Consider the following 132,835-nt stretch of genomic DNA (forward strand, 5'->3'; position numbering starts at 1 on the left):
CCACCACCAAGCGTGTTCCAAATCTTAGGGGAGAGCCACTTGGAACTCTGCCTTTCCCCAAATATTTCCCAAGTCTCTAACCCCCACCCCTTTCTGGGCAGATTTGAGACTAATTCCTCCCCCCCCCCCAAGTCCTTACACCCCTTTTCCTGGGTAGGCTTGAGAGTATACCCTCACCAATTAGTCCTGGTGAACACAGATCCAAAACCCCCGGATCTTAAAACAATGAAAAATCAATCAGGTTCTTAAAAGAAGAATTTTAATTAAAGAAAAGGAAAAAATCATCTTTGTAAAATCAGGATGGAAAATAACTTTACAGGTTAATCAGATTCAAAGAGCCCAGAGGAACCCCCTCTAGCCTTAGTTTCAAAGTTACAGCAAAACAGGGATAAACCTCCCTCTAGCAAAGGAACATTTACAAGTTGAGAAAACAAAGATAAAACTAACACGCCTTGCCTGGCTGTTACTTACAAGTTTGAAATATGAGAGACTTGTTCAGAAAGATTTGGAGAGCATGGATTGATGTCCGGTCCCTTTTAGTCCCAAGAGCAAACAACCCCCAAAACAAAGAGCACACAAACAAAAGCCTTCCCCCTCTCCAAGATTTGAAAGTATCTTGTTCCCTTATTGGTCTTTGGGTCAGGTGTCAGCCAGGTTACCTGAGCTTCTTAACCCTTTACAGGTAAAAGGATTTTGGTGCCTCTGGCCAGGAGGGATTTTATGGTATTGTATACAGGAGGGTTGTTACCCTTCCCTTTATAGTTATGACAGTATGGATACCACATTTATATCAAATTAAAAAAACAGGAGTTGTACAATAAATAATAGTATAAGCTTTTTGAAAATTCCAGCCTGAGGGTTTGGTGCTCAGTCCCACTGAATTTCCTTGGGAGAAATGCAAACCTCTATATTAATAGAAAATAGTCACTCAGCACGCTGATGCTACTATTACCTATTTAGCTGTTGATCTCTATGGTATACACATCCAGTCCTCAACACAGCACTTAATGACACCATGCTAAAGAGCTCATTCACTCTGTTGAGCTGACACAGGCTGAGGACTAGTCTACACTATCAGCAAAGACCCCTAGTGGAGATCCAGTGTATACTGGTGTGACGTTGGACTCCATATGATTTTATGAAAATAGGCTAATAGGTGTGAATATAATGTAACTGGAATATGCTTCATGCAAAAGGTCTCTTGTTAAGTTATCATTACAAAGCTTATAATCTACTGAGTGTGATCATCCAATTTGTATAAATGTATCATTCTTGTATCTGAAACTAGCAATATGAAATATAACTCTGAGGTCCTATTGTAATTATGCAAAGTGTGGGCCATTAATGGTTGTTTGGAATCTTGATGGCTCCCATCAACTAGGACAATTGGTTGTAAATGGCTTTGTTTACTTGCAAGCCTTCCAGTGAGTCAGGCCAGGAAGAATGAAGGCTTGGGATCTTACAGGACATGTGACCATGTCACCTGGTACTGGAATCCATCTTAAACCTGGTGCTTTTCCATTTAGAAGGAGGGGTGGGGACCCAGAGAGATAAAAGATTCCCCCCTTGTGCCAAAGCTATATAAGAGGGTGGAAGAGAACAAAGGACGCTGCAGTCATGAGAAATCCCCTAGCTACCACTTAAGCTGGAACAAGGACTGTACCACGGGAAAGGATTGGGCCCAGACTAGGAAGGAGTCTAGTCTGTGAAAGAAGCTTATTGGAACATCTCTGAGGGTGAGATTTACCTGTATTCAGTTTCTTCAATGTATTAGGCTTAGACTTGCGTGTTTTGTTTTATTTTGCTTGGTAACTTACTTTGTTCCATCTGTTATTACTTGGAACCACTTAAATCCTACTTGTTATACTTAATAAAATAACTTTTGCTTATTAATTGACCCGGAGTAAGGAATTAATATCTGAGGGAACAAACAGCTGTGCATATCTCTCTATCAGTGTTATAGAGGGCGGACAATTTATGGGTTTACCCTGTATAAGCTTTATACAGAGTAAAACGGATTTATTTGGGGTTTGGATCCCATTGGGAGCTGGGTGTCTGGGTGCTAGAGACAGGAGTACTTCTTAAGCTGTTTTCAGTGAAGTCCACAGCTTTTGGGGGACATGGTTCAGAGTTGGATCTATGTTTGCAGCAGGCTAGCATGTCTGGCTCAACAAGACAGGGTTCTGAAGTCCCAAGCTGACAGGGAAAACGGGCTCAGAAGTAGTCTCAGTGCCATCAGGTGGCAGTCCCAAGGGGGTTTCTGTGACCCAACCTGTCACAACTGGCAAAAAGCGTTATTTTGTCACTACAGTTAAACCACTTCCCTGAACAACATAAGCATAAGCTATATCAACAAAAGGCCTCTTTTCTGGTATAAGCTGCTTCTACACAGGGGGCTTTGCTTGCCAGCATAACTATGTTGATTAGAAGTGTGATTTTTTTCACACTGCTAACCGATGTAGCTATGATGGCAAAACTTTGTAGTGTAGGCCTGGCCTGAATTTATTGGCCTGCATCACAGAAAGCACATCTCTTATCTCACTCAGAGTAGTGTAAGGGAAAAGTTTGCTATATGGAAATGGCTTTTGTTATCCACTTCAAAAGATGTGTTACAGTTGTATGTGTCTATTTATTTTTCACATGCACCCTAAGCTTTTCAAAAGAGTGCATGTTCCACATCAAACAAATTAATAAATCCTGTGGACCTGATCCTCCTTTAATTTTTAACAAAGTCAAGGGCATTACACCTATGTACAACAAGTCTGAGATCAGAATCTAGTCATCCCTCTATAGAGACATTTCTCCTTATATAGCTGTATTTTTCCCATTTTCCTTCAGTTCCTTTCTCTTTCTTCCTTAGTGTCCCTGCTCAGCTGCCAGAAATTTCTAAATTGGTGAGCTCACTCTCTCCCTCCCTTTCCTTTTCCCTTTCTCTCCCTCTGTCAATTTCAATGGGCTCCTGCAGTTACTTGGGCAGACAGCATTCCGTTGCCAAGCAACTCTCTGAAAGAGAGCGCATGCTGCCCTTGCACAGACAGAGTGTGGCCGTCTGTTCCAGTGATGCTGTGGCCTAATTTCTGCCTTCCTTGTATTAAATACAAAAGGGGACATCTCCAAATGTGGCGGGAGAGGGAGTATTGAATTATTTGCACTATTTTTGTTTGTTTGTTTTCCCCCCACTCTCCTGATTGGGTGAATCCCCTTGCAACCCAGGGCCCCCAGAAGTCACACACGATTAATCCGCTTGCATGCATTTGGAACTGTTCACTGTGCATTGCAGATCACTGCCAATTTTCTGTTAGCTTTTGGCTGAAGTAATAGTACTTATGGAGATCTGTTAGGGTTTCTCTTAACTCTCAGTTAAGAATAACTTTGCATGTAAATTCCCACGGCCATTCATTCATAATCTTTTCCTACCTGACTCTTTTTCTCCTGTTTTTATTACCATGGTGCCTTTTCAGGCATGCAAGCATAGTCTCCCTCACTTTCTCTCTTTTCACCACGTCTTCCCAAGACAAAGAACAGCCAGCAGGTTTTCCTCAGCCTAGAGTGACCAGACAGCAAATGTGAAAAATCGGAACAGGGGGTAATAGGAGCCTATATGAGAAAAAGACCCAAAAATTGGGACTGTCCCTATAAAATCGGGACATCTGGTCACCCTACCCCAGCCCCAGGAGAAGTCAACATTTTATCCATCCATTTAGAGATGTTTGCCAGATCTTCTCAAAGTTCAGGGATATCTGGGTACAGATTTTCTAGTTTGAACTCATCTCTATTCCGTATCACATAATCCCTCACTTCCTATTAGAGACAAGAGTATCATAAAAAAAAATGATTTTAAAGGCCCAGTTCTGCAGTGGTGCCATACATTCTTTTATTGGCATGATTTTAATATGCGGGTTACTGATGGTAAATGCTGTGTAATCCATGCCTCTGTCATCTCCATTACAGATTGCAGCACGCTCACTCTACCGGCAGTGCATGTGAACAGAGAGAAAGCTATAGAGCATGAAGCAGCCCAATATTGCTGCAATGCTCTGTGCATTCCACTGACTCACCTTTCACTTTTGGACCAAGTTTGAAGTCCCAGTCCTAACCTACAAGTCCCAAAATGAGTTGGCAAATGGCTACCTCAGAGACAATCAAGACTCTTCATCCACAACTCTCCAAGACAACTGTAATCCACAGAGACAATGCAGTTAGGTAAGGCCCTGTATGCTTCATACACATATTAAAGATCCCATAGAGCTTTATGTAAGAGGGGGGGTCCCAGCCAGAATTTCCAACTTTTCCCCATACAGATTATGGGGCATGCTGTGTGTCAGTTGGCAGCTACTCCCCATCCCAGCGTATTTCAATGTACACATTGCAAAGAGTAGGATAGTGCATTTGTATACCATTGTCTTCTACTGAACATGATTAGAATTGCTCAACTGTGTGCCATTGTTCTTATACTGCTAGCAAAGTAGCTAAAGTGGTAGGGTTGTGTTCTTTTGGAGCAAATCATGTGCCTTCTGTTCCTGCTATTGTGAGAAGCAAGAAACCATGGTGTTCAGTCTAGGACTGTGAAGTCAACGTATAGCTTATGAAGTGTTCTGAGATCCTCTGGAATGAAAGATGTTATTTGAATGCAAAATATTAGTATCTGCATGTGTCTCACATATATATATATCATTTGGCATTGCACAGTACCTCAAGCTTCACACACATCACACATGGTGGAATAGCATGGAAGTCTATCCTCTCAAAAACACAGACTAGTAACACTAAGACAACAACAACAACAAAATACACAATCTGATTCTTGCAATAAAGACAAATTGCCTATCACATTTGTAGTTAACCTTAGAAAAGAAAAGAAAAAGAAAAGAAAAGAACTCCAGAAGTTGATGCTGGGGTTGGCAATACCAGTGAACATAATTCCTGTGCTCCTTTACCAAACAGACTTTTATCTGCTAAGAACGGCAAGGGCACAAAACAATCTATCACATGGATATTGAACTCCAGGCCCACTGTCAGATGCATCCTGCTTTATGGATTCCTCTGGCTCCTGAGTCAATTTAAGATGACACTACAATTTGGCCCACTGCCAGCCAGCAGCAAGTGAAATAACACCAGTTCTTTTGCACTGGGATCACGCAGCTGTTTTCAAAGGGAAATAGACTAATCCTAACCCATTTCTCTTTTTCAATACATGTTTAAATAGCTCTGCACTTAGAGGGAAACTGACTAAGATTCATTAGTTTCCTTCGGTATCTAGCTCATTGCTGCTGGAAAGGGAAACAGACCAGAAGAAGTTACTCAGTGCAGTAAGGATGGCTCTTTGAGATGTGTGTCCCTATGGGTGCTCCACTGTAGGTGTGCTTGCATTACTATGCTGCTGATCAGAGAACTTCGGTAGCTTTGTCCATTTGGCCCGCACATGTGGCCATGTCTCCCCTCGTGCCCCACCAGGAGGCTAGCCTCCCTCAGTTACTTCTCTATCACAGAATCATTAACAAGAACTCTGAAGTAGAGGGGAGGAGGGTGAGTTCTGGAGCACTCATGGAACACACATCTCAAAGAACCTTCCTTACTGCACAAGGTGAGTAATTTTTTCTTGAGTAATGTCCCTATGGGTGCTCCATTGTAGGTGACTCCTGAGCAATATCCCCACTGGAGAGCCGGGACTTTGGAGTCAGGTCAGTTACAGATGACAGCATCATGGAGCCGAAGATGGCATCGGAGGTGGAGTCCCCAGTGATCGCATAATGTTCTGGGAAAGTGTGGACTGATGTCCATGTTGCTGTTCCACAGATCTCTAAGATAGGGCCATTCTTGCAAAAGGCGATGAAGGAAGAGAGCAACTTTGTGGAGTATGTATGAATAGTATACTGCGACCTTGATAACATCATCTAATGCAGTTTGAGACCCACTTGGAGAGTCTTTGGGCTGATATTGCTGAGCCCTTTGATCTTTCCACAATGGAGAGGAAAAATCTTGGGGACTTCCTGAAAACCTTTGTCCTGTCCAGGTAGAAGGTTAGGGCTCTCCTGACATCTAAAGCGTGTAGTATAGCCTCCCTGTTGTCTCAGTGTGGCTTGGGTACAAGGTTGGAAGGTGAATCAATTGATTCATGTGAAATGAGGAGGTTACCATGGGAGTGAATTTTGGGTGTGGTCTGAGAGTAACTTTTTGTCCTGAAAGAATACCGTGTAGTGGAGATGTGCCATCAGAGCCGCTATTTCTCCTATTCTCCTAGCTGAGGTAATCGCTACCAGAAACACTGTTTTCATTGAGAGGTATGTAAGTGAACAGGTGGCCATAGGTTCAAAGGGAGACCTAGTCAGTCCTTTCAGTACCAGGTTTAGGTCCCATGTGGGAGTAGAAAGTCGAGGCTGTGGGAAAAGGTTTACTATACCCTTGAGGAACCTTTTAGTGGTCATGTTTGACAGCATTGAGTACCCCCTACGGGTTGGTGGAAGGCTGTTATAGCTGCTAGGTTGACTCTGAGAAAACTTAGAGAGAGCCCCAATTTTTTAGGGTCAGTGCATAGTCTAAGACGTGTGGAAGAGTCGCGGATGTCAGGGAGATTTATTGGGAAGTACACCAAATCCGAAACCTGGACCAATTTTGCAGGTAAATTCACTTGTCAAGGAATTTCTACTGTGTAATAATACCTTTTGCACTTCTGTCGAACAGGATCTTTCTAGGTATTAGAACCAAGAAGGAGGGTTTCCATGTTGGGATGTACGGTACATCCTCTGTTCTCCGAGAAGAGACATGGAGTGACTGGAAGAGGGATCAGCGGGCACGTTGTGAGCTGTGACAGGTAAGGATACAGGGTCTGTCTTGGACAAGTGAGAGCGATCAATATGACGTGTGCTCCATCTCTTTTTATTTTCAGCAGGACTTTTGACAGTAGGAGAAAGGGAAAAAAGGCATAGAGAGGTCCCCATCCCAAGTGGGGTGAGAAGAGCATCGGCCAGGGAGTGTTGTCCTATCCCCGCTCTGGAGCAGTAGCATGGACATTTCTTGTTCAGGTAAGTGGCAAACAGGTTTGTGGTCAGCGTCCCCCACTGCCTGAATAGATCATGAAGTATTAATGGGTCTAGCTTCCACTCATGATCATATGGAATTTGTGACTGAGACTGTCCACTGTGGAGTTTTGTGTGCCTGGGAGATAGGCTGCTGACAGTATGACGTTGTGGGAGATGTACCAGTTCCATAGTCTTATCACTCCGCACAGAGGGAGGGCAACCTGACTCCTCCTTGTTGATTTATGTAGTACATACAGGCTACGTTGTCTATTAGGACTCTTGTGTGCGATCCTTTGATCAGTGGGAGGAAGTGGGCCCATGCATTCCTAGCTGCCTTTAGCTCCAGGAGGTTGCTGTGAAGAGATCTCTCTTTGGGTGACCAATTCCCTTGTGTAGTAAGGTCATTTAGATGTGCCCTCTATCCCATGAGTGATGCGTTGGTAGTGAGAAGCAACAACGGGGGGGGGGGGGTTGCGAGAAGGTGATCCCTTTGCAAACATTGGCTGGGTCTTTTTCCACCAGTCTAAGGAGTCCTAGATCCTGGTAGGTAGAGAGAGGGGTTTGTCTAGTCTGTCCCTGTTTGGTTTGTAAACAGCTTAACCACATCTGGAGGCAATGCAATTAAAGCATGTGGTATTACTGCTGTGCCTGATGCCATATGCCATAAGAGTTGGAGGCAGCGTCTGATATATGTGGGCTATTTTGAATGGTCTCTATGAGTGTGGCCAGGGAGAGAAATCTGTGTTGATGTAGGAGAGCTCTGGCCTGTACCGAGTCGAGGTCAGCCTCTATGAATTCTAGATGTTGCACTGGAACGAGGGTTGATTTCTGGTTGTTGATCTGTAGGCCCAGGTCTGTAAACATGTGCATTGCAGCTTTGGTGACCTGGTGAACCTCTTGGAGAGATATGTGCTCTGAGGAGGCAATCATCCAGATAAGGGTAAACCATGATCCCTTGGGAGCGTAAATGTGCGGCCATTACTGAGAGAACCTTGGAAAATGCTCTTGGGGCTGATGATAGCCCGAAGGGGAGCACCCTGTATTGATAATGGTCTTGTCCTAAAGTGAATCTGAGAAATCATCTGTGAGTCAGTAGGACTGAAATATGAAAATAGGTGTCCTAAGGGTCGAGGGCTAAAAATCAGTCTCCCTGTTCCAAAGCTGGAATGATCATTGCTAGAGTGACCATCTCTAATTCTGAAGCTTTGACAAACTTGTTGAGAGCTCTGAAGTCTAGTATGGATCTCCAACCTACCTTCCTCTTGGGTATTAGGAAATAGCAAGAGTACACCCTTTTGCCTTGTAGATGTTGAGGTACTGGTTCTCTGGCTCCTACCCGGAGGAGACACTCTACCTTTTGTCATAGTAAACTCTCATGAGAAGGGTCCCTGAAGAGGGATGGGGAAGGTTGTTGTGGAGGGAGCAGAGAGGTAAAATGGATAGAGTACCGATTGCAAATGATCTCTAGGACCCATTGGTCCAATGTTATGCATTCCCAGGTGCTACAGAATACTGCCAACCAGCAACCAAATGGGTGGATAGCAGTGATCGGCTGTAGCAGTTGGGGGAGTGGTCTATCGGCACCTCAACCAACACGTCAAAATTGGAGTTTGGACATAGACGGGTGGGCTGAGGAAGGTTGCAGGTCAGATGGTTTATGCCTTGAAAAATTATTATTTTTCCTCTGTGGCTTGTAGTAGCGTTGAGCTGGATATAGGGAGGTGCATGGTTTGTGCTGGGGCTGTGGGCTAACTTTCCTCTTTTGTCTTGGTGTGTAGATGCCCAGCGAATGGAGAGTTGCTAGAGAATTCTTCAAAGTCAGAAGAGAGGCATCAGTCTTTTCCATGAAGAGTTTAGTGCCTTTAAAAGGAAGGTCTTCGATGGTTGACTGTACCTCCTTTGGGAAGCCCAAGAGATGGAGCCATGACACCTGTTGCATCACTGCTGCCAGGGAGATGGACCTGGCCACAGTGTCACTGCGTCGAGGCCAGATTGTAGCATTGTTTTTGCTACTAACTGTCCCTCCTGAATAATGGCCTTGAATTGGCCACGATGTGACTCAAGCAGCTGCTCAATAAAATCGTTCAGTTTTGAATGATTTACGTAGTCATATTTTGCCATCAGGGCTTGATAGTTGGCGATTCAAAACTGAAGTGTGGCTGAGGAGTTATGCTTTCCTTACAAAAAGATCCAAACACTTCCAGTCCCTAGCGTATGGAGTGGACTTCCTCTGTTGTTGATGGCTCAAGGAGTTAACAGCATCCATCATGATGGACTTGGGTGGAGTGTGGGGGAAGAGGAACTCAGTCTCCCGCACTGGGACATTATATTTTTTGTCTGTCCACTTGCTGGTATGTGCCACCAACGCTGGGGTCTACCAGATGGTTCTTGCTGGGTCCAGAACAGCCTCGTTAATGGGTAGGGCAATCTTTGAGGAAGAGGATGAGCGGAGTCTGTCAAGGAGACAATGGTGGGTGTCCTTGACTTCCTCTAGTGGTATTTGGAGAGTGTCTCCCACTCTCTTTGGGATGTCCTGGAAGAGGTGAAAGTCATCCGCCAGAGACAACAGGGGAGGCATGACAGCCTCAACTAGGGAGGAGGAGGATATGGGTCCTTGGGGTAACTTCTTCCTCAACAGCACCCTCATGTTTCTCCATGATTTCTTCCAGAGGTTCCGAAGCTCGGAAAGCCATGGCCAAAGGGGTGTGCCTTGAGGGTTCTTGCGTGGGGCTAGAAATTTGAGAGGCATGGTGGTGATATGCAGCCTGATGGTCCCAGTATGGCCACTGGAGTGCTGGTGGCATAGAGGTCAGTGGTGATGCCTAGGGGTGGCCATACCAAGATTGTGAAGGTGGAGCCATCTGAGGGTATGCTCGAGGACTCTGCTGATACTGGGCACTGTTAGGAGACTGGGAGGAGTACTGTGATGCCACCTCCTCAGGTTCGCTATCTGAGCCCCCACAGGGGAGCATGACAGGGCAGTGTGGAAGACTCCCATGCCAGTTGAAGACTCAGTGCAGAGGTTCTGGCACCAAGAAGAGGGGACTCTAGTACCTCCGATACACAGAGGTCCCAAGAGTGTTGGAATTCCGGAGGTACCGACCAACTCGATCCCATTGGCGCTACTGGGGAAGGCCAGAGATCTTGTCCATACCAGTCGCTCTGGTGCCAAATGAGGTGTCGATGATGGTACCGATGTCAGATCACATACCCGCAATATATTTTTAGAGGAGTGCATACTCTTGTCCTTGTCCCTCGCTGCCAATGACTCGGTGTCAGTGCCCATTGGGTCCATGAGCTTGTCAATGGTACCTGCCACTGAGGACTTCCATGAGACATGGGTACCAGTTTGCGAAGGACTCAATGCTGATGATGCCGACGATACCGAGTTTGCCAGAGAGCGTTTACGACTATCTTGGGGCTCTCTGTGGGGACCTCCTGCTCTCTTCTTCCCTTTGTGAGAGGGGTTAGAGGGTTGTTTCTTCAGACCACATCCTTTAGATATGGGTACACTACTCAAAGATGAATTACATGATCCTAGTCAATTTCCTTCTGTGGCCCACTTCTGCCATCAGTTACACCTGTACAGTTACACTGATTTCACTAGGGTTGCTGGTGTATTAAAAACAAAATTTCTCTAGCCCTCTATTGTTAATATAGTTTCTCTTTAAACAGGAAAAGGTCTATTAGGGAAAATGACTAGAAGAATGCTAGTCAGTTTCACTCCATAGAGTAAAGGACTTTTGCTGCCTCAAAGACCAAACATTTAGGAAAATGGAAAAGCAGAAAATAAGAAAGGGGAGTACTGACAAAGAGCAAAAAGGAGAAAGGAAAAATAAACAGGACAGAAAAAAGAGACACGGAAGAGACCAAAATGGAGAAAGAGAAAGAAAGGGAAAGGGGGGGGGGTCTTTAAGTGCTCCACATACATGTTTGCCACTGAATGGAAAATATAGTTAAATGAAACACTGAATGCAATAGCTAACTTAAATCTGAGACACAATCTAGAACTTGGTTTCAAGTTGGTTTTGTAGGGGGGGGCATCAAGATGAATCCATTGGCATGGAAAGACCAATTCCTCCTCTAATTTGGAGTCAGGACTCTCCTTTGCTCCCCTTGGAGCACAGGATCTATTTTATTAGACCACCTCAAAAATTGGAAGCAGTAGAATTTCAGGTGGCTCCAGGCAGAACTCTGTTCAGCTGGTGGACTACTCTATCAATGGTCTCATAACACAAGAACTAGGGGTCATCAAATGAAATTAATAGGCAGCCAGTTTTAAACAAACAAAAGGAAGTATTTTTTCACACAATGTACAGTCAACCTGTGGAACTCCTTGCCAGAGGATGTTGTGAAGGCCAAGACTATAACAGGGTTCTAAAAAGAGCTAGATAAGTTCATGGAGGATAGGTCCATCAATGGATATTAGCCAAGATGGGCAGGGATGGTGTCCCTACCCTCTGTTTGCTAGAAGCTGGGAATGGGTGACAGGGGATGGATCACTGATGATTACCTGTTCTGTTCATTCCCTCTGGGGCACCACTGTCGGAAGACAGGATACTGGGCTAGATGGACCTTTAGTCTGACCCAGTATGGCCGTTCTTATGTCTAGTTGAACATTATTATATTTCATCTTCAGTTATTGAAACACTGGTTCCTAAACATCTTCATCCACTGCATTGTCTTCACCAGTCACCTTGGTGTATAGCAACCTGTGACAAATGAAGCAGAAAAGGAGGCAAGAGTGTTGATGGTGGAAATCCTGTTCTGAGTTAAATCAAATGGGAGAAACATATGAGAATGGAAGTGTGATGGGGTACAAGAGGGTAGTGAGGCTGAGAAAGGGCCAATTAACTGGAGAGGCTACAGCTGAGGAGAACTGGGTAGCCTAAGTAACCCCTGAATGTTGATGGAACTCAGGTGAGATGGACTAGGCAGGGCTAGTATAAAACCAAGAAATTGGCAGCAGAAAAGGGCTGAAATTAGTGAACCTATAGCCATTCTCTGGACATTGGAGAGGGAAGGAAGGAAACATAGGTAGGAAAAGGCCCAGGGAAATGGCAGCAAGGTTTAAGATGGTGCAGAACTTGGCTGCTGATTAGAAGGTCCCTGAGCTGGAATCTGGAGTACAGGGTGGGCCCAGGTTACCCTACCAGCCAATGGGGAAGTGACCCTGTCTGGGCAGTGAATAGGAAGACTGCCTGAGACCATTTGTATGTAGACACTTTGGCCTTGTCTACACTACGAGAGTAGTTCGATTTTACTTAAATCGAATTTTTGGAATCGATATTGCAAAGTCGAACGTGTGTGTCCACACTAAGGACAGTAATTCGACTTTGTGAGTCCACACTAACGGGGAAAGCGTCGACATTGGAAGTGGTGCACTGTGGTCAGCTATCCCACAGTTCCCGGAGTCCCCGCTGCCCATTGGAATTCTGGGTGGAGCCGCAAATGCCTTCTGGGTAAAAAAAATGTGTCCAGGGTGCTTTTGGGTAACTGTCGTCATCCGTCCATCACTCCCGCCCTCCCTCCCTGAAAGCGCCGGCGGGAAATCAGTTTGCGCACTTTTCTAGTCAGTGACAGCGCGGACGCCACAGCACTGCGAGCATGGAGCCTGCTGCAACCATCACTGCAGTTGTGGCCGCTCTCAACGCCTCGCAACTTATCATACACCTTTCCCTGAGGCAGATGCAGAAAAGTCAGGCGAGGAGGCTACGTCAACGCGGTGATGGCCTGAAGTCTGAGAGTAGCACAGACCTCTCAGAAAGCAGGGGACCCAGCGCCGAGAACATCACGGTGGCAATGGGTCATGTTGATGCCGTGGAAAGGAGATTCTGGGCACGGGAAACAAGCACTGAGTGGTGGGACCGCATAGTGCTGCAGGTCTGGGATGAATCCCAGTGGCTGCGAAACTTTCGCATGCGGAAGGGAACTTTCCTGGAACTTTGTGAGTTGCTGTCCCCTGCCCTGAAGCGCAATGACACCCGGATGCGAGCAGCCCTGACTGTCCAGAAGCGAGTGGCCATAGCCCTGTGGAAGCTTGCAACGCCAGACAGCTACCGGTCAGTCGCGAACCAGTTTGGGGTGGGCAAATCTACCGTGGGGGTTGTTGTGATGCAAGTAGCCAAGGCAATCATTGATGTACTGCTGCCAAAGGTAGTCACCCTGGGAAACGTGGAGGCGATCATAGATGGCTTCGCAGCGATGGGATTCCCAAACTGCGGTGGGGCCATAGATGGAACTCACATCCCTATCCTGGCACCGGAACACCAGGCCAGCCAGTACATTAACAGAAAGGGCTACTTTTCCATGGTGCTGCAAGCACTGGTGGACCACAGGGGACGTTTTACCAACATCTACGTGGGATGGCTGGGCAAGGTTCATGACGCTCGTGTTTTCAGGAACTCTGGTCTGTTTAGACGGCTGCAGCAAGGTATTTACTTCCCGGACCACAAAATAACTCTTGGGGATGTGGAGATGCCTATAGTCATCCTCGGGGACCCAGCCTACCCGCTAATGCCCTGGCTCATGAAGCCCTATACTGGCGCCCTGGACACTGAAAAAGAACTCTTCAACTACCGGCTGAGCAAGTGCAGAATGGTGGTGGAGTGTGCTTTTGGCCATCTCAAGGGGAGATGGAGAAGCTTACTGACTCGCTGTGATCTCAGCGAAACCAATATCCCCATTGTTATTGCAGCTTGCTGTGTGCTCCACAATCTCTGTGAGAGCAAGGGGGAGACCTTTATGGCGGGGTGGGAGGTTGAGGAAAATAGCCTGGCTGCTGATTACTCACAGCCAGACAGCCGGGCGATTAGAAGAGACCAGCGGGAAGCGCTGTGCATCCGGAAGGCTTTGAAAGCAAAGTTCCTGAGTGAGCAGGGTAACCTGTGACTTTAAAGTTTGTGTATTGAGAAGCTAAACCTGCCCCCGTTTCTTTGCCCAGTTAATGTTGACTATCCTATCCAGTTACATACCCCCTTCACCCCACTTCCAACACACGTTTCAAAATAAAAATAGTTCTACTTTGTTAAAGCACACCGTTTTCTTTAATACTGTATTCGCGGGAATTTTTTAAAACTGGGACGCAGACTGTGGTGCGGAGCGGGTGTACTGTAGTGGCGCGAATGCAGCTTCTAAACTCAAGGATTGACAGGCTCCGCTGCGGTGGGATGGTTGTTTCAACGGAGCCTGTCACCCCTCCTGATAGGGACTGTGTGTATGGGGGGGGTCTATGTGACTTTGTGGCAGGGGGAGGACGGTTACAGATCCCCTGCTGTGTGGCTCTGTGATCCTGCCTAAGGACCGCCGCTTAAGATCTGTAACTGCCCTCCCCTGCCACAAAGTCACAGAGCAACCCACCCCCCCACCACATAACATGAAAACAACCTCCCAGACTAACCAGGGTAACTAGTCACTGCATCACTGCACTATGTATGTGCCCTGCTGCTGTGCCTGCCCCCGACTATATACCCTGCCAAAGGTGACTGTCCTGTCGAATTACCAACCCCCTATCCCCCCCTCCTCCAAAAGAACATGATGGAAACAGTAGTTAACAGAAACGTATTTTTTATTATCAACCAAACATGGAACTGGGAAAGTGAAACTTGGACGGGGGCTTGTGTCAGGCGGGAAGGAAAGAACTTGTCAAATTTTGGGGAATGAGAGCCTTCTGCTGCTCGAGCTCTCTGCAGGGGTGGAGTGAGAGTTAGCAGGGACTCTGCCGCCTCTCCTTCTGTGCACTTTGGGTGAGGGGAGTATGGGACTTGGTGGCGGGGGAGGGCGGTTAGAGATGGACTGCAGCGGGGCTCTGTCCTCCTGCCTCCGTTCCTGCAGAACATCCACAAGGCGCCGGAGCGTGTCCGTTTGCTCCCTCATTAGTCCAAGCAGGGTTTGAGTCGCCTGCTGGTCTTCCTGACGCCACCTCTCCTCCCGATCCATGTTGGCTTGGTGCATTCGGGTCAAGTTCTCCCGCCACTGGGTCTGCTGTGCTGCCTGGGCTCTGGAGCAGGCTATAAGCTCCGAGAACATGTCCTCCCGTGTCCTCTTCTTCTTATGCCTAATCCGCGCTAGCCTCTGGGAGTGTGATGACAGGCTAGGTTGTGAGACAGTCGCAGATGGGGCTGTGGGAATGGGAAAAAGGGAGTGAATTCCTCAGAAAGATAAATGTAGTTGTGAACAAAGAACATAGTCTTTCTCTGTTAACAAGACCATGCACAGCACCTATCACATGCGCACTCAGCACAAGGTCGAATTCTCGGCCTTCGCATTCAGTGCCTGGGGTCTTCTACAGCACATTTGAGAAGCCTCTCAGGAGAACGGAATTTCTGTTGCAGGCAGACATGGTAAGCCGTAGACTTGTGGCAGCTTAAAACTTTAATATTAGCAATGGCCTCATTTCACATTGAAATCAATGTCGGTCCCTGCTGCCAGCAATTCGGCAAGCAGGAAGTCTGCTCCTGTCCCACACCCTCGCGGCTGTCCCCGGGAACGATCCCTTTCGGCTGCCCCTCTCCCGCCTCCACCGCGTGGCTGCAAACCAGCGGTTACAGTTCTGTAAAGGAACGGCAAAGCAGTCCCAACACTAACATTCCCCTACCTCATTCAAAGCAGGTCATCATGAGCGACATCACCCTCATGAGGATCTCTGACAGCGAGAAAGAGAGAATGCTCCGGGAAAGCCTGCAAAGACCAGGGCCGTATGCCGCCATGCTGTGCAGAGCAATGATTCCAGAGTACTTGATAGTCTCGTGGCGTGGCAACGTGTCCTACTACGGAGGACCCAATAAGGCCGCTCTCCCCAAGAACCTAATGCAGCGGATTTCCAATTACCTCCAGGAGAGCTTCCTCGAGATGTCACAGGAGGATTTCTGCTCCATCCCCGGACATATAGACCGCATTTTACTGTAGCTGCTGTAGCAGTGACTAACCAGTAGAGCGGCTTGGGCAGGACAATCATGCAAAACCGGACATTGCTAGATTTTTTTTCAATAGTTGCACTGCCCATGACTGAACCGTTAAGCTAATCAAACTAATCATGAGAAACCCATTTTTTAAATTGTTAATATTCCTGTTCTGTTACAAATAAATGTTTAGATTTTTACAACACTTACTGGCTGATCCTTCCCCAGATTCTGTGTCCGGGGTAACGGCTGGGGAGGGTTGGTAGGGGATCTCTGTAAGGGTGATGAAGAGATCCTGGCTGTCGGGGAAATCAGCGTTGTGAGCGCTGTCGACTGCCTCGTCCTCCTCATCTCCTTCCTCATCTTCCCCGTCCGCTAACATGTCCGAGGATCCAGCCGTGGACACTATCCCATCCTCAGAGTCCACGGTCACTGGTGGGGTAGTGGTGGCGGCCGCACCGAGGATGGAATGCAGTGCCTCGTAGAAACGGGATGTCTGGGGATGGGATCCGGAGCGTCCGTTTGCCTCTTTGGTCTTCTGGTAGCCTTGTCTCAGCTCCTTGATTTTCACGCGGCACTGCGTTACATCCCGGCTGTATCCTCTCTCTGCCATGTCTTTAGAGATCTTCTCGTAGATCTTTGCATTCCGTCTTTTGGATCGCAGCTCGGAAAGCACGGACTCATCGCCCCACACAGCGATGAGATCCAAGACTTCCCGATCAGTCCATGCTGGGGCCCTCTTTCTATTCTGAGATTGCACGGCCATCACTGCTGGAGAGCTCTGCATCGTTGCCAGTGCTGCTGAGCTCGCCACGATGTCCAGACAGGAAATGAGATTCAAACTGGCCAGACAGGAAAAGGAATTCAAATTCAAATTTTCCCGGGGCTTTTCCTGTGTGGCAGTTCAGAGCATCCGAGCTCGTACTGCTGTCCAGAGCGTCAACAGAGTGGTGCACTGTGGGATAGCTCCCGGAGCTATTAGCGTCGATTTCCATCCACACCTAGCCTAATTCGACATGGCCATGTCGAATTTAGCGCTATTCCCCTCGTCGGGGAGGAGTACAGAAGTCGAATTAAAGAGACCTCTATGTCGAACTAAATACCTTCGCGGTGTGGACGGGTGCAGGGTTAATTCGATGTAACGGCGCTAACTTCGACATAAACGCCTAGTGTAGACCAGGCCTTTGATACCCCAAAAGGGGAAAAACACATAATGCCCTTGCAGGAGGGCCAAATCACAAAGAGGAAGTAGCCAAGCCACAAAGAGCAAGAGATGAAGAGAGAGTTCCCTGAGTCACAGCGACAGAAAGAGAGAGGTGGCAAGGTGTGATTGAACGAGTATCAGAAGTGGGTGTCAGAGCTGGAAGGACTTAATTAATCCCCAGAGCAACCAGGAGGAGCTACCCAATCAGTGAATGGACACCATGACAGGGAGAAACATATAGGAAACTCTCTATTTTATACCATGACTGTGGTGGACACCACAAAAGCTTTCTCCACCTTAGCATCCACAAAGTTCTGATCTATGGTATTCTGGATGGTGAACAGCCTAGTTGTCTCCATTCAGTTATGGACTTGAGGGCGTCTCACTGTGCAGTTTTCAATTTATTTCACAGAAAAGATCACTTGTATTCAGATGGGGCCAGAAACCTCCAGAGCCATGTCTTGGTAGGGGAGAAATGTCTGGGTTTTGGACAGTTTGAGTTTTTGAAGTTCCAGCAATACCTGGGAACCTGTACACAGCAACCTACTGTTGGTCTCATGTCCTAATCAGCTGATGAAATGCAGTATTGGGACCAGTTCTCTCCTGCACCAAGAGCTGCTCATCACAAGAGAGTGGGGGGACCATCAAGGAGCTGGTTATGGCTTCCCTATTCTGTGGGCCAATCTGTGCCAGCCCTAGAGTTAGTTAGAGCAGCATAGGAGTACAATTTTGCTCTCTCTCAATGGTGATTTATAGCCTTAATTTTGACCAACAGGCACTAATTACAAACTTAACTCAGCTTGACACATCTGACTTACCATAAAGGCAGACAGTCTGATGCAGAAGTTCATAATCACTTGGATGGTCAGATCAATAAATTGGGCAATCTGTCCCTTTTACCTTCACAGTTTACATACTGACTCAAAAGTCAAAACACTGAGTGCCGCCTTCCCTTTTGTCATAGCAAATGGGTGTTCTGCAGGAAGAAATCAGTCAACACTTCAAGATTGTATCAAAAAACAAATAGTACATGAAACAAAGACATTTTACAACTCAGACTTCCATAGTAAGGATTGGTTTTTTTAAGCATTTTCTCCTCTTTATTTTTAATATACTTTGAATAAGATTCTAAGAACAGTAGAACAGAAGTACAAAGATAATTCTAACCAATTCAGTACAGTGAGTATAACTAATTTTATTTTCTTCCCCCTTTGTTATCTCCTCATAAGTTTCCCCAACTCATTCACCTTGTAGAAGATGCATCCTCCTCTGCTCCTTACATTTGCTAGAGTCTTTCATATGGAATTACTTCCTTTAATTCCTGCTGTGCATGCGTGTGACATCTAGTTCCGCCTCATTTGGTTCCAGCTCAGATCCTATCAGAATTTACATGTCTCTCGAGTCTCATACAAAATGTTTTAATGGGTAGACTAGTTAAAAAAAACCACCCTCATTTCATCAAAGTATTTAAATGGAACTTAGATTTAAAAAAAAAAATTCCTAACACACTCACCTGAAAATTCTTTAAAAAGCAACTCCATTAATCTACCTACATGAGTAACTGTAAGCTGCAGGTTGCCTCATTTAATCAGTAACAATATTCTGGCAAGCCTCCCTCCAGTCCCCAAATTTACAAAGTGATGGGATGTTTCCAGAGAAATACAATGAATTGTAGGATGTGAGATATAGTTCAGTAACCTAAAATCTATGGACCAATTCATTGGGTAGGCTTCCCTCCAGGCAGGAGATGAATTACCCATATCTCATGAGGAGAGACTAGGCCCCTAAAATCCTTATCTAGGATGAATTGTTGCCTTCAGTTAAATCAATGCTGTCTCACAGATTTCAATGAGAGATTAGATACCATAATGATAAATGCTTTAAAAATACCTCGTGTGTGTGTGTGTGTGTGTGTATAAATAAATATGGGCCCGCCTGCATTTGTCAACCATACAAACTTGCCCCGATATCGTTTCAGATCTTACAAGCTAAAAAGGGTTGGGTGGGGTTTGTTAGATACACACATAGAGGTTTTACCTGATCTTAAGTTTTCAGTGCCTTGATTTAAACAAATGTTTGTTGTGTAATACACTTTCTATCCTCCAGTTCAGCTGTAAGAAGTGGCTACACAAGTAGTTCTGGCAATACCACTTCATTAATACAGAATCTACAGTGAACACATCCAGTGCAGCAGGCAATAAAACATTTGGGACATCTGTTGGTAGTAAACTAAGGACAGTGCAAAATCATCTGATACAGTTGAGAACTCCAATACCTAAATAAGTTATTTAATTTAAAATCATAGAATCATAGGACTGGAAGGGACTTCGACAGGTCATCTAGTCCAGTCCCCTGCACTCATGGCAGGACTAAGTATTATTTAGACCATCCCTGACACGTGTTTGTTTAACCTGCTCTTAAAAATCTCCAAAGATGGAGATTCCACAACCTCCCAAGGCAATTTATTCCAGTTCTTAACCACCCTGACAGTTAGGAAGTTTTTCCTAATATCCAACCTAAATCTCCCTTGCTGCAATTTAAGCCCCTTGCTTCTTGTCCTATCCTCAGCAGTTAAGAACAACAATTTTTCTCCCTCCTCCTTGTAACAATCTTTTATGTACTTGAAAACTGTTATCATGTCCTCCGCTCACTCTTCTTTTTTTCCAGACTAAACAAACCCAGTTTTTGCAATCTTCCCTCATAGGGTCATGTTTAATCATTTTTGTTGCTCTTCTCTGGACTTTCTCCAATTTGTCTACATCTTTCCTGAAATGTGGTGCCTAGAACTGGACACAATACTCCAGTTGAGACCTAATCACCACGAAGAAGAGCAGAAGAATTACTTCTCGTGTCTTGCTTACAACACTCCTGCCAATACATCCATGTTTGCTTTTTTTGCAACAGTGTTACACTGTTAACTCATATTTAAATTGTGGTCCACTATGACTCCCAGATCCCTTTCCGCAGTACTCTTTCCTAGGCAGTCATTTCCCATTTTGTATGTGTGCAACTGATTGTTCCTTCCTAAGTGGAGTAGTGTGCATTTATCCTTATTGAATTTCATCCTACTTACTTCAGACCATTTCTCCAGTTTGTCCAGATCATTTTGAATTTTAATCCGATCCTCCAAAGCACTTGCAACCCCTCCCAGCTTGGTATCATCCGCAAACTTTATAAGTGTATTCTCTATGCCATTATCTAAATCATTGATGAATATACTGAACAGAACTGGACCCACTGTCAGACCCCACTCATTATGTCCTTCCAGCATTACTGTGAACCACTGATAACTACTCTCTGGGAATGGTTTTCCAACCAGTTATATACCCACCTTATTGTAGCTCCATCTAGGTTGCATTTCCCTAGTTTGTTTATCAGAAGGTCATGCGAGACAGTATCAAAAGCTTTATTAAGTGAAGATATACCATGTTTACCAGTTCCCCCTATCCACAAGCCTTGTTACCCTGTCAAAGAAAACTATCAGGTTGGTTTGACACAATTTGTTCTTGACAAATCCATGTTGACTGTTATTTATCACCTTATTATCTTCTAGATGTTTGCAAATTAATTGCTTAATTATTTGCTCCATTATATTTCCGGGTATAGAAGTTAAGCTGACTAGTCTGTAATTTCCCAGGTTGTCCTTATTTCTCTTTTTATAGATTGACATTATATTTGCTCTTTTCCAGTCTTCTGAAATCTCTCCCATCTTCCGTGACTTTTCAAAGAGTCTAATAGCTCAGATATCTCCTCAGTCAGCTCTTTGAGTATTCTAGGATGCATTTCATCAGGCTCAGGTGACTTGAAGACATCTAACATGTCTAAGTAATTTTTAACTTGTTCTTTCCCTATTTTAGCCTCTGATCCTACCTCATTTTCACTGGCATTCACTATGTCAGACATCCAATCACCACCAACCTTCTTGGTGAAAACCAAAACAAAGAAGTCATTAAGCACCTCTGCCATTTTCACTTTTTCTGTTATGGTTTCCCCCCCCCTCTTTGAGTAATGGGCCTACCCTGTCCTTGGTCTTCCTCTTGCATCTAATGAATTTGTAGAATGTTTTCTTGATATCCTTTATGTCTCTAGCTAGTTTGATCTCATTTTGTGCCTTGGCCTTTCTAATTTTGTCCCTACATACTGGTGTTATTTGTTGATATTCATCCTTTGTAATTTGACCTAGTTTCCACTTTTTGTAGGACTCTTTTTTTATTTTTAAATCATTGAAGATCTCCTGGTTAAGCCAGGGTGGTCTCTTGCCATACTTCCTATCTTTCCTATGCAGTGGGATAGTTTGCTCTTGTGCCCTTAATAATGTTTCTTTGAAAAACTGCCAACTATCTTCCATTGTTTTTCCCCTTAGACTTGCTTCCCATGGGATCTTACCTACCAACTCCCTAAGTTTGCTAAAGTCTGTCTTCTTGAAATCCACTGTCTTTATTTTGCTGTTCTCCCTCCTACCCTTCCTTAGAATCATGAACTCTACCATTTCCTGATCACTTTCACACGAGCTGCCTTCCACTTACAAATTCTCAACCAGTTCCTCCCTATTTGTCAAAATCAAATCTAGAACAGCCTCTCCCCTAGTAAATTTCTCCACCTTCTGAAATTTTTTTTTACTCCAATACATTCCAAGAGCTTGTTGGATAAACTATGCCCTGCTGTGTTATTTTCCCAATGGTTGTCTGAGTAGTTGAAGTCCCCTATCACCACCAAGTACTGTGCTTTGGATGATATTGTTAGTTGTTTAAAAAAGCCTCATCCATCTCTTCTACCTGGTTGGGTGGTCTGTAATAGACCCCTACCATCACATCACCCTTGTTTTTTATCCCTTTTATCCTTACCCAAATACTTTCAACAAGTCTGTCTCCCATATCCATCTCAACCTCAGTCCAAATGTTTATATTTTTAATATATAAGGAAACACCTCCTCCCTTTTTCCCCTGCCTGTTCTTCCTAAGCAAGCTGTACCCTTCTATACCAATATTCCAGTCACGTGTATTACCCCAACAATTCCATTTTCCTTCTGATATTTAAACCAATATTAAGGCAGGTTTGTGGCTCTTACATTAGTTTTGCTTGCAGCCAGTGTCACACTTTCTTTCATATTGCCCCTCACGCTTGGGAGGCGCTTCCTGTAATAATATGCAAAGCTAACTCATTATCCTCCTTCAAATCCCTCCTTAAAAGTCTCCTTTGCCGTGACACCTCTAAAAAAATGTGACAACAGTTAGGCCATTGGTGTGCGGAAACAACTACCCACCGCGCTAACCAATACTGTCTCATGGTTTCCTCATCTGTCTGCATCTATCTGTTCTCTCATGTTTTATACTTAAATTGTACATTCTTTGGGGTAGGGACTATCTTTTGTCCCGTGTTTGTATAGTGCCTAGCATGATGGGGTTCTGCTACATGATTAGCAATCCTAGGTGCTACAGTAATATAAATAATTAATAATAATATGACAGCCTCTTTCAACAAGCTGGCCTCCTTGGTGAGAGGCTCAGGGATGCCAAAAGGAACTTTTAAAACCATGCAAAAATCTTTCCCATTTTATTGAGAGAAGCACTTCCTATCTTGTGAACTTCTATGCTGCCAAGCTGAGTAAATGGCTGTAGGTCCCTTTAACTGAAGCCCATGTAGCTAAATATTCTCTTACTGAAGAAAGATGTATTCAACCATTCCTTTCACCTTCAACCTTTCGATTCAAGTCTCTGAAAAGCAACTATCCATGCAGCAAGGATTTAGGAAGACAAGCAAACAGAACCTAACCTAACCCACTATTGCACAGCATTTACATAAAGCAAAAGCTGCTCTCATACCAGTAGCCAAGTGCCCTGTACCTACTTCCCAGAAGTATGTGATCCAAGACAACTGTGAAATGGTTAGGAGTACTTGTGGCACCTTAGAGACTAACAAATTTACTAACAATAAGCTTTCATGGGCTACAGCCCACTTCTTCGGATGCATAGAATGGAACATATATTGAGGAGCTATATACACACATACAGAGAGAATAAACAGGTGGGAGTTGTCTTACCAACTCTGAGAGGCCAATTAAGTAAGAGAAAATTTTTTTGAAGTGATAATCAAGAGAGCCCAGTACAGACAGTTTGATAAGAAGTGTGAGAATACTTACATGGGGAGATAGATTCAATGTTTATAATGGCTCAGCCATTCCCAGTCTCTATTCAAGCCTAAGTTGATTGTATCTAGTTTGCATATCAATTCGAGTTCAGCAGTTTCTCACTGGAGTCTGTTTTTGAAGCTTTTCTGTTGCAAAATTGCCACCCTCAGGTCTGTTATTGAGTGACCAGACAGGTTAAAGTGTTCTCCTACTGGTTCTCGCTCAACAGTTAAAGTTGTAACCAGCTTCTGTTATTAAACCTCAATTTAGCTCCTTTATAAATGGTTTGGAAAATTTGGTTTGGCCTGCAAATTTCCAGATTTACTCTGAATGCAAAGGATTCTTGGGGGAGGGGAGAAAGTGTGGTCAAACCTCTTTTCTACTACAGGTCATTAAAAATTACTCTGATTTGAAATTGTATCTTTTGTCTAATGTTTCTACATCACTCTGGCTCAAAAATGGTTTGTTACAACACCTTCAAACTTTACACATACTTGAATCTCCTTGACAACTCATGCACTGCCTCTGTGTAAACTGAATACGTTGTAATTAACCAAATATATTAATGCTTTTTGTTGTCGGTAATTTGGGATCCAATCCTGTCCCTATTGATTTCAATGGGAGTTTTATTTTATTTTTTTGCCATAGACTTCAATTGAAAGACCCTACTCAAAGACTAGTTATCAATGGTTCATTATCCAACTGGGAGGATGTATCTAATGGAGTTTCACAGGGGCCAGTCTTGGGTCCTGTTCTATTCAATGTTTTCATTAATGGCTTGATAATGGAGTAGAGAATATGCTTATAAAATTTGTGGATGACACCAAGGTGGGATGGGTTGCAAGCACTTTGGAGAACAGGATTAGAATTCAAAATGATCTTGACAAATTAGATAATTGATCTGAAATCAGCAAGATGAAATTCAATAAAGACAAGTGCAAAATACTTCACTTAGGAAGGAAAAATCAAATTCACAAGTACAAAATGGGGAATAACTGGCTAGGTGGTAGTATGACTGAAAAGTATCTGGGGGTTATAGTGGATCACAAATTGAATTAACAGGCCTGTTGTATGTAAGACACAGAAGGTAACTGTCACACTCGACTCAGCACTGGTGAGGCCTCACCTGGAGTATTGTTTCCAGTTTTGGGCATCACACTTTAAAAAGGTGGACAAATTGGAGAGAGTCCAGAGGAGAGCAACAACAGTGATAAAAGGTCAACAAAACCTGATCAATGAGGAAAGATTAAAAAATCTGTTGAGAAAAGAAGATAAAGCATGGGGAGGACCCAAAAACAGTCTTCAAATCTGTTAAGGGCTCTTATAAAGATAACTGTGATTAATTGTTCTCCATGTTCACTGAAAGTAGGACAAGAAGTAATGGGCTTAATCTGCAGCAAGGGAGATGTAGGTTATATATTAGGAAAAACTATCTAACTATAAGGGTAGGTAAGCTCTGGAATAGACTTCCAAAGGAGGTTGTGAAATTCCCATCACTGGAGGTTTTTAGGAACAGGTTGGATAAACACCTGTCAGGTGTGGTCTAGGTTTATTTGTTCCTGCCTCAGCACAAGGGGCTGGACTTGATGACTTCTTGAGATCCCTCCAGCCCACAATTCTACGATTTTGTATATTGCATGTAAATGCATTCTTGTCAGGGAGGAACTTAAATTGGTATTTTAAACAAAGTTGTGGGGGTTTGGAATAGCTACTAGAAATCACAATTGTTTGATATGAGGTGCCATTATGGAAGTATTTAATCACAAAACAGTACCAACTATGTGCCACAATTTGTGCCCAAGTGTGAATCAGATACACAATGTCTGCAGTGCCACAAATCAATACAGTAATTGTGAAAAAAGTGACTAAACTACAACAGGTGGTAGTAACTGCCCACTGAGCATCCATTTTGCGTAGTTCCTCTATTTCATCCTCTCTCATGGTTTTTAGAGGCAGGTTAATTTAAATGTCACTTATTCTAAAAAGAAGGCAGTGTTTTGGATCTCTTGCAAGATATTCAGATGACTAATTGAATAGCTCCCACTAACAGCATTTTGTTAGGGTTTGTGGTTTTGAAAAACAGGACTAGTAATAGTTCACAGGTAATCAGTGATGTACTGTGCCATGTTTTCCTCTTATTCTGGGACTGTGCATGACTGTTGTCTTCGGGTTCAGGAATTTCCAAGTACGTAGTCATTGTAGACACTTACGCTAATGAGAAAGTTTCAGGAAAAAATAACTTCTACTGATCTACACAGTGACTGATCTCTTAATAACATGAGACATTAACAGCTACTACACCCACCAAAAATTAGTGGCCTCATTTGGTGCAAAGATAACACTGGATATCAAACCATTTTTATCAGTTACAGCCAAAGAGGAAGCATGTGCAGTGGTCAGAGCAAGAGAATGGGTGGAGTTCTGCTCCTGGATATGCCACTCACTTGCTCCATGGCATTGAGCAAGTCACTTAATGTCTTTGTGCCTCAAATTTCTCATCTGTGCAACTGAATAATGCTCCCCACCCTCACAGAGATACTGTAAAGTTAAAATAAACATTAATTAATTAATTTACTTTTCAATTTATAATATTAAAAAATTCCTATCAAAGGATCCAAGTGTTTTTTGCACGTTAAAATACAGTGACACAGGGGAAAAAAAAACAGAGGCCTCTCCTCATCTCCAAACTTGGAAAATAAGCAATAAAACATTAAAATCAATCCAAAACAATACCTCACGCCATTCACGTGTACCAGCCCTCATTGTATCTCTACATCAGGGGTGGCCAACCTGAGCCAGAGAAAGAGACAGAATTTACCAATGTACATTGCCAAAGAGCCACAGTAATATGTCTGCAGCCCGCCATGAGTTTCCTCACCCCCCGCTTCCAGCACCTGTCGCCCACCAGCAACCCCACTGGTCAACGCCTCCCCCTTTCCCCGCACCTGCGGATCAGCTGTTTCATGGCATGCAGGAGGCTCGGAGTGGGAGTGGGAGGAGCGAGGGCACGGCAGGCTCAGGGGAAGGGGTGGAGTGGGGGCAGGGCCTGTGGCAGAGCCAGTGGTTGAGCAATGAGTACCCCCGGCACATTGGAAAGTTGGCACCTGTAGCTCCAGCCCCGGAGTCGGTGCCTATACAAAAAGCCGCATATTAACTTCTGAAGAGCTGCATATGGCTCCGGAGCCACAGGTTGGCCACCCCTGCTCTACATCCTCCTAAACTCACAAAAATATATGAGGTTTGCAGGGTCCTCTGAAGGTAAAAAATTCAGGCTATTTCAGACTAGGGCAGGGAGCAAGGCCCCTCACAGAAAACATCCTGCAAGGATAGGGTTACCATATTTAAAAAATAAAAAAAGAGGACACTCCATGGGCCCTAGCCCCGCCCCTTTCCCACCCCCGGCCCCGCCCCAACTCCACCCTTTCCCCACCCCTTCCCCAAAGTCCCCGCCCTAACTCCCCCTCCTCCCTCCCAGCCACGCGAAAAGGGCTGCCCGAGCGCTACCAGCTTTACGGTTTGCCGGGCAGCCTCCAGACCCTGCGCCCCCGGCCGGCGCTTCCCCAGCGCAGCTGGAGCCCGGGAGGGGAAGCGCCCACTCGGGGGCGCAGGGTCTGGAGCCTGCCCGGCAAACCATGAAGCCTGTAGCACTCGGGCTTCGGGCAGCCCCCATGCCTCCGGACCCCAGCTGCCGGCCGGGCACTTCTCTTCCCGGGCTCCAGCTGCTCTGCTCCTCCCTGGACTCAGACTTCGGCTCTGTTTGAGAGCCAAGCTGCCCGAGCCAGCGCTACCGGCTTCGGGCAGCCCCCTTGACTCCGGACCCCATCCGCCGGCTGGGAACTTCTCCTCCCCGGCTCCAGCTGCTCTGCTCCGGCGGCGCAGGGTCCGGAGGCACGGGGGCTGCCCGAAGCCGGTAGCGCTGGCTCGGGCAGCTTGGCTCTTGAACAGAGCCGAAGTCTGAGTCCGGGAAGGAGCAGAGCAGCCGCGGGAGAGGAAGTGCCCGGCCGGTATTTTTCCCGGACATGTTCGGCTTTTTGGCAATTCCCCCCAGACTGGGGTTTGATTGCCGAAAAGCCAGACATGTCCGGGAAAAACCGGATGTATGGTAACCCTATGCAAGGAGTTTTTCAAATGAGCTAATTCCACACTGAGTGCCTCTGCTGTTTGCAACTGCAGGGGGAGTGGCAGTTTCTCAAGCAGACAGATCTTAAATTATTTAGGGCTTAAAAAGTCAAAATGAACCAACCCCTTATACTCCATATAAAAATCCACAGGCAGTCAACACATGGAGCACTGGTGTCCTGTGTTCCTGGACAGATGTGCTCCTTAACAGGTTGGCCGTTGCATTCTGCACAAACTAGTTTCTGGGAAGGCTATAATGAAGAACCTCATTGCGGTAGTATAGTCTTCAGGTGACAAAGGCATGGAACATGGAGGCAAAGTGCAATTAGTTACTGGTTTGTAAAGTGATTTGAGATCCTCAGATAAAAGGTGCTGTAGCAGTGCAGGGTATAAATATTTTATTGTCATCAGACATATAAGAGAGAGGCTCCTTAAACACTTTCATACTGACAGAAATTTTCAAGTACCTGTACTTAAAACTTAGACCCATTCACTTTTCACTCACTGTTAAACATTTCCATTATATTTTGCACAACTGTAATGATACTTCTGAAATGTCACATGGGCTGGTCCTCCAGCCTTAAGCCAGTGGGACTATGCATATGAGCAAAGTCTGCAGGATCAGGCTTACAGTTTATAAGCCTGTGCCATTCAACCAAAATGTGTTATTTAAAGGAAACAGCAAATGTACCAATGAAAACCATAAACTGGATACACGCATCAGTGAAATCCTCCAGCTCTAATGCTGTTTAAGTCTCATTTACAACACAGGAATTCAGGACAATATAAGTCCTTCCTCAAAAAAAAAAAAAAAGTTTTCCCCTTCTGGACTCTGTGACGCAATACAATTGTTGGACAATGTTGTGTTTAATACTAACCAGTCTGGCAGCTCTTGTGCTTTCTTAACATCTTTCGCAGCTTCCTTATGTTGTTTTTAAAGGGCTTTCTTTGACTAAGCTTGTTTATAGCACTAAAGGAGGAAGAAACAAAGCAATTGTAAAGCTTGTTAAACAGTAGTTCATATGCTATTAAAGGTGACCTTGCCACTTCCAGTTCTATTTATTCTACTTCCTTTCCAAAGCAGGCCATATTATTCTATATAAAATGTAAGCACTTCTGAATAGCGGTAGACCTGAACTCAAAGCCAAGTCTGAACATGTAGCCTGTTAAACTTTTAGAAACTTCAAATCCAGATTCAAATTTACTGGTGTAGGCCCATCTGAAAATGGGCTCTTCAATCCAGCAGACAGAAGTGTAAGACCCAAAGGCTGGAAGTTAAAGCTAGACAAATTCAGACTGGAAATAAGGTGAACATTTTTAACAGTGAGGGCAATTTATTATTGGAACAATTAACCAAGGGTTGTGGTTGATTCTCCATCAGCAATTTTTAAATCAAAATTGGATGTTCTTCTGTAAGACATGCTCTAGTTCAAACAGGAATAATTTTAGCAAAGTTCTATGGCCTGTGTTATGCAGGAGGTCAGACTAGATGATCACAGTGGTCCCATCTGGTCTTAGAATCTATAAATCACAGCAAACTGAAAACTAAAACTCGGTTTATGCTGGGATCAGATATTAGCTTGCTACAAGCACATTTGAACAGCAGATTTCTAGCATAGTTTCCCTGATCAGGGTGACAAGAATATTTTTCTGAAAACTCAGCTAACCAACCAAATGCTGCTATAGCCCCGAGGGAAGGTCTACACTACGGGGAAAGGTCGATCTAAGCTATGCAAATTGAGTTATGTTAGTAGCATAACTCAAGTCAATGTAGCTGAGATCTACTTACCATGGGGTCCACACCCCCGTGCTGGGTCAACTCCCCTTATTCTTCTCATTCCGGTGGAGTACCAGAGTTGATGGAAGAGTGATCGGCAGTCGATTTAGAGGGTCTTCACTAGACCCACTAAATCGACCCCCGGTGGATCGATCGCCGCAGCATCAATCCCACCGGTAGTGGAGACTAGCCCTGAGTCTCTGCTGATTTATGTTGGTTTTACACTGGAGTAGCTCCACTGACTTCAGTAGATTATTTCTGATTGACACTGGTGTGAGAGCAGAACTAGGCCCTACTTCCCTTCCTACTACCTCACCTCAGATGTAGTCTACACAGTAATTTTACAACATAACTCTAAATCAGTCTTCAGATAAAAAACTCTGTCCACCTTAAATAGGGAGATTCTGCTAGAGTTCTACTAGAAACAACATAGCTGTAGTTAATATAGTTATGGTCCACATGTGCACAGAAACTCAAGTGAGATCCAAATCTTCTGAAATTGACTCAGTAACACCGGTTAAGTGAATGTAGTTACACCAGAGTAGATTTGGCTTATACTCCTTAAGAGGCTGAAAATATGTCATTTCCCAATTACTTTAAATTCCCATTGTTTTCTTTAAATCTGACTCTTCAAAAGTAATTGATAGATATCTAGTTTCATTTGGTGTTAGGATGCCATGTGACAGGAGCAATATAAAATCCTAAGAAATTTATGATAACAGATCAAATGGTAGTTTTTGAAAGATTTTTCATGCTGCTGTTTATACACAAAAATATAAGCTGTATGTTTTTGAAAAGTTACCTTTTGACTACGCTTTCCTGTCTACTAGACATTTAGCATCTCCTGGAAGATATACTTTCTTAAGAACTTGTTTTATTGAACAGAACTTCATCTCTATCCATCTATCTTGAGATTCTGTACTGATTCCCACCCCTGTAGTATTTGAGCACTTCCACGTTAATAAGATTGGCAATAGCAAAGCTCCGAGTGGACTTCTCCCTTTTCAAATGTTTTGTTTGCTTGTTTGTTTGTTTTTGTTTTGTTTTGAACAGAAAGTTCTGCTTTGGATCATTTACTTCAGGAGTAAAGTGACATAGGATGGAAATAGTTGACAATGTGAATGTTTTCTGCTAATAAGGGGACATTTTACCAAAGGGGAAGCTTTAGCAGATATTCCTAAAGATGCTCAGACTTTTGATTCATCTTCTCTTCTCTCGAAGTTCATTTCACTGTTGGATCCCCTTGACTGAGAACACTTTGTCCCTGGATTTCATACCCTTAGTTTTGAGCTTTATATGTTTTATTCTAGAGGAACACAACTGAGGTTTTGGTTTAATTAATTTAAAGCTGGTAACAATGTTAAACTGGTAACCTAGGAAACTGGCATCCTCTCTACATTGACTGAGTAGGTACAGCACAGGCAGTGGCAGTACAAGCTTCTCTGTGTTGCCCCACCAATGTGCCTCACTCATGCATTCAAGGAACAACACTGACTTAAGTGGAACTATTCTGTCTATAGTGGGTACCAAGAGGGTAGTTCAGTCCACATGTCCATTAAACCCAGGCCTTCTCCACTGAGACTGCCAATTATGAATAGTGGGTTTTGTGCTATGGTGGTTTTCTCTGGAAGTAGCACAGGCTCTTGCATTATACCATTTCATAATCTAAATTCTTCCAGAAGCAAGTAAATTATATGATTTTTTTTAATTTAAAGAACAATTGCTCAATTTCAAAAAGAGGAGAAAGTGGTCCTTACTGCATGTTATCAGCATCTTTAATCACAGTTTCATTGTAAAAGGCCAAGGACTGAAAGGGCATGAAGACTGAGCAAGATTGAGCCACGTAGGCAGGACAGAGTAGGGGAAACACAAGTCATATGGCTAAATATAGGACTTCAGTCACCAGAATTGATGAGACAGCACCTTTCACAATCACTAAATTCATAGGAAAAGAAAAACAAAACAAAAAAAATCCCGCTTGACCCTCTAAGACACTATAAAAACCCAGCTCTTCATGAGTCAGTTGTCACATTGACCAACAAACATTTCTGTAAATGTATGGAATGCAAATCATGTGCCTATAGCACAGAAAGATAGCTTAATTAGACTTTTTACAGAAACGAATAGAAAGATTTTAAATTAATGAATTAAATGTTTGGATAATTGACAGTTTCCAACAAAGCTGGAAAGATATGTGATTGGAGCATATTTTAAATACTTTATTTAAATATCTTCCATGACATTATTCTCATCCACTTTTTGCAATTAGAGAGGGTTCAAATCCACAGAGCACAGAGGGGTTTAAATGTAATCATAAAAACATATTTAGTAAAGAAATATTCAGTGATTTACTGTTCCATATCCTCCATGGTTAACTCAGACAGAGAAGCCATGCACAGTGAATTAGTTGCAATGTCCGCAATGAATCAAAAAAAGATGTGATTCTAATGTGTGGCATGCACAAGTTTCTACAAGCAACACTGTGGTCAGGTAAAGAATTTATTAAATCTGAAAGAGCAACAACAACACAAGGGTAGCATAGGATTTATATAGTTTCATTTGTAAATGATAAACAGTTACATTCGGTTCAACTCAGTTTCCCTACAGACATTAGGCCACATTCTCATCTTTTTTAACTGCTGTAGACGGAAGCACAATGTTGATGAAGAATAAAACCAGCAACTCACCATATGCTCCCTAGAACACCAAACAATGCAGAAGTTTCAAATGCCTGTGGATGGTGCTCTACAGCAATTGGGGGGGCAGAAGGGGCAGCATTAGGAAGCAGCTGCTCTCTGTGGTATAAGGCATACGCTTGCATAAGGTTCCCTGGGATCCCTGTTCCCCATTTGCTCAATTTATTTACCCCCCTCTCCCCTCCAGCACTTTGTATCAAGAAGTTAATTCTCCAGCTGAGGAAATCTGAATGATGCTTGTGTGTTGATTTGAGGAGGGAGTGGAACCACTTGATATAATGACACAAAGTGCTGACCTTCCCACAAAATTTATGTATATGCTCTCAACCCCAATGGCCTATGGAGCAATGAATCTGACACAAGCACAACCACTAGTCTGGTGTTTCATGTATTTCAGCATTGACGGTTCCCTATAGGATTACAACTAATAACATTAATACTCTTGGGATCCAAAAGGCACTTTGCAAATTATATATATATATAGTCCTACTGAAATGCTGCCATCTCTGGGAAAGTGGTAGAAATCAACCAGTACAATTGGATGAAGGGGAATTTAACTAAAGACAACAGGGAAAATTCCTGTTGCTACAAAAAGTGCCATGGAATATTTAAGGTTTGCAGACAAAACCTTGTTTTTTTAGTCTCATTCAAAAACCCATAATAGCATAAAAGTTCTAAAGTGTTAGACTATAACTCCTGATATTTGCAGAGTTACTTTCATGGTACAGCAGAGGCCAATTTTAAAGAATAAAATCTTTTCTATGGTACACTTCTACCCCGATATAACGCGACCCGATAGAACACAAATTCGGATAGAATGCTGTAAAGCAGTGCTCTGGGGCGGCGTGGCTGTACACTCTGGTGGATCAAAGCAAGTTCGATATAACGCGGTTTCACCTGTAACGCGGTAAGATTTTTTTGGTTCCCGAGGACAGCGTTATATCGAGGTAGAAGTGTATTTGAAAAGCAAGCACTTAACGTTCAGTTTGCAATGTTTTAACTAAGGCAATACATAGTTTGTTACCACTTACGTGTTTGTCAAAGTTATCCTCCCAATCTATGTACAGACTGTGTATGATTGCTAAACATATTATTTAATCATTCAAGTTTTCTGAATAGAATTAAAATATGATACTGTAAATTGTGTCGCTTTCTTTGTGTTCCCTTTATACGACACCAGGAACATCTAAAGAACTAACAAAATTACTGCATACAAAATACTAAATAAAAATACTTTAAGGTTGCAATTCAAAAAACAAGAAATGTCCAAATTAAGCTGCGGATCCTAAAAAGGCTTAAATACATAGTTAACTTTATGCATTGCAAATAGTCCCACTGACTTCAATTAAAAGTTAGTGGGACTTGAGTTTCAAAATCACTTAGGTTCTTTTGAAGATTTTACCCTAAACCCCTGTAAACTGATCAAATCAAAACCAATTTTCACCAGACCACCAAACGGCAGACGTGTGAACTGAGATTATGTCTCTGTCAAATTTCAAGTTTATAACAAGTACTGCTAAGACACTGGAGCTGTTCAAAAAAAGGTCACAAGCATTCAAATTTAAAGGGTAAAAGTGTGTATTTCCACACTCCTTGATGGCTAACCTTTTTTTGCTCAAACTTAAAAATAATTGTTCATGAGCTGAGAACAAACATACAAAATTTCATCCCAAAAGATAAAAATTTAACAAAGTCATAAGGATATTTAAAATAAAAAATATTGTTCAGCCTTATCTATTGAGTTAACTACATATAATCTCAGATGAGATGAGATTTTATTCTCTGATCATCGGGAAGACCAGGGACCAATTTGAGCTCTGGTATAAGTGGAATTAATCTAGTAAACTCAAAGGAGTTACCTCGTTCACACCAAGATGACTTTGGCCCCAGGTGTATTTGTCTGACTAGGTCTGGCACTGAAAGGTTTCAACTGTAATGAGAGAGATTGCAGAATGAATCATATTACCTATTGGCTAAGTACTGCTTCTTGCAAGCTCTAGTAGTTTATCTTCACTATATGGTAATAATGACTTTTCTCAAGCACAAAGAATTATGGTTTTTATCAATGGTTCATGCCAAACACACACCCTTAAAAGAAATCAGCCTAAAGCAGGTGCATTGAGCTGTCAGACCTTGAAATTTGTTTTGAAACCAACCACCTGTTAGTGTAATTGTGTAGCTGTTTTTCCTGGCTTATGGGATTTTAGTTCAGCTGTTGTTCTCATGCTAGCGTTTATTTCCTCTAGGAATCACTCAGTCCACTTCCACACTTCCACTGTGTGACTAACATCTTGGGGTCTGATTCAATGTGTACATGTAAAAAGGTCTGTTGTAGTTCCCTTAATCAATAGCAGACTTTGTTTACAGATAAGTCGTATGATTTCTGTAAAAAAATGTAAGAACTGTATATTAAATCCTTCTTATTACATATAATCATTTACTCTTCTGAATTCCTTGCTTGTTTTAGACAGGGACAAAGAACATTTACTCTTAATGGATGAGCTCAAGGATCACATTTAGTGTTGGTTCCTGACTCATATTTTACTAACAGAGTAGCACTGTTCCTGCCACTGTATCTGAGGCCTGATTCAGCATTTCCATTATAACCTTCCATTTCAAGGGAAAAGTTTATTCCAGGTTGAAATTTAGCAGACAAAGTCTCAAGACAAAAGCAAATTTAGCTGACAAAATCTAAAAGAAAATAAATCTGTATTTGGGTTACAAGTATTAAAAAAATAAACAGAAGGTGACTTAAGATGCTTGTTATGTTTCTATAACTCAGAAATGGCATTTTATAAATAACACTGCTTGCAATTAGTCTAAAATGGACAATAGTTGGCTTTGCTGTTTGGAAACAATTATAAAGATAAAGTATTAGATCATCTATGTTAGAACTATCTTCCTAGGGTACAGGATCCTGACTGATGGGGCCCAAAAATGTACAAAGTACTACTCAATACAGAAAAAAATAAGACAGGATCACTGCAGTGAAGATCTTAAAAACTAATTTCAGACATGACAATAAAAAGGGAGGGGTCACAATGCACAAGGGAGTTCTGGGGAGAATGGAGAGCGTTCACATCAGTAAGATTACATGATTGTTCAGTGAAGGCTAGTGCACGGCAGAATGGAGAAAGAATTTTTTAAAGATGATAAAATAAATAGACTGAATAAGTAGAAGACAAACAACAAATTTCTTGTATGCTTTATGAAAGTGGGTCTTCAAGAAGGATTTAAAAGAGGAGAAGGCAATGGGTTTGCAAACCAATTCAAAAAAGCACACAGATTTATAAACAAAGTCTTTGTATTTATAAATAATAATTTAGTAAGTGAGCAAATAGAGTTTTTATTGATATATGTTAACATTTTATAATAAGCACAGTTAAAAAAATACAGATCTATATGCATAAATGAGGTATTCAGGTCATACAATGTGTTGTATGCTTTCAGAGGTACTTATACAAACTACAGAAGACTGATAAAAGTGCAAATACAGTAATGGAAACTTTAATTACAGTAAGCAATCCCTACAAAACGGCACACGGCGGAAAGTTCAAAGGATCTTTCTAGTAACTGCACCCTCTCTATCCTCACGAAAGGGCCTGCCACAGTTTAGGGTGGCCAGTTTTGGTTGGATGTATTCCTGGAGGTTTCATCACATGACAATCTTTAATTAAAAATTGATCTTTAATTCCCAGAGGACTGGCAACCCTAGCACAGTTCAGACCCTTTGTTTTCTGGATTGCTTCCTGCCAGCACCCTATTAGACACAAGCCCCCCCAAAACAGGCGGGGAGGGGGGAGCCACGGGGTACCACAGTGGTAGTACTCTTCCTGCAAACTGGAAGGCTCTCTGAGGCACAATGCCTTCCAGTAATCCTGCTGTAGCCTTAGAATTAATTCAGGGTGCAAATCCACCTGTCACAGATAACAAGTTTTTACTCATCAGCTACATAAACTATATAATAAACAAGTTTGGTGAATGACATAAGTATAATCACATAGACATGAAAACTTTATTTAAAATCCAAATAAATAAAAGCATTAATGCAACTTAACCAAAAATAGCTACATGCAACAGAAAAGTCCCTAGTGCTGTCATACTCACAAACTCCTGGAGACCGTGGAAAACACAGATAGAAGAAAGTAGTCAGTGGAGTACACCGTAAGTGAGAGGCGACGTTCCAGCTTACACCAGCCTAGTCAATCCTGTTGTGCCCAACTAAGGTCAGGCAAACACCATCTTTACACAACTTTTCCCAGTCTATCCACACGTCTGGGACCCTCTTTGATAAGTTTTCAGCCCCTTGCCCATATGTGGTATTCCTACTGACCTTGTTTGGTATTCTAGAGCATCATAAACTTCTGAAGCTGGCCTAAGTTATCTGCCCCCCTTTCTCAATGCTTTCAATATGTCAATGTGGTTAGTTCCAAAGATGTATCTACACAAAAATCCCCCCCAAAGCTACTATTTTAAACTTATTTTTTCTCATTTGCGATTTAGTTGTTTGTCACAAGCTACATATTGCTAAATTTTATGACCTTAGGTGAAGCACTTGTGTTAAGTCCAATAATTACTAGGCCTCAGGTCTCAACCTTTTGCCAACTTTATTAGGGTTGCCAACTCTGCAGGATTTTCCTGAAGTCTCCAGGAATTAAAGATTAATCTTTAATTAAAAAGTATGTCATGTGATGGAACCTCCAGCAATATGTCTAACCAAAATTGTCAATCCTAAACCTTTTCTTGATACTATTTACTATTTTATGTGCTTCTCTACTTGTATTTCAACTATATGGAAATCACTTATAACTACTAACAGTATTATTGTCACCAATATATAAATTAAACTTGCCTCATAGGGCTGAAGTTAAAAGCACAATACAGTCCTCGATGTATCTGTATCAATAGATAATTCATTAGGACTCAATACATAAAACCAATGAGCAAAACGCAGTGGATCTAAAAATGAAAGTATCCATCAAATAGCCCTTAGCATAAAAACAATGGAGGGTAAAATATTAGGATAAGGTATTCTGCATTTTTTTTTTTTTTTTTTTTTTTTTTTTTTTACAAACGCACTGATAATTACAGAATCTGAGTCCAACTTCAAATATCTGTATAACAGAAGTAATACAGAACTACATTTTTGTAAAACTGTAAAGTATTAAATCCCAGTTGGCTGCAGTTTTTTCACTGTTATAAGCAGTGATTAACTATGCATCATATGAAATTTGAGTTGTTTCCTCTCAGCTATTTGAAATCACCCTGGGACCCATTACAGATGAAGTGCCAACAAGATTTTTCTCCTGTTTAATGTACCATCCATCACAGATCACAGTACATGTTGTTTTATTATTAAGAAGAATTCTTCCAAATCTAATTGGGAAACTCAATTATCAACATCTTAATAAAAAAAGATTACAAAACGTTGTATGAAGTTCTGTTAAAAGAAATACCCCTTGCTTCTTATCTAAGCATGTATGCCTCCAAAGTTCCTGTTTTGTAGAAGTTTTATTAATTGCAAATGTTGTTTGTTAGAGGAAAACCATGATTGAAGCTGTAAAACAAAGAGAATAGTTGTGGCTTTAATCCTTTGAATAAGGCTTTGTTTCCCATTGACTAAAAACTTCCTAAAGGAAGTAGAGCTGGGAAAATTCAGGAAGGATTTGGATTTGCCAAATCCAGTTCCTACTCAAATTTGGATGGAAAGCCTTTGTTATTCATTTTACAGAAGTTTGTGAATTTTTTTTTAAATAAATTACAAACTACATACTTGCCAACATTTGAAAGTTATAAAAATAACTTAGCTTTCTCTCCCTGCCTCTCTCTCTCTCACATACACTCTGAACTCATTTTTTTAAAATCAAATACTAATTCAAGTTTTCTTTTAGAGATGCTGCAGGGGGAATTTATGTTTGTATTTGTTTGGTTGTTTTTAATTACTTGTAGGAGCACTCAGACACTGAGCTGATGAGGGCCATTTAAGTATAGTACCTAGATAGATGAATTTGGGGAGAAAAATACAAATGCAACTTTTTACCCCATTGAAACACGTTCTGTAGCAGGCAAAAAAGGAGAAACTTTAAAATCACTTGCCATGACAAAGAGTGATTGCACACTAAAAAGTGCATTAGTTGGCAATAAAGCTGAGGCCTTTCCAAGCCACCCCAATTTTTGTTTTTTCACAAATACATTTTAATTCTGTACATGAGCTCAAAAACTTCCAAGATTTGATTAGTCAAAAGCACAGTCTCTTTGTAGTCAGAGCCTAAGGGTACATCTATACTACCCGCCGGATCAGCAGGTAGTGTTCGATGTATCGGGGATCGATTTATCGTGTCTCGTTGGGATGCGATAAATCAATCCCCGAATCGACGCCTGTACTCCACCTCGGCAGGAGGAGTAAGCGGAGTCGACGGGGGAGCCACGGCAGTTGACTCGCCGCCGTGAGGATGGCCAGGTAAGTCGAACTAAGATACTTTGACTTCAGCTATGCGAACAGCGTAACTGAAGTTGCGTATCTTAGTTCAACCCCCCCCGCTAGTGTAGCCCAGACCTAAGTAAACATTCATTACTATACAGGGAGTCCCCTGCATACATTGGGGTCGCATTCTTGAAAAGGTCAGTGGATACCGAAACGACATATACCGGGGAATTTTTCCCCCATCAGAAATAATGAAATAAGGGGGGGATGCGTTCACTACTTCACCACACTCGCCTATGACAATGCTCTTTTTGCCTAAACAGTGTACCTTTTTATGACAGGTTATACACTACATGTTTTACACATAAAACATTGAATAAAAAATGTAGAACCCTACTAACACCGTTCAAACACAAAGAACATTTTAATTCAGTAAATACAGTACAATAATACAGTATAAAACAGTGTCAATTACGCTAAACTTAGGTAGGGGTGGCGGCTGGGTTTTCTTGGGCTGGCTTTTCCATGGCTGGCTTTTTGGTTGCGGCAGTCTTAAAAAAAGATTTTATCAATGTTTGCTCTCCTGCGTGCATCTTTGAATGACAGATCTCCCTGTAGCAAGCCACTGCATCATTGACAGCCCTGGAGACTTTGGCAGTCTGTTCACGAAAAGGATCACCACTCTGTATGATTTCCATCATCTCATCCAGCAATCCAAAGAAACGGGAGAGATTCTTTGTCATCAGACTCCTGGCTTCCTGCCCTATGTCATTGTCATCATCATCCCTGCTTTCTTTGGATATCCTTTGTTACTACAGCTCAAACAGTTCCTCATTTGTCAGTTGCTCAGTGTGAGACTCTAAGAACTCCTGTACATCCTCCTCCTCGAAGCCGAGATCCTTCACCAACTTGACAATTTCTTGCTCGAGAGAAGGAACGGCATCAAATCCCACGAAGCTGTGGACAGCATCTGGCCATGCACGGTGCCAAATGCTGTTCATACATTGCGATGTGACCTCTTCCCACGATGCATCAATGTTTTCCACGCCATTCAAAAAGTTGTAGAACTTCCAAAACTCCTTTACACTTGACTTTCCTTCACCTGCCGTCTCCTTAATCAGCACGGAGAATGTCCTCTGTAGGTAATAAGCCTTGAACGTGACCAGTGGACACAAGTACAGTACTGTACTGTACAATGGAGAAACGTGTTCCAATTCACACTGGTCCCGAACTGTGTAAATGACGGATATGTGGATCAGGAACAACGTAATTGGAACACGTTCCCCTATTGAGGAGAGATGGATATCTGAAACAGCGGATAAGGGGGAGATGTATACTGGGGACCCCATGTATCACAAATCAGATGACTTTTTGATTTTTGATCCTAAAAGGATTTAAAATCAAATGCCTAAGCTCCTTCCCCAAATCACATTTTATATTTAACTCTCCATTTCTGATTAATTAAAGTGCATGTTGGGAGATTAAAGGGTATCTGATAAGAGTTTTATAGATTGTTACATAGGTGCTGAGCACCCTCAATTCATCCTGACTTCAATGGGCTATGTGACTGCTCCACATCTTGCAGGATCAAGCTCTTAAGTACAATCAGCACTGTATTTTAATAGTTTTTGTGATACTGATATCAACACAAGACCCAAGTTTTATAGTGTTAGGCCAGCCTCCAGCATAGACCATTCGTGCCTCCTAATACTGGGGAAAGGGAGCACAAAGTAAAGGGGAGGATACATGACCATGCCACGTGTCTCCTCTGGGAGAAGCTTCCAGCCTCACCAATCTAGCCAATCCCTCCGGCTCCTGGGGGGATGAGACCACAGGAGCGGGAAGCATGTGCTTCTGGGCCCGACTGGGGCCAGCTCCAGCCCCGGCTGAGTAGAGGCCAGGGAACCTGCTTCTGGCACCTTCCCATTCTGCGCCCAGCCCGGGGACCGCCATGCTCTTCCCGCCCCAAGAGTTACCTGCCAATGGGGTGGGAGCTCTGTCCTTCTCTTGCTGTGCCTCCCCCCGGCATGTTCGGCCCCTGGCAGCGGTGCCCAGGGCGTGGAGCAGGATGGAGCCGCTTCTCGTGCAGCTGACACCTTGTTTTGTGAAGCACGGCAGCTGCCTGAGAGAGAGCCCAGCTGGAGAGGTGGCAGCGGCAGCCTGCTCTCTCCACTCCCCACCCAAACCGGGCCGCTGGGGACAGGGGCCGAACGAGCCAAAAATGTGCCGGGAGCGAAGGGGGACTCTGGCTCACTCAGCCCCTGTCCCCGGCAGCTGGGTCTGGGTGGGTAGCGGAGAGGGTGGGCCGCCGCCACCATCTCTCCAGCCAGGCTCTCTCTCAGGCAGCTGCCTCACTGCACAGAGCAGCGACTCGGAGCAGTCAACATGAGAAGTGGCTGGTCCCGCCCCTTCCGCTCCCCACCTGGGCCTGATTGCCAGGGCTGAGGCCAATCGTGCTGGGGGGCAGGTGCAGTGGGAGAAGGATAGAGCTCCTGTCCCTCCCCCTCGGCAGGCCAAGCAGAAATCGGGGCAGGGGGGCACTTGACCCCGTAGGTCCCCCCGCACGTCACCTATGCGCTGAGGATGCAAATGCAATGCTAGTATTTTAAATATCAAGAATATCAACATCTAAACACTAGCATTTGTGCCTAAAGATCAACTATGTCTGTAATATTGAATGCTAACTTTAAAAACTGAAGTCTATTAAATAAACATGAAACCTTTCAGTAGGGACACAGGGAGATATAAATAAGGGACGTACCTTTAGCACCACTGAAATGCAATGGAGTCAATGAAAAAAATGTTGGTAGGATAGAATTGTAAAATGGTTAAATGTCTGCCAGAAAAACCAAACCAAACCTGGGACTGTATATACTAAACAGAGCAACTAGGAATTCTACATTGCACTTCTGATCATAACATTTGCCAACTATCTTTCTTTTCAGATAGAGAAGCTAGTTTTAATTTAAACCCCAAACAGCTGACCAGGTCTCATCTTGGCTTTGTGATTAATTATGTGACTGAGGCATAAATTATTTAGCACTAACACATGGTCTGTCATGTCTTGTTACTTAAGTGTAATATGCCTTTCATCCATGTATACTCAAGAGGACCATCTGATTGGCTGCTGGTGATGTTATCCCCATTTGGTAATCCCCAGTGAATCCACAGGGAATAGCTAGCCCATTCTAGGCAGAGTTCCTAGTGCCTTTTTTACAGGTCTGTGCCTAATAACAGGTTTATTCCTACTCATCATTCTTGGCTTCACTGCAGGTGAATTAAATGGTTTTCAATAAAATTGCCTCAATGAATGTCAACCATTTTCCATAACAGAAGGTGCAGCAGATGAGCTATTGTTTACGTTTAAACAATGCCCCTTCTACTCTTCAGCAAGCTTGACCTGAAATTTGTGCCAAGGGACCTGGATTCTGTGGCACTCTAGTACAACTGCTTGGAAATCCTACAGCAGTTTTAAATACACAGACCATTGAGTTTTGTATTTAATCAAATATAAAAATGAACACAGTTAGTACAGTTGTCATATTTTAATTTATGATCTCTATTTTCAGTGTGCTGCAGAATTTTGTACTGAAAATGCATTTCTGTATTGTAGGACATGGGGAAGATGAGATTTTTTGGAAAGTTGGGGATCATGGCACATGGGGAGGTATGAGATGTCATTTGGACTGTGGGAAAAGTATATTAGGTGAATGTTTCTTGTAAATGGATCAGCAATGAAACAGTTAATGCTGCCCTTTAAACTCCCACCTTTAGGATTCAGAGTTACTATCCTGTTTAACAGGGTAGTTCACTTAGAGCTATTGCTTCAAGGTGTTTGCAGACATAGGCAAACATCACTGCATCAGTTTGCACTTTAGTTTGCATTTGGAAGGTTCTGTGACAATTTTTTTTTTTTAAATGAAAAAGCCGATTCTGCAGCAAATTCAGTGGTAGTGGAATTTTAGAGAGCAATGAGCCTTTTCAATATAGCAGCAAATGCACCTTTTTTCTAGTGGTGAGGCACAGGATTTGCATTTGCTGTCATTAAGTGCAGCAGTAAGAATTGGGAAAGAGAAATCTGACCCGTCTTGAAAGTCTAAATTTTTGGGGTGCTCTTATATTGCTGTTAAAACATAATACAACTATCAATATGCTATCTCGTTATCTAAACTTACCTCTCCAGTACATAGAAGAAAGTATCACAAAGACTCTCAAACTAAGTTCCCTCTAAGCTGCATACCCATGCAGCAGGCTATCAAGGGCTACAGCTGGGGGAAGAGGCGCCTCTCCCCTGGCATTGGAACTGCTGTGGATGGGAGAGAGGGCTGTGGGGGAGTCTTCTCTTCCTGCCATAGCCTGCACCCCAAACCCCTCATCCCTGGCCCCACCCCAGAGCCTGCACCCCCAGCTGGAGCCCTCACTCCCCACACCCCAACCCTCTGCCCCAGCTCTGAGCCCACTCCCACACCTCAAACCCCACCCCCACCACACATCACCTCCCTATTGGTTCACATAACAAAATTCATTCCACACATGGATGTAAAAAATTAGAAGGAACATTGCTCTCAAATGGGATTTTAGAGACAAGATGGGTGAGGTAATATATTTTATTAGACCAACTTCTGTTGGTGAGAGAGAGAAGCTCACACAGAGCTCTTCTTCAAGTCTTAGAATGTGTGGTAACTGCTTATGCTAAACAATCTGTTCCCCTTGCATTTAGCTGTGACACAGAGTATCTTTCCCAGACCTGAAGAGGACAAGAAGTGTAGCTTGGAAGCTTGGCTCTTTCACCAACAGAAATTGACCCGGTAAAAGATATGACCTCACCCACCTTATTTTTCTAATATCCTGGAACCAACAGGGGTACAGCAACACTACATACAAACCAGATTTTTTCCCTTTTGCTGATGCCTTCCAACGGCATGCTGCAATTCAGGGGGTGAGGAAAGATTTTGTCTTGTGTGATATATGTGAGTCCGTGGCTGCTACTCTAGGAGATGGAGCTAGAAAGGGAAATTACCACACGGACTCGAGCTGGGAGCAAAACCGGACTACAGCCAGCACAGAATACCACACGGCAGGGCAGGGTGTGAGGAACACCAGTCATCCAGCAAGAGCTTGGTTAGGCCACACGTAGACACTCGAAACTCCAATTTAAACTGGACTCCAGTGCTAACCTTATTGGAAAAACCTGGGAGGTGGGCGCGGGAGGCGAAGCCGCCACGGCACCAAACAGCTGGGCACAAGCAACCTCCATTGCTGGCATCAGCTGGGCGCGGGCACCTGCAGCAGGCGGAAGCACCTGGCTTCGCCTCAGCGCGTGCTATTCCCCAGGTACCGGCCTGCGCTAAGGGTACAGAGGCGGTGGCTGGGGCAGCGCGGGGAGCGTAGACTGGCGGTGGGCGGGCTGCTGGACAAGGCCGCAGCTAGTGCGGGGGGGCTGGTGGTCCCCAGTCTCCCAGGGGGCGGGGAGGAGCCTGAGCGAGAGGAGATGCTATTGGCGGAGGGAAGGGAAGACCGCGAGCGGCCTCCGCACTTCTCGCGAGAGAACAGAACTCTTTGCGCGTCTGCCTGAGAGGGCCCGGCCGCAGATAGATGTTCTCCCGTTGCTGACAGTCGCTCTCGCGAGCGTTGTGTGCCCGGAAGCAGTGCGGCCACGCGGCGGAGCGGACTGAGTAGTGTGGGCGACAAGAGCCGAGGAGTGGGGGTGGGGAGCGGGTTCGCCACGTCCTGTACGGGAGCCGCTAAGGGACAGAAGCAGCTGCAGGAACCGGCCAGATGCCCAGCGCCGCCCGCAAGAGCCAGGAGCGCGACCGAGCTAGCATGGAGCCGCCGCCTGCTGATGTGGGTCTAGGCGGTGTGAGGGAAAAGGCACCGGGTCCGGGGGGCTGGGCCGCCCGTCCCTGGAGGGGTGCTTGGGCTGCCGTGAGGGACGGGGGCACTGCCCACCCCGGGAGGCCTTCGGGGGCTGCTGGCTGCAGAGGAGGCCCTGGGGGAGGGGAGGCAGGTGTCCCTAAGGTTCCCCCCCAGGGTAGGGAGCGGGGAGCCAGTGCTCACACTATGGGAGATGGCTTCGTGCTCGTGTCGCACTCACTCGGGCTCCCAGAGGAACTATGCCCAGCCTCAGGCGTTGGCCTGTCACAGGGGCTCCTCCACCCCCCCCCCCCCAAAGGAGGCAGCTGCACCTCTGTTTGGAGATCTCTGCTTATACGGCCCCTCTCAGTCTAGTGTCTGAGCTCCCAGCAAACGAATGGCTTTTTATCCTTCGTGGGGTTGTGTCATAGGTGGGTGTACGACCGGGGTCCCCACACGAGCAATGAGAAACACTCCAGTTATTCTCATGGGGCAGTCAGGTACCAAATCAACACTACTGTGTCACTGCACCAAAATACGAGTTATGGCAGCATCCTGGTGGCCTGGAAAGTGTTTGTCTTACACTTTGAGTTCACAGGTCAAAGCTGAGCAGTGGTAAACCAAAGTCTTTTTGCATATAAAGAAAACATTACCTTAGACTGCATCAGGTAGGCAACCTATGGCACGTGTGCTGATTTTCAGTGGTACTCTTACTGCCTGGGTCCTGGCCACTGGTCCAGGGGGCTCTGCATTTTAATTTAATTTTAAATGATGCTTCTTAAACATTTTATAAACCTTATTTACTTTACATACAACAGTAGTTCAGTTATATATTATAGACTTATAGAAAAAGACCTTCTAAAAATGTTAAAATGTATTATTGGCACGCAAAACCTTAAATTAGAGTGAATGAATGAAGACTCGGCACACCACTTCTGAAAGGTTGCCGACCCCTGGGCTACATCTACACTACAGGCTCTGAGATCCATCCACTGGTGATCGATTTAGTGGGTCTAGGGAAGACCCATCAAATCGACAGCAGATGGCTCTCCAGTCGACCCCTGTATTCTACCCCCCAGGACAAGAGTAAGGTAAATCATTGGGAGAAAGTCTCCTATTGACCCCACCCCGCCCTGCAGTGTAGATCCTGCGGTAACTCAACCTAAGGTATGTTGACTCCGGCTACATTATTTACATAGTTGGAGTTGCATAGCCTAGGTCGACTTACCGCGGTAGTGTAGACATACCCTTAGTAATGGCATGTGGAACAAACATCAATAACACGTGCCCAGGGAGCGACTTGTTTAATTTTAAAATGTGAAAAATGAACCTTTCATAATTAATTCTGGGCACGGATGGCTTCACTAAAAACAATAGAAACTGGTAAGCGTCTATTAGCTGCAATTAAATGTACACAACTGCCAAAGTATTCTAATAGAATAAGAAACATGCCAAATCTGTTCACTTGTCAGTAAACTGATGAACTTTACTTTGTTCCCTGGAGAGCTGCAGATTTGGACTAAGAGGGAAAATGGATTCCATGATTGGGATCCCTCCATTTATAATGCCCTGTTCCCATGCATTTAATCTTGTAGCAGTTGTCAGTGGTACATCAGCTCATCTTGGCTGTCATAGTAACACACAGGGAAGCTTATAGAAAATAATGCTATAATTATTTTAGATTACCCTGTTGTCCTGTCATGGGCCAATTGACTATGTAATTATTTTTTACATACTTTAGTATACATTTTTTTGACAAAAATATTTTTTGTTTGTCCCCTCCAACACCTTTTAGGATTATGCTAAGGAGAGATATGGCGTATTACCACTGATACAATCACAAGAGAAATCAGGTCAGTTACAAAAACAAAACAAACTTCTAAAACAATTTATACTATGTTGGATACTTGTGGTGCCGGTTTTGAACTAAAACACTTCTTTGCTACACTGTTTTTCTGTCTCCCTTGTCACTACTTGTCTCCCTATCCGTGTCCATTTATACTACTACATCACAGGTGTCAACAAAAAAAATTCATTCTAATTGTTACTCCAGAATTATTGCTTTTGAAATGTTAAAGGCTCTGAAAGCATTTGCATTGATCTGCAAAGACAGATGATGAAATATTAGACAATGAAATATGGATGTCACTCAGGCCAGATCTACACTTAAAATGTAGGTCAACATAACTACAACACTTGAGTGTGAAAAAATCCAGTCCCGAGTCCTAAAGCTATGCTGACCTAACCCTTGATGTAGATGTAGCTAGGTTGATGGAAGAATGCTTCTGTTGACCTAGCTTCTATCACTCAGGGACATGGTGTTCCTACAGAAATAGAAAAAAACCTTTCCGTTACTGAAGGCTGCATCTGCTACAGGGTTATGTTTGCATAGCTACAGTGCCATAGCTATGCTGCTATTATCCCTGCAGTGTAGACATGGCCTAATTTGTTAAAATGTTCATTCTTTAGCAGGGAAAGGTCCACAGATCCTCCCGCTGCCTATTCAGCTTGTTTGCAGTACTGGAAGTAGAGACAGACCTTTCAGTCACTGAAGCGACCTAAATGTCCTCGAAGAACCAAGAGATTTTCTTTGTCTCCCACTGCAGGCTTGACTCTTTCTCAGGATTAAAATTAAATTGCCATGTACAATGTTACTATTCTAAAATTGACTTACTAAAATTTAAATTAGTTCAGCAAGTCCTAGGAAATGGAATAGCATTTGTTCCCTTGGTTTGGAGTAAGCAGTCTGATGAGATATTGCAGCAGCTATCTAGCCATATAACTATCTATGTCAGGGGTAGGCAACCTATGGCACGCATGCCGAAGGCAGCACATGAGCTGATTTTCAGTGGCACTCGCACTGCCCGGGTCCTGGCCACCGGTCCGGGGGACTCTGTGTTTTAATTTAACTTTAAATGAAGCTTCTTAAACATTTTAAAAACCTTATTTACTTTACGTACAACAATAGTTTAGTTATATATTATCGACTTCTAGAAAGAGACTTTCTAAAAATGTTAAAATGCATGACTGGCATGCAAAACCTTAAATTAGAGTGAATAAATGAAGACTCGGCACACCACTTCTGAAAGGTTGCCGATCCCTGATATATGTACTTATGGCCCTCATCGCAGTACATGAGCACCTGACAAACATGGATTTTTATTCTCACAATACTGCTGTGAAATAGGGAAGTATTCACATTTTACAGATTGGGTTCTGAAGTACAAAGAGACTAAGTGACTTGCCCAAGGCGTCGTACAGTCTGTGACAGAATGAGGAATTGAACCCAGGGGTCCTGTGATCCAGCACCTTAACCACTGGACTAGTCCCTGCTCATAGCCTTAGATGCAAGAAACTATGGCAGAAAATAGTAAAACTAAAGGAAAAACCTGCCCCTTGTACACATCCTCCATAATGGAATGTGTAAAGGGAGATCTCTGCCTCTTCTGCAAGGAGATCAAGACTTGGCAGTTGCTGCCTCTCCAAGAAAGGGATTGTGTGGGTTCTCCTCAGGGAAATGCAGAGCAAGGAAAGCAAATGAGGAGGGGAGGAGAAAGAGCCACAGGAGTAGCAGCAAGCAGTGCCTCCCTAAAATGGATCAATGGCTACATCTACATTGTGAGCTGGGAGGATGACTCCCAACTTGCATACACATGCTTGCGCTAACTCTCATCTGAACTAGCACAATAAAAATAATACTGTAGCTGAAGCAGCACAGGCTAACCGTCCCATGTACAAACCTGCCTGAAACCCATGGGTACATACTGGGGGTGGCGAACCTGTGCGGCTGCTGTTTACAAGCCAGAGAATCCAAAGGCTGTAAGAAGCTCCTGGATACTACATCCATAGCCACTGCTGGTGGTTGCAGCTCTGCACAAACTATATGGGGCCACCGAAGGACAAGGAACTGACATGTCAGGATATACTAACAAAGAAAAGGTGATACATGTTTATGGGCCAACCCCATAAGCATAGCCCAAGCTGCTTTTACGCCTATGCCCTACTCCAAGGGGACGCTGACTACCCCAGCAAGCGGATCTGGTGTTCCAGGGCTTCTTGGTTTGGAGATTTGCACTACAATGGAGTCCCAAGAGCAGCTCCCTCCTGCTAGTTTCAGACCTTCCACCAAGCAGCCTCTCCCCACCCCCCACCCCCCCCAAAAAAAAAAGTTCTCCGCATCGATCATTGCCAGTGTCCAAATCCATTTCACTTGGTATTGGAGGAGGTAGTCAGATCTGAGTGGGAAAGCCCCTCAAAATGAAAACAACTCTCAGAAGAAGATAGGAAACTCTATAATCACACATCTAAGACCAAGGTAGATGCCACTTTCTCATTCTTATTTAAGAATGTGGCAACATAGGAAGGGAGGCCTCTTACCAAAGGACTCCACTGACAGAAGAGTGGTCTTATTGCTTAAAGGAAATTGAGTCTGGTTTGGCCCTAACAGCATCAGCACTATCCACCGCATGTATCCTGCATGGATTGACAGTCTTGGAGGAACTACCACTCAAGACAAGAGAGCCCATAATTTGGGTGCTTCCTTCTGGAAAAAGTTTATAGTAACTGTTCTTTTCTGATGTCCATATGGATACACTCCCCTTCTCAACCAGAGTCATGAATTACAACATGCTATATGTAGGCACATGTGGCTTTGCATGTGGAAAATCATCATAGAGGGTAAACAGCTTCTAGAAATTGTTTAGAAAATCATTGGGTAAAATAGTGGCAGAGACAATAAATAAATAAATAAAAAGACAATGACTAGACAGCACAGGAAGAAATACAGACCGTTCTACAGAGAAACAGATTTTTTTAGGGATCATCATAAACAAAGCATGACAAGGGACAGATTGTCCTACCTTACACGAGAAGAGATTGCAGACCTGTGATCCTAGATTTCCTAGATGATCCCTCAGAGCGTGGGAAGAGCTGCAGACCCATCAATTTCCAGGTGGATTAAATGATGTATATTGAAGACATACAAACCATGGAATAGGGTTCCTCTGTCATAAATTAGAGCAAACTCCTTAAGGTCAATAGCATGTTCTTGCCCAAAAGAGTCTTACAGACATATCTGTAATGGGGTCATATGGTCATCAACCCATGCTTTGGCAGGAGAGTGCCCAGTGCTGTAGTTCTTCAGTAGATGAGTTCAAGTAGGAAAAAAGAAAACTTGGTTTAGTTCATCAAAATTAACACCCTCACCCCCAGAAATTCTCTTACTTTTAAAATCCCAGTCTGAGGATTTGCAGATTTTGCCTCACTGAAAAATAGGACATTTTGTATATGCTTATCTGAAAATGTTTTCTTCAGATTACAAGGTCCACAGAACCAACGCGCCTGAGAAAAGTTGGGATTTATAAGGAGAAACAATATTCGTTTAAAAGAAAAACAGTGGAAACGGACTTTCTTGTCTACATGTTCAGATCTTCTCACAGGTCCTTACAATTGTAGTTTGCTCTACAGTATTCTCCCTACAATTGAACCATGTTGTCACTTCCCTGCTAAAAGCTTTTGTACTTTAAATAAAGTGTTTGGTGATCACTATGTGTTGGAAGGGCACAGTATAAAAACATCTAATTGTCTTAATATGGTAAACTGTGGAGTACTAATACTGTCTCTTCCTTGCCTCTCATTATGGATTAGTCTGTACACATCCTACTTGATCTGTGTGACATTGAATACTGTTGCTCATGCTATTTATCCAGCACACTCCTCTTTGAATACTTCTTTTCCACTGTGTCTCATTTCACTTTTCCCTATGAAGTGCCTTTAGGTTGTTGTCAAGAACCAAAGAAATTGGCCCTCTCCTCGTGAGGGGGTGATGGTATCTTTAACCTTGACTATCACCATTAGGTCAAGGACTTTCTTTTTGTCCATATTATCCATTGGCTTCTAACTCCTCACTAACTTCCCACTCTAAGTTTAGATTCTGAAACTGTCTGTTCACCTGGATTAAAAAGTCCTTTTTGGCTTGTGTCTTTGGCTGTTTTTGACTGGGGTTTTTACTTAGCTCCCTTGACCCCAAACATATTTTTCCCCCATATTTCATGTCTCTACGTTTGTTCATTATCTTGGAACATTACTAGAATACATCCTTCTTTGACCCTCAGTCACTTCCCAACTTGTTTAATGAAATTGCTTCTCCTTAAATTTAGTAGCATAAATTTTCAAAAGTGATTTTGAATACTTCAATTTTTTAGTGCCCAAGTTTTGAGACATCTTAGTTGAGTAACCAAAATCATTAGTCACTTGACAATTAGCCCGAAAGGTGCAGAATGATACAGCCAATTTATTCTCCCAGTCTAGGAAACAGGACCATTATCATCCCACTATATTCATGGATTCCTATTTCTCCCCAAATCTAAGTCAAAATTGTTCTGCTACTTCACACAACATTTTCATAGGTATTCCTCCCTGCTACACTAATCTCAAACTCATCTTCTCCTTCAATCATGGCCTGGTTGTAACTCTATACATTCAGTTTCTCTTCTGCTAATGTTGGCAACCCTGCGGCTATTTGATGTTCTCACATCCCATTAAATTATGTCTTTAGAATCTTTCCTGTCTGCTTCAGGCTATGATTGCTAATTAAACCCAATTGACTTTCCCTCCCTTTAGCCCATTTCCCTTTGCTGTAACTACTTGCATCTTTACAGCCTTTGAATTTCAGCTTTTTCTACTCAACCTTCATAAGTCATCTTCCACTCTCTGCCTTTTTTATTTATGCAGTACCATAGGAATATCAGAAGGCACAGACCCTGCCTCTAGGAATATACAATCTAAATTGGACAAACACTGATAAAGGAGGGAATGAAAGAGCTTGGTTTACAATAAAGATTGACTTGTACAGTTGATACAGCTTGTTTTATTGGTTAAACTTTTCCTTGTTTAGAATAAGGTCAGCTACAAGAGAAGCTGGAGTGGACTTAGTGGATAATAGGTAATTTAATAGTGTTTTGAACAACAGGTGAGGATTTTTGTCACCCTAAAAGGAAGTGGCTGTTTTGGGTGTAGTGCACAGTATAGAAAAAAGGCATAGATGCACAAGTGGGAGGAAGAGACAGAAGGAACAAGGTGAAAAGAATGGGTACAGCTTAGGGAGTGAACAGGACAGTAGATAGAAATAAAGATTGACGTATAGGCAGAAGCAAAAATGTGTAGCACCTTGAAGGTGAGGACTTGGAGCTTGAGTTTGATCTGGGAAAAGACAGCCATTAAAGTGACTCCTGGGAGAGAGGGGACATAGTTGGAACAGCATGAAGGAAGGATTGTTTTAGCTACAACTTCTTGGATGCCTTGAAGAGAGATGAGGGTCAGGGTTACAGTCATGCAAGGCAAGAACAAATCCTGGCATGAACAATCAGCATGTTAGCAGAGAGAGGATAGAAGGGTGAATTTTATAAATGTTAGAGAAGCAACAAGCTACAAAAGTAGCTGTGTTTACTTCTGGAAAAATAGTTTTCTTTATTATTCCTCTCTTTGGATCTTGTTTTATAACCCTTTCTGTGTAAGGTGAAATAATTCAAATTCATTTTTAAACTATATAAAAATTCATAGCAAAATGTGAGTTGTCTGAAAGCTGGACCATTGTGTACAGTAAACTTTTAGAAATGTTAATTTAATGCAGATTGCTGGTCATGTCTAATGCATTAGATATTTGTAAAAAGAGTGACACATCAGTCTGTCTTTATGTTAAAGTTGTAGCTTTGAAACATTGCAGTTTTAAATTAACAAAATTCTAGTTCTGCCTAAATATCAAACTTTTAGAAGTGCTGGAAACTAGAGGTTGTACCACTTGGATATTTGCAATAGCAATGCTGAAATGCGAAGATAGGGAGCTGTTACTGGATAACACCCTGTCCAGCTGAGTAGATTTTCCATCTGAGTCCTCTGTGTGCTTTAATTTTGTAGCTCTTTGTTTCTATGTGTCTATTATTTGTAAAGGAATGACTAGTTCTTTCCTATCTGGGGGAGTAGTGCTAATTGCAAAACAACTATGAATGTGTTGCTAACAGAATTTTAGGTGAAATGACCTATGTGTTACCCAGAACTATCTTAATGTCAAAAAGAAAAAAGGATTTTCCAAACCAAAAACTTAAATCCCAGAAATTAAATCCTAACCCAATAGAGAATAATACCATTGCAGGCAAGTTGTGAAAGGTATTCAAAGGCAGAGAGGAGTTCAGAATGGTGGACAGTAACCTTGAGTGGGCAAGCGATGGGAGAGTTCTGATGGAAAGAGAAACTCGGAGTAGGGATGATCGAGTTTCTAGTTAGGGAAATTAAATTTGGTATTTGAAAAAGGTGGATCCCACTGAATGGAGAATCCTAGAAGCAGGGATGGAGCTCTGTGTTACCTTAGATTGCCGGTATAACATCTCTCTTGTGAAGAAAAAACTATTATCCCTTTTAATGAATAGTGGTTTTAACCACATATCAACTATGAATGAATAGCTGTTGTTGCTAGAATTTTTGGGTTATAAAAGGTTACTTATACCGTAACTGAACATTAGATACTGTTTAAAAATAAGTGAGTGCTCAACATTATTCAGCAAAATTACAGCCAAGAAATTAGGAAGAAGTACAATTGAGAAGACAGGTAGAAATAAATCTATTCTCATGGAGTTACCGTATTAACTGTTTGCGGCAGTGTGAAATGTCAGTTGTCTGGTTAGTTAATCCCTTTAACTATGGATTTATTTTAAAAATATTTTCCCCAATACTTTAATATGCTGCTTTATGGGCCTTATTCTGCCCTTGACTGACCACACACAATTCCCATTTATAGGAATTTAAAAAATAAATACATGTGGTCGGTCTTTAGAGTTTTAGGAGATGCACAGAAGCATGTAGTAAGTTAAGTTCTCATTCTTAACTGACTTTCCATTCTTCATTCCAAAGTAGTGATGGCTTAAAACTTAAAAGCAATATTCATTGCTTCCAAAATTGCACTTTAATCAAGACACTTAAACCATTATCTTTATGAATGTCCCTTGTATCGTTAGACCATGTTAATGAACACATTATGAAAGTCTAGTGTAGACAATGTACTGTATAACACATAGTAAGCTGGTAAAGCCTAGGAGGAACTTGGACTTTATAATGTTAGTTAGCGTATGTTCGCTAATGTGATCTAACACCGCATCTTTAAATCCTAATCTAGACAAAGCCTTAATTTTCAGAATGGCTTTTGGTTTTCCTTGTCACTTCCTTCATTCTTGGAATTTTTTCCTTTCTATTTCCCAGTCTCCATTTGGCTATAATTAATATAACATGGCACTTCAGCACCAGCCCAAAGATGGTATACAAATTTCTAGGTTTGTAGGTTATGTCTGCACAGCCGGTGTGAGTGAGCCTCGGTTGGCTAGAACTTAAAAAATAGCTGTATATTCAGTGCTTTGAATGTGTGGTTTGCACTGATGCTCTGGCTCTGAAGTCCACCCCCTCCTTAAGCTCGAGAGCCTGAGATGCAACTTCAAAGTGCTGTCTATACAGCTATTTTTACAGTGCTAGCATGAGCCGTGCTAGCTCAAGTCTGTCGACCTAGGCTTGGAGGCTCACTCCCCCGGGCTGTGTAGACATACTTTTTAAAAATTCAGCCTCTTTGGATATTTAAGCACCTAAAGATGCAGAAACACGTCTAGTGCGGTTTTTGAAAGGATCAACGGACTTAACTCCCAAAGTATAATGTGGGAATTCTGACTCTAAGCGATCATTGTCAGACCTGTAAAAGACTGTATGTTACACAAAGATTGCACTTGCAAGGCATTAGCCCTATTCTTCCACAGCACCCTGGGCCATATTTTTGAAGTTATTTAGGCCCTCCGTGTCAGTATTGAGTTATATAAGTTTGGGTTTGCTCATGTAGAATTTTTTATGAATCCATAGCTCTGTAGTGTTTCTGGTTCATGCTTTTTTGCAAGTACACCTGCAAAATAATTTACCTCATAAGGTTTTATGTCTCCAAAGAGCTGTAAAAGCATTAATTAATCAACAGAGTTTAGAAACTGATGTCCAGCACGACTTTCTACCTACTCTACTAATCTCTAAACTCATTTAGACCTTGTCCCCAATGACAATTACAAGTCAACCTATACACTAGCCTGAACCATCTTAAAGCTAGTTGATCAAAACAATTCATGGCATGTTGCAAATGGGATTGTGGTGTTTTTATGCTTTTTAACACCCATTAATTAGTAATGGTTTTGTCATACAAAGATGAGCAAGTACTGTAGAGAAGTCTAGTGTTCAGAATGCAATGACAAACAATATTTATATTAAGCTCAACATACCAAAATAACTTTTTCATTTGATACAGATCGAGTTTTGGTTCGAATAAATGACTTGACAGTAGAGAAAGCTGATGAAGTGGTTTGGGTTCGTGGCAGGATTCATACAAGCAGAGCTAAAGGTGAGATGCATCCAAGTTTTTTCTTGTTTTGTTATTACAATAAACTGAGTATTTTGTATTTTCCTTACGTCTCCTTCATCAGAGAGAAGTAACATTCTAAAGTGTGTCTCACAAGAAAATACCAGTTTACTTCCAGTGTTTCACTATCCTTTTTCAAAACAATTATTGGCACTTATTTCACATTAAATTTTAGTTATCGTAAAAACAATACAAACTAGAGTATGGCAGCTGCCATCTTGCTGCCCAGAGTGATAATTTGAGACAGTGGTAGTCTCTCTCTCTCTCTCTCTCTCTCTCTCTCACCGCCCTCTCCCTCTCCCCCTTAAAATCTTTGGGAGAAGAGAGACTCTGAGGTTGTTCTTTGTTAAACTGGAATCTGTACTGAAATAACACATTTTGCTGTATGTAGCATTGGTTTTACTAAATTTACTTCATAGGCAAACGGTATCCAAGAGTTTTAAAAAAGACAATCTTAGTCATTCTATTTTAGTTGAACTTTAGAAATTTGTTTTAAAACATGCTTTCACGGCTACATAAACATTCAGATTTCTAAGTAAAACTGAATCGCGTTCCGAATCGCATTCCGAATCGCTGCATAGACCAAAATCACTCAGCAAACTGAATAATTAACGTATGGCTTAGTTTTTGTTGCCATCTTGTCCTCTAAAGAAAACAAAACCATTTTAGTTTCAAATTACCAAAAAACTTCAAATTAAAACAAAAAAAAATCACCTTTCTCAACTGAGAGAAAGGGAAAGTCCTCTGTAGGTCCTGAGTACTATGGGCTGTCACACAAGGCTGACGGCCATTTTTCTTCACTGGAACCAGTAGTTCTCCCTTGAGAACCGTTTGCCATGTGCAAACTGAAATAGGCTTTGGCCCTTCAGGTTACATCAGACACTGACAACTGTTGGGTTGATTTCAGCTGTTTTTGTCTATTCTGTTGAGAATTGATAGTCCTCCCCAGATTTGGTGAGTAAAGAACATAAAGAAAACGGTCCTCAGAAATTACACATGATAGTAATCTGAGAACAGGAAAAAATGCAGAAGGCAAAGAGGGGAGAAGAGTTCAGTCCAAGAAATTCCCTGAGAAACCAGTTTAGTTAATCTTTCTGTGGAGATAATAAAAGAGAGAGAGAATTTGTTCTGGTTTCTCTTGCTTTGTCAGAGTCCTACCCTCAGATCAAAAAATAACCTTAAGACAATTAGACTCTCTTTATATCATTTTTAAAAGTTTTAATTTGTTCTCATTTTAAAAAGTTAAATTTAGGGAGATCTGTCTTGAGTTCTATAATTGTATTCCTGAGTGTGTTCTTCGACAAAAAAAAATTGAAATTTCTGCGCGCACAATTTTAAAATGCTGCAAAATTCTGCAAGTTTTATTAGTCAATAAATAAATGCAGAGGCTCCAGCATGGCAGTGAGGAGGGGCTGCACAAACGTGGGAGGTCACCTTGCAGCCTCCCCACCCCCAGGACACAGACTCAGCAGTGAGGCTGCACCCAACGCTGATACAGCACAAGGCCTGGGCCTGCCCCAGAAACATCCACGGCTCTGCGCCAGGTGCATCAGGTGTGGAGCAGGCAGGCTCAACCAGGGGGGATCCAGGTGTGGGGTGAGAGAATTCTGTGTGGGACAATCTGGGTGCAGACAGCACCATGATAGCATTGCCAACCTAATCTCCAGTGTAGGTGCAGTATGTCAACATAGCTAACTTCGCTTAGGGATGTAGAGTTCCTATACTAACAGAAAAACCCATTCCATTGGTGTTGGCTGCATCTACATTATGGAGTTATGCCAACTTAGCTACACCGACATAACTATGCCCTAAGTCCTGGGTCCTTAAAGTTGAAGAACACAAGTGAAGAGAAGAATTTATTATTTGTCTTTCTATATCCACAAATGAATACAATGTTACATTTAGAGTTGGTCAAATTTATTAATCAAAAAGCTTGTCTAAAAAGAAAAATGGCTTTTTGAACAACGTGGAAAACGTCTGAAATTTTTTCATCAAAACAAAATTAAAAATGGTCAGTTGTCAATTCTTCTGGTTCTGATTTCCCCCTTCCTTTTCTCACTTTTTTTCCCCCAATGGAGAATGGGTAGAGGGCCTAGGTAAAAATTAAAACATTCAATTTTTTTAATAGAAAATATTTAATTTTTTTTCGCAGCCCTTGTTCTATTTTGAGAGATGCAGTAATTATATAGAGGCTTATAAGAAAATATGACACCTTACAAGATTGAAACCAGATTTTTTGGCACAGCTTATTGCAAGATTTTTTTTTTTTTTCCACGCTACACTGATGGAGACCTGAACATCTTATATGGGAAGCATCTTAGATATTAAGGCCTTATTTTCACTAGGAAAAAAGATATGCTTTAAAATCCTAGTTTAGACAGGGCAGGTAATATGTTTGAGCTAGCTGAGTTAAATCCTAGGCTCTCCCCTACTGCAACCAACTAACAACTCCAATCAACTAACAAATGTTCAAAATAAACCTTTTTCCTTGTGTAGGATCTCTTGCATTGGGCTGCCCTGTATTATTTTTTACTCATATCTTTTAGTGAGACTTTGTCTTGGCTATAACAGTATCTGATTTGAACACTGACGTTCTTATTCTGGGACAAACCTTATTTCCACATGTGAAAGTGATTGAATGTAGGCTGTTAAAGCTCTTCATGAACTTTAAGTTTTAAGGAACATCAAAAGATTTTGATACATGAAAAGAACTATAAACCTAAATATTTTTCTTGCATCCTGATGCTTTCCTTTTCCCTTTGTCTCATCTCAAAAGGCATCTAATCTTGAACTAGATATGATCACGACTCCTCTTTGATATTTTGTTTCACATGGTTTAGCCCTTTGGAAGAAGTTCAGATTTTTCCTATTTTCTTCTAACTGTGCTGTTTTAATCATCCCCAGCAATGAAATTTGTTTGATCACTTATCATTTGTGTGATTAGAAATAGTTGATATGAGAAAAGAGAACATTTTGTGGAGTATAAGAACAAGCCAAACCAACATTAGTCGTGACAAAAATATTGGAATCATTTTGTAATGCAGCCTCCCATCAGTCTGTAGCAAACAACTTGTCACTTTTGGTTTTAGTAAAACTGCTAGATTTTTGTTTCTAACTTGTGCAAATCAATGTCCTCCTATTTAGTTTACCGTCCTCTCCGCAAATATTTACTAGTATGGTTACTATGTATCTGTTCTGAACTGTGTGTTTTTCTTAAACCATAAACCAACATTTCTCAATATCTATTTTATCTGATCACCTTTCTTTGTTTGCAACTCCATAGTGGTGTGTTCCTTTTTTAGTAAAAATTAACACTTACAAAACATTGGTATTTGATGGATGTAGAATAGGAATAATTTATCTGTGGAAGATTATCTTTGATAGATATAGATATATCACTGAAAAGAAGTAGATTTGTCTTTGTACTGTTAGTTTGTGAAGGCATATTTTATAAATAAAACCACAGTACATTTATCTCTGCAGTGCTCTGTTTAACTGTAAAGCTGTGAAGACTTTAATTTATAGCAGTCTCTTAATGTTGTTTGTGTTACACACAAGTAAGCTTATCCCTACATACCTACTTGTCTCCTTTGTTTTCGCCTTCCGTCCCTGAGGTATGGAATTTTTTTGTGATCTGTTTTCTGAAAATCTCAAGTACATTGAGTAGAACTTCTGTGGTCAACATAATAGGGTAAAAAGACTTTAGTGTTCACATCATTGCGATGTTAACGTTAAGTACTATTAGGTGCTTGTTTTACTTTCATATTTGCATTGACTGTTTTGTTTCTTTCAAACAAAATGTGTATCAGATGCTCTCCATTTACCTATTGAGACTTGTTTAAATTGTCCGTAGCTGCATGTTAGAGCTACGTTATTGCAAATTAAATCTGCAGTTATAATTCTGAAGTCCTTTAATGCATAATTTGAACTGAGAATATTTGTATATGCAGTGCAATTCAGAATATTAAAATTATGACATTATTCTTGTAATTAGCCATTAGCTTTGACCAAATGTCATCTCATACAAAAATGTCAGTAAAGCTACTGGTTGCTAATGAAAGTAAGCACTCAAACACTGTCCCCTGGAGAACTGTGTTAAGTCACAGGTGTTTGGCTGCAACCACAGCCCATCCTGTCCCCAGCAGGAAGATTATACTCATATCTGACCAAGAGATGTTGAACTTCGGGAACTCCCTGATTCTGCCAATGTGAAAGAGATTGAAATGGAAACTAGCGCAGAGAGCCCAAGTGTTCTCCACTTGTGAGTGGGACATGGGTTGTGCTAGGGGAGTTGAGCATCACTTTTGTTTGAATGATGATAGGGCTTTCTCTGAGAGATCAAGGAAGCTAGTATCTGCTGATGTAGAAAATGTTCAGAAATGTATCTAGGAGTTGGAAGTCCGCAGGAACCATCAGGAATTCCAGAAGTCCTTATCCGTTCCTATTTGTTGTGGCTAGAAAAAAAGAATGGGGATATATGCACGTGCATAGCTTAACATGCTTTGAATAGATGTACAATCCCTGGCTAGTATGCTACCCCAAGAGTGATGATGCCTTACACTGCCTAATAGGAAGCTGTCACTTTTCTGTTTTGCATCTGAGAAGCGGATACTATCAAGATACCCATGGAACTGCCCAGTATAGAAACCAGCCTTCGTCTGTCCACTCAGATTCTACGAATTTCTGAGAATGCCCCAGGGAATATCAGGGGCCCTAGACACGTTCCAGAGGCTAATGGAGCGAATGGTTAGTGATGTGAACTTTCTGGAAGTCCTGGTGCATCTGGATGACATTGGTAATGTTCATGCACACTTTGGAAGAGCATGAAGAACCCTTGTGGAAAGTGTTGGACTGCCTGCAGGAATAAAGGTTGAAACTCTCTAAACAAATGCCAGTTCTGTCAAGAAAAAGTAAAGTATATAGGGCACATTGTCTCTCAAAATGGAGTTTCTGCAGATCCAGATAAGCTGAAAGCTATGATGACATGTCCAAGACCAAAATCTTGAAAGAATCTTGAGGTTCTAAAGTTTATTATAGGCTATCTGTAGAAGGATTTTCTGCGTTTGTCGACCCTTAAATGAAATCTTAAAGGAAAAGGTCGGGCTCTGCATGTAGGTGCCAACTACTACAGAGTCAACCCTTTGGAGACTGGGAGACTCCTGATTGTAAGAACACTTTTTGGATGTTATAGATGCACTGATACATGCTTCTGTGATACTAAAAAAATAGGTATCTGCTACATGTGGCTGTTAGTATGGAAGGACTGGGAGGATTCTCTACCAAGAATATCCAAATGTATGGAGACCAGTTGCCTATGCTAGTAGGAGTCTAGCATTGTCAGAGAAGAACTGTCCAGAGTTCTTGGCATCAAAGTGGGTGACTGAGAGACTGTGACTGCGAGATTCCACAATTATCTCTATGGAGTGAAATTCACAGTCCATACATATAACAATTCTTTAACTTTATATCCTGAAGTCCCGTTTGGATGCCATGGAGCTTAGGTGATTAACAGCACTGGCCACCTGTGATTTCCAGAACATGTGAACTTGGACGTTGATGCATTATCCTGAAGGGCACCTGAGGGGAGGTTGCCAGACCATGAATTGACATCCCAGATGCTGGAGTGAGAGCTTTGTGTAAAATGACTGAGACTTGGCCTATTGATGCAGTCGTGAACCAAATTAGGGCTATCAACATGCTTAGAGCCCCTCCTGGTGCGATATCTGAGGTGTACAAATACCACCCACCTGGATCTTACCTCATTACACAGATTGCACCAGGAAGATACCACCAGTGCCCAGCTTTAGAAATCCTAGGCTGAAAGTGATCCTGATTGCCAAAAGGCTAGGTAGACCTGTGAATATCATACAGAATGCACATCCAGATATCAAATTGATCTTGAGAGAGACTGGTAAACATTGAAAGGAGGCCTATTATGTCAAGAGACTAGGGACTTGCTTCACCATTATCATCATCTAGTGTTGCCAGGAGATTTCAGGGACCTGGTTTTGAAGTCCTTGCATGATGGAGGGCATTCTGGGATAGACCAGATACTTGAGATGGTAAGAAGAAGGTTCTGTTGGCCCACATTAGCAAGGAACGTAGAGGAATATTTTAAGGATTGTGCCAAATGTTTAGCTCAGAAGACTTTACCCATCTGCCCACTTAACATCCAAAACAAGGGACCCATATATCTTTTGTGTGTATTAACTTTCTGTCCTTAGACCCTAACAACAAAGGGAACACTAACGTATTAGTGGTAACTGATCATTTCACTTGATATGCACAGGCTTTCCCCACGAAAGATCAGTGTGTGCTATTGCTGTAGCCAAGATATTATGGACAAGTACTTTTATCAAGATATGTGGGTTCCTCCACATTAAGGAGCCAACTAGCGTAGAATAAACTGGACCTGTGACTCTAGGAAAGTCCACCCTATGGGATAGTGTTACTTGTGGGTTATATGGTGTTACTGATGTACCCACTCCAAATCAATCTTCCCCTTCCCTTTATATGCTTCCTCTGTTTTCCTTTGTAAATAAAGTGTACCTTGATTGTGGGCTCATCCATTACTGAGGTGTCAGAATAGTATGTTCACCAGGTATCAGACTAGTCATAGGGATAAGTACCAGGTTGGAGACAGTTGAAACCATACAGGAAAGTAAGGTAGGTTCCTGACTATCATAAACAGTTAGGTGAACACACCACCAGTTACCAGCTAAGAATCCAGGCAGTTGAAACCCATGGTGGACAAAGCAGAGGGACACCAGTAAGGGTTCCTATTGTTGATAAGCTGCCCTTAGGGGTACAGCAAGCCATAAAACCCCATTACATATAGACAATGTGTTGATTTTAGTGTTCTGCAATGTAGGTAACCAACAAACTGACAGTGACAATTTTTAGGGAAGCATCTGGCTTTTAGCAGGTGCACTCTCAACAATTTTAATGGATCATTATGAGTCAGAGCTGAGTATTAAAAGGGTGTTGACGCATCTTGTCAAGGGATGTTAAAACAATGGAATGTGTGTTATTAACACTGTGTCTGAACAAAATGTAATTAAAATCATAAACTTTGCTGCAGATTAAATTCAGTAAATTTTCATTAGAAGTGTGAAAAGAAATGCCAGGTTGTTGCAACTGTCAGTTAAATCGGTTTGAGTGAGTTTCACTTCACTGAGCGAGAGAGACGCATTTCAGAAATCAACAAACTGCATTGTTGTACTCTATGCAAACTACTACCGTTGTCTTGCTATCTATTCCCTAAATTCCAGATTTAATAAATTGATCTTCTAGGAATTTCCCTCAGGTTTTTAACTGTTTAGGTTCTTGTCCTCTTCCAGAATCAATATTGATTGTGTGTGTGTGTGTGTGTGTGTGTGTGTGTGCGCGCGCGCGCTGATGTTTAATCCCTATGATATAAAATCGAGACTTTTTTGCTCTCAGTGATTGTCCAGAGCAAGTCTGTAGTGACCTAGATGCCTTTCACTTCATTTATTCTTTAATTTTGGCAGTAACTGAATAAATTTAGGAAGGGGGGAGGGAGAGAGAGACTATTCGTTTGACTTATTTTAAAGTGATATAGACTAGAGAAGACGCTTGATTTACCTGCGGTTCATGTAAAGTGAAACCTCGGGGAATAAAAGTGGGAGAAACTTTAGGAAAAGTAAAACTTATGAATAAACTTCTGGTATTTAAAAATAATTAAGATTTAGAAGCAGTGTCAAAAGGCAACTGCACCAGTAGGGTCGTTCTCACAAATAAATGTCAGAAAATTAAAAAGGGTAACTTTATCAAAGATCAGTGAATACTGATATGCTCTGTGGTTATTCATACAACCATTCTGACCTCTTGTGATTTGTAGTTTTCAGTCTAGCTTTCTATCTTATATAAATATCAGTGATCTTACTCAAGTTGCTTTAAAAACAGATTTTGTTATTTATAGAAAAAGGTTTTTTTTCCATACGTTAGAGATAAGATCATTCTGGCTTATCTGCAATTTCGGATGCTCGTGCATATGTACCTTGTTTTGTTTGTGTTAAAACTCAGGCTTAATTTTAAAGTAGTAAAACATTTCTCATTCACAAAGATCCTGAGTAACTTGGCCTTAATACACCTGCATTTTTTTCTCCTTTTATTCAGGAAAGCAATGTTTTTTAGTCCTACGTCAGCAGCAGTTTAATGTCCAGGCTCTTGTGGCTGTGGGAGACCATGCAAGCAAGCAGATGGTAAAGTTTGCTGCCAAGTAAGTAAGCAATTATATCCTGTTGTCAAAGTAAACAATGGTGGGAACCATGACTCCAAGGGGTTGGGACCGTTTTCACACATTAACATCAATGCTTCGTTTGTTTTAAAATGTAGTTATTTAAATTGTCAGTTCACTATTGCGTTGAATACATTACACTTACAAAAGATAAAATAGAACAGAGGCTTGAAATTCATTCTGAACTGCTGAAGCAGCATTCTTTCTCCACAGACAACCTACGTTTACTTCCAAGCCAGCTAACAAAAAGCCTGGCAGGCTTAGCATAGTGGGTCACTTTTTAAATTTTGTGTTGCGGGGAGGGGCGGGGGTATGTGCACATGCTCAGTCTTTATCTTCCGTAAGTAGCAGATCTGCAGCCTAGTAGAATGTTTTTTAACTAGAATAAATATAAGCTCTGAACTACATTTTATTTGAAATAAATTCCATGTTGCAAATTGATTACTGAGCGGGAGAAAGTTGAGAGTTGTTTTTATGAACCTAATTGGTCTAATTTACTCTTTATTGTTGTCCCTTTCAAGCTGTGCTCTTTTGTTATTTTTTTATTTTTTGGCAATGATTAGATTGTTTCCAATTAACAAGTGTGTTACAGCTGTTTACATTTAGTTATGTCTTGTATTCTTCTTAAGGCTAAAATGATGAATGTGAGCTAAAGGGGTCTCTTCTCCTTGCCCTCCTTTCTTAAGCTTGACTGGACTTTCAAGTTTTGGGTCATCTGCTACTTTATATGTCTGTGTGGAAAAGGTGATTTTATAGTAGAACTTTTTGTACTTACAAGTCTTTTAGCTGAATGTCCACAAGTTAAGATATAGAACCAATCAATAATATGTTTAACATGTGGCACTTGAGGTGCTGCTGTTCAGTCCTTGGCACTACCCATGTGACTGGGAATGTAGCCCCCCAGTAATTAGCTGTAAGAGTGTGAAAGCCTTTGATGTGTTAGGGGAAGGAGGGGGATTCATTATACCATACACTCCCAGAAGCAGAGTTAGAAGGTTAGAACAGTGCTTCTGGTGATTAGATGCAAGGCAACGGGAAAACAGAGCCAGCAATGTGTGTTTGTTTGGCGGCACTTAGTGTTGGCACTACCAGCAGGATACATGATGTTTACAGGTGTTGAGCCAAAGTGAAGTGTTCTGTGTCTCCATACGACAGTCTGTGTTTAGTTTCTTCCCAGCACTTAATGGATACTTCGAAAGAAAAAGGGCTTTCTCTCCTGCTATGCTGTTTATATGATCATCTCCACTCTAGTGGCTTCCTTTATGCCAATGAATCCTGCATAAACCCTTCTAGTCCTGGCATCCAGCCTTGTCCAGTTTTGCATCTTCAGCTCTGTCTCAGGCATCTCCTGTTGAATGTCTTGCTGTTATCTTTATATAACTGAATTTCTTATTTTCCTCCCAATTTGTCTCTTCCTCTTCTTTCTAATCACCATTGATACAGCTCCACTATTCTTCCCATTGCCCAGGCTCAGAATGCCATATCGTTTTTGATTTTTCCCTCTTCTCTTTCCCCCATGTACATTCTCATGCTAAATCCTGACACATCTTCCTCTTTGCACTGTCTGCGTTTCCCTTACTATCCCTACGTTCAAAACCATTTTACCTACGCTCTGGAAGTCAGTTGTTTGATTGGTGTAACTTTCTTACCGCTCTCCTCTCATCCCTCACAGCCTTCCTGTTTTTTTTTTTACCACATGAAATTCAAGCACCTTGTCCTCACCTTCAAGGTCATACATAATCTTACCCCATTCACTTTATTAATTTCTTCCTATGCTCTACCTGCTCCTTGTTGCTTATTGTTTTATCTTTTTCTTCATTCATACTGCTCCCTATGCTTCAAAGTGTCTGCCATTTCCTCTCCATCAATTCCAATCCTCATTTCTATTCCCAATCTCCTTCTCGTAAACCCTGCTAAACTCATTCCAGGACTTCTTCATACCTTGCTCTCCTCCCAGTAATCCCTTTTTATCTTACTTTACTTCAACTGTTGTCTTCATTGTCTTATGCCAGCTAAGATTGTTTTGGGCCAGTGACCATTACCTTTTGTAAATGTAATGCTATACATAAGTGATTAATAATAACCATGTTGCTTCCCTACCTTTCTTGATGTCTTTTTCCTTCCCTTCAACTTGTCTTTTCCTACCCAAATATGAATTGATGAAATATCCTTTATCTCATAAAATATTTAAGATTTAAGTTGACCTTTTTCCCCTGTGGCAGCATGTAGACCTCAGCATTCATGTAGTACTTTCACATATATGAAAGAATTCCCATAACTCTTGACTCTGAGTTGCCTTGCTTCCCCTGTCTGCAAGCTTGCATATGTCCAAGAACTGTGTTAAACATCTGGTGACACATCTGTGGTTTACAAAAAGAACCTATGATAATCTAATACCAGATAAACGAGATTCTTGTAAAAATTCCCAGAGGCAGTAAACAAACTAGTTCCTCTTTTTTGGTATTGACATATGAAAAATGAGAACTTTCATAATCTGCTGTGGTCTAACAGTATTAACATACTGGTAATATATTGTATTCTAAATGTTCCAGCTTTCATGCAATATTTGTCTTTCTCTAAACAAAGGGAATATCTATCTAATCTCCGCTTTTAAAAAGAGATTGAACAACTGTAAATTGATCTATGATACACTTCTGCTTTTAATTTTTGTAAAAAAATTAATGAATTGCTGAAAACAATGTAGTGCCTGTCAAAGATGCTGGATTAACAGCCCTGGAATTGAAGTCCAGAGAACAAACAGTGCCATGGGCAATATCAGTTCAAGCTTCCCCTAACTTTCCCACCAAAAAGTCTCAGTCCATTCCTGGAGTGGACCCTCGGTAGGAGTAAGGAGGGTATTTGTCTCCTTGCTATTTCCATTAGAAGTCTCTGCTGAGACTGCCAACAAGGGTGTTAACCAGTGCAATTAGTAATTTGTTAAAACTTATAGTCAAAATATTTTGCGAGTTATTTTTCCCAGAAGGTATAGGGTGTAGGTGGTGGTGCTGATTTTGTTTGTTTTTGTTTGTTTTTAATTCTTTGCTGGGCTTTCCCCTGCTTCTCAGTTTGTACCACAGGAGGCCATGTGGTCTAGCAGTGAAAAAAAAAAAGACTCTAGGTTCTAATTTTAAAATGAGCTACTGACTTGGTGTAACCTTGGTCAAGTAACTTGGCCCCCCTCTGTTTCAGTCAACCAGCCAGAAAAATGGGTTTAAAATTTTTTTTGCTGGCAATTAAATGATGCAGCTGAGCTGAGTTTAGCTGAGTAAATAAATCACATGCCTTCAAAATGGAATTAGAATCATTTTACATCATTCATTATCATCTATTCTTAGACCACTACAGGGAAAAGGTCTCTTCTTCAGCATTGCTCCTATGTCCATCATTAAGGCCCTACCAAGTTCATGGCCATGAAAACCACATCATGGACCGTGAAATCTGGTCTCCACCCATGAAATCTGGTCTTTTGTGTGCTTTTAGCCTATACTATACAGATTTCACGGAGAGACCAGCGTTTCTCGAATTGGGGATCCTGACCCAAAAGGGAGTTCCAGGGGGGTCACAAGGTTATTTTAAGGGGATCAGAGTATTGCCAACCTTACTTCTGCGTTGCCTTCAGAGCTGGGCGGCTGGAGAGCGTTGGCTGTTGGCCGGGCGCCCACCCAGCAGCAGTGCAGAAGTAAGGCTGGCAATACCATACCATGCCACCCTTACTTCTGCATTGCCACCTTCAGAGCTGGGCAGCCAGAGAGGGGTGACTGCTGACCAAGGGCCCAACTCTGAAGGCAGCAGCGCAGAAGTAAGGGTGGGAATACCGTTGTGATGGGTTCCCCCGGGGTGCCACTTGGAACTGGTGTACCACTGAACCCTCTTGACCCACCAGCCTGGGCTCCCTTTACACTGCACTGATGTGACAGGCCCTCAAGCTTCCTCCAGCACACATACAGGTAGGGACACACCCAGCTGCAGCTGTATACAGATGCTGAGATCAGCTCTGCATGGGAAGGCTTCAGCTAAGGAACTGCCCAGCTACTCAAGTGCACACCCCAGTCTGGAGTGTAAACCCAAAATTGTACAGTCTTGCGCTGCACAGTGATCTGTACAGCGTAAGCTCATGAAATTTGTCCCCTCCCTCAATGTGGAGAGGGAATATACAATAGCTTTTTGCCCCAAGTTATAACTCTCCCAAACTGGTTTGTGATAAAGCAAAAACAAATGTATTAACTACAAAAGGTAGATTTTCAGTGATTATGCGGGATAGCAAACAAATCAAAGCAGATTACCTAGCAATTAAACAAAAATGCAATCTAAGCTTAATATATTAAAGAGATTGGATATGAGTAGAAACTTCTCACCCTAAATGATGATTTAAGCCAGTTGCAGAGATTCTTAAGGGGCCAGCTTCCCATGCTTACAGCTTAAAAACCCCAGGTATTCCTTTCACAGTCTAGAAACCTCTGTAGCCTGGGTCCAGCACTTTTCCCCCGTTCAGTCCTTGTTCCTCAGGTCTTTCCCAGAGTCTCTTTGGGCAGGAAGTCAGTGAAGAACCACAATGAGGTCACTCCCCTGCCTTAAATAGCTTATGCATATGGCGGGAATCCTTTGTCTCCAAGTTTGGTTCCCACACCCGGTCAGTGGAAAAACCCTGGTATTCCAAGATTGAGTCCAGTACCAGGTGACTTGGTCACATATCTCTGTAAGGTCACAGCAGCCATGACTCAAAGGCTGTTTGTAGCATCCTCAGGAAGGCTCCCCGGTGGGAGATTAGCTTCTTCTAAGACCTATTGTTCTCTCTAATGGCCCTTCCCAGCCAACTTTCTACACTGATTGCATTCTGCCTAGTAGGCATTCCCCAGGTGTAAACACATTTGTAATAGATGCATAGACCATATTCCTAATTTCAGATACCAAAATGATACATGCATACAAATAGGATAACCATATTCAGTAAATCATAAGCTTTTCAATATCTCACATGACCTATCTTGCATAAAATACATCATAGTTATGCCATAATCATATCATATATATATATGGAGAGGCTGAGAGAACTGGGATTGTTTAGTCTCCAGAAGAGAAGAATGAGGGGGGATTTGATAGCAGCCTTCAACTACCTGAAGGGGGGTTCCAAAGAGGATGGAGCTCGGCTGTTCTCAGTGGTGGCAGATGACAGAACAAGGAGCAATGGTCTCAAGTTGCAGTGGGGGAGGTCCAGGTTGGATATCAGGAAAAACTATTTCACTAGGAGGGTGGTGAAACACTGGAATGCGTTACCTAGGGAGGTGGTGGAGTCTCCTTCCTTGGAGGTTTTTAAGGCCCGGCTTGACAAAGCCCTGGCTGGGATGATTTAGCTGGGAATTGGTCCTGCTTTGAGCAGGGGGTTGGACTAGATGACCTCTTGAGGTCCCTTCCAACTCTGATATTCTATGATTCTATGATTCTATATATAATAATATTTCTATGAATATATAGTGTCACAACCATATCATGCCATCCCTACTTCTGCGCTGCTGCTCGTGGCGGCACTGCCTTCAGAGTTGGGCTCTTGGCCAGCAGCTGCCACTCTCTGGCTGCCCAACTCTGATGGCAGCGCTACCACGAGCAGCAGTGCAGAAGTAAGGGTAGCAGTACCGCAACCCCTCCCTCCCCGATAACGTTGAGACCCCCCCCCCCATAACTCCTTTTTGGGTCAGGACCCCTACAATTACAACAGCATGAAATTTCAGATTTAAATATCTGAAACCATGAAATTTACTGTTTTTAAAATCCTGTGACCATGAAATTGACCAAAATGGACCATGAATTTGGTGGCCCTATCCATTATAATGAAAGGGTTGCACACCCTGCCATGTTTGAATGAGTTAATGGGAGTATAAAACTACTGGTGACGACTATTTTTCCCCTCTGACTTTATCAGCATGATTTAAGCTGCTGGCACAGTAATCCACAGTGGCATCAAAGGTTCTGTATCAGCGTTGTTACTGCTGCCTTGCCTTATAGATGAGGTATCCAATTCCAGGGAAGTTGGTTAGATTTGGTTATTGTAAATTGTAGTTTAATATTATAGCAGGGCATCAGGAACAACTGTAGTTAAGGTATCATAAGAATTTCCATTCCAACACTGTGTTCAGTCATTTGTAATTTGCTGAAAATTTCCAGGATTGGCCTCTCCCTGAAGGTCAAAATTTTTTTTTTCCAGGTCTGAGCAACAACAGTTTGTTTTCTATCTAAAGTAAACTAGCTTCTTACAGTTAGTTCATGAGCCTATTGTTCAAAACAGTAGCTAAGAGAAAGTGATTCATTGCAAAGTGGCTATTGTGGGTTTTTGCTTGCCATATGAAGCTGTTGGTGAAAGATTATCATCACACAGAGACTGCCATAATACAGTCATGTGGTTAAAACAGAAAGGATAGATTAATACACGTACGGATAACAGAGAGATTAAGGCATTTAGTGGCCATTGTAGCAACTAAACTTTCTGTCAGCTTTGAGGAAAGAAAGTTAGTGTAGAGCAGTGGTTCTCAACCAGGGGTACAAAGAGGTCTTCCTGGGGGTACATCAACTCATCTAGATATTTGCCTAGTTTTACAAGTCTACAGCAGAAGCGAATCCAGTACAAACTAAAATTTCATACAGACAATGACTTGTTTATGCTGATCTATATACTATACATTGAAATGTAAGTACAATATTTATATTCCAGTTGGTTGATTTTATAATTATATGGTAAAAATGAGAAAGTAAACAATTATTCCGTAATAGTGTGGCTGTGACACTTTTTTGTCTTTTTATGCCTGATTTTGTAAGCAAGTAGTTTTTAAGTGATATGTAACTTGGGGGTATGCAAGACAAATCAGAATCCAGAAAGAGGTATACTAGTCTGGAAAGGTTGAGAGCCACTAGTGTAGAGTAAGGGAGTAGGTTGTCATACAGAGATCCTATGTTCTGTAGAACAGCTTTATAGACATAAAGACTAAAAGATTGTGAATCCTGTGTAAATCAGTGTTTTCCTTTGTATTCTAGTTCAGATGCTCTCACATCTTGTAACTTAACTGAATTAACTGTTGATGTCATGTGCATAAATATTGTTGTGTTTAACAGAAGTAGTTACAGTTTTGGTCAGTGTTTGTGTAGCTGATTCAGGTAAGCTGTGTGAATACTAAGGAATTTTACCAAAAAGCTCCCACCTGACCAGGGGGAGCTCTGCCATAGATAAGTTTAAAGCTGCTTTCAGCAGTAATACCACATTTGTTAATTAAACATCCTGATATCTGTTTTAACTAAAACTATAGCTGCTTCTATTGAATAGTGATCTCTGGGTGCTGGAACTGCCCATTGGGACTTTTAGCAACAGTCTTAAAATAGAGCAGCTTTGAGATTGTTCTAATTGGCACTGGATGCCACACAACCCCAGATCAGAGCAATAACTTGGGGCTTGTCTATACTTGAAATGCTGTCACACTTCAGTGTAGACACTGTGTGCATCAACATGAGGGGTTCTCGCATTGGGGTAGGTAATCCACTTTTACGAGAGGGAGTAGCTAGGTTGATGGAAGAATTTTTCAGTCAACCTACTGTTTAACTTGGGCATTAGGTTGGCTTAACTACATTGCTCAGGGATGTGGATTTCTCACAACCTAACTTTTAGTGTAGACCAGGCCTTAAAGTCACCTTTGACCTTTTTCCTCCTCAACTGTGCTGAGTACAACTCAGTCATAGCTCAGGACCTGAGTTTTTACTTGCATGCTGGATTTGAAGTCTGGCATAAATGAATAAGACTATGATTTGTAGTTATACAAATAAATTGATTTTAAAGTAAGTTATGAACATTTGTAAATTAAAGGTTGAGCACATGCAGGAGAAAACTCCATTAAGCTTGATGGATGTGGTGCCTCTGTATGCACACCCGGTTAATTGCACAGCTGTTTGGTTAGAGCAAAGCTGCTAAAGCAGAAGGAGACTCTAGGATTGACAGACTTAATGGCTTTAAAGTAATGGTTAGTGGAGCTTTTAAAGTGGCTCCAGACTAAGGAGCTTTACAGCATTTTTGTAACTAACCATTTGTTCACAGCAAGGAACCTGCAAACTCCTTTAGCAAAGACTGCAGTTTGTAAGCTGTGCTAGGTAAATAGCTAAAAAGCAACATTAGAGCTAAAAAACTAACCAATTAAATGTTAAATTGGTTGTATTTCACAAACATTCTATAAATATATTTCAAATATATTCTATAAATATTTTCCTTTTTACCTGTATTTAGATATTATTGTTCATGCAAAGCATGAAATATAGAGGACATACAATGTGGTAAGTAAACATCACTCCTGGAGTTTCCTAACTCTTAAATATTTAAAAGTTTGCTACCTTAGTGGTACATCAATGCTAGGTATTTTTCATTCAAATTATATACTGTGGTGTTACTTATGTATGTACTAAATGAGAATCACTGGTATCATAGGTTACAAAGATAATTTACTATGCATATAGAAATTCATGTGTGTGCATATACATTTAATTTCAATAAAGAATAATTGGAATTATGGTACATTTGCTGAGGCTTTGTCTACACTGCACTTTTGTCATCAAAACTTTTGTCAGTCGGGTGTGAAAAAAACACACACCTGGCCGACAATTTCACTGACAAAAGCACTGGTGTGGACAGTGCTATGTCTTTGCCATGGGGGAGAGAATGGGGGACCCTGGGATCCAGAAGGAGGTTCACCCAGAGGCCCTGGCATGGATAAAGAGGGATTGAAAGAGAGTGGGAATGGGGCACACGGGGATATTGGAGAACCCTGACACACAGACCCCCTGGCTTGAAGGGAATGGAGGAGATGGGTGGGAAAGAGGGGAATGGAGTTCAAAAAGATATAGTGATGGGGTGGGGTTGGGGGGGAAATGTCAGACCGTGGTAACAAGAAGAGGTAGAATGAGAGGCAGACAGAGACACACATCCACCCCCCACCCTCCCAGGGAATCCCTGAAAAAGAAGAGGATTGTGCGCACACACCTCATAGAGAGGGAATGAGAGGAAGCCCATGGTGTGTGCATTGAGGTCCGCCTACACGAACTATGAAGTGTCTAGCATTAAGTAGACTAAGGGTATGTCTTCACTACCTGCCGGATCTAGCGGGGATCGATTTATTGCGTCTAGTCTAGATGCGATAAATTGACCCCCAAGCGCTCTCCTGTCGACTCCTGTACTCCAGTGCCGCGAGAGGCGCAAGCAGAGTTGAGGGGGGAGCGCAGCAGTCGTAAGTTGCTCTAATTACATAGACTTCAGTTACGTTATTCATGTAGCTGTAGTTGCGTACCTTAGATCGATCCTCTCTCTCCCCCCCCCGCCCTCCAACCCCCCCCCCAGTGTAGACTAGGGCTAAGTGGATTAACTAGACAGCTGTGCTTAGACCATTGGTCCACAGGGACGTATGCTTGGGATCAACTGTTCGTAATCTTCCTTTGGGTTACAATTAGGATTCTTTGTCACCTTGACACATTAATCCCAACTATATGTACAAAATGATGGGATTGAAATTAGTTGTTGCCACTCAAGAAAGATCTTGGAGTCATTGCGGATAGTTCTCTGAAAACATTTGCTCAATGTGCAGCGGCAGTCAAAAAAGTTAACAGAATGTTAGGAACCATTAGGAAGGGGATAAATCAGAAGACAGAAAATATCAGAATGCTACTATATTAAATTCATGGTATGCTCACACCTTGAATACTGGTCGCTCCATCTTAAAAATAAAAAAAAATAATAAAAAAATTAGAATTAAAGGTACAGAGAAGGGCAACAAAAATTAAGCCTATGGAATAGCTTTCATATGAGGGGAGGTTAAAAGACTGGGACTTTCCAGCTTGGGAAAGAGACGGCTAAGGGGGTAGATATGCTAGAGGTCTATAAAATCACAAATGATGTTGAGAAAATGAATAAGGAAGTGTTATTTACTCCTTCACATAACACAAGAACAAAGGGTCACCCAATGAGGTTAATAGGCTTAAAACAAAAGGAAAGTACTACTTCACACAATGCACAGTCAACCTGTGGAACTCATCGCCAGGGGATGTTGTGGAGGCCAGAACTATACTTAGGTTCAAAAAAGAACTAGATAAGTTCCTGGGGGAAAATCCTTCAATGGCTGTTAGCCAAGATGGTCGGGGATGCAACCCCATGCTCTGGGTGTCCCTAGCTTCTGACTGCCAGAAGCTGGGAGTGGATGAGAGGGGATGGATCACTCAGTGATTGCCTGTTCTGTTCATTCCGTTTGAAGAACTTGGCCTTGGCCTCTGTTGGAAGACAGGATCCTGGGCTAGATGGACCATTGGTCTGACCCAGTATGATGGTGATTATGTATCATTATTAATTAAGTCATATAATTAACTAAGATGTTAAAACTGACCCATTGCTGCCTCTAGCTAGTTGTAATTCTTTTGATGCTAGCCTTAAGCTTGGAGAATTATAATGCTGGAACTTGCCAATGTTACTTTGCAGTTATTAGGCTTTTCATAGACTTTATTGCTTTTATGTAAAACCACAGTGGACCAACCTGAATGTGAAGTAAGTTGCATGTGGAGTTACTCAATACAATCTTTCTCTGTAACAGTATCTCCTAATTCTATGCTAATCAAAAGGACAGACTTCACTATTTAAATAGGAGTGCCCTTATTAAATTAACAATACAAGGGAATGATGATTTTTTAAAAACATGGGTGCATATGAAGATTAACTTTTAATTCCTATGAGGTTCATGTGTTGGTTTAATTGGAAGAGGAAAGACCCAAGAGTCAGGACTTGTGGGTTCTAGTCCCAGCTCTTCTATTGAGCTCAGTGACTTTCACCTGTCAGTTTCTGCATCTGAATAATGGGGTTTACAGTTCTTACTTAACAAGAGTTTGTCAGGCTTACCTTAAATAATGTTTGTAAAGTGCTTGAAAGCCAGATCTTCATTACAAAGTTTTGCTGGCATAGCTGTGTTGTTTAGTAGTGTGAAAAAACCACATCCCTAACCCACATAGCTATGCCAGCAGCCCCCTCCCACACATGTAGGTGCAGCTTATACAGGCAAAAACAGTTCTTTTGTAGGTATAGCCTATGTCATTCACGGAGATGGTTTAACTATACTAGAAAAATAACTCGTTTTATTGGTGTACACTATCTTCACAAGGGGTTTTTGCCAATATAGTTGTATAGCCTTTGTATTGTAGACTAGCCTTAAGATCCTTGAATGAAGTTGTGATTAATACAAAACAACATTAGTTGTAATAGTTCCACTGTTTAATATTTTCATAGGACAGAAGCATGAAAAAAACCACCCTTCCCAATCCATCACCTTCTATCACCTAGCTAGCAGTGGTACACACTGTGAAAATTTGTCTTAGCTTAACGTTGCATCAGAGGTAAATTGTATAAAATGTCCATATAACTAGATTGGTGAAATTATTATTGTAAAATCTACTATATGAGATAATTATTCAGATAAGTTAATTGTCGTGTTCACCAGTCTCCAGTATCTCTTTCATTATTGTTCATCACCTCAGAGCTTTGATTGCTGATAACACTTATGCTTTAGGTCATATTGTTGAGAAATGTTCAAAATGTTACAAAGCTATATAATATTAATCTTCAGTGAAAGGAAGTTAGGTTGCAGTCTGTGTTGTATAGTTTATGAATCACAAGCACGTTACCTCTTTCAGTAACAAGTCATGCAGTTTAAACAAGTTCAGGCAGTTTTGTTTTTCCTTACCAGCTAATGGACTTTCCTTCAGTTTGTTATTCTGTGGGTTAGAGTTAATCTTCCTACTGTTGCATCAGCTGATGTGTGGCAGATACACCAGTGTATATCTGCTAGTGATGGCAAAATATTAAGATCTTTGATCTAAATAGGAACTCCCTCTTTCCTCCCTCCCTCCCTCTCTCCCTCCTATTAGAGGCTGCGTATGCCCCTCTTCTGCCATACCAGGATCCCCCAGTCTCTCCCATAACCGGGAGTCCTATATGTCCCATTCTTTCCTGTTCCCCTCTTCCACTTCTCCTTCTAGATTTGTTGCTTTTAAAAGTATTCTGGAGTGATAAATTCAAATGGAGGTAATAATTTTACATTATGTAGTTATCCTCCATTTTAAATTTTAGTTTGACAGTTGTTAAAAAGTCAAATTTGAAAATCACACTTGTATGAAAACATTATACCTACTGTTACAAGTAATCCCTAATATTGCAAAAAATGAAAGAAATAAACAAAATATTTTTTGGTCCTTTCCCTATATTAACTTTGTGCATTTGACACCACAGAACAGAAAGCACCTGGTGGCAGCAGGGACAGACAAACCATTTGGGGGAAGAGAGACAGAGAGAGAGGAAGGATGCCCTCCAAAATAAGACCAAAAGAGACAAGGGTCAACCTGCCTCTTCCCCCTTTTCCTCCCTAGAGCTAGGAGTGCAGCAGAACCAGGAGGTGCAAGATCCTGGAGGGAATCCTTTGTTCAACTCACTAGATGCCTCCATAGAGGGCCAGGAGAAAGTAGTGGGGAAAGAAGTGGGACCTGGAGAGCAGTTGTATCTCCCGTCTCAGGAACCAGGAAGCCAGGAGAAAATCTCCACTTCTAGAGAGCTAAAAGGCAGTGGGGTTTCCGCATCCCTGGCATGACTCTCTCTGCAGCAATGGTCGGGCTCAGAAGAACCATGGCAATTCCCTTCCCAGCTTCATCCATAGGGAGTTGGAAAGTAGCATGTTGGAAGGCTAAATGAAAGTTAACAGGGAAGACGCCTCGGCAGTAGCGTGAGGCTAGACGTGTTTGTGAGTTTCAGACCGGCTCTTGCTCCCCTGCTCGAGACAATCATATCAACAAAAACGTAAAGAACGATCTGTGTAAAACATTATAAAAAAGGAATTTAAGAAATGTCTGGGGAGGCAGTTAGAAAATTGAGGGGTTTTTAATTAGGCCGTTTAAAAGAAATCTTTGACTATTTCTTTAATTTTGAACTTTCTATACAACATTAAAATAGGTAGTGCTTTGATGGAAACTTACTAAATGTCTGCTTCACCTGGAATCTCTCAGATCAAGAAATGACTGATTCATTTAAATAAGAAAAGACCTTAATGGTAATCTTTAATTTACACAGAAGATGGTTCAATGAACAGCCAAGAATTCAGACATTAATCACACTCTCTAATTTGTCATTCATGTTAACTGAAACACAACGGTTAGCACTTTGATTTTTCAACTGTAATCAGTTTGAGTTTAAAAATTCAGATTCTGTATAATTCCAGTCTTGACTGGAATCCACATTGTATGTATTGAAGCCTTCAGTTAAAACCATGAATGTGAATGCTTATGGTAACATAAAAGCTAGGCCTCTATGTTCATTAAAATAAACTTGCTTGTGTCTGCTGTCCATTGAGATGCCCACATATACCTGGCTCTAATAGCAAGGGTGTTTTGTGCTTTGTAAAGCAATATTTCAAAAAGGGAAGAGTAGAAATACAAGGACCAGGGATTCTTTAGTTCTCTTTAATGACTTCTCCATATCCACATTCTCTGCTTGTGTTGCTGAAGCAAACTTGTGACTTCATCTCAGTTTCCTCCATTTAAATAACTCCAACACAGAAGTATTTTTCTTGGGCAAGAGGAGATGCCTAATATAACTCCATAACCCTCCCACATCTCTACTCAGACCATCCATTTGCCTCCATTATATATCTATAAATTTGCTCATTTCTCCCTCCCTTCTACTATCTGGGCAAATTTTCAGGTCTATCATCACATCTACAGCTTTTTCTGTGGGTAGACCTTCTGAATCCTCATTTGTGGCTTCATCTCTTTCCTTTCAGTTTGACTGTGCTGTAGCATTCTCCTCAAATCATAGCTTGTAAAACCCTAGCGTGTCCAGAATGTTACTGCCTCCCTTCTCCCATGTAGAAAGAAAAATTACTCTCTCAGCCTGTAAAAACACCATTGGCTTTCCATTCATTTAAGTATCCCATTTAAGATTGCTCTCCTGGTCTGTGTAATCTCCAAAGACTTTCTTCAGCATATCTCACCCTGCTCCTCATTCTTTGTTTCCTCCCTGCTCCTTCTGTTCATCTAGCATTGACTTCTGTTCTTCTACATACTTTTGCGCCTGGGTGGAAAAGCCTTTTCTCTTTTGCTGCTCCTGTTCTTTACAACAGTCTTTCTGAATCTCTTCGTGGATGGTTCATCTCATGTAAAATCTTATTTGAATATGTAATTTCTTTGTGTATTCTTAATTTCTCTTCTGCTCTGCAGCTAGGCTTCAGTTTTAGTTATTAAAAAAAAATTATAGGGTGGAATATTTAGAAAAGCTCAGCATTGGTCTTGATTTGCTTTTTACATCCATTGCTGCCACAAATAGCTGAAGAACTGGATGGACCAGACAAAACCTTCAGTAGTCTATATAAAATGACTAAGAAATGGCCATGAGTACGGCTACCATGTGCTGTGGATTTATTTTCTATATGGCTTAATGCTGCTTTTTAGTTGTTGGTAGTGTCGTTTTTTTTTTAAAGACACATGAAAAGGGAAACAAGCCTTTTTGCTGTCTCCTGTCCTATATCACTGACTTAAAAAAACTGATAACTAGCAGAGAACATTAAGAAATATTTTGTTTGTTTATTGTGTGGAGTAGAGTTTGGCAGGTATAAGGGGAGGGCATGTATTTTTCAAGGTTGAGTTGTTTTAACTGGTAATTGTCAGGTTCTTTTAGATGGCAGAGAACCTGTTTTCCACCTTACCCATTTTATATTATTTGGTGTGTAGAGTAGAATTAGTTATCCTTTTGGATATGGTTTATTAAATATTGTAAGTATACTTGTCCATAGTATGACAACACTAAAAAATAAAGATGAAGAATCTGAACTTCAGAAAACTATCTGGAAACTCTGTGTATATACCTCTACCCCGGTGTAACGCGACCCGATATAACACGAATTCGGATATAACGCGGTAAAGCAGCGTTGTGGGGTGGGGGGGCTGCGTGCACTGCGGATCAAAGCCAGTTCGATATAACGCGGTTTCACGTATAACGCGGTAAGATTTTTTGGCTCCCGAGGACTGTGTTATATCGGGGTAGAGGTGTATTTTCCTAGTTCTGAATCCTCTCTTTTGGTAGACTTCTTAGAAGTTAACTGGGTAATATAAAATTTAGCTACATCTCTTCTGAAGCAAACGGAACCATCTGTGACGTTGCACTCTATATGCTTTTATGAAAATATGCTAATGAGTTTGAATATAATGTAACTGCAATATGCTTCATGCAAAAGATCTCTTGTAAGGTATTACAAAGCTTATAATCTACTGAGTGTGGTCATCCTATTTGTTTAAATGTATCCTCTCGTATCTGAAACGAGAAATATGAAATATAACTCTGGGGGCCTATTGTAATTTTCAAAGTGTGGGCCATTAATGGTGGTTTGGAATCTTGATGACTCCCATTAACCAGTACAATTGTCTATAGATGGCTCTGTTTTACTGGTAAGTCTTCCTGTATTCATGTGTGCTGGCAAGTGGGTAATGAAGTCTTGCAGTGACATGTGATCATGTCACCTGAACTGGAATCCATCTTTAACCTAGTGCTTTTCCATTGAGAAGGAGGGGGTGGGAACCCAGAGGGACAAAGGATTCCCGCCTTATGCAAAAGATATATCAATGGGTGGAAGAGAACAAAAGGGGGCAGCCATCATGAGGAATTCCCTAGCTACCACCTGAGCTGGGACAAGGGCTGTACCAGGGGAAAGGACTGTGCCCAGACTAGGAAGGCATCCAGTCTGTGAAAGAAACTTATTGAAACATCTCTGAGGGTGAGATCTTATCTGTATTCAGTTTTATTACTGTATTAGACTTAGATTTACGTGTTTTATTTTATTTTACTTGATAATTCATTTTGTTCTGTCTGTCACTACTTGGAACCACTTGAATCCTACTTCCTGTATTTAATAAAATCACTTTTTACTGATTAATTAACCCAGAGTATGTATTAATACCTGGGGGCGGGGGACGGGGAACAGCTGTCCATATCTCTCTATCAGTGTTATAGAGGGCGAACAAATTAAGCTTTATACAGGGAAAAACTGATTTATTTGGGGTTTAGACTCCATTGGGAGTTGGGCATCTGAGTGTTAAAGACAGGAACACTTCTGTAAGTTGCTTTCAGTTAAGTCTGCAGCTTTGGGGCACGTGGTTCAGACCCTGGGTTTGTGTTGGAGCAGACTGGCGTGTCTGGCTCAACAAGACAGGGTGCTGGAGTCCTAAGGTGGCAGGGAAAACAGGGACAGAAGTAGTCTTGGCACATCAGTTGGCAGTTCCCAAAGGGGTTTCTGTGATCCAACCCGTCACACCATCAACTTATATTGATCCAGAAACTTATGGTTAGATTTAAGTTATATTGCTGATGAGAACCAGCACTGAACAGAATAAAAACAGACCCTTTGGCCTACACCTTAGGAAAAAAGTGAACTGGCAATTTGAGATTATTCTTCCAATTAAATGGCAGAGAAATTAATATAGACCAATAGGATCTAAACTACCTTTCTCTCTGAGACAAGTTTATTTAATCTAGGATAGGCATTGGAAGGAAAGAAAGAGTATTTTTTTTTTCTTGGCGCAGGCATTACAGTAGTAAAAATAGACAAATGCAAACAATTTAAGTGAAGGTGTGCATCTTTGGATTTAAATAAGCATTTAACACAGCTCACCTGTACCTGAAAATAGGTCAGTTATAGCACAAGAATATGTTATCTATCATCTATAACAGAGGGAAGCTGATCACAGACGCAACAAAAGGCAGGCCAAGAAGTCTAGATGAAGAATGCACTTAGTGGCCTTGGCAAACTATCTTCTTTTCTGTCCCTTTTGAGTACCTCAACTTTTTGACTCTGAAGGCTAGTATCTGCCTCCCTATCTGTGTGTAAGTTTAATTTTTTTTACCAAAAGCAAATGCACACAACTATAATATTAACATGGATTTGTATCTTAAGTTATAGCTTAAATGAGTTTCCTGTTTGAGCTCACCAGAAAAACACAAACAAACCTGCAGGTGATTGATTTAGTTCTCACCTTAGTGTTTCTGTAATTTGGGGGACCACTATTTTAGACCCCACAGCCTGCAAAAAGTGCACGCTACTTTGAAATCTGTTCCTAAAAGATGTTTGACTCTGGAATCTGTTACTACCTCATTTCAGTTGCAAGTACACAGAGCAACCCTTTTCTTTTTTGTTGAAGAAAGAAAGAAAGAAAAAGCAATTCACAGACAGAAGTAGTAGTAATCAAATCTGAAATGTTGAAGAAATGTATTTATTACCCCTTTTCTCCCCAACCCTCTACCCCAATGTTAATTTCTTGCAGCTGGGAAATTTTCTTTTAGCAAAGACCTCTTGCTAGCTCAATACTTGTATACAAACAAACAATGACTTTACCTAAAATGCTCTAGTCTGTTATATTGTTCCAGCATTATGTACAAAATGTAGTTTTCTTGGTGGGTGATATCCAAATTAGTACTTAAAAGTGTGATGAAATTATTAAACTGGCTATCTCTATTGGCAGCATCAACAAAGAGAGCATTGTGGATGTTGAAGGCGTTGTGAGGAAAGTGCATCAGAAAATTGGAGGCTGTACTCAGCAAGATGTTGAGCTGCACGTTCAAAGGGTAACATGTTTTTAAGCAAATAGTGCACCTGGGTAATTATTTCTGACACCTTTTTAATACAAATTTATCAAAAATGTCAAATTTATGTTTTCAGTAAAAGTTCATAAGATTTGTAGACTGGTCTTACAGTAAACTGCATTAAAACAAACCTAAATGCTTAATACAGTAAACAAGAAGCACTTTTGTGGTTTTTGTTTGTTTTTTTTTTTACACACGCACTCATGCAATTTTAGGAATTTGTGGTTTCCATCTACTCTTTTTTTTTTTTTTTAAAGTCCTCATTTGGAATCATATTTTGAAGATTATAGTTAGAACAGTTGGGCTAGGATTGGCTTTTAATTCCAGTTCTGATTCTTGTCAATAGCAAATTCTGTCCATACAGATCTGCCTCTTTCTTTGTAAGCATAAGGCAGGAATTTTTTTAGATGTTTGTTTTAATACAGAAAAATGCATATGTTTTCACTATGATGCACAGGAGCTATGCATCATACATGTCCCCTCTAAAGTTCTGTGAAATACATTTAAGAGAGTACCTAAATTCCCCATAATTTGCATATTGAGGCTGGGGAAGTGCAGTTTGATAGAATTGGTATTTAATATTTATATGGCACCTTTCACCAAAAGGACACTTAAGCACTTCACAAACTACACCCCTAGGATGACTGCATTTTAGTAGTTTGTATGGGTAGAGTTCAGCAGCCAGTCAATGTATACTACATTACACAGGTGCAGTGGGGAGGTATATTTTAGCCAAGAATATTGAGGAAAGCCCCTAGACTTACTAAAAGTTCCATGAAATTTGTTTTAATAATCATGCAAATCAGGCAGGCTCTGGGTTCTTATGAAAGTGTCCATACATGCCTTACCGTACATTTAGAGGATAAGCTAAGGGACTGTCTTAATCTGTGTTTGTGCAGTGTCTAGTCCAATAGGCTCCTAATCAGGGCCTCTAGCCACTACCATATTGCCAATATAATAATACTTTAATAAGTATCCACTTACTAATCTTCCTCAGAAGGGAAAAGGACTGATGTGATCTCTCAGGTTCCAAAAGCCCAGTTATGAATCATTAGGCTGGCACCTTCAGGCTATCTCTCCTTGAAGTGCTTATTCCAAAAAAGATATAAAATTCATTGTTTCCTGTTTTTTTGGAGGAAAGAAATGATACTATGTGTTCCCAGTACAGCCATGAGAATAAAGTCAAATAAACATCTCCCTCTTTTGACTTTTTGAGTAAATTCGCACGCTTCCAGTTAACGATTTATGCAAACACTGTTTCATGTTTATGCCAGAAATACCTTTTTGTAAATCACCCTTTTGTTTTGAGCTGGGTTTTATGCTATTTCTGTTACTGTCTCACTTTCAGATCTATGTGATCAGTTTGGCTGAGCCCCGACTGCCTTTGCAGCTGGATGATGCCGTTCGAGCTGAGGTGGAAGGAGAGGAGGTGAAAACTTTTGTCCCTAACACACCTGTGAATTTTCATTGTATTTGTAGTTGAGCAAAAACATGAAAACACTTCTTAATGCAGTGATTTTTGCTTTTTGGCTTTTATTTAACTTCCTTTACATCCAGATTGTGTGTTCCCTGAAACCTTCTCATCTATGTGATACTTGCTGTGGTACAGTGGGTAGTCAGAGCTGCATAATTTGCAGATACTGTTCTGTTCTACCAATTAGTGTTACAGGACCTCATTCTGAAACAAGTACTTGTGCATGTTTCAGGCTTTTGGCAGTCCTCGAGGCTAGTTTATGCGTTGTATCCATTGTGAAAGGCCACATCTTGAACACTCGTGATCACACTGGGGGAACAAAGAACTGGTCATAGATTGCAAGGCCAGAAGGGAATATTGTGATCATCTAATCTCACCTCCTGTATAACACAGGCCATGGAAGTTCCCCAAAATAATTGCTTTTGAACTAGAACATATGATTTAAAAAAAAAAAAAAAATCTTGATTAAAAAATTGCCAGAGATAGAGAATCTACCACAATTCTTGTTTGAATTGTTCTACTAAGCCCCTCAAAATAGTATTAGAAGTCCTCCCACTGGATTTGCAAATACTGCAAACGCTTTATAACCAAAGTGTGTTTCACTCTATGGAATGTATTTCTTTGTGTGTATATGTTTTCATTACATACTTTTTGTACAACTGTTTAGGAAGGAAGAGCTAGTGTAAACCAAGATACACGGCTGGACAACCGAGTAATTGATCTGAGGGTAAGGAACTGGTTATGTTACATAGTTAAGTGCAGCAAATTAGAGCTTAAATATCCATGAGAACCCCAGGATTTAAGTTAATTGTTTTGAGCTCATGTTAACTGATCATTATAAATAACATTGGGGAAAATCTATTGCACTAGTAGTAATTGTGCTAAACATATGCACTTGAATTGAAATCCTACCAAGATTTCAGTGTTTCATGATATAAAGGTACATGGATTTTAAACCGTGTCCATGTCCTCTTAGATGTCTGATTGACATTGAATTCCAAGGATTCAGGTAAGAAAGTACTCTATGAATACAGGAGAGATACTGGATGACAAAATAAGGACTCGAAAGCATTTTGGGATGTAAGTCAGAGATGTATGTGGCTCAGTGAGCTCATTTTAATTTGAGTTTTTGGTCAAGATTTGAATTCAAGCTCCCAGATATGAAAGGTTAGATCCACTGTGGAACTAATCCTCAATTGTATATGTCTGAAAAGCATGGGCAGCCATAGTGGGAATAGAAGAATCACAAACCTCTAAGAATTATACTGTATATTCATCAGTGGTCCTTCAAAGCAATTGTCATTCCTGTTTGTAACATCATTTAAATGACCAGGATCCCATGTAAAAATTTCTAAGAAATCTTTAAATTCAAACAGAACTCAAATGCAGAGTTTTGCTCTAAAGAGCAGATGACTTTTGTTTACAAACAATTCAAGAAAAAAATGATGGTAGTTATTTAGATTATAGTCTTTGGGACAAACACCAGGAAAGGGGAAAAACAATAACAGAAAATGTGGAAATGGCAGAGGTGCTTAATGACCTTTTTGTTTTGGTTTTCACCAAGAAGGTTTGTGGTGATTGGACGTCTAACATAGTGAATGCCAGTGAAAATGAGGTTGGATCAGAAGAGGCTAAAATAGGGAAAGAACAAGTTAAAAATTATGTAGACAAATTAGATGTCTTCATGCAGGGCTTGATGAAATGCATCCTAGATACTCAAGGAGCTGACTGAGGAGAAATCTGAGCCATCAGGAATTATCTTCGAAAAATCATGGAAGATCGGAGACATTCCAGAAGACTGGAAAAGGGCAAATCTATAAAAAGGGAAATAAGGACAGTCCAGGGAATTACAGACAGTCAACTTAACTTCTGTACCCGGAAAGATAATGGAGCAAATAATTAAGCAATCAATTGGCAAACATCTAGAAGATAATAAAGTGATAAGTAGGGCTGTCAAGCAATCAAAAATATTAATCGTGATTAATCATGTGATTTTAAAAAATTAATCGCACTGTTAATAATTGAATACCATTTATTTAAATATTTTTTATTTTGTACATTTTCAAATATATTGATTTCAGTTACAACACAGAATACAAAGTGTACAGTGCTCACTATATTTATTTTGATTACAAGTGTATGCACTGTAAAAAGACAAGAAATAATATTTTTCAATTTACCAAAGAAAAGTACTGTAATGCAATCTCTTTATCATGAAAGTTGAATTTACAAATATAGAATTATGTACAAAAAAACTGCATTCAAAAATAAAACAATGTAAAATTTTAGAGCTTGCGAGTCCACTCAGTCCTACTTCTTGTTCAGCCAGTCGCTCAGACAAACAAGTTTGTTTACATTTGCAGGAGATAATGCTGACCATTTCTTGTTTACAATATCACCTGAAAGTGAGAACAGGCATTCTCATGGCACTGTTGTAGCAGGCGTCGCAAGATATTTACATGCCAGATGCGCTAAAGATTCATATGTCCCTTCATGCTTCAACCACCATTCCAGGGGACATGCGTCCATGCTGATGACGGGTTCTGCTTGATAACCATCCAAAACAGTGCGGACTGACGCATGTTCATTTTCATTATCTGAGTCGTATTCCACTAGCAGAAGGCTGATTTTCTCTTTTGGTAGTTCGGGTTCTGTAGTTTCCGCATCGGAGTGTTGCTCTTTTTGACTTCTGAAAGCATGCTCTACACCTGTCCCGATCAGATTTTGGAAGGCACTTCGGATTCTTAAATCTTGGGTCAAGTGCTTTAGCTGTCTTTAGAAATCTCACATTGGTATATTCTTTGCTTTTTGTCAAATCTGCAGTGAATGTGTTCTTAAAATGAACAACATGTGCTGGGTCATCATCCCAGACTGCCATAACATGAAATATATGGCAGAATGCAGGTAAAACAGAGCAGGGGACATACAATTCTCCCCCAAAGAGTTCAGTCACAAATTCAATTAACACTTTTTTTTAAACGAGCGTCATCAGCATGGAAGCATGTCCTCTGGAATGGTGGTTGAAGTATGAAGGGGCATACTAATGTTTAGCATATCTGGCATGTAAATACTTTGCAGTGCTGACTACAAAAGTGCCAGGCAAATGTCTGTTCTCACTTTCTGGTGACATTGTAAACAAGAAGAGGACAGCATTATCTCCTGTAAATGTAAACAAACTTGTTTGTCTTAGCGATTGGCTGAACAAGAAGTAGGACTGAGTGGACTTGTAGGCTCTGAAGTTTTACATTGTTTTGTTTTTTGGTGCAGTTATGTAACCAAAAAAAAATTGAGATTAAAGTTTAAGGGATGATGAAGCAGTCTTTGATTGATCCACAAAGCAGCAGTGGCAATGGTCTTAATGAGAGCTGTTTCCTAACCAGAGGAAAAACTATTAACTTATTTTTCAGTTTTGGGAGTGTGGGAGGGATCTTTATTTACATGTATACAGATAAATAATAATAAAGCAGGAATTAGATATTGTACCGGCCCTTCCTGAAAATCACAAAATGGTGAGCAATAATAGTTTGGAGGTGAATATTTAGGATCTGGAAAATGGCCATGTACAGATAGGATATTAATGAAATATCAAGATGACTAAATAGGGAAAACTCAAAGAATGTAAAAAAAAAAAAATAGCATTCCTTTCAAATATAGTGTTTTGAACCCAAGAAGCTTAATAAGACCTCAATTTTGAAATATGAGACGGAAGCCTTGAATATGGCACATAATTTGATGAATAATTTAGGTACTATAATACATGTCTCACATGCAGCATTATATTAGGTAGCAATGCTATCCTAAGGACACTGTTTGTCCGCTTTTCCCACAACATTGCCTGTGCTTTCTTCCCACACATAAAACACCTTTCCCAAGCTAATCTACAGAGCCGCTGTCCTCTGACAATTCAGATTCCTCCTAAATACCTACTACTACTATGTCAGCTTTAAGAAATTGACTGGCTAAACCACCTACCTGTTTTATTAACCTCTTTTTAACAAAACCAAACACAGCCACCCTTCTGCTGCACATCATGCATTTGCCTTTACTAAGTAACAGTGTGATCTATTGATATGGCCCTGTTCTTCCTTCACTGCTCCTCCTTTTTATTTTCCCAGATTCCCCACTGAAATTCTATTTGTGTGAACTCCTCAGGGTAAGGATAGTGTCTTTTTATCTGTGTTGGGAGATGTGCAGCACCCTCTTTGGAGCTGCTAATGTAATAAGTAATAATGACACAGGTTCTCAATAAACAAATGTGAGAGAATGGAAAGCCAACAATCAGTGGTCATTCATTTCATTGAAAAGTGCTGGTATCAAGTTAATTCGAGATTTCTATGAACACCGGATCTCCTCTTTTTAGCAACTAAGATTAATTTGGATTATTATCACAGAAGTTTTTATTTGCAGCAAGATTAATTACTGTAGGATACTGAGCACCTTCCACTCTCTCTCTCTTCTCTGGAGGTACTCAGCAGCATCTCATTGAACTAGTCCCTTCATCAGTTCATATTTTAATAAAGCATTTGGTAGGGTCTCAAAATCTTACTCAGAAAACTAGGTTGCTTGTGAACTTATGCTGTCATGTGAACGTTGATTGAAAGACCATAAAAAAAAAAAAAAAAAAAGGTAGTGGTAAAGGCAGTGTGTGAAATTGCAAGCAGAAGTCTGGTGGAGTACTGTGAAGTCCATTTTTATTTAAAATCTTTGATGATCTGGCAGAGGGGCGAAGCAGCATGCTAATGAAATCCACTAGAGATACTGGAAATGGCTGTGAACTCCGAGGAGGACAGAGAAATAATATGGAGGGACCTAAAGTTAGAAATATTGGCAGGAAATAACAAATTGAGATTAGACTTGGCCATAATGCAAGCTAATGCATCTGAGGAGAAAAAACTTGTAGCAGACTTACACAGTGAGAGAGAAACCAGGAAAGCTGTAATGCCAAAACAAACATAAGGGACAGAGACGAAAGAGATGAGGTGAGGCTAAGATAGTGTGGAGTAACTGTGATCTCACTTGTCTCTAGTTTAGAGGCCTGTTAAATTCTTCAAAACTCTAGGGGAAATTCTAGGGAAGATCCTACCAACCTGTCACCTTAGACAGTTTTCTTGTCTTAATGTCCATTATATGCAACTAGTGATCTTCAGGAGGATGGACTCTCCTGCGTCTCTTTCCACCTCAGATGTCTTCACTATTGTCAATTCCCCAAATGCCACAAAAATTCTTGGTCCCCCAATTTCCATTTGACTGCTTCCCAAATCCCACCTCTGTCTTTAACAGAAGCCATGTTTTTCCCTTTCCCCTGCTAGTTAAGAAGAATTGGTGGTGATGTAAAGGGAGAGATGGTGTTGGTGCATATTAAATGCATGTCTCAAGAGTGTCGCTCAGAAGAGTAGCTGAAATCTAGTAAGATTGTTTAATTTCTTAGTGAATTCTCACAAGGGTCAAAGGTTAAAGTTTGATCTCTTCTCCACCGACACCCCTTCCTATAGTCAGCAACCCGGCCCCAACTTCCAGTTGACTGAAGTTAGGTGCTTATTTGGCCTTCTTTCACCTAACACTTGGGCAGTTTCTTTCTACTCTTGTCACCTTTCTGACTGTCCCTGAGTAGTTGTACAAAATGGCAACTGAACAAAAACACTGAGTCATGCTCATGTCTATTCATAAGCTGGCTTTCAGTGTTCTGCAGGAGCTTCACTTTACACTAGAGGACACCAGACTGGCTATGCATGAACCTGACCCTGAATTTTTATTCCAAAACACACACACAGACAGTGGAAGAGAGAGTTTCCCACACTCTGGTGACTTTTTGTCTATCAGTGTGTGTTTATGTATGGGGATATGATTTTATGTAGAGGAATCCCATCACAGAGCAGGGAGACCAATAGGCCTTGTCTGTACTAAGCAGCTTACCCTAAAACATTTTATCATTGCTCTCAATGGTTTGGTTTCTCTGGTGGTAGCAGTACTGGGAGTGCTAGAATAGACAGGACTCCAGGCAGCCACCAGTGTTTCAAGAGCTCCGTTCATGTAGATATGGTCTGAGTAGGGTTTAGATGGCAAGGTGCTTAAAATGCTAGGAGTCAGCTAAAGCCCTTTCTGCACTAGCTGTCCCACTGTTGCTCCTATTGATGAATCTGAACCATTGATAGCAATGACAGGAAATGTATCTTCATTAGGATTATTTTGCTAACAGTCATAATCCCACCGCATGAGGGTGTGGTGAGATCACACCAAGAATACAGTATTTAGTTCTGGGTACCTCATTATTAGAAAAATGTAGAGGAATGGGATAATTCAGAGATGAGCAACAAAAATCATTAGGGAACTGGAGTTGTTGGTTTATTAGGAAAGACTGAAAGAACTAAATACATACAACTTGGCTAGACCACAACTAAATAGTCCTTACAACAGGTCTAAAACTGTGTTTGCTGACCATGTAACTACGTTTATTTTATATTAGCTCAGGTGACCTCATTTTAAACACTATTTAACCAGCCAGTATGGCTGGAGCCAAATGACACTTAAACATAGTCTAGAACATGGGTTGGTAACCTTTGGCACGTGGTTCGTAAGGTGACCAGACATCCTGATACAATCGGGACTGTCTCGATATTTAGTTCTTTATCCCGCGTCCCGACTGCTGTACGGTCAGGACACCATTTGTCCCGATATTTTGCCCCGGCCCCTTTTTTTTTTTTTTTTTTTGCTTTGGCGGCGGCCCCAATATTTTGTTCTTGTCATCTGGTCACACTAGCTGGTGGGCCGGGACGGTTTGTTTACCTGCAGCGTCTGCAGGTCCGGCCGATCACAGCTCCCACTGGCCACGGTTCGCCGTTCCAGGCCAATGGGGGCTACAGGAAGCAGCGTAGGCTGGGCCACCTCTTCCTGCAGCCCCCATTGGCCTGGAACGGCAAACCGCGGCCAGTGGGAGCTGCGATTGGCCGAACCTCCAGACTCTGCAGGTAAACAAACCGTCCTGGCCCGCCAGTGGCTTTCCCTGATGGGGCACATGCCAAAGGTTGCCGATCCCTGGTCTAGAAACTATGTTCTAGATTAGGGAAATGTGGTTTCCAAACTCAGTTTGGCCTCATCCACAATGGTATGCTAAAACAGATTAGTCTGAACTTATTCTGAACTGTGTTTAGAACCACATATTAACCCCAAAGTAGATATGGTCAGTGGGAAAGTAGGGCAGAAATGTATATATTTTGAAGAATACGAAACTCAAGGAGAGAGACATGGTATGATATAAGAGGCATAATTAGGAATAATGAGAGAGAATTACAGAAGAGAAATTTTAAGATAAATGTTGTGAGAAAAATATCTTGACGGTCATATCGTAGTAAGGAATAGTCTCCTAAATTAAATGGCAAAAAAACATTCCTAGATGCAATTGAAAATACACTGGGCAGTAGAAAACATTGTATAGAACAATTGTGCACTGGATAAATAGACTAAGATTACCACCTAGACCTTTTACATTTCAAATGATTGTTTGTTTTACATTTATGGAAGTCTAGGGATGAACATTTGGTTTTTAAGATTCTTTTAAAGAGTGGATGGGGATGAAACATCTGATACGTAAGCAAAATGAATAGAAGTTCAGCCCAGGCTACTTAGGGAACAAAGATATGAGTGTGGGGGAAATTACTTTGGAGGATTAAGCGACTGTATCATCTAAGTAGGATTCTGCTAGGCCTTAATCTCAGATATGATCTAGTGACTATGAGAAAAATCTACAGCTGTGGAGGGGGGGATATCTTCAGGCCCAGGACTCTTTATAACCACTGCCTCTGCTCCTCCTCCTTTGGCTTCCCTTCATTCATGGGTCACACGTAATAAGAGAAAACTCAATGAATCTGATGCTGACAATATCTCTTCTCTATGTTCAGCAAAAAGGAAGTTTAGGTTAACCAGGAGGTCAGGGTCTTTCTATTTAAAAAACAAAAGCCCTATGTGGCAGTTTCATACTTAAACCATTTGTCTAGTTCAGGAACAGAGGTTTGAAAGATTAGACAGCACAATTAAAAAAAAAAAAAAAGTTGAGTTCCTTTCTGCTACCTCTGGTGGTCTGTCTGACATTCTGCACTCAGCATGCACATTATCCCATAAAGCACTGTCTCTTACAAATTAACAGGAAGTGCTGTGTAGGGCAAAATGGACTCTGCAACAGGACAGGTAGCAAAGGACCTTGATAACAGTAAACTTAGATACTATTTTTAAATTATGATCCTTGGCTTTCTGTAAATGTCAGCATTGCCACTTTTGTCATTTTAAAATTGTGGTGTGTATCAGAGAAGAAAATCATTTAAAAGCTTCAGGTTCTGGCATTGCTTTCTAAAATATCCACTTTCATAGACAGCCATGAGCTGCTCTGAGCACTATAAATAAAATTCATTTGAGAGGCTAGTAGGAGGTGAATTGAGAAACAATATATCCCAGGTTGGACTGATACAAAAGGTATCAATTTTGTGTTACCATTATAGGATTCAAAATATTGAATCAACATTTGGTTCACTACTCCTGCCTTTTCATCCCACTACCTCTCTTGTATGCTTGCACTTAAATGTGCTATTCAGAGACATATGTGCCTTTTTGTTTTCATAAATATGATGGCCAAAACTGTTAAAACAAAAGGCCCATTGACAGAATATACCCCTATGTTCAGAAACTACACACTATTGTAATAATATGTACAAGATATGCTTTGTGAGGTATCATTTAAAAATTCATAAATTGTTGATCAATAATATCATGCCAAAATGTACATAGCAACATTGTATGTAAAGTTATGAACATATTTCCCAGATAAGTCTGCGGAGTGGCTAAATCAATTTCTCAGAGACAAAGCGCAAGCTGACACCTCAGCCAGGTGTCAACAAGGCTGATAGACCATTACCTGCTAAGTGGCCATTCTTTGGCAAGGAAGGGAGCAGGGACAAAAATCTACCTCTAGGCTCTTAGCAAAGAAATAGCGTGGTTTTCCTTTCTTTACTAGATTGCCTGTCGCCTTGCTTCCAGCTGAAAATGCTTTTCAAAGTGGGGGACAGAGTTATAAAAAGAAAGGGCAGACACGCTAAGACACCTTTTCTCTCTCTGGCACTGCACCAGAGTAGACAAAGGAAAATAGCTGTTGGACTCGGAGTGGGAGTGTGGGGTCCTGACCTGAAAGCTTGGTCAGTAATCTGCTGGAGCATGTGGTGAGGAAGTTTGCTTTGCAACTAAGAGTTTGTTAAGGAGATAGTAATAAGCGTTTTATTTCTTATAACCATTTCCGAATTTTATGCCTCATTACTTATACTCAAAATCTTTCTCTTTGTAGTTAATAAACTTGTACTGTTTTATCTAATCCGGTGTATTTAAGTTGAACTTTCTGGGTAACTATTTAAGATAATAAGATGACATATTATTCCCTCAAAGAATAATGAACTAAATATATTTGTATGGTCCCAGAGTGGGCTGGGCAGTACAGGACATATGTTTCTGGGCAAAGATCCAGGACCGGGGGTGTGTTGGGGTCACCCTGCAGAATAATCAAGGCTGGTGAGAGCCAGGGTATAGCTGGCAGGCTCCAGTTACATGTAGACACTCAGGACATGGTTTGTATGCTGGAAGGCTGTTTGTGAGCAGCCCAGGTAGGAACTACTTAAGCAAGGCATTAGGCAGCCATGGTTTCAGGGCAGGAATAAGAGCCCCCCACTAGTCTGAATTGAGCCCCTGTATTTCACAGCAGTATGTCAAGCACGGTTAAATAAAAAGAGGAGTATAAATGGATGAAAGATAGATTCAGAGTTTTGCTTCCTGGAGTGTGTCTGTCTGGGGAATGGAAAATCAAATCAGGTTCACCATAGTTTAATGATGGACTAAATTCTGGAGTCCTTACTCAGGCAAAACTCCCATTAACTTCAACAGGAGTCTTGCCTGAACAAAACATTTGTCTCAAATCACGCAGAGCATTTAGCTTCTGCATTTAGGTCTGATCACACACATCCAATGTGCCCGTGCAGAACTGCATTAAGTCTGCTCCACAGAACCAATTACATTTTAGTGTTGTTTTTTTTTTTTTTTTTTTTTTTTTCTCAGAGAAATGTACAGACATTAAGCCTGGAACCTGTAGTAAGATGTAAACATTAGAACAAATTATATGACAGTCCAAGTGTGCACTGATCTAAATACGGTTCATTCAAAATATTCAATGGCTTCAAGCCTGACTTCAGTATATGATGCATTCAATTTCCTCATTGCAGAAAGTAGCTGTAAGTTTTCATGAAAGTGACTCTTAAACAGGAATGAGGAAGGAGATGTGTATTTTCTTTTATCCTAATGGAGATTATTGGGAGGGAAAGTGTAATATGGTCTCTGGCATTTTGAAAACAAAGTTCAAACTCACATTTTATTATTACTACTATAAAATAACACTAACATTTGAATAAAACAGTTTTTCAGACCTTTTTTGGAGACTGAGACCAGATGCATTTTTAAAAGCACATTTTATTGCCTGTCAAGAACTTTAAATTGCAAACTTTATCTAGATGTTGAGAATGAGGAATTGCATTATTTCTCCCTTTTTAATTTTGCTGTTTAGTGATTCTTGTAATAGTTAGAAGTCAGTCAGTTATAGCTCGCAGAAAGCAGCAGTAAATGCTTCAGAATTCCTTTTATGAATTGTTTTCTGCTTCTCTGTATATTTAAATGGGTATAGGTTGTAAAAAGCAAGATATAAAAATTGAACTTTTTTTAAAGTAATGAATAGTTTGGATTTGTCAAAATTCCTAATACATATATCAAGCAAAGGCCATTTCTGGTGTGGTGTTGCCGATTTTAAATGTATGGAGTACTACTTTTAAGTAACTGGTAGTTCTGACTACTTCACTAGTAATACAAAGAAACTGTTTTTTACCCGGATGAAAATATTTTTTCACACGTTAGAGTGACAAATGCTTTAAACTAATAATTCTGAGCCTGCAATAGGCACTGACTTTTCATTCACTGCAGAATAAATATAAAGAATGCTTACTCCTTTTGCACACCATTAAAAAAAGTAAATAGTTTGGTTGGGCATAAACACCTCTTCAGCAATTGTTGGGATTCCCGCAGCTCCTCACCACCGGGGATGGGGCTGGGGGACCCTGCAACTCCCTGCCACCATGGGGGTCAGGGGGACCCCGGAGCTCTGCGCCCCCATGGGTGGTGGGGGCATTGGAGTTTTTAGCTACCCCACAGCTGCCCAGCCCCTTCCCATTTTATCATGGATATTGTTAGTAAAAGTCAGGGACAGGGCACAGGCTTCTGTGAATTTTTCTTTATTGCCTGTGACCTGTCCGTGACTTTTACTAACAATATCCATGACAAAATCTTAGCTTTACTCATAGTTCCTGGCTCTGCACCTCTGAGCTCAAATTGCAACTCTCTTATAACTCAGTCCTGCAAGGTGCTAAGTTCCATTGGAACAATTTTTCTCTGTCTAGGTATTTTGTATGGCTACAGTCACTCTATTATAGACAGCACCTTTTGACTGAAATGTGCTCCCTATATATTTACAAGCTTAATTATATCTTTAAAATGTATCTTATTTTTAATTCTACTTTGTATTATTAAAATAGCCAAAAATGGGAAGAGATTATGACCAAGAAAGCATAGGATTCAAATAGTTAGCAGTATTTCTTCCATTGTTTGTGGCAGAGGCCAGATGAGCTGGCGCATGAAACCAAAGCAGAAGACCTACTTGGAACATTAATATTGCAATGCGTATAACATATAAGTAGCATGTTTTTGTTTCAATTTCCCGTTTAATTCCATGGAGGAATCTTCACAGACTATGGAATGGACTCAGTCAATGCAATTTCCAGTATATCAGTGGAAGGTTTTCTGTTGTTGGAAAAATAATTGTGGTGGTGCAATTTTTTTAAAGGCAAAAATAAAAATAATTCACAGTGAGAGCTTGTCACTGTCTTTAATTTGGTCTTTTGTACTTACGTATTGTAGCACTTGGGTAACAGCATTACATACCACTGTAAAACCCCACAATACTAGATACATCAGCAGAGATAGTTAAGGATAGTGTGACAGCTTGAATTCCTTTCTTTAGCCAGTTCAGTTTAGATCTGTGTTGTCCTAAGGCTTATTTTACTGCAGTGAAAATGTTTAAATGAGAGAAGCGTTGCTTCATATTGACAGGGAATAATCTGTCACATCTTCAGTTCAGGACTGGCTGGCTCAGGAAACTGGTAATAGGATACAGAGCTTTTCAGTTCTAGGTCAGCAGTTTAAATTTGTTTTACATTGGTAGTGATGGCTCTTTAGCAGCCTGTGTGAAATGAGTTGGTGGCCTGTCTAATTCCTGCTGAATAGGTTTCCACATCACAATGGACTTTAAATAGGTACCCTTGTTGGCAGTCTCCACAGAGAAGCCAATGATTGAATGAGCATTGAAAATCAACTACCGTCTCACCTTTGGAGGTGGTCCTATCAGGTCAGCATTGAGGCACTTTGGAGAGGGTTGCATTGTCACTGCTTGTGCTGTACCCATTATGTAACTAAATAAAAGCATCAATCTCCAGGCCTGTCAATCTGACAACTTTAAAAAAAAAAAAAAAAAGTATTTGTGAAAGAGAACTTAGTATTGTATGTGGGGTTAAGAAGCCATGGTCTTTGCTCTGCAGTCTTGCTAAAGTGATAGAAGAGGAATTCTTGGGGAAACTACTAATAAAAGAGAATGGTTAGATCTCAGCTGGCTGTATTACTGCGTACAGCTTTAGGCTGCAGAACAAATAATTGCTTTCAGATTGGGAAGGAAGAGGTATAGCAAAATCCCATTTATTTTTCTTTCTTTTTTCATGATTTTGTAGCCCAGGAATTCTCTCTCTCATAGAATTAGTAGTAGTCCATCAAACATATGTGTGACAGACCCAGACCAATGGGGTACAGGAGTCTGGTAGAGGGCAAATATACTGGTCACTGGATGAGTAGTTTTCTGTTCCCTGAGTGACCAGAGAAGGGGCTGCACTAGAGTAATCAGGAACCTGCTAGAACCAGTTAAGGCAGGCAGGCTAATTAGGACACCTGGAGCCAATTAAGAAGAAGCTGCTAGAATGGATTGAGGCAGGCTAATCAGGGCTCCTGGGTTTTAAAAGGAGCTCACTTCAGTTTGTGGGTGGGTGTGAGGAGCTGGGAGCAAGAGGCGCAAGGAGCTGAGAGTGAGAGGGTGTGCTGCTGGAGGACTGAGGAGCACAAGCGTTCTCAGACACCAGGAGGAAGGTCCTGTGGTGAGAATAAGGAAGGTGTTTGGGGGAGGCTATGGGGAAGTAGCCCAGGGAGTTGTAGCTGTCATGCAGCAGTTACAGGAGGCACTATAGACAGTTGCAGTCCACAGGGCCCTGGGCTGGAACCTGGAGTAGAGGGCGGGCCTAGGTTCCCCCCAAACCTCCCAATTGACCTAGACTGTGGGTTCTTCCAGAGGGGAAGGTCTCTGGGTTGTTCTCCAACCCACATGGTGAATCTCTGAGGCAAGAAAATCTGCCAATAAGCACAGGACCCACCAAGATAGAGGAGGAACTTCGTCACATATGGAAGAGGCATTACACTGCTCTACAGCCAAAATGCTTCTGAAATAAATGTAGTCAAACTTTACTAATTCTGGGTCACTGAGAACGAAAATGATGCTTAAAATTGTTGATTGGCTCTAGTTTTCAAGATATGCTATTGGGTCAGTATATATGACCCTTGACTTGGGAATGGTGGAGGATAAGTGAGTTATAAAGGGAAGGGAATCTCAATTTAAACCAGAAATGACTAAAATACATCTTTGACTGGATCTATGAATAAATCTATGACTGGGTTTGGACAGTACTTGCTTTTTAGGCAAAACAATGACTGATGCAATCTGAAGCTGGTATTGCGTCATACATGATATGAATTGTATCATGTTATTCCTAGAAGTCATGGATGATGCAATCATAACGAAGCTTACATCACTCTGCTGAGCAAATTGCCCTATATCAGCTCTAGAAATCATACAGTGTCGTGCTCTCTTATTTGTCAGTGTTTGATTTTGCAAAGGGACACATTTCTCTTTAGCCAAAGTGAGCAGAGGTGCCTCGTACTTGTGTGAACAGTGCAGATAACTTCTGCTATGTTTGTGGTGAAGTGACTTTTGCATCGCAAAAGCGCAGTATAACCACTATGGTTAAGAAAGCCTATCACCTTTATTTTGGCTGCAAAATTGGAGATCAGGACAAGAGGTGGGCCCCACACATATGCTGCAACACTTGTGCAACAAATCTTCACCAGTGGTTGAACAGGAAAAGGAAATCTATGCCTTTTGCAGTGCCAATGATTTGGAGAGAGCCAACAGGTCATACCAGCAATTGTTACTTCTGCATGGTGCCTCCAGTTGGGAAAGGTGTGTCAAAGAAGAAAAAGTAGACTGCATTATCCAAACATTCTATCAGCTATACACCCAGTACCCCACGGAGAAGGACTGCTGGTTCTGATGCACCTGAATCATTCTCACTTGAGTCAGACGAGGAAGAGGATGAAACTTCTGGTCCTGAACCATCAGTGTCACAGGACCCACATTTTCTCCCATCCTCCTCCTCTGAACCACACCTCATAACACAAGGTGAACTGAATGACCTTGTCAGGGGTTTGGAACTACCCAAGAGTAAGGCAGAGCTGTTGGGCTCCAGACTACAGCAGTGGAATCTCCTGGCAGGTGATGTTAGGGTTTCCATGTTCCGTGACCGTCAAAAGGATCTTGTCCCATTCTTCTTCATGGAAGGTGATCTTGTAGCCTGCAACAACATCAGTGGTGTGATGGCAGCCCTCAACATCATTCACGATCCAGATGAGTGGAGACTGTTCAATGATTCATCGAAGACGAGTCTTAAAGCTGTTTTACTGCATAATGGCAATGTTTTGCCATCAATTCCAGTTGGTCATGCAGTCCATATGAAGGAAACCTATGACAACATGAAACAACTTTTGAGGTGCATAAACTATGACCAATATCAGTGGCAGCTTTGTGGCGATTTGAAGGTTGTTGCTCTCTTGCTTGGTCTGCAGACTGGATACACAAAGTACTGCTGTTTTCTCTGCGAATGGGATAGTTGTGCAAGAGATTCCCACTACATTAAGAAAGATTGGCCACTCCGACAGTCATTGGAGCCTGGGAGGAAAAGTGTTCAGCATCCACCACTTGTTGAATCAAGGAAGATTTTGTTACCACCCTTACACATCAAGCTGGGTCTGATGAAGAACTTTGTCAAGGCCATTGACAAAACACAATCAGCTTTCAAGTACCTCCGTGGAAAATTTCCAAGGTTAAGTGAAGCTAAGATAAAGGAAGGTGTCTTTGTTGGTCCTCAGATTCGTGAACTTCTTCGAGATGACGCATTTGACCATGCACTGCATTGCAAGGAAAAGATGGCATGGAAAGCCTTCCAGTTAGTGGCAATAAATTTTCTCGGAAACAACAAGGCAGACAACTACAGGTTGTTGGTGGAAAACCTCCTCAAGGCATACAAAAGCCTTGGTTGCAACATGTCACTAAAGATACATTTTTTGCAGTCTCCTCATCTAGATTTTTTTCCACCGAACTGCGGAGCAGTGAGCGACGAGCACGGCGAGCGATTTCACCAGGACATTGCAACAATGGAGAAACGCTATCCGGGCAAATGGAGCCCATCAATGCTTGCAGACTATTGCTAGACAGTGACAAGAGATGTTCCATTTAATGAATACAAGAGACAAGCCAAGAAGCGCCGGGTAGACACTGAATAGGACTAAACTATGTACATAATAGTTTTTTGCCTTCTATTTCATAATAAATTTTATTTATATAACCCTTGTGCTGATTTTTAAAGTGTTACATAAACAGGATAGGTGAAATATTATCATATAAAGCAACCATAAACACATGAAAAGACCTAGGTTTACAATTTATGATTAAAACTCTACTATCTACACAATATACATAGACATAAAATGTAAAAACTTAAATGTCTTAGAAACAATAGCCAATCAGTTGTTTTAATTGTCATATTTGAATTCAGCACATCAAAATACATAATAAATAGCACATTTTATCTCTGAAGCAGACGACTTCTCAAAAATTGTAGACCAGTGTTATTACTCTGCCACCTAAAAGGAATACTCTAGGAACTTGCCTCTGTGAGCATTTTGAAGGTGGCATATCTTATAGTGGCATATATCGCCTTCCTAATCAGATATAAGGCACTGACAATTTAGGTCCCAAATTTGATGCCTTGGATGGTCGTCATCTGGTGGACAATATCTTCCAACTTTTCAGTATTAAATTGCAAAATAGAAAAATATCCCTCTGGATCATTCCCATGGTCTGGATGCAGCACTCTATACTGCAATGCCTAAGCCCATAAGGCTTGGGGTCAATTTGTTGTCTTGGCATCTGTGCCTGCCTCTTGGAGTGAGTATATTTTGGAAACTGAGCAGGGCAGGGGTTGAAAAAAGGTAGAGGGGACTCCTTTCTTAACTGGTGTTCAAAACCTTAGTTTCCGCATTCTGAAAGCATTGGGAGCACATTTGTGGTTAAGACATCAATCTGTGAAAACTCCAGCAACTATGAAGAGAGTCTCTCTCACTCATACACCAAAATATGTAATCAGACTGATAATTTAGAGTTTATTGGCATTTTATTACCAGGCCACAATATTTTATACCTTTCTGTTTTGCTTTTTCAGTTGAGTGAAATTTTCATCTTCCGATGGAGATGAGACTAGGTTTGTTTCCAAGTAATTCAGTACCCTGTCTGTCTAAACTTGGATGATTGTGATTTTGTTTTGATTGGTTTATGGGTATATGTGGTTTGGTGGCATGTCATGTGAAAAACCACAAGAGTCTCTGACTGAACTAAAAAGTCAAATACATTACAGAAAGAAGAAGTAAACAGTGCTATGACGCAGATCATATTTTTTTTTTTAAATGTTAGCTCTTGCAAGCAACTGAAAGATCTGATATATTTATATACAGCTGTAGATTACTAACTGTCAGGTTTCATGCTGTATCGCCATGAAATCAGGTGTGGGTTCAGTGTTGACGTATTGAAATATTTTTCAGTATTGACTTACTTTTTTCACACCAAAGCTCCAAAAAGTGTTAAAGGAATATTTAATGCACTTAGATGTACAAGTGGGTTAACTGTTGCGCACATGAAAAGCAATATTCTTATAACTGTTTTTTTTTTTTTAAGTTTTCACTTTAAAAGGTGATTTACATTTTGCAGCAAACATGTGAAAGACTGAACAAAAGTCAGTTTACTTGACCAGTTTTTGTGGGAAATTTTAAATGCTTTTATGTCTCATTTTAGCGGGGGGGGGGGGGGTGGTTATGTCTATAGATACTCCAAAGGCCCTGTATTTCAGTGGTCTCTTTAACAGGACTAAACCGATTTTTCTCCCTTATGTGTTTTACCAAGGTCATTGTTTTTATCTTGTATTCATTTAAAGCTAATTCATTAAATATTTCTGCATCTGTTTTGGTTCAGTGCAATGAAAGCTTTTTAATAGATTTAGCTTTTACAGTGTTATCGTACTGGAGAAGAATGATGTATCTCACAACTCAATGGTTCTTTAAGTGGGTGTAAAATTCACACTAGTGCCTTCTTGTAACTGAATGCACTGTAAAGTGAAGTAAAAGGATTTCACTTGTTACCTTTGCTGTTGCTATTTTCAGGGAATCAGTAATTCTCAGTTCAGACTGCTCTCTTTTCAGGCCGCTGGGAATATGGGATAATAAGCACACCTGAGAGTGCTTAAACATTCTCATGGTCATGACAAAAGTAATAAAGTTCAACAAGTAAAACTAATTCAGGATTCATTTATTTTATTTCCTTTCTTATAGACCTGTACTAGTCAAGCTGTCTTCCACCTTCAGTCTGGTATCTGTCAGCTCTTTCGAGAAACTCTCATTCGCAGGGGGTTTGTGGAAATTCAGACTCCCAAAATCATCTCAGGTACGGTGTGGTTTAATGTGGTATGGCATTTACTTAGCACAGCGATACTGGATTGATATTTGAGGGGCTGAAAAATGATTTTTTTTTTCTTTTTAACAAGCAATAAATTACTATCTTTTAAGTTTAGAATAGCATCTCCTAGAAAGAAAAAACGGTGTTCTGTTGTTCTCCTATCCTTAGATGTTAGTAGTTGGCTCACTGCTTGCACCTTTTAGTGTTAGTACTCCTGACAAGAGAGGATTATTATTATTACCTGACTTGCAGTTTCTCCTGGGCATGTAAAGATTCTGTTAAGTTAAACAAAGACTGAACTCTTGAACTTGAACACTCTTGAATGGTGGGTACCACCAATCTAAAATCCGATGCACTTAACTTAAATGCAGCTTCCCCACAGAAGAGCCTTCTCTCACTTGATACTGAACATAAGATCATTCCGTGGTAGAAAATATTGCAAGTTGTCACATCTATAGAGAGCAAAATAAGGTTATTTGAAGCTGCTAGCATAGCTTTGCATGGAAGCATGGCTTAATGGCTAACGCACATGACTAGGAGTTGGGAAATGTAGATTCTGTTCCTGGCTCTGCCACTGATTTGCTGTGTGACTTTGAGCAAGTCAGTTAATGGTTCAGTGCCTCACTTCTCCCATCTGTAAATTGGAGATGGTATGTGCCTGCCAGGGGTATGGCGAGGCATCAGTAATGTTGCTAAGGTGTACGGCAATTCTCTGATGGAAGGTGCTATATCAGGGAGAAGTATTAGTGGTGGTATTCTTTCTTTGGATATGCCTTACTCAGACCTCTTTCTTAGAAGTGTAATTCTCCTTTTATTTTATGAAACCAGTTATCAGCTGAGACTGTAGCGGCAGCCTTTTATAATCTAATATATGTAAGCAATTGTCTTACTACAGAAAATCTCACAAACGCAACAGTTCACCTCCTTCATGTTAGATGTCTCTGTGTTATAAAGATAAGAAATGATGCTGTAGTACAAATGGCTCACAAGATCTCTTTGCATAGGAAGTGTGCCATTCTTACTGTGTTGCATACCAATAGTGCAAACATCCTATTTGTTTCAGTGAGGTTATGTTTATGCAAAATCGTTAAGTAAAGTAGGTACAGTCTATGCTAATTTTCATATTTAAATATCCTAGCTGTTTCAGTCTTCAAGATTTCAAAAGTTGTTGGTTCATGCTCAAGAATAATTACGTTACCGTATTTACTTAAATTAAGCCATTTCTACTGAGTGTGCAAAAACAGCTGCTGAAAATCTGAGATCTTTGGGGGTAGGGTGGTTGTGTTGCAACTCAAATGGCATAACAATTTTTGCACATGAATTTGAGGAGAGAGGGTATTGGTAAAAGAGAGAAGCCCATCTTTGTGGAAGAGAGGATAATCTTTCAGTACTTACATAGTACTCTCTCATCTTCAAAACTCTTTAAGAACATTAGCTAACGATTCCTCACAACATCTTTTGTTACCTAGATAAGAAAGTATCATTCTCGTTTTATAGACATAGAAACAGAACAGTAAAGTGACTCACCTGAAGGCACAGAAGGGAGTGAGTTTCAGTTGTGTGTGCATTCAGTTAGAATGCAGGAGTTCTTGGCTCCTTATGACTTTGCACTCAAGTGTGCGTGCTCTCGTGCTCTTAGGATAACTTTTTATGCCCAGCATGTTACACCCCTAAACTGAGTAAAGGATTTAGACATACAGTTACCATTGAAATTAATGGTTGCTCTATGTATATTCCCCTAATTGGTTTTGAAATATCTCATCCTAAGCTTTACATTAACCCAAACGTACTTGAATAGATCAACCTCGGGTTTTGTAAGTTTTTTTATATTTTAATTGCTGTAAACATTTGCTTTTTCAGCTCCCAGTGAAGGAGGAGCCAATGTGTTTACTGTATCCTACTTCAAAAGCAGTGCCTACCTGGCTCAGTCTCCACAACTGTACAAGCAGATGTGTATTTGTGCTGACTTTGAAAAGGTTTTCTGCATTGGACCAGGTCAGAATAACTTTGTTTTATCAGTTTTTCATGCTGCAGTGATGGCTTAGAGCAAGCCTGTGACAAATGAGATGATGTGCACACACTGAAAGTTTGAATCCTTTCGCTTCTTCTCTACATACTGAACAAAAGTTTCAAGGAAGGGCTACTAATTGGACTGACATAATGACCATGTTTAAGGGGTAAGCTGGTGGAATAAAAGTGCAATGCTCAAGTCAGACACGCTGATAGAAAGCACTGGTGTTCTCTAGCTGATGTTGCCATGTAATATTCCAGGCTCTTGGATGAAAAAGAGTGAGGACTGGAATGGAAGTTAATGATTCAGTGATGAGCTAAAACAAGCTAGCAAAGCGTCTACTAACTCTGTGATGCCAGAAGCTGATGATTCTTGATGAACATGCTTTACTTGTCCAATACCAAGCAGTTAAAAATATGCTTATTTACATTCTTTAAATTTATTTTAATTCCTAAAATGCACCCATGCTGTGTTGTATGTCTACAGACAACTTCATTTAAACAACACCCCCAATGTAAATTGGATTGAGAGCAAAGAACCCTAGTCCTTAATTTCCAATCTCCCTTTCCTCAAAAGCTTTTGAAAAATAGAAATAGCGTCCGCTGAGCACTAACATATATCTTTGTCAGAACTGTAAAAGTGGTACATTTAAAGCTGGTAACTAGTGATTTTATTTCTAAATTGGCAGAACAACTTCTAAAGTAAGAGAACTAAAGATTTCTAAAGGTACCAGATAAGTCTTGCTCATTAGCAAAATTAAGCTCAGGGGATAGCCCATCTCTACAGGACCAGTTGTGTGTGGTTTTAGGTAAGAGGAATTGTCATGCTCACATACAGTAATGCATGATGTGATTGAGTTATTTTTTGTAAATCAAATATTGTAGTCATTTCCTTTAGGATACAAGGTCATTTAGAATTTGTACTCTAATTTTACAGTGTTTAGAGCTGAGGACTCCAATACGCACAGACACCTAACTGAGTTTGTTGGTCTGGATATTGAAATGGCTTTTAATTACCACTATCATGAAGTGGTTGATGAGATTGCGGACACCTTAGTACAGATATTCAAGGGACTTCAAGAAAGGTAAATAGAGCATTTTTCAGTCCGTGGACAGCTTCATCTGCTTGAGATCTCTAGGGTCCTTGCAGGAAAGTAGTGGGCGCTCCATCCTCACTCTATCCAATAACTGCTAGGAACCTAATTTATACCGAGAGAGCTTCAGAATTAAGGCTCTTACTCTGCTTGACTTTCCCTGTGCATCTTAGATTTTGGAACTCACTGAAGAAATGATTTTTTTCTACCCAGGGCTGTAATTCCTAGGGTATGACAGAGTGCATTAAGAAAACTCACTGTTCTTCTGTTGGAATGGCCTCCTAACAGAAATGATCTGTCCTCAAATTTAAATGTCCTTACTCTTGTGCACATACAAACTCTTTGTCCTTATTTTGATATTGAGCTGTATATTTGCTCTTACAGAAATGTTGTTAGAATCCTATTTATTGTAGTAGTCAGCATTATCTGCTACAAAAGCCAACAACAACAGTATTTTCCATTTTTTGCCACATACCTATGCCTCACTTGACAAATCTAGTTCAAGTTCTGGGAGGAAATCTAACATCCATTTACAAATTATACAGTATCTTGCTGCCATAAACACAGATCCTATTACCTGACCAAAAGGAAATCTGTGTTTTTATGTTTATGTAATACACCTCTACCTCGATATAACGCTGTCCTTGGGGAGCCAAAAAAATCTTACCGTGTTATAGGTGGGACCACGTTATATCGAACTTGCTTTGATCCACTGGAGTGCACAGCCCCGACCCCCCTGGAGCACTGCTTTACCGTGTTATATCTGAATTTGTGTTATATCGGGTTGCGTTATATCTGGGTAGAGGTGTACTTAATTTCAAAGGAGTAGAGCTAGTAAAGAGGGTTGTTTTTTTGTTTTGTTTTTTTAAGAGCAATCATTGAGGAATAATCTGGTCAGTCAGTTACTTCTTGAGAGAGGAATGAAGCAGCAAGAGTAGTGTTAAAATATTTAACTTTTGTAATATTTAAATAGGGATTGCATTATCTTGGATAACATTCAGTTTTGACTATATAGAACTCCCAGAAACTGCTTCAAATTAGTTTGTGTGTTGCAAGAGTAACCTCTTGTGGCAAAAATATGCACTGCAATTGTAAGCTTATTGTTGGACTGCAAATGAAATACCTCTTGTCTCCGCCCCACTGTCGCCCTCCCCCCCCCAAATGTATACAGGTTTCAAACTGAAATTCTGACAGTGAACAAACAGTTTCCTTGTGAACCATTCAAGTTTTTGGAGCCAACTCTGAGGTTGGAGTACCGTGAAGCTCTGGCTATGCTCAGGGAAGCTGGAGTAGAGATGGGGGATGAAGATGATCTAAGGTACATACATATTGTTGCAATGTAGTACAATCTTGTAAAAGTGGTCTAGCACCATCTGTTGTTAAGGTGTCAATTTTGCATTGTGTGACCAAAGAGCATGAGAACACATCACAAGTTTTGAAATGAAGAATAAACTAGACCATATCTGTTGAAAAATTGAAGTGACTGGATATGAAATTTTTTTTTCCCACTGTAGATTTTATACCTTAGAAAGCCCAACACGAAACAAACTAAAAGTACAAAGAGGGCGGAACTCCTTTTAAGAGTAAAACATTTGTCTGCCTAGCAGTGGCAGGAATCTGTGTGAGCATGATTTTAGTTCAAAAACTCTACAGTCAAAAATCTTGCTTATTGATCAGCCCTTCTACCATGGAAATTTGCTGTACATTTTTTCCTCTTTAACATTGGTCCTGATCTAATTCCCATTGATATCGGTGGAAGTTGATAAAGGCCCTGTGGGTTCACAACAGCTTCCAAGTACATTTACCACATTAAAACATTTCTGCTCTTTTGCATATGTACAACAACATAGAGGTGTGTGTTACTCTACAGGTAAATAAAAATCAGGGCTTTGGAGTGGAGCCCAGAGCTGGAGCGCGGAACAGTGGAGCTGCACGTTTTTGTCTGGAGCGGAGCCGGAGCACAGCTCCAAAGCCCTGAAAAAATAACAGATCTCTGCCCCCAAAAGGTTGCCGTCTAAGGGGACAATATTGCAAAATGCTTATTTCCATATCTAACTGGTATCATTTTACACCCATTTTACACAAGTGTCAATGATTATGCAAGGCAGTGGGGAATCAGGTCCATAATCTTTCACTAGTAAAAATAGTGTGAGAAGAACTGGCAAGGTAATAGCAAGCACATATGTAGATATCAGTTAATTCAGGGGGGTTATATTTCTGCAAAGTGGGATGTTTTAGGACACTACCGCACTTCATTTAAGAACACAAAGAAATGTGATTAATGTTTTTAAAATTCTGAGTTGTAGGATCTAAAAATATTCAGGAACTATTTGTATGTTTTCCAAAGGAGGGTGTGGGGGAACCCATCAGATATAAATCTGTTAAATTCTTTGAGGTGTATGTCTGGTAAAGGTCTTATTCTGATGGTGAGAATATTTCTTTTCAGCACACCTAATGAAAAGCTTCTGGGTCGTCTGGTGAAAGAGAAGGTAACAGTCACTTCAGAATAAATTACTCTCTTTATTAAAACTGAAGCTTAATCTCCACATAGAAAACTAGAGAGAAATGTCTGTTTTATACAAAACAGCTTTTTGCATCTCTAAGGCAGGCTGTTCTCTGAACAAGCCAGAGTCATTTGGGCAGCATTCTATGATTGGCATAAGACTTTCTCAATGATTGTTCTAGATCAGTGGTCCCCAAACTTTTGAGGGTTGTGCCCCCACTTACCCATGTCTGTGCCCCTTGGGGCTGGGAGCGGGGCCACAGGTCTGGATGGGGGAAGGGTGAATGTGGACAGATCCTTTCATGGATGGAGAACTGGTTAAAAGACTGGGAACAAAGGATAGGGAAAAAATGGTAAATTTTCAGAATGGACAGGGGTAACTAGTGGTGTTCCCCAAGGGTCAGTCCTAGGACCAATCCTATTCAACTTATTCATAAATGATCTGGAGAAAGGGGTAAACAGTGAGGTGGCAAAGTTTGCAGATGATAGGTTTACACCACAGCTCAGAGAGCCGAGAAGCTGCTCAAGATAGTTAAGACCAAAGCAGACTATGAAGAACTTCAAAAAGATCTCACAAAACTAAGTGATTGGGCAACAAAATGGCAAATGAAATTTAATGTGGATAAATGTAAAGTAATGCACATTGGAAAAAATAACCCCAACTATACATACAATATGATGGGGGCTAATTAGCTACAACTAATCAGGAAAGAGATCTTGGCGTCATTGTGAATAGTTCTCTGAAGACGTCCATGTAGTGTGCAGCGGCAGTCAAAAAAACAAACAGGATGTTAGGAATCATTAAAAAAGGGATAGAGAATAAGACAGAGAATATCTTATTGCCCTTGTATAAATCCATGGTACGCCCATGTCTTGAATACTGCGTACTGATGTGGTCTCCTCATCTCAAAAAAAGATATACTGGTATTAGAAAAGGTTGAGAGAAGGGCAACTAAAATGATTAGGGGTTTGGAACGGGTCCCATATGAGGAGAGATTAGAGGCTAGGACTTTTCAGCTTGGAAAAGAAGAGACTAAGGGGAGATATGATAGAGGTATATAAAATCATGAATGGTGTGGAGAAAGTGAATAAGGAAAAGTTATTTACTTGTTCCCATAATATAAGAATTAGGGGCCACCAAATGAAATTGATGGGCAGCAGGTTTAAAGCAAATAAAAGGAAGTTCTTCATCACACAGCGCACAGTCAACCTGTGGAACTCCTTGCCTGAGGAGGTTGTGAAGGCTAGGATTATAACAAGGTTTAAAAGAGAGCTAGATAAATTCATGGGGGTTAAATCCATTAATGGCTTAGCCAAGATGAGTAAGGAATGGTGTCCCTAGCCTCTGTTTGTCAGAGGGTGGTGATGGATGGCAGGAGAGAGATCACTTGATCATTACCTGTTAGGTTCACTCCCTCTGGGACACCTGGCATTGGTCACTGTCGGTAGACAGGATACTGCGCTGGATGGATCTTTGGTCTGACCCAGTATGGCCATTCTTATGTTCTTGTGTTTTAGGACAAGGAATTTTATATTCAAGAATGCTAGAGCTCATAACAAATGCAGTGTCCAAAAAGCTAGTATAGATACTACAGTAGTGCCCCTATTTAACTATTGTTTTTCAAGCTAAGTTATGGGTGAAATCAACTGTTTCTCCTTTTTTAAAATTGTGCAAAAAGTTAATAAAAAAAGGTATTAAACTAATAGACCTTTTTAGATTTAAAAAAATCTTTGATTGTTGCTTCCTCTATGTAACCCTCACCTCGCCCCATTTGATCTAGTATTAACTTTATTAAAATATTTGTTCTCTTACAGTACGATACAGACTTCTATATTCTTGACAAATATCCTCTGGCTGTGAGGCCTTTCTATACAATGCCGGACCCAGGAAATCCTGTAAGTAAAGTTGTGTAGTGTTGTCAGTGGAAAAAAAGCAAAGTTTTAATCTAGCTATGAAAACCTAATATGACAAAGCACAGCTGAGTTAAAAACTTTTTCTTATGTGATCTGCAGTCCCAATAAGATTTGTTGTTGTTCACATTGGTATTAAGAATAAACCAATATCTGATAGGCCATACCCTGTATTACAGTTACATTTACTGGTAAAAATCTGCCAGAAAGAAAAACAAACAGAGCTGTAAATATTAGAAACCCATAGAAGAAAACTTCCCAGCAGAGGCCTTGTCTGTCAGAGTACTGCTGTTTCTGTAGTCACTAATGCATGGAGAGCAAAACTAGTCTTACAGGGGAATAAAAGCTCTAGCAGAAGCCATGCTTTCTTTAGTTTTTGTATGGAGTCCTCTAATTGTTGCCAGAATGGGCTCTGCATTTTTACATCTACATTTGCTGAAACTCCAAATACAAATGATGTGATTCTGCAAAGAGGGAGGTGGCAGAATTCAGGTTCACAAATCAGTCTGTCTGAATGTGATGACAGGAAGCAGAACTGAGTTTACTGATGCTGATGCAGCCCACAGTACTTCACACCATCAACTAGCTGCATCAAGTATCATAGGTGAAGTTATTGAAAAGCACATTTTGTCTGGTTGCAGGCTGAGCAGGTGTCAGTGGGAAACACACCCTTCTCTCCAACTTCAATCACTAATGAAATGCAAACTTTTCCTTTCCAGAAAAACTCCAACTCCTATGATATGTTCATGAGAGGGGAAGAGATTTTATCTGGGGCTCAGAGAATTCACGATCCTCAGCTGCTGACAGAAAGAGCCCAGCATCATGGTGTTGGTAATAAAATGTTTAAACTTTGAAAGATTATAAATTGTGAGATAGAATTTGTTTTTTCATATGACTTCCAAAATTTGTGCAAAGCATTGGTAATGAGGGAGAGAACAGTTCAACATTGAAGCATGAAATGAAAACCTTTTTTTTTCTGTCTATTTCTGTCTTTAGTTTTAGGTTGACAGTCATACTTCCTTGTCTGAATCATTTGCACAAAGGGAGTTCTGAATGTTTTTCTATACCTTTAAAGGAAGATTTTGGGACAGTTTGATACCATAATCTGGGGCACTATTGCAATAGTAATACTGGCTCTTGCATAACATTAACTAATTTCTTTCTAATTTAACCATTTTTAATCCATTATAGTGTTAATCCTTAAGAAAAACCTATAAACTATTTTCTAAGGGCCATAGAGAGTACAGGAAGTAGGAAGACTTTTTGCAGCTACAGACAGGGCATTCTTATCAGAGCAAGTCCTACCCTGGCGTGGTTCTGGTATACTACTTCCAGTGCAACTCCTCACTGCTGCTGACCCTTGGGTTTTGAACCAGTAAGAGGGGAAATGGGTCATGTAGGGAACGTCTATCAGTGGAACTGGGGAGGGAATCTGCGTGGATGCAACCTGGATAATAGAGGGAGACAGAAGGGAAGTGAGTGGAAAACAGAAGTGAATCAGCAGAGGTGAGGTGAGTATGGAGTCGGGATACTTTGTGAAGGGTAGCAAGTAGGGTGGCAGTGCATCCATCTTGGGAGTTAAGGAACAGCAGCTGGGAGACCTCTCTTGCTGGTGGCTGTGAGGAGACAGAGAAGCTGAAGAGAGTACACTGAGCTTCAGCTTCTCAGAATAGTGTTCCAGCATGAATGTTCCACTATATTTCTCAGCTCTGTAAGGGTTAAGATCACCATGATGTACAGTAGAGGCCTAGCTGCTATTCCACTATAAAAGGCATTCCCCAAGTAAATCACATCAGGGGACTTCATGGAGTTTCATTGATTATAAATTAAAGAGAATATTCCATATAGTCATAGCTTCTAGACAGTGCTTCATTATTTACATCTGTTTGATGGCTACAGACCGACATCTGGTTTCATGGCTTCATTGCCCCAATTTTTGTTTTGTAGAATCATTATGGACACACCCAAGAATTTAGTCTGTGGGCTTCTTTGAGTATATTAGTAAGATGAGACATTAGCTCTGCATGAAAATAAAAATTATTTTCTTCTCTAGACTTGGAGAAAATAAAGGCTTACATTGATTCCTTCCGTTTTGGTGCACCTCCACATGCAGGTGGTGGGATAGGTAATGTATCTGCCTTGATTTTATTTTTTGCTAGGTTCCAGTCCAAGTTTAACATCAGATGGTCAGTCTCAAGTAACTTTATTTATGATTACAGTAATCAATCAAGTGTTCAGAATAAAATTCAAAAAGTTAACCTGGGTGTATGATGTGGCCTTGCTGAGCAACATTGTAAGTTCCTTACCTAAGAATGTTTAAGGAAAGAAGCTTAAATTGTGAGCATTAGTAATTTCTTAAAATGGAAAATATTGAGGGAACAATCTGCCAAGGTTCAGAGACAGAGCACGAGAATATATCACTTGTTAGTCACATTGATCATTCTGATTCTCAACTTTAATAAAAAAAAATACTCTATTTCGTATGATTTATTATAACTGACTTAAAGTGAATAAAGATAGTGGAGGCTCTAGGCTGCTCACTGCTTTTGATTAAACCATTCTGAAGTCAGGAGAAACCAGTGATTGCTTTTATTTTATTCATGGTGAAGTTACCCAGCTGAATCTCATTGATCAGCTACTTGTTCAGCAAAGATATTGAGGTTTAGAGGTTTCCTATGTATGAGCATTTTAAATATTAAAGTGAACAAAAATGAGAGAATTTTTCAAAGTGTATGGCATTACATTTTAAAATGCATTTTAAGCACAGCAATTTGCAATTGTACACACTGGTCTCAGCAGCAAAATGTAACCTATTCATGCATTTTGAAATAGAGTTCTATATGTGTCCTAAACACAGTAAGTGCCCGAAACCAATGCTCTTTGTTTCGGTCTCTTTGCTCCGGTGTCGTCTTATCTTTGTAAAATGAATTTAGAAAATTCTAAACAAATTTTCAGAACAATTTCTAAATCAGATATATTCTTCAGTAATTAGATTTATAAGAAATTGTAAGCAACCCATTGCAGAGAGGGCTTTATGTCTGATGCAAGTATTAGTGAGCTGGAAAGGCAGCCTGAACAGTGAAGTAGCAACATTTGCTGATATCCTGACCAACCTAATAATTGTCTCTAGAGAAGACTGTGAGGAACTTCTGAGGGACCTAACAAAGCTAAGTGAATGGGGAGCATCATGGCACATAAAATTCAGCGTTTATAAATTGGAAGGAATAATAATTTCAGGTTTCAGAGTAGCAGCCGTGTTAGTCTGTATCCGCAAAAAGAACCGGAGTACTTGTGGCACCTTAGAGACTAACAAATTTATTAGAGCATAAGCTTTCGTGGACTACAGCCCACTTCTTCGGATGCATACAGAGTGGAATAAATATTGGAGATATATATACACACATACAGAGAGCATAAACAGGTGGGAGTTGTCTTATCAACTCTGAGAGGCCAATTAAGTAAGAGAAAAAAAACTTTTGAAGTGATAATCAAGATAGCCCAGTACAGACAGTTTGATAAGAAGTGTGAGAATACTTACAAGGGGAGATAGATTCAATGTTTGTAATGGCTCAGCCATTCCCAGTCCTTATTCAATCCTTTGTTGATTGTGTCTAGTTTGCATATCAATTCCAGCTCAGCAGTCTCTCGTTGGAGTCTGTTTTTGAAGTTTTTCTGTTGTAATATAGCCACCCGCAGGTCTGTCATTGAATGACCAGACAGGTTAAAGTGATAAATAAAAGATAATAATTTCAGTTACATCCAGTAGTAGGTATTAGTTCTAAATTACCTGTAACTACTATGGGATAAGGAAGAAACTTCCCTGAAACATAGGTTATTCCATAATTGTCTACTAAAATTTCTGACACTTTGCCCTGAAATATTTGGTACTAGACATGGTCAGAAACTGCTCGGATGTGTACTGGCATCTACTGTGTTCTTAAGACAGCACTCCTGGCTCCCTTATTTTTTCTCTCCTCTCCACCTTTATTATTATTCTTATTAATTGTAGCACCCAGAGGCTCCCAATGAAGTTGGGGCCCCATTTTGCCCTTTAGTGCTCACCTACTTAGTGCGCATAGCCCAATCCAGGCACACAATAACTAATTTTATGAGGCAGCGTAACACATGGCAGAATGTCTGTGGTGTTGGAAACTTTCATTTTTTCTGGTGCTAGTTCCATTTTGTAGTCAATTACGCTGATATCTGAGCAGTTGCATGCCCTGTTGTGTGGTGGTCCTTACTCTGCTGTATATAAAGCTTGCTAGAATTGTTAACTGTGTGTTCATGTTGTCAAGAGTTAGAAACTAATGACTGACTAGACTGGATTTAATTTTTGCAGGGTTGGAAAGAGTAACTATGCTCTATCTGGGACTGAGCAATGTTCGTCAAACGTCCATGTTCCCTCGGGATCCCAAACGACTAACTCCTTAAGACGTTGGTGTGAAAGTTTTCTCCAGTCCCCTGCTATTGATCAGCCTATACCCTGACTGCTTGTAATATGCACTAAAATAAGGAAGTCAAATCTACTGAAGTGCCACAACAATAATATTTTGAATCCTTCATTACTATCTGTTTAAAGGGAAGTATTTTAATAAATCTGGAATCTTTGCAATAGGTGTGCGTACATTTTTTATGTAATGTCATACTTACGTTCAGTTAATGTTATACTAGTGCATTACTTAGCAAGTTTCTAAACACTTCAGTTTTAATAAACTGTGCAATAAAGACTACAAAAATACGAATTTTTAACTTACAGCAACAAGATTGTATATCTTGTAGTACAGTATTTGATCAAAGCTTAAACAATAACTGTAGACAATGGTAACCTAAAAAGCAGGCGGAAAGTAGCAAGTTGCTAACTAATTTACCTGATAAACGGAGTATTGTGAAAAGCAGGTGAAAAGTTGAACTTTCTTAACTTAAGTGTTCATACTAAATTGTAAAAATACACTGCAATAAAACTCAAAGTAAATTATCTATTCGTATCTGGTTTTTTTTTTCCTTTGGGTTCATATAAAATAATGCTGAGCATACAGAAGTTTGGAAAGAGATGCTACAAACACCTGAAGTTTAATTGGTTATTTTTTTTTCTTTTTGTGTATAACTCCTTCAGAAAGTAATATAAAGACAATGGTACCACTCTTAGTTTTAAGATTTTGTGTGTGTATTACCCATTTATGTGGTGGGAACCTGCCCCGCCCCTGTCAGGAAGGGGTTAAAGAACTACTCTGGGCAGTCAGCTCCAACCCCACACACCTGTGAAGCCTGCTCCACCAGGAGAAGGCCAGCTCCTTAAAAGTGAGTATCTAACCCCAGTAATGGGTGGCATGTACAACAGAAGCAGAGCTAGTTCACAGAACTCCCTAAACCCACAGAGCAGGGACTACTGACTAGAAAAGCTGTTTAAGATTCTCTGCTGCCTGGACCCTTTGGATAAGTAGATAGACCTTGTTTATTTTCTTCTTTTCCTTAGAGCCCAGGAAGCTCAGCCTGATAAGGGGTTAGAAACCCAGCCCCGACAACTGACCCCATTGCCTTGCAAGGAGAGTGGGGCAAAGCTGGACTTTTTGTGGGTTACAGAATTGTTCAATATTTCCTTTCTGGTTTGGACTATGGGGAGGGAGGGAGGAACTGCCTCCCTGATATTCACAACTCTGGGGACACAGCTCCTCTTTAGACCAACACTATAGCAAATCCTGCTGCAAGAGAAAAGTGCTGGGGCAAAAGAAGCACCCAGAATGGTGTGCTCTAAAGGTAAAGCTTCTGACAACATACAAAACAGGAATATCTGAGGAGAAATCAGCAAAGACATTTCAAGAGTAATGCATAGAAAATTAATTTTAAAAAGAGAGTCCTATGAGGTGGTTTCTTAGCATCCGGATCCTTATGGAATAGTTAGTAAAAGAGGGAGAAAGTTTTTAACATATTTACACCATCATTTTAAGACAGGAGAATAATGTGATCCAATAAATATTGGGTTCTGTTAAGTATAAATCCTATGAGCAGGATGAACTGAGCAATCTGCCACTGTTTTGCATCTTCGACATATAGAAGTGAAAAACTACATTTTTTTTATTGTTGGTTTTTTAAAGTATTTTATATTCTGTTCATAAACTTGTACATTATTTCCCCAACACAGTGTTGCCACCTGAAAGCTCTTGTATTAACTAGTCTTTACTTTTAAACAATCCGTGTAGATATGGGTGGTGGGGGGGGGGGGAGGGGAAGAATACAAATTAGGATGTGTGCATTTGATTATAGCCCACAAGCATCAGTTTGTGGAGCAATTTAGTCATATTTTTCCTTATTTCTAACACTGATCACTTTTTAAAAAAAAATTTGCTTGAGATTGGCGTTTTCCATCTCTCTATAGCTTGTTGGTTTTTTTTTTTTTAAGCCTACCAAGGTCAGTTGTGCCTTCTCAAGATGATGCATTGCCTTCTATAATGAAATAAACTAAATTATTAATCTTTGTATATATGAAATGTTTACTTGCAAAATCTTCAGAATGAGCACTTTGTTTTGTTAGAAACATAATTTTGGTGAGGCTAATATCTGAAGTAGGTTTTACCTTGTGAGTGAGGCTATGTTGTAGGCTGACTCCTAAAATATCAATGCTAGATTTACTTTTATGCTGTCTGTGGAGGGTCAGGTGTTAGCTGGAATATGATGTATTTAGTAATAAATTGCTTATTGCATGAGAGATTTTAATTATGAATACACTATTTATGGAAATACATATTTGTGTTCATTACTTTCATGCAGGTACTTTATTTAACATAGAACATTTTAATTTGTTGTAGGATTTTTGCTAAATCATGTAATCTTCCCATACATTGGTCACTCCAGCTGTAAAACGGTGGTACTTAGATACCTAATTGGTGTGCTGTACTTTATCCATTAGGCTAAAATTTTCAAATATGGGTGCCTAAAAATTAGGCACATAATTCAATTTTTATGCACCTCCATATAACTAACTTGTTTTGCAGAGGTGTTGAGCATCTGTGACTCCCAGGTTCTAAAATGTTGGCCTTAACATTTAACATGTTTAGAGATCCTTCTATAGGAGGAACTTTATAGATGCTAAGTGTTTTTGCCACCTGGATGTTCAAGTGCCTGGAAAAGCAGATACTGGTTATAATACAAGGATCAAACTATGTGCAGTTGTGGAGCATATTTCAAAAAGGCTAATCAGTTTTTGCAATTGCCATCTAACAAGGCTTTAAGCTCTAATGTTTTGTGATGGAGTTCTCTAATAAAACATAATCAGTTTAAGATGCCAAAAGCTTTGATAGAAGTCATGCAATTCAGAAAATACACTGCACAGCTTTGCTGTTGTGATGATTTACTGTGGAATTTTCCCAGAATTATTAATTTGTTTAAAATCTGTTGCAGTGTCCCGGTTGTACTTAACAAGCTAAATGGATTATAAATATAGCTGATTATCACAGATTTATTACTGTTAAATCTTAGCTTCAAAAGAGTTGTTTATTCAGCTAATCCAATGGGAATTAATCAAATTCAATTAACTTTTCTCATACAGAGCTGGTAATGTATCTGGATGACAGTCTTTTTTGGAAGCCCCATTTATGATTAAAAATCACTGCCTCATGTTATGTGCCAACAACAAATTTGAGGAAAGACTGTTTCAGAAAGAATTAAATGCAGGTTGCCATTTGCTCCTTTAGCCATGAAAACATGCAGCATGATTGGTGCATACATACCATGTAATCACTGTGGGTACTCTCTGGCAATGTGCTGTATCTGTTTTTCCATAGGAGCTGTCCTAGCTCATGTTTCCGTTCAATTTATTCACACTGGCTGCACTAGGGCCGTATTTAGGATGTGAGGCTGGACTCCTCTATATGCATAATCCTTAATGTACAATTTGCTCTTGGCTGCCTAAAGAATAAGTCACAAGAATAAATACCTTCTACATTGAGATTTGTATTCTGCTTTGGTGGTGGGGTTTTTTAACGTGGGGGTAATTTGGGATGTAAAACACTTCATTATAACATACAGTTCAAACTTTACAAATAGTTCTACAATTGTATGGTGCTGTCTTGATAAATATTGAACCTCCTATAGCAGATTTAGAAAAATCAATTGTTCATAATCCTTAATTTCCCCCAATTTTTGGGAGGGATCCCAAAATTTTAAACATCGATCTGCATGACTGCTTCCTTTATTCCAATCCAGACTTCTGTTTTTTGTATTCTTAAAATATATATGTAGACAGACATTAGTTTGTTAAACATTCCAGAATCAGAAAGGATATTAGAGAGCAATAGCCACAGAGCCTCTGTAAAACTTGCTTTACTTTTAAAATTTTCATACAAAGTAAACCTAGGGCCTAGTTATCTTATGAGAACACATCTGTATTCTTCAGAAGAGAGTTCTCTGTCCCGCTGGGCAGATTCAAAGCCAATTCAGAGCTGCCAATCAGCGAGCCCAGGGTCTCTGCAGATCATCCACTGGCTGCATAGAAACAGAGTCCTGCCTTTGCCAGCAGGAAGTCAGGCAGAAGTAAACCTTATTATTTCCGTTCCTTTATTTAACTTTAGCAGTCAGAAGCATGCAGTTATGGGGTGGACCTACAGAGCAGTGGGCTTCCTGATTGACAGCTCTGAATTGCCTTTGAATCTGCCCAACAGAAGGACAATCCACTTAGGAGTATTGCCAGGCATGCTATCCTGTAGACAATAAATTAGCAGAGAAACCAGCCTCTCGTATTAGGAAGCAAAAACCATTTCACAGAGCTATTGAAAGTTGCTCTGAACATTAAGAACAAGAGAAGTTGGTGCATTTTATTAATAAGAGGAGAAAATTCATTTTATAGTATCTGGCTTTGATATCCCCATTCCTCTTCCCCCTCTGGCTGCTCCATTCATGCTTGGACGGGGTCCTGCCTAATTACAGCTGCCTGGCTTGAGTTTTCTTTTCTTAACCATTTTACTCCGTCTTATCTCCAGCCAGGTATCAGATGAGGCAGAGAAATAGAATACTTTGCTCCAAAAATCACAGTTAAAAGAAAAAATGATGGATTTAGATTAGCTTCCTTTAAATGCACTATTATACACTTGGCATTGTTAGTCCTTTCTATTTAACTTCTGTTTTTCTTTCCCATCTAGCCTGTTCTCTTCATTTATAGTCTCTTCATCTGCAAGTATTTGTTCTCCTGCTTGTGAGAATCTCTTGGTCTTCGTGGTCACCTTTTTTTCTAAATTAACTTCACAGTGCACTTCTGTTTTTTCTGAACATCTGTCCACTATTAGAATCTGGTCAAGTGTTCAGTTTGTAGTGACAGTGCATGGGGTGCTGGTGAGGAGGGTGTGGGAAGCAGTATGAAGCTTCCATTAACTTTCATGTGTTTTTTTTAAAAGACTTAAAGCCCTTTTACATATGAGAACCAAAACAAGAGTTGGATTTTAGCATGAGTAATGTCCATGTAACATGAGTATTCACATTATAAAGTTATATGTGGATGATTTTTACAAGTGCACTAGTCATTAACAGGCCAAATAAGGCTAATGTGAACTAATTTATGCATTTTCTGCTAATTTCTAATGCCATGGCTTTTCTTTAACTTCACATTGACACACAGGGTCAATGTTTACATTGCTAACAAAACAGACATTGTCCACAGTGGGGAATGTATTTGCTCCTTCTACTAATCTAGTGCATTGATGTCAGAAGTGGAAACCAATGGAAATTACTCATCTTAAGTGACTATCCCCTTCGTGCGTTCTGAAATAAAATATGGTGGAGAGGAGGGGATGGACTAGATTCCACCAATGTTCCAAATAATGGCAGAGTGCCATGATACCTTTGTTCTGTTGCAGTCTCATGTTGCTGAAAGTTAATGTTTCAAGGGGATGGCCAATAAAGAATGACAGAGATCAAAGAATACAAAAATAATCTTTTAATTGCAAGAGAAATGTATTGCCTAAATTTTATAGCAAAGGTCAGTGTAGCTGGATAAGGTAGATAATATTAATGTCATACAGATAAAAAGCAAACAATTTGCATAGTTCAGGGCCTCTACTGCTTGTGTCTACCTTTCTGCTCCTCTTTTCTTCACCCAAATCATGTCTAGTTGCTTTCTCCATGACATCTTCCTGCCTTTTGCACTTAGAATCCCAGTACTTCCAACATCAAGAGATCAAAAATCATGATTGGCCCACAAAATCATGGTTTAGAAAAAACAAACCCAAACTATACCGTATTTTTTTAAATTTTCTCTTTTGATATTTGAACGCCCCCTCCATGTCAGAGAGAAATTTACTGTTGGCCATTCTCCTGAATGCATTGGATAAGGTGATTCTGGTCCCTGCTGCCCCCAAATCTGCCTATCCCCTGCCCAGCTATTAATCCTCACCTCCCCACCCCCCCATCAGTTCTGTCCCCATTCAGCACCCCTGACCCAACCAAGATCAGTCAAGCCCAGCCATCAATTCAGCCCCTTAACCCCGGCAACCTCACTTCTGCTTTTCCTAGTGTTTTTCATCTCCCCTATCCTGGGCTTTGGGGCCTGAAGTGGGGTCGGCTTTGCTCCTTCCCAGGCCAGGTATTGCAAGCGGGACAGGAAGGGAGGAAGGAGCAGAGCTATGCTGAGCTACAGGGTTTTTTTTGCTCCTTCCTCCCATCCAGTGAGAATAGGGGAGTGGCTCTGCTACCTTCCAACAGGGCTAAACTTCACAAGGGGGGGGTAAAACCTCTCACTTCATCAGGAGATGAGCTCTAGCACCCACTGAAATTCACAAAAAAAATTCTGAAAGTTTGCAATGCTGGAAACTGCTCCCTGACCTGAGCTATTGTGCTTCAGTCTTCGCCAGGCCTTTCCTTAAAACAGTCCTAGTCTTCCCCTTTCTATGTGTTGTCTGCTTAAGGCTTGATCCAGTGAAGCACTTAAAATACATGCACAGCGTTAAGCACTTGTTTATGTTTTTGTCAGATCAAAAACCGTTAATTTTATATCATGCTAGTGTTTAAGAGCACACTGAGCAGCAGACAGTACCTGCCTTGAATAGCTTACAATCTAATTCAGGGGTGGGCAAACTTTTTGGCTCGAGGACCACATCTGGGTGGGGAAATTGTATGTAGGGCTGGGGCAGGGGGTTGGGGGTGCAGGAAGGGGCTCAGGGCAAGGGGGTTGGGGTACAGGAGGCATGCAGGGTGTGGCAGGGGGTTGAAGTGCAGGGTACAGGAGGGGTTTGGGGTGAGGACTCCAGCCCAGCACTGCTTAGCTCGAGCGGCTCTGGGATGGCAGTGGCACTAAGACAGGCTCTCTGCCTGCCCTGGCCACGTGCTGCTCCCAGAAGTGGCCAGCATGTCCGGCAGTGGCTCCTGGGGGTGGGGTGGGGCGGGGCAGGCGGCTCCGCTGTATGCTGCCTTCACCTGTGGGTACGAGCCCCAAAGCTCCCATTGGCCGTGGTTCCCCATTCCTGGCTAATGGGAGCCTGCAGGTGAGGACAGTGCATGGAGCTCTCTGCCCCTTCCCTCCTCCCTCCCCCCCCCCAGGGGCCGCAGAGACGTGGTGCCGGCTGCTTCCAGGAGCCGCGGGGGGCCAGGGCAGGCAGGGAGCTTGCCTTAGCCTTGCTGTGCCATGGGGCTGGCAATCCTGCGGGCTGGACTGAAAGCCCTGATGGGCCGGATCCAGCCTGCAGGCCGTAGTTTGCCCTCCCCGATCTAATTAGACACAGCAGACACAAGGTGGGGGAAGGAGTGTAATACACACAGTGAATAATGTGATGGTTTGTTTGTTTTGGGGAGGGGTGGGATAGAATTGCTAACTTTGTAATATTTAAAAAACGGACACTTGAGTGGGAGTGCTGGAACTTCCCCATCCTCACTTCTTTCTGCCCGAGACTTCGCTCCTGTTTCCCCCTCCCCATCGCTTGCTGCTCCCTCGCCCCCCAAGGTTGGGTGGGACTCACCTGCACAGCTGGGTCTGGAAGCTGCAGCGCTCAGAGGTAGGAGACAGTCCCAGCTAAGTAGGGACTGGTGCAGGTGATGACCTGGCACCTCCCATGCCCCCAGTAACCAGAATTTTGCTGTCCGGCCAGTAGATCTGACCAGACGCTGCCAGGTCCCCCTTTTGCCCAGACTTTGCAAACATATATGTTACTATAAAAAGCTAATATTTCACCAGACACACTGATTCATATTACTACCTGTTCATATTGGCTGCTAGTATTAAAGGACCTGTATGTTGGCTTAAGAATGAACTAAACGGCATGGAGTCCAATCACCCACTCTGAACACAAGGATTTACTGACTTACTGGACAGTTTCCAGTTTTCTTGGTTACAAGCAACAGCAACCCCAAAATCCAGAGCTATCTATTAAAAAAGAAGAAAAAAAAGCGCTAAATATTGTTAGTCTTGGCAGTTATTGACTCAAAGGTTACAGCCAACTCATTGACTATACTTGCAATTTGATATTAAGAACGTTCAAGAGACTAAATAACCAAGCTCAGTCAAATGTACTATCTAAAGACAATACAATATAGTACAGGATTAAGAGTTAATACATTGTGAGATTTCACTTCTTGGGAAGAATTGGCAATGTGTTCAGTTCATCTTACACAGATGATGTGCATCCCAAATGCCCCCTTAAACTAGCCATTTTTCATAGGATGGTTGTGTACAAGTTACAGAAACCTGTTCAGATCACTTACAGTTGAACTAGCCAGCTCATGCCAGCTTCATCTTTGGTGCTTCTTGTTCTTTACTATTTTTCTATTGAATATTAAATTCCAGGCGTGAAGGGGCATGTAGATACTCCCCACTACAAAGCATTCCTACATCTTACGTTATTTCCTTGAAACTCCATGTATCTTTGTTTCCAGATATTACATTTTAGAACAGAATGCTCATCCATTTAGCTTTTGACAGTTTTTGTATTTGTATAAGCCAAGTGCTGAGTTATACTTGTCCTGGAGCATCATGGGATATATGCCTTAGCATAAGTAGGAAAGAATAAGTATAATATAATTTATCATGATTGCCCAACACACAAGCATATATATAATAATACCATGTGCATAATACCTATCAATATAATGTGTGTGTATATACACACACACACACACACACGCATATATGTCTGGACTAGATAGCAATTGCTCATTCAATGTGGACTTGGCATGAAAGGAGTTAAAACATTCCTGTAAAACCTTTAATATCTCCTGTGGTCACCTTACAGGTATTTAATCTTATCAACTCTTTCAAAAACTCCCACGTGCATTTACTGTAATGCTTAATTATATATTCATATTTGGTTTATCTCCAGCAAAACCGATAATCTTACAGGTAGCTCTACTAGGGTTTATGATGCGTTAGCGGTGGTGTTTGTTTAATTTTCCTACTCTGGACTCATATTCACCATGGTAACTGATAGGTACCTTTTATCTGATCTTTTGATAAAATTATAAATTACTGCAATTGTTCACATCACATGGTGTTTGTGTGACTGATTCCCCTGTTAACTTTGCACTCTGATCTTGTACTTCTCAAACTTTGCTTAGACTTAGGGCTTGTCTGTATGGAGTTACGTGCGTGGCAAGGTGGAGTGCAAATCTACAATGCACTAGCCTGCCGTTCACTAACTGACTGGAGAACAGCAGCAGATCAAAGCACACTACAGAACTTTAATGCACTGTAGCAGGGTCCACACATCCAGTTAGCATGTGGCAAGATAGTGCACTGTCCATTTACAACCCAGTCTGCTGTGCACTGTCTGTATGGACAAGCCCTAACAAATCTTCCCAGGAATGTCCTTGAAGAGAAATCCTTCTTACTTGAAGGGGCTAGGTTTTGCTTTATGTGTTTTGGTTTCCTAATACAGCTCTTAGAATATTTTGCCTTGGGTTCTATGTATCTCTTAGCCTTTATGTTCTTCTCCCCCTCCCCACTTTATTTATCTGTGACTGCAAGAACTGGGAAGCATGTTATCTGGATTCTATTTCTGACTGTGCCACATAGCCTCTGTGCCTCGATTTCTGCATCTGTCACATGGGGTGATAACTTCCTGCATTACAGGCATGTGGTGAGGCTAAGTTGCTGTTTGTAAACCATCTTGGGTAGAAGGCACTACAGCAGTTTCTGCAAAAGTACTTTGTATTGATGCAATCTGTAATATGATAGTATAGACCACAGCACAGTGCTAGTTGTATGGGTATGTGACTTCTAGCCAAGTTGATCCATGTGCAATGGAGTGCAGACAGTAACCTAGACAGAACACTTAAGCAGTGAAGACTAGACTTAAGGATACTGCTTGGAGGAGTATTTGAATTACTTGTATTAAGCTCCATCTATGTTAGTATTTGAGCTGAACTTTACCCAGGTATTAATCCAGCTGAAGTGTCATCTGTACTCTGGTTGTGGTATATGTGTGTGGACGTAAGAACCCCATTAAAATAGCAAATTTAGTATAGACAAGACCAAAAACATAGAGCAGAAGTTTTTTTGATGTTGAGGGTGCTGTTAAATGATTAAAAAAAAATTAATGGTGGTTAATCACAAAATAAATAAATAAAAAGTCACCACTAAACACAGTTTTAATCACAGTGTTAAACTATACTCGAAGACCATTTATTTAAATATTTTTGGGTGGTGGGGGAGTGTTACTTTCTTCAGCAAAGCACTCAGGAGCCTGAAGGCTTTTTTTCAGACAGCTCTCCCTATTTCCTGACCCCAGGTCAGCTGTGACCAGGTACATGGGGCAGACAGGGGAGGGACAGAAGGGGACACCCTGACATCCAGCAATGTTGTCAGGGTACAATGAGTACAGGGCACAGCAATGACTGTTTGCGTACAATACCATAAAACAGTTTAGGATACAGTTCTACTTAAAATTTGTCTTTAAATAAGTCATACATATGCTGAAATGGCTCCTCACCCAACTCCCATATATGGAAACTGAATACTACATATTTGGGGGAAAAGTGAGTAGTTACAAAGGGGATGTCAGAGGGGATTGGGAAAAAGTGTGTGTGGGGGAGTAGTCATATGGAGGGTCATGTGAGGCATGATTTCTACTTGCACCACTGGGGGAAGAAGGTGGTAGCAGCAGTGGAGCAGGGAGGAGAACTTCTGCCCTGAAGGCATCCTGCATTGCCCCCTGGAGCATGGTGCCCTGGTATGCAATTAATGTTCGTTTAAAAAAAAAAAAAAAAAAAAGGCATGGAAGGGACTCCTGTCCGGGAGCAGGCGAGCCGCTTGCACACCCTAGCACAACCAGGGACAGCTGCGGGTGAGCCTGGTGACCGCCCCCGTGGGGGGAGGTGGTACAGCCACACAGGAGCTGCGCGATTCCTGGCCCGGCAGTGACCCAACCTGCTGCTGAGTAGCGCCCTGCAGCTCCGCGGACACGGATTTATACCCGCACTCACGGCTATACCGTTTGTACCCGTGCAGGGCTCTAGCCGGGAAGCCGCCTCGCTTACCCTGGAGGACGAGAGAGACCCAAGGCGAGCGCCCCCCCCCCCCGAGCCTATCCCAGAGCGGGGGGCACCGCGCCCAGCCTGTGGACCCCGGACTCGCTCCGGAAAGGAACGTCACGCGGCCTGGCACCACGCGGCCATAGGTCACGGTCCGGGCAGTGCAGCGACGTGAGAATTAGACCCTACAGGGGCAACTGCCGCCTAGGCAGGCTGCCGCGCTTCCGGCTGTGGCGCCCGGAGCCAGGCACACGTTAGGCGCGGGGCTCACCAGGGGCAGGGGCGGGGGCAGGGGCGGGGCCTCCCGCAGGGGAAGCAACGCGACGTTCCAGCGTCACCCACTGAAATGTGGCCCGCTGGCGCCGCCGCCACAACGGAGGGGCAGCTGGGACAAACTTGAGCGGTTCCCGTTTAAGTTGACGTGAGGGGGTTCAGCGCGGCACAGTGCCGGCAGGTGCCGCTTGTCGCCGGCCCAGCTCACAAGCCTGGAATCACAGAAACGTCGGACTGGAAGGGACCTCCGGCCTCTTCGAGCGATTAGCAACCGAAGAAAGGGGGCGCCAGCACTGCGCATGCGGAGCCGGTGCTGCCTGCGGTGCTCAATCACATTCCGCAGCAGAGGCGGGGCTGTTGTTTCACGGTCTCTTCATTTGCCGTCCGCCGACTCGCCGCCCTCCCCTTTAAATGCCACCTCCCCTTTGATATCGCCGCCTTCTTTCTGCGGCCGTGTCGGGTTTGGCGGGAAAATCTTGCCGGGGAACATTCGGAAGAGGCGGGGCGCGGATAGAGGCGCCCGCTGATTGGTTGGGGGTGGCGCCCGCTAGCCACGTGGGCTTTGTCCGCAGCGCGCGAGTTGCTCCTGTAGCCCTTGTCCTGGACCGGTGGCGGCGGGAAGGCTGAGCGCGAGCCATGGACCTAGCGACCGGGGATGCGGGGGCCGCGCACCAGCAGCTCCGCGATGAGGTGGCGGAGAAGTGCCAGAAGCTGTTCCAGGACTTCCTGGAGGAGTAAGTGCCCCCGGGCAACGGCAGCTGTGCGCCCCCGGCTGGACGCTGTCCCGGGGCGGGGGCAGCAGGGCCCTTACCTGCACCGGCTGCGCTCCCCCCTCCCCCCATGGCGGGGATGCTCCCTGCAGGAGCCGAGAGGAATTGGCGGGGGACGGGGCGCACCTTGCGGCTGCTCTGAGGTGCACGACCCGGCCGTGACCCGGCTTCGGGAGAGGCACCTTCTTTACTCGGCAGCCTCCTCAGCCCTGTCTCCCCGGCCGCGCGCCGTTGTGCGGTGGGTACCCACGCCCGGAGGCCTCCCCAGCGCCTGTAACTCGGTCTGTTAAAACCACGGACGCTGTGGGGAGGAACGTCCTGTCCCGTCGGGGTCCGGGCGGAAGAGACCTGGGTCGGTGCGACTGCTTGACGGGGGCTGAAGTCTCTCGGCATCTCCCTGCCCTGATGCTGCCTCTCCTAGTTATAATCCTACACACCTGAGTTTGTTTGCAACTGGTTGGGGTCCGTTATGTTTGACCTGAGGGGGAGGGTGTCTTCCCTCTGGTTTACTTCTGTTAAAGCAAAGTATAATCCCAGATGGTTGACAAATTAATAAATTGTTAGACCGTTATATGAGATTTCCCTTGTATCTTACTCACTTGTACTTTGCTTTGTGCATTTTGGATAGCTGTGCACAGAAGATGCTAACACCTGACAGAAATCAGCCTTTATTTTGTACCCTCGGTTTCTTGTATGATCATGCACATGTGACACAAAGGTTACTGTTAGCAAGACTGGCAAATCGTTTTGGCCTAGATTTGAACTGCATTTAAATTTGGTGCTCCATAATATCTCATTGTCGTGAATAGTGAGTCTCTTCTAAGGCTTGTGAGAGAGAATGTGGGTCTCCCTTGGGTTATTTGAATTTTTCCAAAGAGAGCCTTTCTTCCAAGTCATTGACAGAAATTTTTGTGCAGTAACTGTTAATGAAACTTTGTGCGGTGTGGTTGAAGGTTCCTTCATCTCTTGGTTGCTTAAGTTTCATTTTTCACATTTGAAGTTCAGATTAGTCCTCTAAGGGGTCTTCAATCAAAAACCAAGGCTGTCACATGGTGCTATTCCTCATATAATCTGTAACAATCATAAAGAAATAAAACACATTTTACCTGTGCAGATCATTGTTAAACTATAAATAAAATGCTGTCTGGGGAACCAGGTATCTGAAATACAGATCCAGTTGTATTAATTCATGTTGAAATTGCCATTTGTGGATCAGTGGACAAAGGGGTAGGAGAAAACTTGTATTTGGCAGTGACATTTGCAAGTGCTAGTGGTATATGGCCTTTTTCTCCTACCCCCTTTACACAGGGCACTGAAGACCTGTATTCAGTTGCTGTTTGGTATACAGTACTGCAAAACTTTCCCCTTGAAATGCTGTCCCTTTCAGATTCCAGAACAGTGATGGGGAAGTCAAATACTTACATGATGCTGAAGAGCTAATCCGCCCAGAGAGGAACACATTAATTGTGAGCTTTGTGGATTTGGAGCAGTTCAATCAGCAGCTCTCTACCACTGTCCAGGAGGAGTTTTACAGGTAAGGCTCACCTGAGAACTGGACAACATGACTTGGATATAACAGTTAAAAACATTTCCCCCCATTACATTGGGACTTTCTGCTGACTGGCCCCATTACTAGCTCTGCCCACTTCAGGTGCTGTGTTCAGAACTATCACCGAACATGAGGCAAATAGGCAATTGCATTTGTGCTGTGGGGAAAAGTAGATGGACAATATGGAAATACTAAATGAATCCAGCCATCAAAGTATTTTACTTTATTGAGCCAGTTGCTGTTTTCTAGTCTCAATATCTGTTTCAGGCTAAGCTTGACCCAGAAGACTTAGGACTTGTCTACACTGGCACTTTACAGAGCTGCAACTTTCTTGCTTGGGGGGTGTGAAAAAACACCCCCCTGAGCGCTGCAATTTTCATCACTGTAAAGTGCCAGTGTAGACAGTGCACCATCGCTGGTAGCTGTGCTCCCAGTGCTGGTAGCTGTTCCCCTCGTGGAGATGGGGTTTTTTTTATAGCGGTGGGAGAGCTCTCTCCCAGCACTATGCCGTGACTACACAAGCCACGTTAAAGACATGAAGTGAAGACGTGCCCTTAGTGAAATAAGCTTTACTCAACTCCCGTTTTTAGAATGAAAAGCAAAAATGTGTTATCACACAATATTTCATATTTGGCATATTTATACTTGCTTACATGTATCCTGGCATACTATAAGCCAAAGATTACACATATATGAGGGAGGCCTTTGACTGGTTGTAAAGGGAAAAGGAGTTGTGTAACTTTTGTAAAATGTGAAATTCTTTCCTGTATTTCAGAGTTTATCCTTATCTGTGTCGAGCAGTGAAGACTTTTGCCAGAGACCATGGAAATGTTCCTCCAAACAAAGACTTTTATGTTGCATTCCAAGATCTACCTACCAGACACAAGTAAGATATAATATATATATATATATATATATTTTTAATAGTTGAAACACATCGAGCTGGACTAAGCAGACATAGGATAAAGAAGATCTGACAACAATAAACACATGACATAGCGATGACAATTTGAATAAATTAATAGATTCCAAAGCCAGAAAGGGACCATTGTGATCATCTAGTCTGTCCTCCTGTGTAACACGGGCCAAATAACTTAGCTAAAATAATTCCTAGAGCATATCTTTTAGAAAAACATCTAGTCTTCCTCAGAAAGCCCTCCGTCGCTTGTAAATAGACAAGCCTTCTGTAACTTGTCTATTTTAAAATCGGTTTAAAACATGTTTTTTTTTCCAAAACATAACTCTCATACCTTTGTAATGCTGACTTCAACCTTAGAAATCATCTAAATTATGTTCTTTATCACAGATAATTTTAGAAACACAGAGTAAACGAACAAGTTTCATTAATGCTAAGCATGATATGTTGGTGCGATACTGAATGCTCTTAACGACCCCAGTTAAGTAAAGCACTTAAGCATGTGTTTAGATTCCATTGTATTACTTAAGATAAATATCTACTTAAGTTCTAAGTGCTTAAGTATTTTGCTGAAATGGGGCATAAAACTGTGGAATGCCAGGTCACCTAGGAATTGAATGGCTATTAATCTGATATTTTTAACAGAATTCGAGAGTTGACATCGGCCAGAATTGGCTCTTTGATGCGTATTAGTGGACAGGTGGTACGTACCCATCCAGTTCATCCAGAGCTTGTAAGTGGAACCTTCCTGTGTCTAGACTGTCAGACAGTGATAAAAGATGTGGAGCAGCAATTTAAATATACACAGCCAAACATCTGCAGAAATCCAGTCTGTGCCAATAGAAGGAGATTCCTGCTGGACACAAACAAATCAAGATTTGTTGACTTTCAAAAGGTATTTCCATGGCTTCCCTAGAACTTTGTTGGGTGTATGTGTTAATGATGTCTGCATATTTAGAAGGTGCTACTGCCACTAGTTCACATTAAATCTTGATGATATGGAGTCAGATATTTTGCAATCCTAACACAAGGCACTTGAACTTATAAGTGGCTGTTTTCTATCTCCAGAAGATGTATTTTTAAGTGTTTGAAGTTACAGATGAGACTTAAGCAATTTTCAGACTTGAGATGCTTTATTCTTCTATAAATAAAATGCACACATTTTAAGGCAGGAGACCTTCAATACCAGTTTCCCATAATAAGCAAGGTAAAATTGTTCTATACAAATATTATGCTAACGTTTTTTTCTGTCCACCTAAAATAGAGTTTAACAGTTATTAACTTTGGTTATGACTGAGTTATATTAATATGGAGTGGTTCAGATAAGCAGAGCCAACCCATTGTATCAGGCTATTAAAAAACAGTAGCCTTCATCTCTTTCTATGCTGAAACACTTAATTTTTTTTAAACATGGTTCAATGAGAATGCTATTTTGAACTTCAAATTTATTTTGTTTTGTTACTAGAGTGTGTAAAAATTGGTGGATTTTTTTGAAAGAATAAAACATTGGATTTTTTTTTTTAATTTAAATGTTTTTTGTTTTGTTACATTTTTTTCTTTTAAAAAAATAAAACCTAATACAAAATATGTTAAGGCCTACATTTATAATCTCTCAAAACATCTTAAATGAAAAATAAATATGCTGTTTTGTGTTTAATTACATTCCAGCTACTGTCCTAATGCAGTTTGACACAAATCATGAAGAAAAAATTATGTAATAAATAAGCAATATATAATTCACTGTTTTCTAACATACTAAAAATGCACATGAATAAGAATCTGAAAATATTAAGCTTTATAATTGCTTAAATCAATGTATATTGTTATAACGTACCCTCCTAGGAAGCAAAAAGATGTACCAAATCTAGTGTAAAGGCTCTATTTAGTTGTAAATCAACATTATTTTTCTATATTAACCAATGTGAATATTTTCTTTCTTTTGAAAATAACTGAAGTACAAATGGAAAAGTTGATTAAAATCTACTTAAATTGAGGCTTTCCACTTGCCGATTTAAATTGCCTTGATTTTAAATTCATCCACCCTTTTTTTTACAATCTTTACTGTATAGATAGGGCCTAAATTAACTTATGCACTCCTTTTGAGGAAGAAAAAGATTGAGCTCTTTAAGTCTGTCACTGCAAAGCATTTTCCCCAGCCCTCAAATCATTTTTGTGACTCTTCTTTGCACCCTGTCCAATTTTTCCAGCATCCTTAATCCTCTGCTCCAGTAGGACATTTTAAATAGTCACCTTTCTTTATTTAAAAGGAAGTGGCATGATTTTGTTATGAATGAAGCTTCCAGAGGGCAAATGCCATTTCCCCACATGTTAGCTATAAGAAGTTTAGAAATACAGGTACTTTAAATTGCTAAAATTGGAACTTGTCAGTTTCAGCAGAACATTTACTATTCTCTTCCTCTTTAGGTTCGCATTCAGGAGACGCAGGCTGAACTGCCTCGAGGAAGCATTCCTCGCAGTGTAGAAGTGATCCTGCGTGCTGAAGCGGTAGAATCAGCCCAGGCTGGTGACAAGTGTGACTTCACAGGATCGCTGATTGTTGTGCCTGATGTAGCTCAGTTATCCACCCCAGGTACACAGCTGTCTGTAAAAAGTGACTTAAGCTGTCCTGTGTGCATACTTGAAACAAAATTAAGACTCTTGTTCATATGGCAGGTGTGCGTGCAGAAACTGGTTCCCGTGTCAGTGGTACAGAGGGTTATGAAACTGAAGGAATCAGAGGACTTCGTGCTCTGGGAGTCAGAGATTTGTCCTATAAACTAGTCTTCCTAGCATGTTATGTTGCTCCAACAAATCCACGGGTAAGTATTTAAAGAAAATAGACTTAAAGCTCTGGCTTGAAGACGGTGGCTTTTTTGCCTCTCCTAGAGTGTGAGGCTTCAGTTCATATCTGTTTATGATTTTGCCCTGGATCTGATGTGTTGCAATTGTTATATTCCTCTTCCATCTTGGTTTATGTAGCAAAGTCTCTCTTCCCATGTTCTTACTGTGACAGGGTCTGTCAGACCTTTTCTGCCCCCTGCTAGACACATCAGTGCTCTGACACTTCCTGCCCAAGGAAAACCACTCAGTTTAAGCAAATCAACAAGATAGGCCTCCAGAGGCCTAGAACAGCCAAAAGGAAATACTGACCAATCAAAAACCAGCAGGCTGTTTAAGAAGGCGTGCCTGCTTTTGCTCAGGGGCAGAGCTGGGTGAGACTGGACAGAGGAGGAACTCCTCAGGGATAAGCCAGATCTCAGGTTCACATCAGGGCCTTGCCCTAACCGCTGCAACTAAGCATGTACATTTTAAGGTTGCCTTTTTTCCTCTTTGTCTAAAGGTACAGACAACCGAAACTTGAGTTGCTTACTTGTTACTTATCGTTTAGAGACTGATACCAAGTTTGCAACACAGGCTGCCCTGTGCCAAGCGGCAGCCAAGCCTTGCAGACTCTGGCAGGGAGCTCGTGCAGTATCATGCTTGGGCCTGAAAGGGTTACTAGAGAGCCGCCCCGCCTCCCACACTTATACTTCAGAGGTGTAACTATCTGGCCCACTGTAGAGTTTTAAAATAAGAAGGTAGTAAATGACTCATCTCCTTCTATCCAGTCATACATCTTGACCCGTCTCTCCCCACATCTCCATCTCCTGGGTATCTTACGGTCATCTTAAATATGACATGAACAATACCAAGCTCCTGATCTTGAAATTGTGGATCTTTGGGTGCTCCCATAATACAAATAGTTTTAAAAATTGTTTTTAGTTCATCTGTGGCTAAGTTTTAGCGTCACATGAGTTATGATGCATAATTTCACCAGCAACTTGACATCTGCATAGGCATAAAGAATATTTGAATCCTTCCTAAATTTGCTGGAAGCAGAAGTATCCTTACTCTAGTATTAGTGATATGCTTTCCATTTGCAATTAATTTTAATAGAGAATTAAAAGGACAATTTTAGCACAAACTCTAACCCCTTTCACTACTGAATTCTCTTTTGCTATGTGCAAAATGCTGCATGTGGCTCCATTGCTTTGGGAATGAAGGGGCTCAGTGGTATTACTGGAAAAGAAAAGGATGTTCCAAATGTACTTTTTCCATGGAAATCAAAAAAGTAACTTAAATTCCTCAATTTTTGATTTCCCGGTTAAACAAGCCCCCATGCTTCTGTAGAGATCCCAACAGGCTACACTGAACAGAAACCTTATTTGTCTTTTCCATGCTAAACTTGCGTGATTTCAAGTCCGTAGTTTTCTTTTTCTCCCCCCTCCCCCCCCCCATAGCTGCCATACTTTGGATTTGTATCATGTTACCTCACTCTTACTTTCTTATTTGTATTTAGTTTGGTGGGAAAGAGCTCAGAGATGAGGAACAGACTGCAGAGAGCATTAAAAACCAGATGTCTGTAAAGGAATGGGAAAAGGTGTTTGAAATGAGCCAGGATAAAAACCTTTACCACAATCTCTGTACCAGCCTCTTCCCTACTGTACATGGTAAGAGTCCAGCTGTTATGGCAGGGTGAGCCGATTGCATTCTTGATAGTATCCGCTACTGCTATTCAGGCATGTGTTGGGACAGGTCGAAGACATGTAACTAATATCTCAAATCCTCCTGTCTAGTTTTTATAGTGCTCTATAAGAGGTTGGGTTTTTATTTAATATTTTGGAATGAACTGCAATCAGAACAGTAATTTCCATCACGGGGTGACCTGTTTATTTCTAGTTGTTCAGTAAACCCTACAGCCTAGCAATTGGATGCAAACTTTGTCTGGTATAAAAACATCCAAGGGGTAGGACTTCACCTATCTCTGTTCTCAATGGAGTGTATGAAATACTGTTCAGACAATAGCTGCAATTTGATAATAAACCATTTTGACACTGGCTCAGAATAGTTGCTTGTGAACTCACTTAGGTCCCCCTGTCTTTCTGAAGAAGTTGATCAGCTAAATTTCTGTCTAAAGATTTGAGGCTGCTATAGTGCCAAGAAAATCAGCTTCCTTGTAATTTGCTCTACCTTGAAATTGCATCAAGCATATAAATGCTGTTTCCAGTGCATGTTGTTCAAATACATGAGATTTTAAAATTCCGTTGGGCTGAATTTTTATCTACACAAAGTGTAACATCCCAAAGCTGCATTATGGGCCTTCACTGGAACTTCTCTTTATGGTGCAGGTAATGATGAAGTGAAACGAGGGATTCTACTGATGCTCTTTGGAGGAGTTCCTAAGACAACTGCAGAAGGCACTTCATTGCGTGGGGACATCAACGTTTGCATTGTTGGAGATCCAAGTACAGCCAAGAGTCAGTTTCTCAAGTAAGCATCTCTTTAAAATCCAGCACTTAAATGTTGCCATTTGTAACCAGAGCTAGGAGTGTATGTTGGGAGAAAGTTGTAAAGCACTTAATGAATATGGGAAGGCAATGCATTTGCCTCCTAAGCTAGTACTTTGATATGTGTATTCAAGAACTTTAAGGAGCACTGTCAAGTAGTTAAGAGTTAATCTTGTAAGGCTTAAAATATTTCTCCTCCTTCAGGTTTTACTGTATCCCAGAGAATAAAAAAAAAAATCTTTGAGTCAAGTCCTACTTGAGGTGTATCTGTACAGTATATTTGTTCAGCCTTAAGTCAGGTAAAGAGGAATAAGTTATTTGAGCACCTGTTTCCAGAACCATGCAAACACCACTGAATATGGTGTTTACAGAAGTAAACAATAAACTCCGTTGGCTACATTGTAAGAACAATGTTGTGGTGGTGACATTAGATGCCAAAAATGAACTGGTGCTTGACAAATCTGGTAACAAGTGTTGCTTTTGACAGAATTTGAGTAATAAATGCAGTATATTTTTATATCCCTTTACAGCAGAAATAAGTACTACGCTTTACCATGGTTCATACTACCCATTTTTAGAAAATAAACAAGTAAATTTATTATATTGTTTAATATTTGGTAAATTAAAACATCAGATATGACATGATGCATTATTTTTATGGGGTTTCCACTCGCAGCATAGTCTAAAGGAATGAGCATAGATTTTGGAATAGGAAGAATTAAATTCTAATTTCAGCTCTACACTGACTTGTGATGAGGCCTTTGACCAGTTGTTAAACATATCTGTGTTTTCCCTCCACCTGTAAGATTTGTATACTTTACTTCTGAGGTCCAGTAGGTATTTTTAGAGGCTTAATGTTTGCATAGCACTCAGAACATGTTGGGAAAGTAACTGAAATATTTCACTGATGGATTGTATTTAGTAAGGAACAGCCTATCCTAAATTCTCAATTACTGAGAGACAATCTACACTCACTGCTATATTTGCTTTCCGCAAGCTACTCTTACTATAACCTTTTGAGAGATGTACCTGAATATTTAGATGCTAATATCTAAACTGTATCGTTACAGTTATTAAC

General features: G+C 41.2%; 2 protein-coding genes across 2 annotated transcripts in view; both read left to right on the plus strand.

The window, feature by feature from the left end:
- Window positions 1-43,874: 43,874 nt before the first annotated feature.
- DARS1 (aspartyl-tRNA synthetase 1) lies at window positions 43,875-112,456 on the plus strand. The gene is made up of 16 exons (XM_054044132.1): window positions 43,875-44,110; window positions 45,915-45,972; window positions 54,441-54,533; window positions 62,691-62,793; window positions 80,365-80,467; window positions 81,834-81,914; window positions 82,627-82,686; window positions 99,840-99,951; window positions 101,824-101,958; window positions 102,911-103,058; window positions 104,239-104,385; window positions 105,514-105,556; window positions 107,386-107,466; window positions 108,201-108,312; window positions 109,535-109,606; window positions 111,821-112,456. Exons 1-16 carry the CDS (start codon window positions 44,045-44,047, stop codon window positions 111,910-111,912), a joined length of 1,506 nt encoding a protein of 501 aa, XP_053900107.1. The 5' UTR covers window positions 43,875-44,044; the 3' UTR covers window positions 111,913-112,456.
- A 10,793-nt stretch (window positions 112,457-123,249) lies between these two features.
- Window positions 123,250-132,835, plus strand: part of MCM6 (minichromosome maintenance complex component 6) — a 24,581-nt gene continuing 14,995 nt past the window's right edge. The window contains exons 1-8 of the mRNA XM_054044706.1: window positions 123,250-123,929; window positions 125,353-125,499; window positions 126,290-126,400; window positions 127,076-127,325; window positions 128,855-129,020; window positions 129,104-129,249; window positions 130,770-130,920; window positions 131,599-131,740. Coding sequence (XP_053900681.1) covers window positions 123,832-123,929; window positions 125,353-125,499; window positions 126,290-126,400; window positions 127,076-127,325; window positions 128,855-129,020; window positions 129,104-129,249; window positions 130,770-130,920; window positions 131,599-131,740 — 1,211 coding nt within the window. The 5' untranslated portion in view covers window positions 123,250-123,831. The remainder of the gene's footprint in view (window positions 123,930-125,352; window positions 125,500-126,289; window positions 126,401-127,075; window positions 127,326-128,854; window positions 129,021-129,103; window positions 129,250-130,769; window positions 130,921-131,598; window positions 131,741-132,835) is intronic.

Source organism: Malaclemys terrapin, chromosome 11 (assembly GCF_027887155.1).
Source record: "Malaclemys terrapin pileata isolate rMalTer1 chromosome 11, rMalTer1.hap1, whole genome shotgun sequence".
NCBI lineage: Eukaryota > Metazoa > Chordata > Testudines > Emydidae > Malaclemys > Malaclemys terrapin.

What these genes read in the sequence shown, in the direction of transcription:
- DARS1 (XM_054044132.1), top strand. Translation starts at nt 44,045, where the DNA reads ATGCCCAGCGCCGCCCGCAAGAGCCAGGAGCGCGACCGAGCTAGCATG. An exon ending in TCATACAAGCAGAGCTAAAG is followed by an intron (nt 54,534 to 62,690) that starts GTGAGATGCATC and finishes CCTTTTATTCAG; the next exon opens with GAAAGCAATGTTTTTTAGTC. An exon ending in CTGAGGTGGAAGGAGAGGAG is followed by an intron (nt 81,915 to 82,626) that starts GTGAAAACTTTT and finishes ACAACTGTTTAG; the next exon opens with GAAGGAAGAGCTAGTGTAAA.